Source organism: Liolophura sinensis, chromosome 6, assembly GCF_032854445.1.
Source record: "Liolophura sinensis isolate JHLJ2023 chromosome 6, CUHK_Ljap_v2, whole genome shotgun sequence".
Classification (NCBI taxonomy): Eukaryota; Metazoa; Mollusca; class Polyplacophora; order Chitonida; family Chitonidae; genus Liolophura; species Liolophura sinensis.
The window spans coordinates 26,108,289-26,252,467 of record NC_088300.1 but is presented as its reverse complement, the minus strand read 5'-3'; the positions used below and the strand labels follow the sequence as shown (position 1 = coordinate 26,252,467).

At 38.7% G+C, this 144,179-nt stretch overlaps 8 protein-coding genes and 1 long non-coding RNA gene across 12 annotated transcripts; 4 read left to right on the top strand and 5 right to left on the bottom strand.

Annotated features, from left to right (window-relative positions):
- Nucleotides 1–5,431: 5,431 nt before the first annotated feature.
- On the bottom strand, nucleotides 5,432–20,347 carry LOC135469405 (collagen alpha-4(VI) chain-like). Its single transcript, XM_064748042.1, has 16 exons — nucleotides 20,258–20,347; nucleotides 19,900–19,961; nucleotides 18,776–18,823; nucleotides 16,480–17,043; nucleotides 15,870–16,244; nucleotides 15,099–15,665; nucleotides 12,729–12,824; nucleotides 11,461–12,027; nucleotides 11,189–11,269; nucleotides 10,172–10,738; nucleotides 9,532–9,570; nucleotides 8,710–9,264; nucleotides 7,910–8,467; nucleotides 7,512–7,532; nucleotides 6,580–7,143; nucleotides 5,432–5,633 (listed from the first exon to the last, which is right to left on the bottom strand). Exons 2-16 carry the CDS (start codon nucleotides 19,943–19,945, stop codon nucleotides 5,614–5,616), a joined length of 4,668 nt encoding a protein of 1,555 aa, XP_064604112.1. The 5' UTR covers nucleotides 19,946–19,961; nucleotides 20,258–20,347; the 3' UTR covers nucleotides 5,432–5,613.
- Nucleotides 20,348–24,673: 4,326 nt separating this feature from the next.
- Nucleotides 24,674–27,912, top strand: LOC135467768 (acylpyruvase FAHD1, mitochondrial-like). Its single transcript, XM_064745609.1, has 3 exons — nucleotides 24,674–24,754; nucleotides 25,856–25,952; nucleotides 26,298–27,912. Exons 1-3 carry the CDS (start codon nucleotides 24,681–24,683, stop codon nucleotides 26,787–26,789), a joined length of 663 nt encoding a protein of 220 aa, XP_064601679.1. The 5' UTR covers nucleotides 24,674–24,680; the 3' UTR covers nucleotides 26,790–27,912.
- Nucleotides 27,913–28,089: 177 nt separating this feature from the next.
- LOC135467767 (eukaryotic peptide chain release factor subunit 1) lies at nucleotides 28,090–41,500 on the bottom strand. Its single transcript, XM_064745608.1, has 10 exons — nucleotides 41,123–41,500; nucleotides 39,553–39,728; nucleotides 39,167–39,306; nucleotides 38,006–38,144; nucleotides 36,758–36,948; nucleotides 36,271–36,400; nucleotides 35,575–35,730; nucleotides 34,453–34,517; nucleotides 30,409–30,556; nucleotides 28,090–29,810 (listed from the first exon to the last, which is right to left on the bottom strand). The coding sequence occupies exons 1-10, from the start codon at nucleotides 41,215–41,217 to the stop codon at nucleotides 29,722–29,724; spliced, it is 1,329 nt and encodes a 442-aa protein (XP_064601678.1). The 5' UTR covers nucleotides 41,218–41,500; the 3' UTR covers nucleotides 28,090–29,721.
- A 323-nt stretch (nucleotides 41,501–41,823) lies between these two features.
- On the top strand, nucleotides 41,824–52,946 carry LOC135466542 (PI-PLC X domain-containing protein 2-like). Of its 3 annotated transcripts, none has more exons than XM_064744085.1 (7): nucleotides 41,824–41,858; nucleotides 42,785–43,174; nucleotides 44,980–45,244; nucleotides 45,411–45,603; nucleotides 46,435–46,607; nucleotides 47,925–48,139; nucleotides 51,209–51,411. In XM_064744085.1, the coding sequence occupies exons 2-7, from the start codon at nucleotides 42,914–42,916 to the stop codon at nucleotides 51,278–51,280; spliced, it is 1,179 nt and encodes a 392-aa protein (XP_064600155.1). In that variant the 5' UTR covers nucleotides 41,824–41,858; nucleotides 42,785–42,913; the 3' UTR covers nucleotides 51,281–51,411. The 3 variants fall into 3 exon arrangements, with proteins under 3 accessions (XP_064600155.1, XP_064600156.1, XP_064600157.1); XM_064744086.1 differs by lacking the exon at nucleotides 51,209–51,411 and adding an exon at nucleotides 49,547–49,697; XM_064744087.1 differs by lacking the exons at nucleotides 41,824–41,858; nucleotides 42,785–43,174; nucleotides 44,980–45,244; ... (1 more) ...; nucleotides 46,435–46,607; nucleotides 47,925–48,139 and adding an exon at nucleotides 48,176–49,800 and having other exon boundaries at nucleotides 51,209–52,946.
- A 3,873-nt stretch (nucleotides 52,947–56,819) lies between these two features.
- LOC135468449 (TNFAIP3-interacting protein 2-like) lies at nucleotides 56,820–65,822 on the top strand. Its single transcript, XM_064746715.1, has 8 exons — nucleotides 56,820–57,006; nucleotides 58,338–58,808; nucleotides 59,597–59,902; nucleotides 60,131–60,226; nucleotides 60,580–60,765; nucleotides 61,079–61,342; nucleotides 63,286–63,438; nucleotides 63,823–65,822. The coding sequence occupies exons 2-8, from the start codon at nucleotides 58,368–58,370 to the stop codon at nucleotides 64,093–64,095; spliced, it is 1,719 nt and encodes a 572-aa protein (XP_064602785.1). The 5' UTR covers nucleotides 56,820–57,006; nucleotides 58,338–58,367; the 3' UTR covers nucleotides 64,096–65,822.
- Nucleotides 65,823–66,227: 405 nt separating this feature from the next.
- LOC135468241 (uncharacterized) lies at nucleotides 66,228–74,531 on the bottom strand. 2 transcript variants are annotated; one of them, XM_064746384.1, is made up of 6 exons: nucleotides 74,267–74,531; nucleotides 72,676–72,708; nucleotides 71,310–71,360; nucleotides 70,484–70,563; nucleotides 69,700–69,871; nucleotides 66,228–68,035 (listed from the first exon to the last, which is right to left on the bottom strand). In XM_064746384.1, exons 1-6 carry the CDS (start codon nucleotides 74,364–74,366, stop codon nucleotides 67,977–67,979), a joined length of 495 nt encoding a protein of 164 aa, XP_064602454.1. In that variant the 5' UTR covers nucleotides 74,367–74,531; the 3' UTR covers nucleotides 66,228–67,976. The 2 variants fall into 2 exon arrangements, with proteins under 2 accessions (XP_064602454.1, XP_064602455.1); XM_064746385.1 differs by lacking the exon at nucleotides 72,676–72,708.
- A 3,910-nt stretch (nucleotides 74,532–78,441) lies between these two features.
- LOC135466712 (uncharacterized) lies at nucleotides 78,442–80,215 on the bottom strand. Its single transcript, XR_010444150.1, has 3 exons — nucleotides 80,050–80,215; nucleotides 78,831–78,863; nucleotides 78,442–78,494 (listed from the first exon to the last, which is right to left on the bottom strand). It is a non-coding gene; the product is annotated as an uncharacterized LOC135466712 (long non-coding RNA).
- A 2,036-nt stretch (nucleotides 80,216–82,251) lies between these two features.
- Nucleotides 82,252–88,206, bottom strand: LOC135467051 (uncharacterized). The gene is made up of 6 exons (XM_064744812.1): nucleotides 87,967–88,206; nucleotides 87,785–87,817; nucleotides 87,258–87,308; nucleotides 86,814–86,893; nucleotides 82,900–83,071; nucleotides 82,252–82,298 (listed from the first exon to the last, which is right to left on the bottom strand). The coding sequence occupies exons 1-6, from the start codon at nucleotides 88,181–88,183 to the stop codon at nucleotides 82,252–82,254; spliced, it is 600 nt and encodes a 199-aa protein (XP_064600882.1). The 5' UTR covers nucleotides 88,184–88,206.
- An 18,539-nt stretch (nucleotides 88,207–106,745) lies between these two features.
- LOC135467050 (unextended protein-like) lies at nucleotides 106,746–137,732 on the top strand. Its single transcript, XM_064744811.1, has 6 exons — nucleotides 106,746–108,090; nucleotides 124,448–124,591; nucleotides 125,297–125,428; nucleotides 127,754–127,915; nucleotides 130,435–130,518; nucleotides 131,320–137,732. Exons 1-6 carry the CDS (start codon nucleotides 106,746–106,748, stop codon nucleotides 132,015–132,017), a joined length of 2,565 nt encoding a protein of 854 aa, XP_064600881.1. The 3' UTR covers nucleotides 132,018–137,732.
- The last annotated feature ends 6,447 nt before the right edge of the window (nucleotides 137,733–144,179 follow it).

Below are 144,179 nucleotides of genomic sequence, written 5' to 3'. Positions count from 1 at the left end.
AGTTGGTTAGCGCGCTAACCCAGGAGTCTCTCACCAATGCGGTCGCTGTGAGTTTAAGTCCAGCTCATGCTGGCTTCCTCTCCGGCCGTACGTGAGAAGGTCTACCAGCAACCTGTGGATGGTCGTGAGTTTCACCCGCGCTCTGCCCCGTTTTCATCCACCATAATGCTGGCCGTCGTCGTATAAGTGAAATATTCTTGAGTACGGCGTAAAACACAAATGAAATAAATAAAATAAATAAATTATCAGCATTTCCGGTATCATTCATTGGAAAGCATTGTTACATTAAAAATGGACCGCTTCGGTGGCCTAATGGTTAATGTGTCCGCCCGGAAGTCGGAAGACTCTGGATCAAACCCGGGTCGGATCATACCAAAGATTTTATGGTACTTGTTGCCTTCTTACTTGGCCCTCAGAACTGAGGGGTTAGAGCGAGGAAACAGGACTACTACGGGTGTAAGTATAATGTGACTACATGAGGTGTCATGTCTGATGTCTTCGGCATGATACTTCAGTGGCAGCAGCACTTTGGCGGCATCGACTCACCCTGCTACAAGAAGACACAATATATGTATACACACCTACTGACAAATAGGCACATGCTTACATAGCTGCTCAAAAATCGTTGTCGAAAGGCAGAAATGAATTCAAACAATGGATTCTACCTGAATTACATTAGGGAAAGGTTCCTCACTGAAAAGCCGGGACAGACATTATTAGGTTATTCTTGGGTTTTTAGATGTAAACAACAGTCAATCTGCTGACAGCAAAGTGTGATGTTCTTGCCGTCAGTATGTTTACCACAGTCATAACGTAGGAGATTGCCGCGCTCAGGTTTCTACTCAGACTGATTGAGACAAAGGAATTCTTCGTCACGTCGACTTCATGTGGAAACTTGCGAGCGTCGCCCTCTAGTCTCCCACGAGCATGCGCAAGTCCGAGTGTTGCATCTGACTGATTTAGGAGTCGGATTCAAGTTACCACCTGCCCGGATGTGGAAACGGGCGTGGCTTAGATTTCTGATGGGAATTGAGGATTGTTCTCCCTCGGCTCATTTCCATGGCAATTCATAAACAAGTGTTAGGTTTCAGACCGAGGCGTTTAGTTGCGCTGCTGATATAGAGAGAAAATTGTGTGCAATAAACAGTGGACTCAAAACTGATCGCTTCTCGGAACCACCAGCGGTGTTTGGTGTAGTCTTACATATTATTTTATAATAATAATAATAATAATAATAATAAACAATTTGCCTAATTTGAGTCTGCTTCAACGACTAGGTGTCCGAAATCAGATCGGATTAGCTGTGCACATATTCATCGTACCAGTAAATCGTGCCAAACTTCAGATCGGGAATGCAATAGATAAGTTTTAAGTTCAAAATCTTTTGCCGCTAAAGGTAAGAAAGGTAAAAATTCTTAAGGTAAATCACCAAAAATTACCACCTTAAACTGTTTCATGTTCCCATTTCACGAAACAAACTTGACGGTTTATAGTAGGGAATGGAATCTTTGTTATACTCTTTGCATGGTCAAAATAGAACGTCAAAATCAAATTGCTATAGTGTATTTGAAGAATCTAACGTTTATTTTCCAGTTGATCAATATAAGCGTCATGTCCGACATTCATATACCATTCTTAGTCCGTAAACGTCGATAATCGCAAGATCCATTTCCAAAACAACGTTTAACACTAGCTCCCAAAGACAAAGGGGTGTAAGAAATTATACAAATAGGAAATAAAGCTGGTAATACACAAGAGAGAAGCAGTCATCAGTTTTCAATGATGTCGGGCAGACAGTGGATATTCCAGGCACAAATTCCATATCAAAGTTCAAATTCGTAGTCCATGAATGAGTTCGAGGTCAAATAACAATTAAACAAGGTATCTCAGTCGCGCTTTGGTTGCAACTGTTCATAAAGGCATCATGCAGATGTAATGAGCATGGCTGCCTTTACGGCCCCTAGCCCCAGATAAAGCGGTATTAGGTACACTTCGAAAATGAAAAGGCTTACGTCGGTTTCGAGAAATCGGGACTGGGAGCTTTGAGCACTTCACTACTAACATTAACTTAATATTAAGTCTTCACTAACTGACCATGATGCTAGTTATATACGCTCGTGCCAGTGGACATCGGCATTTCTATGGCAAATCCTATTTTTATTCGCGTGTTTTACGACCATTAGGCTACTTGTTATCTGATAAATCCTTTATGAGAACTTCAATTACACGTTGTCTCATTGTGTAAAAATCCAAATCATTCAGAAACGGGCCTTGGGTAATCGTTACACAAACTCTGTATCGGGTGCTTGTGGTTCTACCTAAAGACTATCTATCTACGAATGCGTGAATAGGTATTAAAAACAAGGACGACGTAATGACAGGCTGTGATGCACAAAAGATCACAAGCCACAGTATTTCGTATCACAACTCATCCATCATGATCCCTATCAGTTCAATTTGTAAACGGATACCCAGCCACCTGAGAGGCAACAGTAAAGCCTGAGCGATTTGCGTCTTTGTATGTTCTTGCTCTGTACATGTATTTGTCTCATACTAAGGATAACTTCCGGCATTTTGGTTGATCACTATCTTACTATTTCTGACAGCGTCATTTAATGATTTAAACATTACAGCTGTATAATGATCGCGCTGAAACAACAATAATAGAAATCAACGACAGCTTGAGTTCAGTGTACAAAGTCCTCGGATGTACAAGTCAGAGGTATTTTACCACAAAACTTTTTTGAGAACACGATATAATGAGTGTACACGAAATTTTTTCCATTGTGAACGTCTTTGAAAGAGAGGCCACTGTGGCCGAGTGGTTAGCGTAGTAGCACACCACAGTGGCAGCAACCTGTGGATGGTCGCGGGTTTCCCCCGGGATTTGCTTGCTTTCCTCCCACAATAATGCTGACCGCCGTAGTATAAGTGAAATATTCCTGAGTGCAGTGTAAAACACGAAAGAAATAAATAAACAAATTTTGGAAAAATTGACAGATTCTCACCGATATATTTCATTTGGTTGGTTCTAACATGGCGTATCCCATGGCCCCCTAAGAATCGCTGATCTAAACTTGATTTATAGAGTTATCAAGCACGCCAGAAAAAACAAGTCTGTGGCTGTTTAAATCTATTTTGAGTCCACCTCTCTTCCGAAATAACTCCAGGCATATTATTTGTTGTCTTTTTTTTGATAGCTTACATTTTGTATTATAAACTTACCCTTATTGTTAGTTTATTGCGAGTTGTTATAAATTTATAACATTGTACATTCTTTTAATTTCCATGTTCTTTGAATGTTTGCAGTGTGGAATCAGCTACGTTTTCTGAACTGTAATACCTGTCTCGTCGCCTAGTTTGTTTTGTTCACCTCTGTTTTATTTCTGTAATTATTTGGTGTTTAAAGTCATTATATGTTAAATGTAATGACAGCACATCATCCTGAGTAATTTTCGACCAGTGACATCTGTTTAAGCCATGGTGGTAAGGGGCGTGTAATTTGCTACAATTTAAGCATTTATACAGATAGAATAAAGCCCTATAACTGAAACCGTATTTCACCGGTTACGAGCGACCATTTGCCAATTATCACACTGTCGTCTCTCGCTGCTCTGATTTTGCTCCCTATGCTTTAAGTCTATTGTACAGATAAGATGTGTTTGCGGCTCGCACAACCTTTCAATGTACCATGACATTCAATGATCACAACGTTAATATACATATGTATATCCTTTATAAGGTCTTTGCTGAATCAGGTGAATGTCAAGGTTGAGGACATCTCAAGCACGTATGTAACCACAACAATCATAAGGGCTGTTGTTCGTTATTAATAATTTTATTTATGTGGACTCTGGTGACACTTTCTCAACATTTAACAACATTGCATGTATGTTTCGAAGGCGCTGTTCTATCTGTTTTACGTGATGTATTCTTGCACGCGATATCTTACATGTATTTGTCTTTTGTTTGAATAATTTAGTTCCTGCGGTGCCCTCAATCTTTTTCATGAAGTCAAACGTCGAATGATCATATGCCAAAATGTTTTTTATTGTTTCTTATCAGGTTATGGATGTCAACTACTTTGCCTGACAGCTGCAATACATGGGATTTGTTGGGGCATGGTACAATGTACCATATACAAAGAATGGGAAGACCAGATTTTCATGTATACGGAAATGTAGCCATTTCCACCAATCCCGGGTGTAGTCACCGTGTTACGTTTTAACTATTGTTATTTGCATGGGTGATTAAATATCCCCCTGCCTCAGCCCCTCCAACACCGCACCCACACCCCCACTTCACACACTCTCATTTTAACTTTACTTTATTGCTTCTGTTTTACACAGTATTTCAATGTCTCTAATATCAGCTTAATATTATTCCTTCAAGTTATCTTGTTACATACAATTTATGTCTGCAAAGTTAAAAAAATTTAATTGAATAAAAAATGCTTGGCATGAAACACGTATTATTCAAAATAATAAAGCTGATGGGATTGGTTCTGTATGTGGAATACAATTGTTGTCCTTGGAGATGCCATGGAAATCTACAATTAAATAAGCACTCCTTAAACTCTCACATTCTATGTTTGGGTTGTGTACACACTGCACGCGAGCAGTGCCCATTGTGTCGTCCAATGCGTGCAATCCGATACCTGCAGCACAAGCCTCGTCTGTACATGTCTTTGTTGCATATTTTTCTTGGTTGGACAAACACGGTTTACGTATAGTTATGCGAACGCTCACCAACAAAGATATAATGTTTTATGTTCAGTAGAGGGTAATGGTAAACCAACCATATACATGGAAATAAATCTGTTTGTTATAAACGCACCAATAAGCATATATATGTATGCATATGGCTGTATACGTGAAAATGCTTGTAGCTTTGTACATTGCACGTTGCAATAGTTATGTTCTCTATAAGAGCTATGTAGTTCAAATTTCTCCCAGAATTATCTACTGGTACATACAGCGTTATTGGTTTGATTTGTTTATCTATTTGACTGATTTTTCACCCCTACTAAGAATGTTAGACTTATACAACGGCGGCCAGTATTATGGCTGGTTGAAACAGTCTTCCAACAGGATCCGGGGGAAGAAAGCATGAGCTGGACTTGAACACACAGCGATCGCAATGGTGAGAGGCTCCCGAGTCACTGCGCTGCACTAGCACGCTACCAACTAAAATTCAGTTAATATATTGGGAGAGTGATACCTAATCCTTTAATGAAAAGGGATGAACACTGTCCAGTAAACATGATGACAATGTGCTGCACTATTGAGCCTATGATAAAGGTAGCTGCGAACTTGAAAAATTCAGTTTTGACAGTTTTGCCTTGATGCATAATTGTTGAAAAGGAAATCAACTATTCCATTATAATTTAGAAGTTCGACTGAAGTTTCTTAAGATGAGATAGAATATAATATAAGCCAGACATCATTCTATGATTTATTTCTTGAAATTTACATAGTTGCAGGGTAACGACTGTAAAGGTTACAACTCTGTCAGCCATTCGTCTCATTGGTGAAGGAACGCTGTCTTTTTCATTGAAAATAAATTGTCAGTTGATTAACTTATTCACCGGTTTCATTGGACAGTCGTTGAACTTTATCTACATGGGCTGAGGTCTGAAAAAACGAACACAGTCAGAAGTTAAAAACTGCATTTTTATACGTTATATACACAGCAAAACTGTTAACTGTTACTGCAGAGTATTTTGTTAGGTAGAAACGTTCGTGCGCGCGGTTTTAAACCTTGGACTACTGCAGAGCAGCTGTACGGTACTGTGAGGCAGCCGTATGTGACTGTGTGACTACTGCACGGTACCAGTGCTGTCTCTAACTGTGTGGTTACTGCACTGCACCAGTACTGTCTCTAACTGTGGCTCACAACTGAGCAAGTACAACACGGTACCTTGCGGCTGCAACAAAGCGCCGTGCTTATATTAAATTGCCTCAGTGTCCTGCTTTGGGATCTTTTGATTCGTTTGATTCGATTCTCACCTGATATCTGACCTGGTATATTATTGCAAACAGTAGACACAATGAATGAGCACTATAACCTTGATAGAACCTGTGAAGTTGGTCTGCATCGCCTACTGACATAGTGTAGTGGCAGGGATACATCTCCAAACTTTGGCAAATTACTAATGAACTTTCCCATGTCTCAAATTCAGACTTAACAGTATTATCGTTATTAGGGATTACACTTTTTTGAAATATAGCACAGATTCTGGTGCTGAAAATTGCCCGAGACCACTGTGGGGGAAAAAGTGTAATGCCTAATAACGATAATACTGTTACTTAATCCACTTTCTAAATGACATCTATACCTGTCTAATAGGTTCAGGCTTACATGCCGTACTGGTGGAAAACAAGGGATCTTCAACGACGGCAAGTCTGTGAAAATGGCCTAACGAGCGCCGTTGACTTCTTACTGTTACCACATTAAAACATTTGCCAGCATATGAAATCGCTGATTGCTTTGATTCTACATCTCTTGTCGAAAACTCAGTTTTCATTTCTGTGGTGATTGATTATACAGTGCATGTGGTTGAAATATAGAACAAAATACCTCTGCAAATTCTGGTGACAAGCCGACTTCGAATCCGACCAAGGTCTGTTACCTTGGGAGCAGAGTATGTGAATGCGCCAGTGTGAGGAGACGACAGCACGGAGAGACCGGAAGTTTTCACAGAGCTCCCAATACCCACGCTGTACACACGGATTCCAGTATTAGCGGCCATGTCGGCTTCGTATCTAGCAGCCGTCTCATTCGTGAACTTTCCGTCAGTAAAGATAATGGCAACATCCGGGGCAGAACCACGTGCTCCTACGCATTCCTTAAACGTGCCTTCCCTCAGTTGTTTTAAGGCCTTTTCGACATGGGATTTCGATCCGGTTTTTTGAATACCCAAGATGGCGTCTCTAACCTGTTTCTTTTCCTTGGAGAAGTTCAGCGGAAACTCCACTGAGGCATCGTCACTAAACTTGATTGCTCCAATTCTAGCTTTATCATCTCCTATGCGTATATCGTTGACGATAGAGGCAGCAAAATGTTTAGCTTCCTCGAAGGTATGGGTGTCAATGTCGCTGGATGAGTCAAATATGAAGAATATGTCTCCTTCTAGGTTACACCCTAGACAGAAATATAAGAATATATAAACCCAGCCTGCTGCCTCATCGGCAACACATCAACCAAATCGTAGCAGCCATTTCAGTTCCCACAACAAGGGAACTTTTGGTTTACTTCCAATCCAAAAACGATTTGGTTTACTTCCAATAAGTCAAGAATTATGCCAAAAGAGTACGGCGAGGTCGGTATTATGCTGTACATCTGTAATTATATTATGCCATACCGTACCAGCTTAGGTGGTGGTCACAAAGGTAAATTAGACAAAACCTAATGATTATGGAAATTTGATGCGTAATATAACTTATTGGAAATATGGTATGAAAGTAGTTTTAATACAAAATATTTCTTTCACATTAATTTCGCATACATACCCACGGGCAAGGATAGAGCGCCTGTAAAGAAAACAGAATCCACAGATTAATTCAAATTTTGGAGACTGCCATATAATGTCTTTGGAAGCAGGGATGGTCTCAAGAAGTCCAGTGCAAACTCACATAGTTACACATAAAAAGGGGAAATTTTTACCCTGAAATGATGAAAGAATGTCCTCCAAAGTCCAACATAATCCTCATAAAATTTATTGCACATAGGTGACATGCTGGTTGAGAAAAAAATGCTTTTATTCATCAAACAATGCATTCCATGATGATGGAATGATACAACACAGACCGGCATATATTACACATGGGTAAATATTGGTTTTAGACAATTTTACCGTTTCTGTTCTTCAAAACAACACAAAGTATGATATCTGTTAGAAACCACTCACCGGTGCACATCTTTTTCTGGAGGTGCTCCTCGATTGTTGCCAATCCGTCGAAATCATCCACCTTGAAGACGTGGTCATCGGCACTCGCCAGAGCCCTCAGCTCTACGTCGTTGATCCATTTGCCAATGCCTATAGAGAACATGGCGATGCCTTTCGCTTTGATTAGGTCGGCCTCCTGGACGGTGAGGTCGGGCTGGCGTGACTGTCCGTCCGTGAGAGTGATTATCATGTCGGGCGTCCCTGGTCGGTTCCCATTGATCGCTGTCAGCATAGTGTCTCGTGCGACGGCCAGTGCGCGGTCAGTCCTCGTCCCGACTTCGACATCCTTGGCACTGTCAACTGCAGCGAAGAGCTCCTGGTGACTGTAGTGAGAGTTGAGGTAGAACTCGATGTTTGGAAAGTTGCTATAGGACACCAACCCCACTCGAAGTCGCTCCTCACCAATGACAAAGTAATTGAGGAAACCTTTGACGAAGGTCTTCATCGTCTCGTAATCTGTCTCGCCGATGCTGCTGGACGCGTCCATGATGATTATCATATCGCCACTATGGCACTGGTCTGAGAAAGACAAGACAATAGCATAGCAGAAGAAAGCCAGAGGCACGACTCAGAATTGCATTTGGATGATTTTTTTAATAAATTGTCAAATTATTAATTTTTTGCAGATTGTTCCTCATTAACAAAAAGTAGCTCGCGTTAAATTCATAACCTTCAAAATAAACTTATTTGTGTACTAATGAAGTTATATAATATAACTATTTAAAAACTTTCACTAAGATTGAGTAGAAAACATGTCTTACTGCAAGCTGCGTCCATTACAGCATCCTTGATGGCTGCAAGAGCGTCAAAGTCGTCCACTTGAAAGGCGTACTCCTCGTCTGGTTCTGAAGCAATGATGCTTATCTCACTGGGATCGACGTTACCAACACCAATGCCGAACACCTTAGCCCCAGTTGCTCTCAAAGCCAATGCTTCTTGTGCAGTTTGATCTGGTAGTCGCGATCTTCCGTCGGTAATCACCACTGCGATGTTCTGCACGTTCGGCCGATCAGAAGATGTCCCGAAGACTTCAGTCCGGGCGGCAGCCAGGCCTCTGTGGGTATTCGTACCGACAGCGATATCCTGAAGGGCATTAACAGCTGCAACGACGTCCGCACGAGTGGAATGTGTGTCCAGGTTGAACTCTACTCTCGAGAATTGGTTATAAGTGATCAGAGCTACTCGCACGTTGTCTGGACCAATATCAAACTCGTAAAGCATCTTAATGACGAATTCTTTTTCTTTCAACAGTCCAGCAGAACCAACACTTGTGGACGTGTCCAGAACGAAAACTACATCCCCTTTCGTTAGACACACTGCAAAAAAAGAAAAATGACCCCTGCAGTACCAATGAATGACAATGCTCTATAAGCATACAGAGTCCGCTTAATAACAACACAATGAACTGTATCGTAGAACATCCAGGTAATAAAAATGAACAAGGTCATACAATAAGATCTTTCCAGTAACCATACTTTACTTCACCTGGCACCATGCAAAAACATCGAACTAAAACAGTTTCACTAAAAATAGACATTTACAGAAAGGTAGAAGAAAAACATAACACAGAGTGGGGCATTTACCTTCAGGTGAAGGTGGTGTAGGTGGTGGCCGGGTCATCTCTGGAAATAAAAATATACAACTTGGTTACATTTACCTTTTATGCGTGACACCTTGTCAATGGAAGTTTATTTTCGATATTTTTCTAGATGGCATTGATCTGCTTAGATGGTCCTGGTTCTAGACAAAATTATTATCGTAAGCTAGTATAGTTTTTGTTTAAAGTGTTGGAAAGGATTATTAACTTTTATGACACTGTATACTTAATAGAAACGACGACTGATTCTTTTTAGATTTATGTTAAAGTTTGTCTCATCCTGGATGACATAGGTTTCCACTAACCTTTCATTAACAGACCTAAACCAACGTTTTCGTAACCTGAAACTATTCATCAAAGCGCCGTGGGTTCAAGTCCAGCTCATGGTGGCTTCCTCTTCGGCCTTACGCGGGAAGGTCTGTCAGCAATTAACCTGTGGTTGGTCGTGTGTTTCCTCTCATCTTAATACTAGCCACCATCGTATAAGTGATATATTCTTGAGTACGGCGTTAAACACCAACAAATAAATAAATAAATATAAGCCATGATGTGCCATGATGCAGTAAAGCGAAAAATCACGTGTTAAGAATTAGTCGATTGTGCGTACACATGTTAGACTCACATACCATTACAAGCAGTCTCTTGGAAGTCATTCAAGATGTCATCTAATCCGCTGAAGTCCTTAACGTAGTGGAAGTAGCGTTCTTTAGGTTCACTGGCGATTAGGCGCAGTTCTTCCTCATCTGTCCAACCTATACCGATTGAGAAGATCCTGACTCCTGTGTCTTTCAATAAGCCTTGTTGTATCGCTGTCTCCTCGGGTTTAGTGGATCTGCCATCAGTCACAAGTATAGCGATGTTGGGCACTCCTTCTCGGTCTCCATGTTCTGCTGTGAAGCCTTGTTCCCTGGCTATTTTAAGGGCTCTGTGGGTAGCCGTTCCAACCTGAGTGCCTCCAAGACGATCGAAAGCTTCCAAAATCTCACTCTTTGTTGAATAGGAGTTGAGGAAAAATTCGAAGCGAGCTCCGAAGTTGAAGGTGATGAGACCGACTCTGACAAGGTCGTGGCCTATGTCAAAATGTTGGATGACCCCTTTCAAGAAGTCTGTCATCAGGGCGAAGTTCTCGGGGCCAATGCTGCTGGAAGCGTCCATTAGAATCAAGACATCGGCTTCATGTGGACATACCTGGACTGCAAACGATGTACACTATATAAAAACCACAAATTACCAAATCTGTGCTATCAGAGCTTGATGCCATTAAGCATCGAATTCATTTTATTGACCGACTGTTTAAGGCGTAATTATTTCAGCAATGTTACCACTTGATTTTCCTTGAAACAAGCCAGCATAATTTATACTAGTGCTTCTCCGGAACGCCATACCCAAGAAATGACATCTCATCCTTGATGAGCAACAGTCAAAGTAAAACAAAGAATACCAATAAATCATACGCGAGATGCCACGAAAACCTAACTTTCAGCCACTTCAGTAGGAAAAGTAATAGAATGATCAATTTTAAAATCTGATATCAAGGAAACATTATGACTTCAAACGATCTTCTCAGGTGTCACGTCATATTGTCAACGGTTCGTCAGTGAATTCCCTTAACCAGCTTGTATGCTATATCTTGGTGAACTTACATGCTTGAGATGGTGGAGGTGTTGGTGCAAGTGTTGTGGCAGGTTTGGGCGACGTAACTCCGGGGGGCGGGCGCGTGATCTCTGTAATACAGAGCAGTAAGACGATTATGATGACGAATATTGTCACAAGCAATGACATATTCAGCAAAATGTATGACTGATACAAAAGCTATGCTTATTATCTTTCCATAGTCGTAAGGGCATTTGACCTTGTTTTAGGAAAGCTTACAGGGTCTTTTTTTAAGTGTAAGATGTCATTTTGCCGTGATTACCGTTACAAGCAGTCTGGCGAAATTCCCCCAAGATGTCAGACAATCCGTCGAAGTTTTTGACGTAGTGGAAGTACTTGGTTTGAGGATCACTAGCCACTAGTCTTAATTCTATCTCATCCGTCCAGCCAATGCCGATGGAAAATATACGTGCGCCGGTTGATTTAAGAAGAGCTTGCTCCACAGCCGTCTTGTCTGGATGAGTTGATCTACCGTCGGTCAGGAGGATGGCGATGTCTGGAACGTCAGGCCGGCCCCCATGTTCTGCGGTGAACCCCATGGTTCTGGCGTACTGTAGAGCTCTATGAGTCGCCGTCCCTTGTTTCGTCCCCTGGATGGTTGCGAAAGCGGAGAGTATTTCGGCTTTGGTGTGGTACGTGTCTAGGTAAAACTCGAACTTAGCCCCGAAGTTGAAAGTAACTAGCCCAACACGGACCTTGTCTCCGCCAATGTCAAAATACTGGACGATACCTTGGAGGAACTCCTTCATCTTCTGGTAGTTTTCTGGTCCAATGCTGCTTGATGCATCCATCAACAACATGATGTCAGCCTTGTACGGACATAAGTCAGCTGGAAAAGTGAAGAAAATGTCTTGGATTAAAATGTATTACGCCTGATTATAAATTATTTCTTCTGGATGTATTCGGGTGGTTTACTACACATACGATGTGAACAACGCAGGGTTTTGTACATTAATGAAGCTTTAAATTTTGTCAGCAAAGGTTTTAATACCATAATAATACAAGAATTTAACACCGGTACAAAGTTACTTGATTTTTTAAAGTTTCAGCTGTAAAGCCGCGGTGTAGACGCTTTTACACACGTATCCAGTGTCATTCTCCAGGCAGATTGTGAACATTGAAAACGCCGTTCGAAACCAAGCATATTCCAAGAAATGGGTGTCTTGAATAAGGCGCGGGATAGGACAATCTCTTCCGTTAATCCTCCATTTGTTGTGAACGTTTTCCATTCTCGCAATTTGGGGGTGGGGGTTGGGGTTGAGGGCTGGGGGGAGGGCCCTCTTTTGGGAGACAGTCTGAGGACACCTCAGGAAAGACCATGTCTATACCGCGTACATACACTCATGTAACAACTGTTACATAAGTGTGCGTCACGCTACATAGACCTCGATTGGGGATTTTAGTATACCTTATGCTCTGACGACGGATGGAGTGTAAGAATACCCGAATATAAAAACATATTGTGTAACCAATATTAACCCTGGAGCTCAAACATGGTGGAGTGCAAAGCATTTCTTAAACTTTTCTTACCAGCTTCTCTTTTCACATTGTAACGCTGGACAGCATTGACGGTTGGCACAGGCGGAGCGGGAGACGCAGTCGTGGAAATACTCGGTCGTGTAATTTCTATAAGTCATTCATAAAACAATCAACCTTTTCAATGATTCATGTATAGTATGAAAATGACTGCACATAACTTACTGTTAGTTTAGTGTTTGAAATGATGCGATCAGATCACTTAAATTGAAATAATAGTTGATTTGGGATAAGCTCAATGCGTGTTTATGCCAGCTGGTTTGGCAATAACAGTACGTTAAAGAAGTAGTTGATAAACAATTGAAGAATTCATCTTTATTTCATATTAATTATACATAACCTTAAGAAATTTAACTTTTAATAAAGAAATACATGATAACACTTTTAACAGTGTCTGATGAAATTAATATTCCACGATAAGATTAAACCAAATAAACTATACACAGACTACAATGTATAAAACTTAAGGTAAAATGTCTGTTACGCAGGTGGAAAGTGTTAAGCTAAAGCATGCACAGAAATAAAAGAACAAAAGCCAGAATTAATGATAATGATGAATGAAGATTAAATGGGCTTTAGATACTTCAGGAGTTTCTATTTTCTACATGTACATGCGGAGAAATACAAAGTAAGGAATATGGACTAGGACGTCAATATGTACATTTTACCATAAGCAATTAAAGATTTTTCCACAAAGGACAGCATTCACATACATAAATTATTATAATGGATCAGAAATCTCGTGTAAAGTTGAGTAAAATGTAAAAGTAAAGTGCTATTTAAAAGTGTAAGGTCCTATGATTTACAAAACTTCTAATCTAATACATTTTTCTCCGTTACACACAGGGAAAACGTTACATGGCACCGGTAAGCTAAAGTGTGTACACACATAAAAACAAAGAGAAACATTACAAGGATAACAACTGAAATTTAAGGGAAACTTTTGTCAGTCTCTGACCTACATTTTTCACTCTGTGTTGGTTATAGTGTGCACTGCTGTTCAGTCGAGCGTTCTCCAGGCTTTGGTGTTTATGAGTTTAGAGTCATTGTACATAGGGTACACATTCTGGAAATATGCATCGGTGTTGTAAACATGTGTACGATCAAACCGTCCAGAGAGCCGTCATTTGCTGTTCACTGTGAAGGATTTTGCTGTGTTTGGAGATATCCGCTTTCACGCCATTCAACATTCGACATTTGTACTCCATTTTGTGTACAGAGCACTTGGTGAGCTTGTTTGTTTCGTCACTTGCTATTTTTGGAAACGACATTTTGGAGCTAGTATCGCTCATTGTCTCTTTGTACGATTACGTACATTTCGTCCCAGTTTACCCTGAAAATGACTTTGTGTATATTTCCGAGGAGTGAAACATACATCGACAGCTCAGCATCACGGACTCTATTGTCAACCCGTCCGCCTTGAGAAGATACGCATTCACAGGCAGTTAGGGGATAAACCACTTATCGGACTGTCATTCGTAATTAGTTGTGTTGTTTTGTAAATTATTGTCAGTCGTATTATTTGTCTATTTTGTTCAAATATTTTTATTGAAATTATTCAAGCTTCTTTGTGTTTCTTTGTTTGATCTTGTGTAAGACCAATAAGTGATCTGAGAGTTAAACAAGGCAGTTGGTTCTTATTTATACCCTTACAAAGGAAATAACGGCTATGAGGCCAACGTGAGATCTTAACAATATGAATCAACGCTTTTTTTCTCAAGGGAAAACATCACGATTATTGAAACCGTATGATCACTGCAGTGGATCTGAAATGTTGTGTAAGGCTTTGTACAATGAATTTGCCATAACTGACAAAACTGCTAACTAATTTGTCTGTTAAACCGCTGGAAAACGTTACAGGGTACCAGTAAGGTAAAGCATCCACAAAAATTCAAAGAAGGACAAAAAACAAAACAAAAGCAAACGTCACAACGATTAAATAACTGAATACATTTAATAGGGACTAAATAATTCAGGACTTGTTTCTATATTCTACATATATAGGTACTGAGAACTGCAAAATGAGGGCTAAGGTGTGAATTTTTACCGAGACGAATAAAGCTTTTCCCCCACGAAAAAACATGAATGTTCTTAAAACTTACCATTACTGTTCGGGATCATACATATTGCGTAACGTTTTGTACAAGGTAGGCTAAATGTAAGCGTGGACTTTAAAACGCCAGCTAAAAATATTGTTAGAAGAACTTTTACATGTGAGCTGATGATCGTATCATAAACTAATGAGGAAGTAATACCGTTCCATCCTATCCAAAATACACTAGCGTCATGAAGTCAAATGTTTACACTGCTCCGGAAAACTACAAGGGATATTTCAGTGTTAGATAGCATATCGCTTTGACTCACCATTGCAAGCCGTGTCTCGAAACTCCGCCAAAATCTCTTCCAATCCATCAAAATGCTCTACGTAGTGAAAATAAACGTCTTTAGGTTCGCTGGCAATTAAACGCAGTTCGTTTTCGTCCGTCCATCCGATACCAATTGAGAAAATGTGGACACCAGTGGCTTTGAGAAGAGCCTGTTCTGTAGCTGTCTTGTTCGGGTGCGTAGATCTTCCATCGGTCAGTAAGATAGCGATGTTCGGGATGTCTGGACGATCCCCATGTTCTGGAGTGAAACCTTGTTCTCTGGCGTATTTGAGAGCTCTGTTCGTGGCAGTGCCCGTCTTTGTGTCCTGGATAGTGTCAAACGACTTGAGGATTTCCTCCTTGGTGGTATATGTATTTAAATAGAACTCAAAGCGAGCCCCGAAGTTGAAAGTGATCAGGCCGATGCGGACTTTGTCTTGGGCAATGTCGAAATGCTGGATCACGCCCATGAGGAAATCTTTCATTTGCTGATAATTTTCTGGCCCGATACTACTGGAAGCATCCATTAGCAGTATAATATCAGCACCATAGGGACAGACCTCTTCTGTGGATAGAAACACACCGTGGACAGCTTGAATGAGTGATTATGGATTAACGTCAATTAGGCAATACAGCAGTCATATTAACTCACGAGGACAGTAAAAGAATATTAAGTAATATTGCAGAAGACGGGCTATACTGTGTTTTCGTCATAAGGTTCTTAAAAGTAAAAATGATTCGATTACTCATATATGGGCCTTGTACGTACGTGTAGTTGATGTAGCAGCTGTTGTCGGCGCTAATGTGGTCGTTGTTGTTGTTGGCGCCTGAGTAGTTGTAGTTGTTGTTGACGCTTCAGTAGTCGTAGTTGTTGTTGGCGCTTCAGAAGTCGTAGTTGTTGTTGGCGCGTCAGTAGTCGTAGTTGTTGTTGGCGCTTCAGTAGTCGTAGTTGTTGTTGGCGCTTCAGTAGTCGTAGTTGTTGTTGGCGCTTCAGTAGTCGTAGTTGTTGTTGGCGTTTCAGTAGTCGTAGTTGTTGTAGGCGCCTCAGGTGTCGTCGGAGCTTCTGTAGTTGTAGTTGTGGGTGCCTCCGTAGTTGTTGTTAAAGCCTCAGTAGTGGTGGGTACAAATGGTACTCGGGTGACCTCTGACAAAGATAAAAGTCTAAAGCTTGAATGTCTTTTGAGGTGGGCTGTAGACTATCCCTATACTTGTGCAATCACGAAAATCCTCGTTATTCTTAATGTCAAAGATATGCTTCTGTATTTTATAAATTTATCATTCATAGTATTCATTCACCCTATACTGTAAAAAAAACGCTCTTATCCCTGTATGATAATTGGCAAAAATAAAGTTTGAAAACAGAATATATCAGAACATACCGTCACAGGCTGTTTCAGCGAAGTGGTCAAGGATAACGGCCAGCTTGTCGAAAGTGTCCACATAGGCGTAATATTTATCGTCAGGTTCACTGGCGATCAGAAGCAATTCTTCTGGGTCGATATTTCCTATTCCCACGACAAAAATTCTCGCACCTGTGTCTTTAAGAAGTTGCTGTTGTATCGCCGTTTTTTCGGGATTTGTGGATTTTCCATCTGTCAGAAGCAAGGCCAGATTTGGGACGCCGGGACGGTCACCTTGTTCTGGAGTGAACAGTTCCAAACGTGCCCTGTTCAAGGCCGCATGCGTGGTAGTGCCGGTTCCGGTACCTTGGATGGTTGCAAAGGCGTTCAGAACCTCAGCCGTGGAGTAAAACTCATTCAGTTTGAACTCCGTGATGGCGCCGTGATTATAGGTAATCAGACCAACCCTCACCCTGTCTTCGCCGATGTCGAAATGGGACACAACGCCTTTCAGGAAATTTTTCATCTTTTCGTAATTCACAGGACCAATGCTGCTGGAAGCATCCATCAGTAGGACCAGATCGGCCACATAGGGACAAATAGCTGAAAATATGTAACTCATGTATGTGATGTCCACCATAATGCTGGCTGTCGTCGTATAAGTGAAATATCCTTGAGTACGGCGTAAAAAACCAAATAAGTAAATAAATAAATAAATATGGGATGTCCTTATATATCTGTGCCGAACAAACCTTAACACTCTGCACACTTCTTTACAAAAAGACATAAACAATTCACGAACGCTCGATTTGAACCCGTGCTCTTATGAACGAAGTTTGGAACTGCAAGGTTATCTACTTTTCCATTGGAACATTTATTGACTACCTTTTTTGAAAGTCTCTCAGTTTTGACTGGATATTTGGTTTCGGCTGCTCTCAAGCAGCAGAGAACGCAAATCATTGAAATATAATTCAAGACTAGGCCAAAAGCCTCCATGTAAATCCATGTATATCCCACCCAAAGTTTAAAAAATGGAGCTTGATTATATTTATTTTTGTGATATTGAATAGCCCAGATATCGCATTTCAAAGTAATCGAAAGCTCTGCTATGTTGTCGGATTAACACAGTGAAATCTCAGGCGCCTATTAGGCGCAAGTTATTTCTGTAGCCCGAACTAGAACACACCTGTGTACGCTCTGACGTCACGAAATCCCTGTTAACTTTCTTCCATATTGAACGTAACGAACAAGTGACGCGTCTCCGTGGTTTCGGCAATAAGGCGTATCCGTCGGCTTTATAGACAGAGAGGGAGGATTTAAATTTGTAATGGCGTGTACCCGCCCGAAGTGGGCGATTTACCCCACTTCATAGAAAGGAAATTCACAGAGTTGATATATACCGATTGGAACAGATGAAGAAGCTGGTAACAACAACGGAAGAGGACAAACTGTTTATCTGTGGTACACTGATGTAAGTTGGTAGTTTATTAATGAGACAAAGGCACTTGTACTGTGCAAGTAGAAACTGGTTCTGATATCTGCCACCAATGCGAGGGAATTGATTGTAATTGGGCATCTTGAAATTACTAAAGCAATCAAAAGGACACAACGAACTCCAAGGAGAATGCAACACAATGATAACTGATTATTTAGAGACAAGGCTGTTTGTGACATCAACATCGCCCGGTGAAAAACTGAAGTATATTCATAAGGCCTGAATACCTTGTAAACCAAAGTAAATTAATGCTCCAACAGAGTGAATAACAAAATGCAAATCAGTTGTAGAGATGTGACACTCATGTGCTCTCCAGTCCATCTCATCTGTTGAACGACACGCCATATCATTGTCTTTTAGTATGACTTCTCATATAACTTACACAAGTTTCTGCGGCGATCCAAAGGACCAATAACGACTTGCACAAGTTGTCAAGTTTTTAGGCCTTCGTTTAAATAGAACGCCGACTTCCAATCCGGAATATACAAATCTGATAGGATATGTAAACTCTTTCTCTGATTGATTATAAATGTACCTAACTTTTGAATTCTCCATGGAATAATTACAAGTTTCAATAGTTCACTATTTAACCGCATTATCTTGGAATGCATAGATTTGACATATCATCACCAAATTCCTCGTGATGACAGTTTAAGTGTTCACCTGGCACTCTTCCACACGTCATATTAGCAATTCAGAACGTCTAACATGTCATAAAACTAATAAGCATTAGACTGCACATGGGATGGTGTGAGTGAAATTTGCAAATTCGGTATATATCGGTTGACGACGTTGAGCCGATCAGTAATCAAGAATTTTTAACACTAATGTAAAACTCACTGAAATTGGCTTCTCTGGCGTGTCGACTTCCGAGACTTAAGGACTGACCTGCAATGAAGAATTAATGTTGCAGTCACATTGACTTATTTTTCCCCTCTAAGAGATCATTGCCAATTTTATCTCGATAGAATCACATGAAGTGCTGGGGACAGGATTGTAAGCATGCCCCCATTTATTTATGTTTGGGTCCCACCACGGCCGATTGACCAATGTCCATTGAAGCCATAGGAAGGATCCCGGCTCTCGCTGGCTCGGCTGTGGCTTTCAGTCAGGAACTTTGTCAGGTTCTTGGTGAGCGTTGAATTTTATAGCGGGTATACTACAATTTCCTCCAGGCTATACCGGAGATTTTGGCAAAAATTCATATTTGCTATTCAGATCAAATTTTCTGTGTTTTCTAAAGAACAGCTCAAATTATTGCCTTTTAGTAAATATCAGACTAGTGCCTGTACTAATTACAGCGTTAAAATGGTTGTCGAGTTCTCAAAACCACATTAGTACGACGTTGAACAAAAATATCTATTTTTTTGGTTTTTTGAACTATTAGACTACTGGCTCTGCACTTCTTTTCACTGATGAGGTGGCAATCAGGATAACAGGTTGAGGAAAGGAGGAAACCGGACATAGCCTGGGGGCAAGGGGACAGAGCCCAGAGGAAACCACTGCACCTTACAACAAAAAAGTGCCTGGTAAACCTGAATCTAAAACTTAAAACGAAACGGGAGGCAGACCTTTTCTTCAGTCACGAATTTAACGATGGCCACCGAGCTAATTATATATCAAACAATTCTACGCTGCATATGTAAGCACAGAATAAATAAAATAGTACATAGAAAAAACAACTGAAGTTACACGCACGCAGAAATAAACACCATTTGAGAAGACAAATCGTGATCAGACAATTCAATGTCAGTTTCACTTGACCAAATTATATATAAACAAAAAAGACAGAGACATATTCCAACACTCGCAGTAGTGGTGGGTATTTTATTTGTTACTTACTTTATGTGGTGCGACGTTAAAACCCAATTAAGTATACATGCATGCATATTTTATGTATACATTCAATAATAATAAGACATTAATGGAAATGAGAAACTGTCAGAAGTCCTCGATGTACTTACCGGAGGCAAGGAGTGCCAGTGTCGTGAGGATAAAGAGGCCTCTCATGATTTTGTGGTATGTGCTGCAAACAACACAAGAAGTTGTTTAAAGTAAAGGCAATATCAATATTTTAGGTATTATAGAACAAGCTCTTCGGGAGATACCACAAGAACATTATTATGAGCAATTTAAATTTAAAAAAAAATAAAAATAAAAAAACATTGCCAGGTGGGATCACACTGTGGTTGTTGCACTGGTTTTTCTCTCTATGTTATACGCCTTAATCATATGAAAAAATGATTTCCAAAAAGATGAAAATACGCCTGCATTCAAACTGCGGTAAAAATAAAGTCTCATTCATGAATTTGAACCCCTTACCGTGGCCTCCGAACAAAGAGTGGTCGGTGTAGACCACTTCTCAGGAGTAACGGTCAGGAAAAGAGGGCTTGTGATCGACGATTAAGCCTTCTTATATAAAACTCAACTGTAACTGACAACCCCAATTTACCAACAGAGGTGAAAATGTCGCATCACGGTCATTGGCTTCACCTAATTTTATAAGGGTTTGTTTGTTGAGGTTATCTGCGTCTGCATTTTATTGACTATGGGAGGTCAGATACAATGATATATGGAGAAGTCACCAGTGGGATATTCAAACAAAAGGAAAAGTAATTACTACTTTAACCTGTGTTTGTCGATCTCGACGATATCTTGGTTACATACGACACGGGACTTTACTTGTTGGTTATTTAGGACAAAATTTATTTGAGGACTGCTGTAATACAACTTTAGTTTTATTTGTCTTAAAACAATATTTCAGATGTCATAAGTCAAAATAAAATTCTTGTGTGACTGGGTTAGCTGACGTTTTGGACAGGTTGTTTAGTGTTGTGTTGACCGTGTGAAGGTCAGTATTTAGATATATGACCTTGTTGACGACTAAATCTTTATGTGGCGGTCTTGTTTTCTTGGACTTGTAAGAGTACTTTGTATAATATAGTTTGTATCAGTTTTTAACCGAAAAAAGGTGGTGCTAGGTCGATAATGATCTCAAAAACCTTTACTAACTTTGTTAACACACTCGCCCAGTAGGAAGAGCAAAGTATCACATGCAACGCAAACTACAATGTGTATTTTATATTTTATGTGTAATTTATATTGGTGGATCATTAATTAAATAATTCTTCCAAAGAACGAGGTGAGTACAGGTAAGCTAATTGATGGCGTGGCTTTTGGCTCAACAATTCTACACAGATTGTTCAAAGCGAGTTGCTGCCTGCCCCTATATAACTTCTATCCGAAGGTTGTGTGCCCCGGGCTCTTCCCGGTTTCCTCCCACCAAAATGCTGGCAGCCATAATGCTGGCCGCCGTCTTATAAGTGAAATATTCTTGAGTATGGCGTAAAATACCAATCAAATAAGCAAACAAGTCTAACAGAAGGGGACAAGATTGTTGTACATGCAGATACAGTGTCGTATAGTACCTCGATCGTCTGTTAGGCGTACCCTGGTTAACCTTTTGGACCTAAATTGTGCCCTGACAGACGGCGACGGTTTTCTTCGTGCTTTGCCGGATTACTAGAATTTATAACCCAACCGAAATCATAGAAGTGAAGCATTCTTGAGAACGGGTAGGTGGGATGGTCTTTCAGCAACCTACGGGTGGTCGTTTGTTTCCCACGGGCTCTGCCTGGTTTCCACCAACCAATATGCGTGACCGTCTTCGCATAAGTGAAATATTCTAGAGAACGGCGTAAAACTCCAATCAAATAAATAAATCTTCAGAACGGCATTGTTAGGCCACGCTGGAACAAATAATGCTGTTCCATTAAATGTCTGAACCGAATATTCATAGTTTGTTAAGTTCATAATAGTGTCACTTGAATTAAATCCACATTACCTATAAACAAATTCGTCGTCCTGACTGAGGTAAAGTCGATTGGTGTGAATTTTCCCTTTAAAATCTATAATTTACCTATGAACAGAATGTATGTAGAAATTTGTCACACTCAAAAATGACATTTAAATGTTTGTAAATTATAAAACATGTGTGGTTGTTATCTGCTTATTTAAATAGAATTGCCAGAAGGACTTTGTGCTTATTCACATATAAGATTATGATCACAGAGGAGTTGATTAATGATGATTTTTAAGTATAGCACTATTTGTTCAAATGCGCCATGCAACATATATGAAGAGCCCGATTGCCATCGATTGTTAAACATTGTATTTTCCAAACACTTATGCTCAGACTGTTTTTACAACATTCGTTATATATTATTGCTGACAGGCCTGGATAAACACCTTAGAACTAAATGTTAAAGTGTGTCTTTAGAACCGATTTTTTTCACTGATAAACCTGAAACACCACGCTAAATATATATTAGGGTGTCAAAAAAAATTATATTAGAGAATTAGTTGGATTGATTCGGTTGTCATCGACAAAAGAACTATTGTTCGGAAATAAAGACATAACCTTCCCATGAATATTCCAAAAAAATAATCCCAAGACAAATTTCTACAAAGAACCATTTGGGAAAGATGGTCCCTACATTACATATAGTTATTGATGGATCATGCCTGTGCTTGCTCTGATGTGTACATGAATTTCGATGCCTGCTATGTAGCAGTCACGCGCTCTCAATGTTACCCGCATGCGTGCATCTTTCAATTCAATCAGCATACGGTGCTAAGTATTTTTTTATTTAACTGGATGCTTGAAAATATTCTTACTACAGGTGATGGCAGATATACTTCTATGCGTCTATTTATCTAAACGCCGTAACCCAGCGTATTAACAGAAGTACTGTCAACAAATTCAGGCATATATACAACGTGTATATATATCATAACTCATTCCTGTTTGGCATTTATTAGTGAGCAAATATAGAATTACAGTGGGTTTAATTTATATACCGGTACGCAGCGTGCAGAAGAACTCAAAGAGGAGACAGGATAAGTACGACATGCAAGTGCACAGATGGTATAACTTCACTCTGCGATGGGTTATCAAACGCAAGCCGCCATGCGATGGCCAAGTGGCTAGATAGCCGCAGGCCTGTGCGGGAGACATGTGCCAAATTTATTCTGAATCGTAATCTGTGTAACGATCAGTCCACATAACTAGGGTAGACGTCGAGTTCTGGGGTGCCCAGTATCAGTACAATCACTGCATGTCTCATGATACTGCCGAATTATTCCGCTGTTTGATTGGTGTAAAATGCATCATAAAACCCACAATAATTTGGACGTTGTCATTAATTAAGCACCCCTGAGTTGACTTAATTTCGCTTTTACCTCACAGTGCGAGTTAAGGTTTCTCTTGGATTCTCTCGGTTTCCCTCAGGACTCCTCAATCCCAAAATATATCTTATGCATGTGAATGCTAGGTATACTCTTCTGTACAGCGTAAATAGATGGTTTTATTTTTCATGTTTCCCATTTTACAACACGAACTGAACACACTGTGCAGATTACAAGGAAATACACACACATTTATATTGTTGGTTTAAGCGTGAGCCTATCCACACATATGTTCTTTTATGGAAAGTTTACTCTGTATGTAGGTTTACATATATAACTTGCTTCAAGCATGTATGATGGGTCACATTAACAAATATCCAATCCATTCTTTTATACAAAGAAAATTACTAAAAAGTTCTCCAGCGATTTCAGGTTTTATGCCCAATAAATGTTGCAACGACACCCACTATACTTACAAAATTTATAAAAAGTACGTAAATAAAAAATAGAGAAAATTATGACGACTGAACTTATAATTCGTTTGATGCTAACAGAGCTAAAGAGAAAAGTTTTGTAGGAAAAAGTACACGTTTTTATATATCCGTAGGCCTGTACTTGAATAATTTGACGTACTAGTTCTCTCAGTATATGAAAGGAAGATCGAATATGTAGCCCTGCATGTTGAATTGGTTATCAGTACATGCCATAGCCCTACTGATGATACTGATTTTATGTACTGAGAAGCTGAATGAAATTTGCTTACCTGAGATAAATTTAAATACCTACAGAACTATTTTAAATAAAATTCAGTTTCAAGTTACCTGTAGCCTACACTTAATTCGCCTGTCTCGCAAGGAGGTCCGTTGACAGAACAGATTTTCTGCTTTCGTGTTTCATATTCCCGGTTATGCTTTTTTTTTTTTTATTTGATTAGTGTTTAACGTCTTAGGCCATACTTAAGAACATCTATACCATGACGTCCAGTTTTATTGGTGAAGAAATAGTGGTGCTATGCAGGAGTAAATCTCCGCACTTCCGTTTGCATTATTACATGGCGGAACGGACCAATACATGCAGCGATCACGTCGACGAATTTTTGAAAGACTACTTGATCAAGATCACGAACGCGTGGAAATCTCGCGAATTTTCAGTCGGAGGCTGGGGTTCAGCAAACTCCATGATTATCTAAGCGTCCGAAAGCCAAGCGCCGTAACGAGCTTTCCACCCCCTTCGTGTTTAATGTGCACGTTCGGCTCACAGCACCTGCACTGGTATGGCATAGGCCAACAAATAGGTGTAGGCCATAGGGAAAAAGATAGGGCGCCATCCAGTATAACTTTGCAAAGAGTTTTACGTCTTTAAAATTTCTTTCCAAGTTTTCTCTACTATGTATTTTCCCCACACCTGTACAGGATGATTTTAGTAAAATCAGTGTCATTGTGCAAATAATGCGCTAGGGACAGGATTCGATTAAAAACGCAGTTTGCAGTGAGTGCAGCTAAGTACATTGGAGTTGCTTCCCTTTGTGTAGCTCCTTGCGGGTACCTTTTGGAACGACATGGCTGCGCAGACGAAGCTATCAAAGTTCGTGGAAACTGGTCGAAAGATAATCGCAGTTGGGAGGAACTACAGGTAAAGGCACAGTAAATTAATTCGATGGGGAAGGATATTTATATGGCACAGAACGGCACCAGGCACAATGTTGTCAATGTCACGGTTATATATAACAACCAGCTTAGCAAGGGGCGAATCATGTGGTGTCGGATTATCGGGATTTTGTACTGTAAGCCTAGGCGCATCGTACATGTAGGCGTTCTTTTACGTCTCAGGACCTATGCACGCCATAGATTTGGTAGATTAGCTTTGTCTTGTAAATCGAGTGAGATTTACAAGGCAAACGCATTTACTGTTATAGACCTACAGACTTAAAGACTTAAGATAACCTTTGAATCCCATCCGTGGTGACCTCGCCAGTACACAATGTGGACTACCTTATCTTGATATATTAGTAGACGGGTATATAAAATATAATGGAGACGTCTCCTGCTGTAAACCGAAATGCCTTGATCAAGCGGGTTTGCTATGTTCAGGGATTTTATTCTACACATACTAACTGATGGGGTGATACTGTGGAGTTTGTCCTGTAGCCTTGTCTTCTCCGTCCATGACTTTAGTCGCCATCAAATAAGTGAGCAGAGCTGTGACCACACATATAAGTTAGCAAGGGTCAAAATATGCAAATATATGTTGACCTATGCATTCTAGTCAGACATTTTGGTGTATTTATGCCTGCTCATGGACTTACTAGTGAGTGAGTGAGTGCTTGGGCACGGACTTATTATACCAATAGGCTTACGGTGCAAGAGTATCATCTTAGCCGTAGTCATTGGGTTTAATACAAACACTTGTAATCACTGATCTCCAAAACAATAACCTGTTATATTCAAATTAAAGTCTGTTGTCTGAGTGACGCTTGAATGTATTCCGTTACTGTGTCAGATTGTTGTCACTGCTGCAGCTTGTTCTGTTAAATATATGGAGCACATATTTTATTAATTCAGCCCAAAAATCCCGATATTATGTTGATTATGACACAGTACTATTCAGCGGCTATTATTACAGAATATATTCTAGTATCGCAAGATTTAGTGTTAAATTTATTTTTTGAGTGTGAAAATAGTTAAATAACGTAAAGGTTATGATTATCATTACCTTTGATGTTTAATTCCACAGTGAACATGCCGCTGAATTAGGTAACGCTATCCCCTCCACCCCGATCCTGTTCTTGAAGCCACCATCAGCTTACATCACACAAGGACAAGCTATAAAGGTAAGACTTGTTACTGTACTGGTATTTATTTCTCTGGACTTAAGGGTTGTCTTCTGAATATTTTACTTGTTCGACAAGGGTCAACAACAAGACTTATTATACGAAACACTACCATTTAGGTAACAGTTCCACGATGAGTACATCGGAACCGTCCTAAACGATGGGTCTGCTCATCGCATATGGCGCTGTTACCCTTGTCGTTATTGAGATCTTATTGAGCATATGCATCTGATATTTATAGTACATCGAAAAATTTAATACATCAATTTCTCGTATATATACTCGTATTTCCAATCGACTGTCTTGTATATTGTTAACTCCTCTATTTGTGGTTATGTATTTCAGATCCCTAAAGGCTGTAGTGAGCTTCACCATGAAGTAGAGTTAGGAATCATCATTTCAAAACGCGGAGTGGACATCCCTGAGAATAAAGCCTATGATTACATAGGCGGGTACTCCTTGGCGCTGGACATGACTGCGCGCGATTTCCAGAGTGAGGCGAAGAAAAAGGGACAACCGTGGTCTTTGGCTAAGGGCTTTGATACGTCATGTCCGGTCAGTGATTTCATTGGCGCAGACAAAATTCCAAACCCTCAAGATCTACGTCTGTGGCTCAAAGTGAACGGCTTGACAAAGCAGGACGGCACTACGAAGGACATGATTTTCAACATTCCCTACCTTATTAGTTATATCAGTGGGTTTTTTACACTTGAGCCCGGTGACCTCATCTTGACTGGGACCCCGTCTGGGGTGGGACCAGTTCATAGTGGTGACGTCATAGAGGCGGGCTTAGAAGACTTGATAGCGGTGAAGTTTCCGGTTGAGTTACGATCTTGACCTGAATACGCCTTAAAGTCTGGACTGTTTTTAGCAGCGTGGGCATGTTGCTGGTTAAATTCGTAAAAAGTAATGCAATATATAATTTATTTTAACTGTTTAACAGATTGTCAGTATTTTACCTGCATGCATGGATTGATGGATTGCGTTCCTACCATACAGGTTAACATTATATCTGTACCAGTACATGGGGAGGTCTGCCAGCAAACTGCGGATGGTCGTAGGTTTTCTCCCACCATAACGCTAGCCACCGTCCTATAAGAGAAATATTATTGAGTATGCCGTACGACAGCAATCAAGTAAATAAATCAAATTCTTCATTAATGGTATCATTAATGTGTATTCTTGTAGGAGGATTTTCGCAATAACGACAAATCTTCGGTGAAACACGTCAATGGAACCCTGAGCGAAAATATGTTGCCTGCACTTGGTCTAATCCCCAAAAGAAGTGCGAAGATATATCATGTAAACGAAGGTAAAAGTTGGACCAGCCTCAGGAATAAACAGAACGGGTAGCCAAGTTCTCACAACAGATGTTCTTCCCATTTCATATGTGACAGAACTTCTGGTTTGCAGCTTTTATGAAGTCGATGATGTTTCATTTTATTGTAAAGGAGACTCCAACAAAAAGCAAGCCCCCACCCCCACACTTTGCGGTTTTTGTGAGAAGGAAGTTGATGGATTGCGAGGGAATCTTCTATTATGCAAGGATTAGAATTTTTTAGGTTGTGAAGGATGAAAAACCATATTTAATGGTAAATATTCATATTGCCCATTTATCTGATTGATGTAGCGGATATATGTCAGATGACGCGGTGAGAAAAATCATAACCGTTATAGGGAAATAAAGAACATTGGATGATATTGAGAACTGATAACCGGAAATCACAATGTTAAAACAGCTGAACAGTTTGTGCAGCATGTATAAATTGTGGACGTGAGAAACTCCCGACTTCAGCCGTATGAACTTCCATATTATTCAATGTTTTCAACGACGTGTATATGGTAGTAAAATGACAAATACACGGATATCCGTTGTCACGAATTCAACATGGCGAGTATTCTTGAATTCTTTACCGAGCCTGATTTCCTGTCAGTGAGATGCCATAGGCATCAGTTACAGACTCCTGGCATATGCCGCCACACCCATCCGTGGAATTTAAAAAAAGTTTCCCAAAATACAATATACGATATATTTTAATATCCACAGAACACAGGTAATCAAATTTGGTAGATCGAATGTTTTATTGACCGAGTCTTGGAAACCTCACAATTGACTCTTGACCTCAAAAAAAAAAACAAAAAAAACCAACACCTCGTCAGATCAGACCAATTATACATCAGCAAACTTGAATGCGGAAAATCTGAATATCAGATTTAATAAAAGGGAGTTGCATTTCATAATCATGCGTTGGAAATACCATACGAGATTTTCGCTACAGCACTGAAATTCTGTCGGAAAATATCGCAGCCACAGAAAGCAAGCAACTTCAAAGTATAAGTCTTACTTTATTTCTTAGACCTTTGTCCATGTTGATCTGTACCTAGTAAACTAAACATATGCAAAACTTTCAACATGGATTTGCAAATTCGTAATAAGCTAACGTCTATTTTGATTTAAAGCATTGTTGTAGAACAGATTATTTTACGGTCAAGACTATTAGGTATTTTTTTTAGAGACCCGTCAAGTTTTGTCCACACTGGATGAACTATTGCGAGCATTATCAAAAGCTTTACTGTTCGAACCTAAACCATGAACTAGCTGCATCTGTTGGAAGGCTGATATTTTGAAATTTATTTCGTAAAAACATCGTCATATAATTAATCTTGTGTAACTGAAACCTGGAATTATTCAGATGTTTTCCTGGCAAATTTGAGGGGGTTTGGAAAATAGAAAATATCTTTTTCCTTGTCGTTATTTCTGCCTTTTCAAAATACATTTCATAACTCCCAGCATGCATAGTAGAGATTGGTAATGTAGTGTGAACTTCATTTGTAAGTTGTGGACTCTTCAATTTCGCTACACACAACAGTACCAACGGGCAACAAGAACCAATTTTCAAGTCTGTAAGTTTTAGAAGAACTTCCGTTGGAATAAATTGCCAATGAAAGCAATGAAAAAAATGGTGTGTAGTTAGTACAACGGTTTTCCAGAATTTTTTCGTCCCACCTTTAGGACCCAATCCTCAGTACGCAAGACTTGAATTATACCTATCGATAAGTACACACTAGACCAGAATTTGATAAAGTTTGCATTTTTAATTCTGTATTCATGAAGCCAGTCAAGACATCAAACAGACTCGTTTTGATCAGGGATACAGCACTTGCGCCAAATTTAGCACTTTCAACAGATTGCTCTTTTTCTTTTAAATGACTGGCCATTTAATTTTGATATGTCAAGAAGTCGCTCAAAAAAAAAAAAAAAAAATTAAAAACTTCCTGCCACTTTCAATTAGCGTGTTTTAGTTAAACGTACAGATGAATATTTGTCTTGAGTTAACATTAAACTTGGGCTTTTACACAAGGAAGTGTCTTCACAGGAGTATGTCCGATTACATACAGGTTTACACAAAAGTGGCATGCCTTGTAAAATTATTTTATTCCAGGACTAGTCAGAATGTTGTAATTGTCACAGAAGCCCCTCAGCTTTAAGGTACATTTGTACACTATAAAAAACATGTGGTTGAACCTTTTAATACTGACCTTTTCTGTAAATATCCATGCATATGTTCCATGTCACAAAGCCTCATTACAGGCAAAGCAGACCCTAGCAATCAAACAAAAGCACAGAAAAAAAGGAAAATAAAATAAATTGTGATTCGTAGGTTTTGAGTTCTGATTTCATTCAGATATAGCGTGCAGTATTCTATTTAATATTAGTTTGTTTTCCATTGCTGCATCGTATTTCATGCCCGTTGGTCTGTTTGTCACTTCAGTAGTCATCCAAATCGTCTAAGTAATCCTCAAAATCTTCTGGATGTGCCTCTAAACTCTGGAAATCAACCTGGTATCGCAGAATACCTGGGAAAGATAAATACACTGGAGAACTAAGTCATACATAAACGCACTCAGAAACAAATAATTAGAAAATGAACTTTGGTTTGGTAGCAAGGGTACCACAGAGCTTGTCTGTAAGAGACACCTGAATGCTTAACTTCAGCTCAATACATCTAGTGAATTTGGTAATTTATGGTAATTTAGATGCACCAAGATATCAGTGATGGAACATCCCCCTTGTATATTTGTGCTTTGTGTGCATGTGAAACTTCAGGTCAATATATGCTGTGCTTTTTGACAGACCACCCTAACATCCACTATAACAATGATTCTAATTCAGAATTCATGAAGTCATGAATCTTGTAATATAAGGTATTTAATAAACCCACATTGCATCAATAATGGGACATCCCCCTTGTGCTCTACCTGTGAGCAAAACCTGAGCTCAACATAAATTCAGCATTTTTTTAAGGTATCACCCACAACATCTTGTTTAAGATGGATTCTAATACACAATACACCATGTCATGCAATTTATGCCATTTAATATGTACACAGTGAATTAACGAGGAAACATCCCCTTGTATTACTGCTCTCTACATGTGTGCTATGGGTAACATACCTCCTATGCCTCCGAAGCCCTTCACAAACTGCGCCCCTTCCTGAGACCTGTCAGTGATAATTTCCAGTGTGGCGCCAAAAGTTTTGTAGTTATTTGCAAACCATTCCAACAGGGGAATCTGTTCCACTAACTCCAGCTCAACCCCAGTCTGTAAGATCAAACAACGTAGATGTATACCATAATACTGGGAACTGATTAGGCCACTGTTAATTAATTCTATGCTTCCCATGACAGAGGGGTGTTGAAAACTACTATGTCGTGTGAGGTGATTAGTATGTGTAAACAGCGCAGTGAATTGGGAACCACTCACTATACAACACATATACAAAATCAGGATCTTCTTACTGTCTTGATATTAAAAACTAGAATCTGGATATCTGAAATCTCACCCTTCCATCCTCCAACATTACCAAAAATAAAAGAAAATAAATATAGCTGCTAAAGCAGCATTGCCGGGGTTCAAAGCCGGTATTGCCGGCCTATGCGGTGTCACTTCAAGTTACCTGAAAGGTGTCCACATATACATATATAAAATCAACTTAATTAGAAAATATACACTCCTGGTAGCCATTAATGCATTGTAAGTACAATGTAAAGCATATGTATGGAGATGTGCAAAACGGAGTAAATCAACCTTTGGGCAATATTTGAGGGCATGCATGTCCTCTCTTTTTCAACACAGCTACACGATTTTCAGCACACATTGAATACCTATATAGCTCTTTCCACTCAGTGATTTTTAGCTTTACAGCTGTAACAGTTTTCTGTCACATGACCTCTAAATATGGTGGAAATTTGCACTTTTTCATAATTTGATTTTAATTTGTGGCAAAAATATACATCAGAGGAAAGAAAGAAAACCAGATTCATCATCAGGATGTCAAACTACGTCGGGTAGTATGTTTACAATATTCTTAAATTCATCCTAGCCTTAAATACATTTAAAATGCTTTATGTAACATGGGAACGTCAAACTGAAAAATACAGTAAATCGGCCTTTGGATAATTTTTCAAGCACTGCAACTCTCGCATTTATTATGATAATTTTCGACACATACAGTACACATATATCCCTTTGCTCTCAGCCATTTTCAGCTTTACAGTTATAGCAGTTTTGTGTCGTGGGGGAATAGCACTTTTTGGACCTTAATCACAATTCACGACAAACTATGCACTAGAGAAAGAAAAAAAAACTAGATTTGTTACGAGGACATCAAACTACGTCTGGTAGAATACTAAATATATTTACATTAAGAAAATATTGGTCATGTGACAAATTCAGTAATCAGTGCATTTCCACAGTTTTTAAGGTAAATAAGGTTTTCAAGGTTTTGTACACTTCATTTGCCCCAACATACTTCATGTGCATACAACATTTCAGCTCAATCGCATAAATCCTTCAACAAAATGACAAATGCTTTCTGTCAGCTGCAATATGGCGGCAAAAGTAGGTTAACTGAATGGTGTCTATGTACTGATATATAACCAACTTAATAAGAAAGCACACATTCTTCATAACCGTCAATGCATTATATGTACACTATATAATATGTCCATATAAATGTGCCAAATGTAGTCCATCGACCTGTGGACAATATCTGAAGGCAAGCCTCTGTTTTTTTTTCACAAAGCGCAATGATTTTCAGCATACATATAGTACATACGATTGTACAATTGTAACAGTCTTCTGTAAAGTAACTTGAAAATATGGAGGAAATTGCGTTTTTTTGCAGGTTGATCGCAATTTACGACAAAAGTATACGCATCAAGTAAAATAGAGGGTCAGATTTAAATCAAACTAAATCAAATGGCATACCTACAAAAATACAATGTTTCTGCATTCATCCTAGACACGAATTTATGGTATATACATTGTATACCATACACTTTTAAATGCGCCAAAATATATTTAATTGGCCTTTTGTCAAATTTTGAAGCCCTGTACATCCTGTATTTATTAAGACAGTTCAAAGATACAGCATACATACAGTACATATATAGTCCCTTTCACTCAGCAATTTTGAACTTTACAGCTTTATCAGTTTTCTGTCACATAATCTACAAATATGGAGAAAAATAGCAAATTTTCGATTTCTGATTGCAATTTGCGACATAAGTACACCTTACTGGAAAAAAAAAGTAAGACCAGATTTGTGATCAGGGCGTCAATCTACATCAGCTTGATTACTTAGAATACTGAAATTAAACAATCACTTTATCACTTCCACTGTATCAGCTAAAATCTAATTTGCATAAGCATTGTTATCTTTCTTCCAAATAATCTCTAGGGAACGCTAAATTTAAAGTCAATTGGACACGGGGCTCTGGAGAAAGTGACTCTCAAACATTTTCATATCAATCTCATATGGCCACCAGGTCACGTGAATGAGGACACCCAAATCTTTGCTCGTAAAATCGCATTTCCTGGTCTGTCACGTACCTAGGCTTCACCCATTTCTCTTGAGCCTCTTTAGCTGTAGAAATTTTTGGATTTTGTAAAAAAGCAAAAATGGCAATTTTTTGGCATGTACCACTTCTGGTTTTCTGATGTCACCTCCGATTAAAATTGCATCTCCAGTTTCGTTGGTTAAAGAGACATTGATGTCACTTCCGATCAAATGATGGTTGTGCAAAAATTGCATTTTCGGCATCAGCGTCTAAAACTGCATCATACAGGACTATTTGCCGGACATCATCTGAAGAAATGGGGACACATGACATTTTCACCTGATCACAACTTGTACAATTTTCCACCAAAAAAGTTCTCGTTCTCAAAGTTAACAAGCCTGGGCTTTGTGCAACTTCAGTTTAATTTCAGCTCAGTCACATCAGCCTTTACGGAGAAGATTTTTTAATGTTTTCATTAAAATCCAAGATGGCCATCAAGTCACGTGAGGAAATCTGGCCAAAAGTTACGATGCACAACTTCAAGTCTGGCAGACAAACATATTAAAATTTCATAGACTTCCGACTAATAGTTTTCTCTAGAAATGAATCACAGTTTTGGTGAAAATAATACTACTAAAAATGCACCATTTTCCAAAAAATTATCAAAATGATTTTCATACATGACTAATATTGAGCTTTGCAAACTGGAATGGTACACCAGTGGACAACATTTAGTACGAATTTGAAGCAAACTGGTCCAGCCATTTTGGAGAGGAAAATTTTTAAGGAAGTGTCGGGTTTTTGGACAAAATTGAATGCCCAAAATAAACCATAGTTTCCATACTTAAATCCGAAATGAAATTCGGTAAAATTTGACCTGTGATCACCAACCTGTTTCGTTCAGTCACAGTAAGATCACAACATTACCATGCCCCAGCTGTTCATGGTACTGTCCATTTGTCATTCTGGATTATGTCAAGTAGCAACTGTATTTGATCTGTGAGTTATTTCAGCTTTGGTAATAGGCTTTGAATCTTGAGACAGCTAAATATTATGTGCCAAAAATAAAACAAAGATAGAATGGTAAGAAGACTGGATCTGAACCTCAGGGGATTAACAAGAATGAACTGGATTTGAACCGATGAGTGCGATGTTAATCGGGGCTATGATGAAAGACATTGAAAAGAAGAAAAAAAAAAATTTAAAAAATGCTCTCAAACAGCAGTGCTGGGACACATGTATAAACAGATTGTTGCTTTCATCTAATGTAACTGTCTCCATACAGAATTAGAATACACCCCTGTAGCCATCACTATACAGAGAATGGGTTTCATGCAGTCTAGCACAAAGCTCCCATGTTATTTGAATGGGAAGTTTCGTGGTGAGTCATGAGAAGCAGAAGATTAATTCACAGAGGCCTTAATTACGTGACTGTAAACTTTCCCTCAGAGCAAATATGACTTTTAAAGAAAAAAAATAAATCAATATAAAAGTGTTTGGTCTTTATGACAAAATACTGTACCAGCCTGCTCCTACATTGTGAAGACTGTCATTTATTTGCATCTGAAACTATTCAAGGATTAACAATATATTGTACACACAGAACAACCAACAAACTGAATACACATAGATAATATTTCAGGGGATAAATCTTACATCTTTGTCCACGAAGTAAGTCTTGTCTTTTTCCTGCTCTGGTCGTAAGTGAAGAACTTTCTCTTCTACAAGTAAACAACAGGCATATGGCGAATAATAACTAAGCATACAAAGGTTTTAAGCGCCTAATCAGCGCATGTAGCGTCCATTCGACTCAACCATTACCTTTTCTGATAGATTCACTTTTGATTAGTAGCACAAGACTAGTCTCCATATATGTGACCAATACATATTACCCTAATTATTTAATACAAGTACATGTTTCAATGTATTGTCATATATTAAAAACTATATGCTACATATCTGGGAAAGTACACATATCTACATCTAGCTGAAATGCTTGGTCCCATAAAACAGGAAATATAAGGCATTCAGAAAATACCATTGGATCCCCTGACTGAGCAGTTTGTAAAACTCATGTCTTGTGACTCAAATATTGACCTCTAAACCAAAAAAAGTAGAATGATTGACACTGCCATACATAGACATTATGCTCTAATTATATAGTGCTAAGATATTGCCATTAAATACACAAAAAAGACCGAACTTATTATACCCTGATAGCTATGACTGCAAAGCAAAGACTTCATATGTTATGAAGTTGTAAATCATTGTTGTCATGAAGGTAGTTCACAACATTTTTTTTTATATTTTTTTGATATGCAAATCGTGAACTGCATTTAGCAATCTATGTACTATAGGAGGCAGTTGCAATCCAGTGAATAGCTGAGCAAAATGCTGAGCTATGAGGCAAAATGCCGAGCTCTGACGTAAAAGACTTCCTTTGTCTTTGATATGCAAATTGCTATCGAGTGTTGGCTATCTGTGTACTATGGATGGCCAATGCAACACTATGATTGGCCAAACACTTTAACCAAACTGAACACCGACATCATCTGATGCCCCTCTCAAAACCTCTCCTTACTTTGTAAGACAAGCTAAAAATCCTTTCAGAGAGGGGCCACATTCTGTAAACAGTAATCTTCAATTCTCTTTACCTTCCTCTTTAACTTCAAATTTTATGGGTGTTCTTTTTAAAAAGTTTAATCAAAGCCTGTCATATCCATGAATGATGAGAGGCACAAGGAGTAAGCCTCCATCAGCATTCTGACACAAACTTACCATCAGTTTGATGATTCTTTAAAACATATCGTTGTATGTCTACATTTTCCCACACAATAAGTATATCCACTGCTCCCATTTCCAATGCTCTTAGAGTATCCTCCACACCAAAGCAAAACTTGCCAGTGTCTTGTGAGATTTCATCAAAGTATCTCCCTGACACAAAAAAACAAGAGATGTATTCATCTTCTGTGACTAGTGTTTGTTATGTTGTATTCAGGAATGGGTTTATTTCACTTTAGTATAACACTGAGAAAGCCAGGTACTTAAGCCTAGAAATCTCCTGACTGAACACAATTGTTTTACGTTCTCTTATAGAAACCATGCAGAACATGAAGCTGTCGCACTAGTTCGGTAGCAAAATGCTAATAGGAAGAAATGGATTCTGACTAGCATTATTCTCTTGCCCTGCCCTTCAATATCTAATTTTCCTGGTGTAAAACGTAACCATTCTCAAGTCTAGAAACCAAAAGCCCAATGTTCTGTAATGTGTTATGAAAGTACCAGGTTAGCCCCGAGTTACTTTTCTACCCATAAGACAGCAATAAAGGGAGACAACTTCTAACTGTGCTATTAACGTGTTCCACATTCATTATAATTTTGCTACTGACTAGTATATGTTTCTGGAAAAAGAAAAGTACTTATAAAACAACTGACATATTGTTATACAATGTATGATGGTAAAATAAAAATTACCTATTAATTTTTTTTCCTGGATGAACTTTACATTTGCTAAGGCATCTGCAGCTAACTCTATGGCCTGATTGAAACCATTCTCTCCTCCATAAGAGACGTCCACTATTTTGATGACTTTTCCTTGTAGTCTCTGCGAAAACAAAGTCAAGCAGATATAACGAAATGATAACTGCACGTTTCTTACACACCTTTTACAATATTGTTATGTCTCCAATACTTCTGTAGAAAAAGGCATAATGCTATTAAGCCAAACAGCAAGAAAAATTTAAGTAAAATATGAGCAAAATATTGTCCAATAGTATTTTGATATGCTTACTAAAAAAGCAGAGAAAAAAATTCATCAAATTTTGTGAAGAAAAAAGAAATGGTTCTCAAGATATTGTAGTATAAAGCAGATTAGCGAACGTACAGGACTACAATTCAATAAAAACATAACCCTAGCAGAGTATTCTAAAGTTAGTTGGATCTATTCACTTCATGTACGTACAGGATCAAACATGTCAGACTGACTGAGTTCGGTTTTGAAGTCTGCAGATCCTGCCAGCACCAACCCAGCTACATTGGGTTTGTCGTTTGAAATGAACAGCGTGACAGCCACTTCAGCAACCTTCCGTACATAATTGTGTCGTTTTTCCATTCGCAATCGAGCGAAACGTAAGGCTGACTGACCTCCACGGCCTAAAAGAAATGAAATTAATGTAATTTATTTTACAAATTATACCAGAACATGTTTATACAAGAATTCAAAATTAAAAGCTCAACTCAATTTCCACTTATATGCCTGCAAATCATCTTTAAGAAAAAGGCAACTTGTATTTTTCTTATATGACATTTAAAAGGGATACAGAATTGTAACTGATCAGTTTGTGCATGAGATGGACAAATCAAGGCTTTGCCTAGCCTAAGATGAATTTTAGGTATGACTCATTAATTAAAGTGTCATCAAGGATAGAAGCCTTAACCAAACAATCCTCTCACTGTCACTCAATCAAACATTCCACAATGAAAACCTGTCCCTAGCAAGATTGCAGACTTGGTCAGTCTTGTACACATTCTGGTGTCTTGGTTACAATTAGTGCCCCACATGTGCAAGACCTTTAAATAAAAATCAGGCAACATATAAAACTAATCTGTTCCATATTTTGCGGATCACACATGAATGTTTAAATTGACAATTCAGTGTCAAGGCCTGCATGTCTTAAAGGCAGGGTAAAAAGATAAGGGTCAGGTTAATATGGATAGACTTCATAAATTGTAAACAAAATTGCACTGTACTAAAACCACTGTTGTTAGTTTCGGAGGATAATACCGAAACAGAAGTTTTCTGTCGTGTGCCATTCTTTCTGGTGTGACATCATGCAAGAACACTTGACGTCATTCATCGCTGACGAATAGCGACAAATGATACTGTGTACTTTCAAACGTACCTGATGTCATAAATGCCTTACTCGACGTCTCATCTTCCTGATTCATCGTAACACCGAGAATATCATCATGTCACATCAGTAAAAATTTTATGGAAACTGGCAAAATCTTGATTTTCTCAAATTGTGGTTAAATAGTGCTATTTAAATATTTCTGAACCGTGCTGTTAGCTATGTACCATACGGTATCCCTCATATCATCCTCCTATTCCCACCTGAGTTTTCCTAGGACTGAAGCACATGTAGCACTTTAACAAAACACACGGTATGTCATAATACTAATATACACATGAGCAACATATTATACGTACCATGCTTTTTGGGAAGATCTACAGTAAATTTGTGAAGAACTTCTCTTGTGTTGCCTGACAGTGTGCCAAATAATGCCCCATTTCCATCCATGACAATGAAACCAAATTTGTTGTCATCTGCTAAGAGTGCAGTGAGGGCCTGAAATAAAATATATGCTTTTACATATAAGGGATATTTTTTTTTTTTGCAGAGCATACAAGACATGTATGCCCATTATATGTCTTTTTCAAAATACATAAATTCTTCATGCTCTGGACATACATAGAATGTCATACACAGTCACATTATGTGGACTACAGTCAGGGCCTAATCCAGCCCTTCTCAGCGTCCGATTACCGGGTGCTGCCGTTCCCCTGAAGTGCCCCTTTCGAGGGAACGTCCCTTCGCCACAGTGGCGAATGCAATGGGTGCCTTTCAACTTGTTGTTTAGGTTTAAAGTTCATAAATTTACTCAAATTTAATGTTGGATCCAGAATCAAGAAGGAATATTTGACTCCTGTGTAAAAGAACTTGGTTGTGAAAACAACAAAGTTTTTAAAGAGCATTTAAAATCAGAAATGTATGCCCTGAAGCAGGTGACGAAAATCTGACCCATGATAATTCAATTAGCATTTAGATTATTCGGGCCATTGTGATGATCAGATGCACGTCATTCGGGATGGCAGAGTTCTCCACATATCAGTAAATACAAGCCATCCTTAGACTGAGTTTTCGGGCTAGGCACGTGTTGTGGTGTGCACGTGGGGTGGAGGTCAACCGTAGGAACCAAGGCCCTTAAAAATGTATCAGAATTGAAATATTCAACAATGAGGTGCCCTTCACCGGTGGTTCGACCCCCTGCCCTTCTGAGGCCAGATTAGGCCCTGACAGTGTTATAATCAGTGCCTTGTTTTAATAGCAATGTACCTATCACACAAGTAACAATTTAGTGAAATGGGTTTCAGAGGTCTACATTGAAAAAGAAAAAGAAATCTGAACAGCACAGGGTACCAAGCTGGTGAATTCCTAATGAAATTATATTTTACTTCTGTTACCATGGCAGCTTACAAGTGACAAAATCTTTGCCTCTAACAATGTTTGTATTGCTTGAGTACTGCATTGACACAAACCAGCTCAGTCAAGACACAACAGTTTTATTGTTAAAGTAATGCAGGACTTACCTCTGTGTGGAATTTGTTATCACAGAGGTACAGTGAGGTGTTGATGGGTCTAAATGGTTCAAAATCTATGTTGACCTTCTTCTCTCGGCCTTCTTCCGTTACAATTGTGCCACAGTATATCACTAATCCATTTGGGGGTACTACAACAACAACAAAAAAGTCAAACATACCAAGAAACAAGCATTTCACGCAGCAATGAAAACATTAGTCAGGTTTCAATATTATAGAACATGAACAATATGTGTCTTACCGCTTCATCCAAAACTCAAAAGTAATGGTCTTATAAATACCAGACACTATAGTATTTTAGGCTTCTAACCCAGTTAAAAACTACAGTGGAGTTATATAAATCTTACACAACTGTCATATTGTTCCTTAATTTTCACCTTTGCTATAGAGTTTTAATCTTTGCTGTACAGATGTGATGGCTCCCAGCACGGACAGTCGGTTTACTCGACTCTTGATGTTGGACGCTGTTCCGAATTCATCAGCCAACATTTTGGCCACTCTGGAGATTTGGTCTTTTGGAGGTATGATAAGTGATATCATGCTTGTGCCGTTTCTACAGGAAAGAAAGGAATGAATCATTACATTCATAAGAGTAAAGAGAACAAAGACAGGAACTGCTGGATTTGTACCAACTAAAAGTCTGTATTAAATGAAGGACGTTTTCTTGAGATTAAGTAAGGTGAGATCTAAACTTTACTTCCGCAATCCATCATGTCCATTAAGCTTACAGCATTCCATTATGTCTGTATGCCATGTGCGAGTCTATAGAACTTCCTGGCATCGAGAAAATTCTTTTGAATTGAAATAAAAGGCAATCTGTCAAATACATAAAGGAAATTGATCAGGACTCAAAGAGATTTGTGAACTTTAGCGACTGATATAATAAATATTGTTAACACAACTTCAGCTATTCTTCCTGTCTGTTTGCACAATCTATCTATGAATGTTGTGTTGCTTCTCTAGAGACACAGGATTTGATGATTTGATTGGTTGCAATCAGATCGATCAATATTTCACATGCTTTCAAGCAGTGACAGGGGTAATGCTTTAGGGTAGATGCAACTGAGTGTTACTGAACAAACGTATGTACCATCCTCACAAATGCTTCCCGGTTAAAAATTGTTTGTCCCTGAGCCTCTCAGCTTTTGTTTAACCCTGGCCTGTCTAAAATTGCACATGAAGCAGAAATGCTTGGGAAGTCTGCTCCCTAATACAGTGCCGCTGTAACCTAATGGCCACCGTGTTGTCATTTCAACAACTAAACTTCTGCTCACGGTTAAACATGTTAAGGACAAACCAGTGGCATGAGCAACAAAGTACATGTCTACTGTGACAAAGAATTTGGTGATTCAAACAACAGTTTGAATCCTACCTTACATTTGGCAGGATTCTCCAAGTCAACAGAAGTGTAGTGATGTCACCGCCAGCATCAGTAACCCATCCTGATTAAGCCAGCACATACCTTGCCGGGACTTGGCGTAAGTTTGAATTCAAAACATGGCCGACGTTGCTTCCACCTGTTTGATTCAAAACTTCAAACGCCTGGATTACTGATAAAAGATGGTTTACCGCTGCTGGCTGTCACATAACTACACCTTCGCTGACTCAGGGAATCAATGCTTATACCAAATGTAAGGCAGGGTTTCAGCAATGAAATTGTTCGCATGGAAGTCCATATGAGCTATCCAAATATAATCATTTCAAGTAATCTGAAATTCTGTTGTTTTTTTTTTATCTTAATTTTACCTATTAATCACATTCCTGTAGGAGTTCTATACAAGACAACATGGCTACTATTGTCATGTTCTATACCCCGTGACCATATACTAGAACCACCACATTACCACATTTTAGTTTCCCTGGTCTGGTTTGTCACTTCATCTAGTTTTACTAGTCATGCTGCTAATGCCAGACAGTATTGGAACTGCAGTCCCACGTGTTTCTTACCCTCTCGCTGCTTCTAAGCTTTTTATCAGCTTTTTTATCTTCCATATTTCGACATTCCTGTCTGCGTTTGTTTCACCGCCGACGCCGTCAGCCATAATGTTCTTTATTCACGTAGATTCAAAACAAGAGTGGTATGTTCACTTCTGACAAAACAAACTCCTGAAGCGGTCAAAAACCGCGTGACTTCTCGTCGATTTCTCCCGTATGGACTAGAATTTCCTGCGCCTATTCAACCACGAACAAGTCTAATACACAAATACAAGTGATCCCACACACAACTGGAATGAATTGGGCCTATTCTTTGGCCCAGATATTACGGCGACAGTCGATTTTTCAAGTTTTCAATCCCTTGTGCAATCTTGAAACGTCGCCATCAACCATGTGAAGAACAGGGGAAAAGGGACGTCAATGAATGACCTCAGCCGAAATCAGAAAAGAAACCGACAACGATTGGCTGGCTTATTTTAGCCCTTATCATGTAAGTCGACAAATACTTCGTTTATTTTGCGTTTTACATTGAAATGACGCATGTGACAGACAACAGTACTTATTACACAGTAAAATGAAAGAGAATGATGATATCTTTTCAAAGTATTACAGGAAACATCGAAATACAGGTGTCTGAGCACTGACCAATCACAGCCGTTCTTGTGAACATCGCGTCTCGGTTAAATCCAACGTGAAGGTGATATCCGGAAGAAAATGGCGGCGTGCTCAGGCAAACAAAACCACGTGGGTGAGGCTCATTGACGTTTCAACGGCTAATGGGATCATCTGTTTCACTTATCTGGCTTCAACGAAAAATTTATATTTCAAATATGGCCGTGATCATATATGCACATACCTAGTTGTCTCAGTTAGCATCATTGGAAACTCAATTCATATGAATATAAGGGTGTGGCAAGTTTTGAAAGTCAGTGTGATTGTCATGCTCAAGCATATTCCGTGATGATATCAGAGACTTGATTAAGAACTCAATAGCTTTACACAACTACCCCAGACACATGTAAATGTTGTGAAAATAGACTCCACTGTTTACTTTAACTGAACTAATTCATGTATTTTTAATTGTTGGAATTGCCGAGTCAAAAGTGGAAAGTCACAATATTTGTGCAGGCTACATATGGTTTACATTGGAAACACGAGCATTAGAGATAATAGCCCAAAAATAGTGTATCATAGCCAGAATATGTTCCAAACTTTTCGTATATTTACTTCATTTATTTGATTGGTGCTTTACGCTGAAAGAATATTTCAGTTATGCAACGATATATGATAATGATTATCCGCAGGTAGCTGGGAGACCTTCCCATGTACGGCTGGAGAGGAAGCCAGCTTAAGCTGGATTCACAGCGACCGCATTGGTGAGAGGCTAATGAATGATTGCGCCGCACTGGCAGGCAAACCACCTTGGCCAATAAGGTCCCCACTTATTGTATATGGTGAGGTAAAGTTGTCGGGAAATAAATGCACCATTACTGATTTCAGACAATATCCTAATTTATAGGCCCACCACAACATATGATTGTGGAAACAAAGTACTATTAAATGTTATGATCCCTGTTTTGTACGTCATGTACATATGTCAAACATGTAAAACTAACTTGTTAATATAAGGCAACAAATGACATACTTATTTTTGTATTCTTTTCTTTTTGGCAGTCTTAACTTGCGACATGGACATCAAATTCATGTGGTGAATGGAGCTCACTTTGGAGATGACTGCTTGTGTTTAGTTGCTCATCCAAGCCATCTTTATGGAATTACAGGACATGGTTCAGTGGCTGGTCAATGGATGGAATTGATAGTGGAGTGAGTGAAGTGAAGGGGTGCATACTGGTGCTGTGTGGTTTGCCTGCCTCAGGGAAAACAATCTTGTCAAAAGAACTTAGCTTTCAGTTTGACAAAATCCATTCATCCTGTGAGAAGAAATGTGTCCTGTTACGAGTAAGTTATGACAACATCCTCACTCAGGACGTGGAACAAGGTATCATTGAAGCAGGAAAATCCAGTGTGTCTGATAAGGGGAAACCATCTACAGATGGCAAACAGGTATGGCTTTGCTGATGTCACTGCATAGTTTGCACGGCAGAGATGTCATTGTGGGCTTTGAACTGAGTGATAGTGAAGTTAACATGAGAGCAGATTGTACTGGAGTTGTTAAAGACGCTTGTCTTTCAGTTGCTTGGACAGTGACTGAACAAATTCAGCTGTGAACAGAGATTATTCCCCCGGGTCAAATTCAGCTGACTTATTTGGAGCCACATTATTTGGATTAAAATCAAGAAATTGTTGAAATATGTCCTGAAGGAGTACTAGCCAGATTTCGCGGAAGTCCTTCTGATAGCGTAATGTTTAAACAGATTATCATTTTTCTAAAAGCTAAATCTGAACACTTATCCTTTAATATAGTATTATACTTTGAGATTGAGATTGAATAACAAGGATATTGATTGAGGAATTTACAATATTAAATCACAAATTTTCAACATCAAGTTAAACACATTTTTTAATATATTTGTCACATTTTAATTTTGGCACTTGTTTAACATTGGAGTAATTTGAGCACTCAGTATTTCGTTAAAAAGTTGTCTGTATGTAACTCTCCCCCTGGCTCTTACTGTTCATGGAGCTTGGACCATTCAGCAATGCCTGTGTGGTTGTTGAGGCATACTGGGTTTCATCTCTAAATCAGGACACACAGCATTGACAGAAACCAATACTTTTCTGCAATGTTGATAATGTTTGCAAGTCTCTTACTTATGACACATGTTCTGTCTGAGTTTAGATTGTACATCAGATTGTACATTAGATTGTATATATGTCTTTATTTCATACACAGAAGCTCTCTTCTTTCTATCATTTTGCATTCTTCTTCCTCAGCACACTACTTTTTTTTTTGTTAGCGATAAACTGTTATTTTATTCTGTATCCCATGGAGCTTCAGTTACAGGTAAACTACTGTTCTCTGCTTGACTTGAAGTCATATATCAGTGATATACTGATGGTGGAATTTGTTGAGTAAACAAGGAAAATTTTATGCTTTTTGCAAGCATAATTGAGAGCAGGGGGCTTAATTACCAGAAGGACAAATTTTCCATAACATATTGTAGAGATGTCTCCCATGATGTGGCTTTCTTTTCTATAAAATATAATACCTTGCATGTACCAGGGATAGATTCAGGAATTTGCATCAGTGCCCTTTGACATTTGAAAGAATGAAGCCAGTAGGATGAGGTTATCTTTGGATTTCTCAAACAGTGTATTTTTTTTTTCAAAAGCATATGTGTTTGATTTCATATTCTAATTTGCCCTTTTCATGGATTCTGTCCGGCTGTAGATGGAACACTGTATATTACATGTATTACATATACATTGCATTGTGGACATTGACAGAACAATTCTGTTGATTTATGCAGATGACAATGACATACATGGAAGATTTTCATGTGTTTAACAGTGGTGGTTATATAGTCGTACAATATTAAAACATTCTCTTTGACATATATCATAGTTTAAAGTAGTATCGTTTTCCACACTTCCTCTCAAATTTAGATTGTTTTGCATGATTACAGAATCATGTATGAACAGGTATTTTGTTGTTTAATAGTACAGTGTACTGTCCAGGGATGAAAAATTATTGGTCTCATCATCAGGCATCAGACAGGCAAGTCGTCTTGGATTTGAATCCTTCCTCCTACGATCCTTAATCATGAGCGTTTCTTGTCTTCCAGAAGATTCTTTAAGATTTTCGCAAGAAATAAAGCCACCAAAAATAAAAATAAAAACAAGTATGTTTATATGTTTTTTTTTGGGAAAAATAAACAAATGTTACTCATGTTTGTCTTGCATGACAGGCATCATCTGCTTGGAAAAACTATCGACTTTCCATTCTAAACTGTGTTGAGCGTTTGCTAGATGTACTACTGAACCGGAAAAACAGCATGGAAAGGCCAGATCATGTGGAAGATAAAATCTGGGAAAACTTCAGATCAGAGGTTGCCATGGAGATGGTGTCACTGGTCCCCAAGGAGACGACTCTGAGCCATGTTGTCATGGTGATTGATGATAACATGTACTACAGTAGCATGCGATACCAGTATTTTCAGCTGGCAAGAAAATGTGAGTGAATTCTGTTTTAATGTTCCTTTTTACCTGATTATGACTGGTATTTCTGCGTTATTTTTAGTGTATGATAAATGGAAACAATAATCCTATTAAAATTTTAGGGTGTCCTTTGCTTTGGTAATATCTTTATTTACTTTAATGAATTTATTCCCTTTGACAGTTCATATAGGATTCTGTCAAGTATACTTATCATGTGATGTGGAGGAGAGTGTCAGACGGAATGTCCATCGCTTGGAGAGTGTGCAAACCCAGGTCATCACAGACATGGTGGACAAGTTTGAAATTCCTGATCCAAAGAGAAATCACTGGGAGAGAAATTCAGTTACCTTGTTGAACAGGAAGACTCCAGATTTGTATGTGTACACTGTATGCTACTAGACACATTTATTTATTTGGGTACTCTATCAACAGGATGAGATGAATACATGTCTGCTCTTAGCAAGATGGCTACCAACACAACAGAAGTCTAAGCATATAACCCCAGGCAAACATATATATACATCAGTACAGGAGTGTATGTTTTTACCTGACACTGAAAGCTTGTCACAATAGCCATTAATAAGGTCAGTTTAGATCCACTAAGGGTGTGCAATGCCCTGATAGCTTAAACAATTCATTACACCAAAAATATCACTTCAGTCTTGTATGATTTTTATGGGTAGGACTCACATTGCCCAGTGTGAACCATCAACCGGCGGAACATTTTTTTTTTTTGAAGTGGCTGTTTCATAGACTTTTGACAAAACATTGGTCAGTACAAATCCAATCGAATTTTTGGCATGGCATTCCTAATATTTATAAGGCAGATTGCTGTGTAACTTTTTCAAACTTTAGAATCATTTTTACACAGTATGTAGTTCAGGTATCAGTCTGAGATTTAATGAAAGGCAACAGTTTGAGCCATTCTTGGTAAGAAGAAAAAAATTGATTTGATTAGCAGATATAAATCACTGATTAAAGCAAGGTTAAAATCAAAGCAAATAAACCTGGAGAAACTAAGAAAAAGACATAACTTCTCCAAGGGCTAATGCTTCACTGAAATCTGTGAAGAATTTTTCTTGTAGAAAACAAACCGAGGAGTCCAGGTTAATGTAATCATGTCTGAGACATCTCATATGCATATACATATTCACATGATTGTATTTGTTGTAATGTACAACATTTGTATTCATTTGTAATTCCAGAAGTGAAGTTTTCTCCTTGATCAACAGTGCACTTGAAAACCCCATTGAACGGGGTCAGGAGGGTGACCTTGAAGAGCAGGAGGAATCCAGAGTGATATGCTCCAAGAGTGTTCTGCATCAACTAGACCAGCTTCTCAGGAAAATTGTTGCTAAAAATATAGAAGATGCTAAAGGTAAGAATAGCAACATACAAAGATGTTTATAAGTCATCTACATGAAACAGATTGTTCTGTAAGGTTTTTTTTTTTTTTTGTTATTTTATTGTGTTTTTATTGAAATATGGGGCATAGTGCCAGTGTATACATGATTTATAATGTATGCCAGGTTATGATTAACTGATTATTGTTCAACCTTAGCACCTGTTGTAAACCACTGACCTTTGGCAAGTTACTAACAGAGTTTCTGATGTGTGACATGTATGACAAATTGGTGAAAGACAAGTGGTCTTCAATGAACAACTGAATCTACGTGTATATTAGCACTGTGAACCTTTATATTGTCACCAAGGCCTCTAGTGACACTAAGAGTGGAAGTATCCACAAATGTCCTAGGTTCAATAGACAGTAGTCTCATGGGAGATCCAAGTAGATGGCCAAGCTAGATGGGGTGTCACAGGTAATGGCCCAGCCCACATTCTGGGAGATCGGAGTAAGATGGCCCAGCCAGCATTCTAGGAGATCCGAGTAAGATGGCCCAGCTCTAACTCTGCGAGATCCAAATAGATGGCCCAGCTAAATGGGGTGTCACAGGTAATGGCCCAGGTAGCATGGAGATCCCAGTAAGATGGTGCAGCCAGTATTCTAGGAGATCCCAGTTGATGGCCCAGCCCACACTTTGGGAGATCGGAGTAAGATGGCCCAGCCAGCATTCTAGGAGATCCGAGTAAGATGGCACAGCCAGTATTCTAGGAGATCCCAGTTGATGGCCCAGCTAAATGGGGTGTCATAGGTAACGGCCCAGGTAGAATTCAAGGAGATCTCAGTAAGATGGTGCAGCCAGTATTCTAGGAGATCCCAGTTGAAGGCCCAGCTCTCACTCTGGGAGATCCCATTAGGATGGCCCAGTCAGCATTCTAGGAGATCCCAGTTGAAGGCCCAGCTCTCACTCTGGGAGATCCCATTAGGATGGGCCAGTCAGCATTCTAGGAGATCCCATTTGAAGGCCCAGCTCTCACTCTGGGAGATCCCATTAGGATGGCCCAGTCAGCATTCTAGGAGATCCCAGTTGATGGCCCAGCCAGCAAAGGTGAAATTCCAACTGATCACCCAGCCCAGTAAGATGGCCCAGCACACACTGTGGGAGATCCCAGTAAGATGGCCCAGCCATCAAAGGCGAAATTCCAATTGATCACCCATCCACTACTCTGGGAGATCCCAGTAAGATGGCCCAACCATCAAAGGCAAAACTTCAGAAACATACATGTAATGTCAAGTACTAAAGTCTAACTGTGGTTTAAACTCATACATATCATTTCTAATTATTATTTTCAGGAAAACTTTCAAAAGAAGAGTTGAAAAACTTAGCAAAGAAATTGAACAGTGCAAAGGTAACCCTGTATTCACATCTAAAAACAGGATCTCTTCAGCTGCCTGGAAATTTGACAGAAAATGTGATGGATGCTTCAAAAGACAATACAAGTGTGTTGCGTGTTTTCATGGAAAAAGAACTCCAAGCCTTCTTGTGTGAAAAGGATTATAATGATCAGGTATTATAGGACCAAAGGATAAACATAAATGTATTATGTTATGTATGGAGTATCTTGTTCGCTATATCAACTGTTGAGGTATTTTATGTTTTTGTGTACTTGGAGAGAACTGACTTCCTATCATTGTTTTCAACAGTTTTTGCAAATTATATGAAGGAAATGTGTGCAAAGCTTGTCAGAAAGTCTGAGTCATTTAATACAAGTTTTGAAGGAAATTAAAATTCTTCAAGCAGCAAGTTCTCGATGTAAGTAGAGGGAGAGTGGTACATGCAGCATTTCAAATCTCATGACCTCCTGGCCCAGGGATATCCTTATGATCTTGAAGTACTCTTTGCGCCAGGCTTTGGTGAGGAGGCTCAGGTATAATGACAACACAAGATTTCATACAGTATGTTTGAGTTGTGTGATAATGTTTGTAGACTGGTTCATCAGGTGTGCAAGTACAACAATCTCACTGAGCCAGGTGTCATGTCTGGAATATTTAACTTAATTTACTTTTGATAGTGTGTGTTTGGGCATTCCATTTGGATATATGGTTTGTGGAATTAATTTGTGGAATGACTAAGTTTGTCCTGTTAAATGGACCTGGGGTGTAAGTTCAGAGCTGGTCTTTCGCTTACCAGATGTAAATCTAGGGAGATGTTTGTCTGTGCCAACAAAGACATAGATTTGTGGTGTTCAGAGGTATGACATTTTATCCTCTTTGATGCAAAGCAAGGTAGTGTTTCACTAAGAGTAAAGAATTGGACAGGAATCGCAAATACATTATAAATTGAGAACTATTAACATTAAAAGTAATGTGCTTTGACGGCGAGTTGACGTCTCCAGTGATACTATCATACTGTGCAAGACAAGATAACATAGTTTCACTCATGGGCATCAGTTGTCAGGGGGTGTTCTGAAGTACTCAGCTTCAGTTGTCTCATGTAGCCTAACATGAAGTTCCCGGGAAATGTATTTTTATGAAGGTACTTATGGAAGTGATCGACAAAATTGACCGCAGTGGTTTAAATTGTAATGATTGGATAATAGTACCAATTGAACGACCATTTGAATATGCAGGCATTTTTACATAAATTTATTTAGAGAATATTCCTGGTATAACTGAGGTTCTTGCAGCTTAGCCTTGCATATGTTTGCATCATTTTAATTTAAGCACTGTATGTAGCTTTGTTGTTTTTGTGTATAAGAACATAATTACCACTACTTACTGGGTCACGCAGAAAATTACGCTTTGGATTTGCTCTGGTTTTCCAACGATATGACCCCATAAAACCCCATTGATTTGGCATGTTTCCAAGGAGGACTTTCTTGTTACTGGGTCACCAGTATTTTCGTCAAACATGTAAACAGCATAGATATCAAACATATATTTGTGCTTAGAAAGGCTATCTGTTTATTTTACAGGGTTAATCTCAAGAGCAAATATTCAAATATCCCCGTATTGATCAGCACTATATATAGGCCATATTGTAAAGGATCGCGACCTTGAGCTTTTCACTGAACCTCTTCAGGTTGTGTAAACGACATTTGATCTGATCTGTTGAGTGCATGGACAATCAAGATGGCCTCGGTGCACGAAAAAATACGTTTCTCAACTTGGATGGCAGATCTTCCTCCACACATCACAAACGTACCACTGAATAGTCTGGCTATCCCAGGTGAGTGCGAATTAGGTCACTGCTGATAGAGATCCACCATGCCGTTGATGTGGTGTTGACTTCTAGCAACATATGCAAGAGGACTTGACATGATACATGCATAGCAAGTACCCACCCGTCATGCACATTTGTATTATCGTAAATCAAATATTTCTGTTTGCTGAATTTGCAAATTCATGAAAAAAAACCCCAAACAGAAAGTGTGCTGGGCATAGTACTGATATAACGTAGGCTGATGGGCCTGTATTGTACACGTGCAGTTCTAAGGCTTACTTTGCCCATGTAGCTTTATGAATACATTTGCATGTATGAACCAAAGGCACCTATCGGCATGTACTGAAGACGTTATCTTCTGAAGTATAGTTTTAATGTATGTCGTGTCGGCAAAGGGATTACGAACCAATCCCACCCCGAACCAACCTCAGTAATGGGAGAAAGTCTCCCCTTCTAGACCCTCTTAGAAACCAATCACCAAGAAAAAGGCCCACCCTTTGTGTCATGGAGGTATGGCCAGACACGTACATGCCCATACGCATACTGCAGATTTACACAGAAATTCCTTACATGAGAGGAAATTTGAAGTGGAAAGTATACATTTAGTAGTCACAAGATTTAAACCTATATGAAAAAATACATATACATGGGGTGAACTTGACCTTCGGCCTGTGCACGTGGACGTACTTGTGGAACTTGCGCTTGACTGTATGACGGAGTGATGTGGCCATTCGCGTTCTCGAGCCTTGTCATAGATTTCACGGACGTGTACAGTGATTTTTATTGCTATTTATGCATAGTAAATACGAAAAAACATCAATAAATACGTAAACATCAGTCAAATGAAAAATAAATAAATAATACTTCACGTTCAACCCCCCAAAATATATCAGCAAACATTCGCGTGACATTTTGCCAAACCACCATGCACGTGAACCTTGCACTTTGTGATCTGTGAAGCCCAATTAAATAGAATCGATAACCCTAATATTTACTTGTATAAGGCCATCTTGGTGCTCAGTGTATAACACCCTCAATGATTTGAGCCTGCGTGTTACTGATCAGATCAGTAGCGTGCAGGCAGCTTATCCCGTACTCCGTAGAGCTCATGTACCGCTATGTGCACGCTCGCTTTACACAACTGCCACAACTGGACAAGCTTAATCTTAGGAGCTTGTGCGACGAACGTATAACCTTGTTTAATCTTAGCCTCATCGCCGATGTCTTTGCGCGAATCTATTTTATCAACATTCATGTAGAGAGTGGCTCATGCTGTAAAAAGTTTGAGTTTACCCTTTAAAATTGAGCTATTTTTATATAATGGCAGATCTCGATCTACGGTATGCTCAAAGTTTTCATGAATTTATTATGTTTTCTAGCTGTTAGACCCTTTGTTTTTGTATTTTTCCTACAGGAAGCCATGATTCATTTTCTTTCGACCTTGACATACGAGAAGGTGTTGCCTGTGATGAATCTGGTGCTGTGAAGATGGTGGGAGAGTGCTGTTGTGGGGCGGGCAGTAAACTTGTAAAAAGATGGGCCGTCACACAAAGACTAAATTTTGCTCAACAACTGGAAAGCGGCGTTCGTTACTTTGATCTCAGAGTAGCCATGAAACCTGGCACCATCGACTTTTATTTCGTTCACGGCCTCTATGGCCCCAAAGTAATAGACGGTATGAAAGATATTCGAAAATACCTGATTAACCACAGCAAGGAAGTGATCATTCTAGACTTCAATCATTTCTACAACATGAATGAAGTGGCTCATTTGCAGTTGTTACACATGCTAAAGGACATATTTCAAGAAACAATGATTGTGCCTTACGATGAATTTGAGGCGGGAAGGGCCACCTTACAAAGTCTTTGGCAAACGTCAAGAAGAGTGTATATCTTCTATCACAATGACGCCATCAAGGGCATTGGCGGATTTTGGCCGGCCTTCAAGATGCCGTCACCTTGGCCAAACACAAACAAGATTCACGAACTAATTCAGTTTCATGATACGATTTACCACAACGCTAGACGTGGACCTGACGCATGTTTTTACGTGTGGCAATGTGTGGTGACGCCAAGAATCGGTGACATCGTCCGTCATCTTTGCGGGGGTTCTTTGGAGAAATCTATGCATGCAGACGTCTGTCGACAAATTATTGGCTGGCTGAAAGGGAAAGTTGCAGGTCCAACCGCCCTCAATATATGTTTGGGAAATTTTGTCGAGACAAATGACTTCATTGCCACGGTGGTCGATATAAACTATGAAACATTCAGACCGCTTGGAAATTGAGGCATGATCGCGCGCAGCTGATACCAGTATGTTAGTTGTAGTAGTCACATTCCATTGTTACCTTTGTCAAGAAGTTACAGGCGTATCTATCCCTTGCATAGACATTATACCATCTACAGTCGATGATTGCTCATATCAGAAACCCATGTAGTTAAGAGTTGTTAGAGCCACATGTTATTTGCTGCACGGCATGTATATACCTCTGTCAAGGTGTGAAAGTCGTATCTGAACGCGCATGGACGTTATGTACCATGTAATCACAGAACACTGCAAGACTAGTTTTCCTTCAGGTGTTTTTATTGATATCGTTATCATATCTAAGCTATAAAGAAACTTCTGAAGTGGCCTAATGACTGCTAAAACATGAAGTAAATAAAATACGTGTCATTACTACGATGTGTGTGTTAACACACCTTTGATAAAGCTTATTGGATAAACCAAAACTGAACTGGCGTGGAGGTCCTCTCCATATACGGTGGCTCACATTCGACATTTTGTTACTTCGCTATATATACCATGTAGTACTTCGGGTAATTAGAACAAGGAGGAGAGGTTATAGATTTGAACCATGCCAGTCTACCCGTGAGTCCCTCTTGACGCATGCAGAGTTTCTGGGATTTCATCCCAAGTTTGAGTTGTGGGGTATTTCGCCACCTTTTGAACTAAATTATATTTCTTGTCTTTTTTTCATAACCGTTCGTTATTGTGAACTAAAACTTTGTACAGGGTTCGCCAGGATCTGTTACACATCAAGTTCGTAGTTCCACCGCCGTTGCGTTCAGTTTCGATTAACTACTCCTTTTATTATAGACGTTGACATAAGGTATAGCTATGATACTCTGACGGTTGAAACCAATAGCAACATGCATTGGCAACATGCATTTGAAGTGATACTTCAAAAATGCTTGTGTTTTTATTTTTCTTACCTTACTTGGCTGTATGTGAGAAAATATTAATAGGACATAGTTCGAATTAAGCGCCCGCAGGAAAGTTCAAAAGACCGGCATAGAAAAATTAATATCATAATAATACAGCAATAGGACGGTGACGTCACACACGCCACGTGACTACTAGTCTTGTTCAGCTTTGTCTGTATCCTTTTATCTGGCGTCCGCCAGGTCACGGGAGAAAGTGCGAAGATTTGCGACGCTATATTGTTGAGGTGATCTGTTCTTATCCACATCACGTGAGCATAATAACATTTATGTTTTCACCATTATGAGACACCGAGAGTAAAGTTAAGGACATTGTTTGCCGTTCACCTACTTCTGAGATGTTCCGGCATTGTAAGAAGCGAAATTCTCGTTGATCTGAGGTCACGTCATCTATACCACGTGACCAAAACATCAAAGTAATTATACTTTAGAATTTCCCACGGCGAGTTATATTCTTGCAAGCTCTGTATGCAAATTCACCTGACCGCATGCGCAGAGGAAAATGTTCATGAAACAGCACAGGAATTTAGCCAATCAAAATAACTCTTTCCTTGTGCATGGTAAATAAATCCAACCTATCGGTGTTAGGTTCTCTTCCGTCCTATATACGATAAGATGCACAAGTGTAACTAATTTAATTTGAACATTATTTTCTGTGTAAAATTCACGACAGGTTATTGATCAGGATGTTTTTTATCGAGTTGGGAACAAACTGTTCCTGTTGTATAAAGTCGATCACGTCTCGCCTTCTATTTGATTGGATGGAGGAGTTCAAGGTGGTGAGCCGCATGAATATGTGCTTTGATGAGATGGGTTTGTGGTGTATAAGTATATTTAGATTCGGACAGCGATAACGGACGTGGTAATCCCGGATCCGAATCCCGATCAAATAAAATATAAGGATAGGCCTACATATATGCCATATAATATATATATATATATATATCCAAAATTCAACCTGACCTGAAAAACGCAGTGCAGTCAACTAATGTTACGCTTGCTGACCCTGTCCCCCCACGCGGCCTCTTCCTTGTTTTCGCATAAAAGAAATATGCTTGAGTATGCCTATTCTTGGTATAACACCAAGCAGGTATAAGTAAATAAATACATGTATTTAAAGGCAAAATCATGCATAGTCATACAGTCTACGGTCCATTCTTCGGTAACCTGACTTGTAATGCACAAATAGGCGTATGCTCATTGGATCTGTATACTACAGTCATTCATGTCCAGAAATGAATTGGTGCATATAGGCCTACACTCAAAAAAATTAATCCCCTAATTTAACAGAATGTCTGTTAATTTATTTATTTATTGGATTGGTATTTTACGCCGCACTCAGTAATATTTCACTTGTACAACGGCGGCCAGCATTGTGGTAGGAGGAAACTGGGCGTAGCCTGGGGGAAACCCACGACTATTCGCAGATTGATTTGTTTGATTTATTTATTCGATTGATGTTTTACGCCGTACTCAAGAATATTTCCACAGATTGATGGCAGACCTTCCCACATATACGAGTACCGGGGCCGGTCCCACGTATACGAAGAAGCCAGCTGGACTTGAACTCTGTTGGGCGAATAATGCTAGAATGTATTCTGCCATTGCAGCAGGTTGTTCTGTTAAGTATAACAAACATATGTTCTATTAATTCAACGTAAAGATTCTATTAGATTTTAACAGGGTATTATGCTGAATATGATAACATTAATTTTTTGAGTGAGGGACCAATACAGTGGCATATATAGATTGCTTGTATGCATGGATTAATTAATACCTCTTCCATATATGGTTTCAGCCCAGTTTTCTTCGTCCGGTGGAAATATGTGAAATGAACGAAGATATCCTGGTGATTTTTGCCACACTGTCTCTTTGTGCTTCATGCGATGGCTTGTATAATAACTGAACCGCGTGCGTTTTTTAGCTTCTGAGATCTATTTATTTAACTGCAGGTGTTTCATGCCGAACTAAAGAATGGTCCACTTATACGATGGCGGCTAGCATTTTTGTAAGAGTAAACCGGGCAGAGCCCGCGGAAAACCCACGTCCATCCGCAAGCTGCTGACAGACCTCCCCTTAGGCCTACGATCGGAGATGAAAATACCCTTGAGATTTCATAGGTATAAAATATGCCTGTCGTCACACGGAGTAGCTAAGTCGACATGTGTCGAAATAACAGTCTATAACTTTTACACGAGACTTATTTTACTAAAAGCTATTGACGTAAACTCACCAATGCGGTCGCTGTGAGTTCAAGACCAGCTCATGCTGCCTTCCTCTCCGGCCGTACGTGGGAAGGTCTTCCAGCAACCTGCGGATGGTCGTGGGTTTCCCCCAGGCTCTGCCCGGTTTCCACCCACCATAATGCTGGCCGCCGTCGTATAAGTGAAATATTCTTGAGTACGGCGTAAAAACACCAATCAAAAAAAAAAAAAAAAAAGACGTAAACAATGAAAAGGCATTGCCATATTCTGTGATAGAACATCATGATTTGAACAAGTCGGATGCTTTTGGGTTAAAACACATGGAATTGTATTTGGTGCGGCTTAAAGAGCCATGCCCCATTGTTGTAGGCTAAATCTTCAAAATTTGGAGTCGTCTCGAGCTCCATATATATATATATATATATATATATATATATATATATATATATAATTTAATGTACAAGTGTACAATGCATCATGTAATTGCAGTCCTCTACAATATGATGCTGTGTTTTTATTGTTCTGGCTTGACACTGTCATAACTCCATGTTATTTCTGGGCGAAAAATACACACCTCCCAACAATAACGACATGAGCCCAGTATATCGCCATGGCCTATAGGCCTATACGACTTGGCTATTTGTGCCAAATGTAAAAGTGATATCCTTTATACCGTCATTGTTGAGAGGTAGGTATTTTTCACCCAGGGAAATTAACATGACGATACGTAAAGCCATGACTACAAAAACACAGAGTGATATTGTAAAGATGGGTTGTACGTGTACACCTAGGCGTACATACAGGCCGGGGGCCTCCGTGGTTCAGTCGGTTAGCGCGCTAGCGCAGCGTAGTGACCCAGAAGCCTCTCACCAATGCGGTCGCTGTGAGTTCAAGAACAGCTCATGCTGGCTTCCTCTCCGGCCGTAAGTGGGAAGGTTTTCCAGCAACCTGCGGATGGTCGTAGGTTTCCCCCGGGCTGTGCCCGGTTTCCACCCACCATAATGCTGGCCGCCGTCGTATAAGTGAAATATTCTTGAGTACGGCGTAAAACACCAATCAAATAAATAAATACATACATACCGGCCTTAAGCCTTCCCAAAGTTTTCACATGTAGCCTTCGTGTACATGTTGCGGCTTAGTGATCGAGCTATTACCACCTGTACATGTATATATTACTGAAACAGAAAACAGGAAGGGAAAAAATCCACGGAATCCATGTGTATTTTGGGGATTTTAAGTACATGCGCACGTATAGACATCACATACAGTGCCCGACATTAGTAGCTTACACCCCTTAACCCTGGTTTCTGCCACTCATAAATTTAAAGCTGATGATTGAGTATATATGTCAGTCGTAGCGTCGATAGCGTCTTTTAAAATTAGGACTATTATTATTAATAGTCTTGAGTACGGCGTAAAACACCAAATAAATAAATATTACTATTAATTTTTCTCAAGAGGACTCCCCCCCATCCTAGTGACCCTCGGGGGAATCCCCTTCGTGTTTTCCGCAGCGCTAAAAATACCCATCGTCCAATCATCTTCCGCGAATATAGGTAGCCTACATACGCTCAGGGAAGGTAGGCGGATGTGAACTATTGGAGTTTTCTAGAGCTTTTGCTTTTGATAGCGATACATTACCTAACATCTAGAATTCAGAACAAAAGCCAACTTACGTAAGCTAGAACTGTAGAAACTTGAAGATTTTCTAATTCGATAGACAGTCAGTGTTGGTCTGGGTAACATTGGTTCGTTGTTGTTGTTCGGTTGGATTTGGAATCAATTTCGTAAGTATGGCTGTAATTGTCTCTTTCAGTTCTCTCACTTCTATTTCCTAGCCATGTCGTCATATAGAACGTTAACATTCGTTAGTAACTTTAAGGTTTATTTAAGCGAAAGAGTTGACCCACCAGTTGTGGTCAGCAGTCGACTTTTACTGCTTAGTCACTAATTTTAAAAGACTAGTCGGGGTGTTGGAAACTGATCGACTGCGCTTTATTTTAAAATTTTTCTTTTGGTAGTTAATTTTTTGGTAGTAGTGTAAGTACATAAATTGGTAACTCAATAGTATGAATCTATGGCTTGTTAATCTCTGAAGTGTTTATAGCTGATGAAATTAGAGTTTTTCCAAAAGCCTTCGTGGCCGAGGGGTTAGCGTGCTATAGCTCAGTTAATTTACTCACTGCGACCTCATTTGTAGGAGACCCCTGAGTTCAAGTGAGTTCATGCTGGTTTTATCTCAGGTGATATATTGAAAGGTCTGCCATCAACTTGGATTTCCTCAGGGCTCAGCCTGGTTTCTCCCCACCTCTATTAGTATAAGTGAAATGTTCTTGAGCGTAAAACACCAGTTAGATCTATCAATAAATAGTAGCGTTTCTCCAGATGGGATATTAAAGGGTTATATGTAGGTCAGACTAAAATGTTCTACTCCCGGTATTAAAGTGAAACATAGACATTTCATGTCGGGATGCAGTTGTTATGTAAGCATGTCCATGTTCACAAACTTACAGATGCCTTGTGAAGAAATGAATTATAGTGAAACTTGTTACACATGATACACCTAGCTAGGCTTTTTAGGAACCTCATCCCTGAAATGTGCCTACTCTTGCCTCTTATTTTTCAGACACAATGTGATAGATAGGCAGTGGGGATTGGCACCCTTTGCTGTTTTGATACCTGCGCCTATGCACCCTGTCCCTAAGTTCTAATTTCTGGCTAGGGGTCTGATGATATACAGTAATCTTGTAAGACTAATAACATATCTCACCAATGGGTAAATTTATATCATGGTACCGGTATGTACATTCTAGCTCCTCAAGCTTTACTGCTTGTTTATATAATCTTATTTTGTTTGCCTCAGTCGGGTTTAATAGACTGCAGATTCAGTGAGCACAAGTATTGTCGATACTGTTACACTTGTGTATGATATGGTTTATTATAGGGGGCCTAGCTGTCACAGGATACTTCCTACTTGTAGCCCTCAGAAACCTTAGCCCACACCCATATACTTCTAGTTTCCGGGCCTAAAGTTCCAAATTGCTATCGAAGGGATATGAACTGTAATAATTTACCAGTCTTACATTTTAAAATAATACTGACTCTCTGATCATTTCAGAATGTTTTTCTGGTAATTGAGTATCAAGACATGGATTCAAATAAACTGGCAGAAACTGAAGAGTTTGCTAACTTTGAGAAACTGAAAATTCAGCACTTGGAAATGGAACAACACTTGCATAAGGAGAAGGCACATATCATGGAAACAGTTACGAATGAGCCACGTAAAGATATTCAATCGCAGAAAAGGAGGAAAGACGGTATGGACACAATAGCAAAGCTGCTTCAGGAAACCCAGCAAGACTTAATCTTGGCTCGAAAGAAAAACAAAGCTTTGGAACTTTCTGTGCGGTTCTTGCAGAACAAGCTGACACAGTCTGGGATGAATCCTAATGTAGAACTCGAAGATGAGGAGGTGTTTATTCCAGGGCCTTCCAAAGAGATCATGGACAATTTAGTTAGGGAGAATTCCAGACTTTTATCAATTACAAAGAACCTTGGCAATCCTGAGGAGGTTCATCTGCTTAGACAGGTAATGGGAAGGCAACGTGTTTGTTAATTCTGTGATGTGGCACTAGTGTGAAGCAGAAGCTAAATCCATTGTTATGTTAAAAATTGATTGAAGGGCAACATTTACAATGTTAAGATGTATTATTTTCTTATATAATGTAATTCTGTCTTCAATGTGACATCTTAGTGATTGAGCTGGAAAAGGGATGTTTGACGTCAGTGAAATAGCCATGGTCCTGCTGCCTGGCAATTGACAGGTCCCTATTATGATCAACTTGATTAATGTACAATTAATTAGCTGTTTTTGACCTTTTTGAGAATGACTGTTCATGAATGCAGTATGCATTCAGAAATCAGAGAGAAATCAGTGAGTAATATTTTGTTAAATTACTTCCAAGAATTTACTGATTTGGGAAAAAAGGTTTTGAGAAAAGCCAGAAGATTTTTCTCATCGGCTGTTTAGAGAAAGACATACTGGTATTTATATTTCACAAGCCGCTGCACATAAAGCACAACTATAAGCCGACTTTGATTTTTGAGACTGTGAAATGTTAACGGCTTAATTAGCAGATTTTTTAATTTATTACCATTTCTCATGTTGTAAGTTTAAGTAGAACTTTACATCAAAGTTACATAAATTCTTAGTTGATAGAATATTTTCCTGGAAGTTACAGAGTCCAGCTATTTAATGAAGCTAGTACATAAATTAATAAATGCATAAGCTACAAGTACTAGCTCAGTTCATAGTTATAGTTTCTGCAAGACTTTTTGTTACAAGTTGGACTATGACCCTTTTATTTGCCTTTTCAGCAACTTCAAAATGAACAAGAATCAGTGGAAAACTTGAGGACTGAACTAAAGGAGAGACTCAGCTTGAGTGATAAAATGTTGAAAGAATTAGAAACACAGAAAGATCAGATTATTACTGAATTACGAATGAAAGTTGATCGCCTTTCAGAGAAGAACAAAAGTCAGGAACGTTTACAAGAATTGTTAAATGAGGAATCAGCAAATCTCCGGAAGCAGCTTAGTGCTGTCGCACATACGTGCCAGCAGATGGCCCAGAAGATGGAGATGGTGAAAGGTGAAAGTGAAGCCACCATTAGCCCAAGGACGGTAAGAAAGCTGTGTTTATGATTCTTTGTGAATGCCTGTCAGTATACTTGCTTCCTTATTGAACCATTTGATAGTGGTTTAATGTCTTAGAGAATGACAACCTGAAGGACATATTGTAGTGAATGATGATGACTTCAATGATGCTCAATGCATTTTTTAAAACTCAAATTAAAAATACATATAAACAAATATTTAAAATGCATGTATGTGTTGTGTTTTTATTTTCAGACTCCATCAGTGGGGTTCCAGCTTTATGGTCAAGATCAGTCAGAACTGACACGACTTAAAGAGGAAAACACAAAGTTTCAAGCAACAGTTACAGAAGTGAGCAATAATCATTAATATATACATGTGCATGTATTTACAGTGTTATTGCATTTTAATAATGCTGTTCGAAAGCCATAACTTGGTATACTCACTAGCGCACATGGACGTGTAGAGTATGAAACAGGTTTGAATACAATCCTGTTTTAAAGGAATAAAAAACACTAAAATGAATTATACATCAGATGAAAGACCATTAAACACTGTTCGAGAAACAGTTTGATTAACTTATTCAGAATTTTTCTAACCAAGTAAAAGGCTTTCAAAACATCAGATTTTATGGTGGTCTGTTGGGACCAAGAGAGTTTTTTACACCAGTCCTGACATTTATCTCTGTGCTGTTTTTGTTTCAGTTACACGAAATGAACCAACGGTGGAAAATTTATAATGATCAGCGAGAAGAGTATGTGCACAAATTACAAATACAGCTCCAGGTGGCGAAAGGTAGTCCAGTGGAAGAGGAAATAAAAAAGAAATATGAGGGTCTCCTGATAGCATCTCGTCAGCAGTTAGAAAGCACAACGGCTGAAAAGGCTCAGGTTAGTTAATCTTCACCATCAATATGCCAGGCCCTCTCTGGCCATATGTGGCAACATCTGGCAGCAACCTGAGGATGGTCACGGTTTTCTTCCCACCATAATACTGGCAGCCATGGTATAAATGAAATATTCTTGAGTACGGTTAAAACACCAATCAAATAAGAAAATAAATCAAGTCCATGTATTATTCTGAAAATTAGAAAAATATTATTAGTACACCTCATTTTTTTTTTAAATATTTTTCTGAGATCAAAGTGCAATTAGGACAGATATTGAAATAGCCACACTAACAGTCTGTATTCTGTATCTCCAGTTGCAATCACAGGTTAACCAATTAGGCGAAAACATGAAAACGATAGAAGAAGCATTCAGCGTGCAAGGAGAAGAGTTAAGGAGGGTGACACAACAGTTACAGCACTTCCAAACCTATGGGACACCGTCAGGCCATGATGTCGAGGCCTTGAAGGCTCAGATACAGATTTGCACTGAAGACTTTGAGTCGGAGAGGAAGGACCGAGAAAAAGCCCAGGACAAGCTGTCTCAGGCTGAACAGGACAATCAAAACCTCAGACGACAGGTACTTAATATCCTCACTTATGGTCACAAGGACCAAGGAGCCTCACACCAATGTGATTGCTGTCAGGTCAGGCACAGCTTATGCTGGTTTTCTAAGTTGGGAAGGTCTTCCAGTAACTTGCGGATGGTCATGGGTTTCCCCCTGGACTCTGCCCTGTTTCATCCCATCATAATGCTGGCGGCCGTGATATAAGTGAAATATTCTTGAGCACAGGGTAAAATACCAATCAAATAAATAAAGAAAGAAATCTTCACTTATAGTTGAAGAACTAACAAGCACAAGTTTTCAATTATTAGTTGCGACGACCCACAAAAAGCTGATGTCATCTTCCATTAAGGTCCCTTTTTGATTGAGTGGCCCTTGTTAAAGGGATGTCAAAGAAGTGAAGCCACTGAGCTAAAGACAATAGAGACGCTTATTCACAGCCAAAAATTTTGATCACAATCAAAAAAATAAAATACAAAGTTCCACTTCTTGGCCCTGAAATAAATCGCCATTGAAATGTACAATGTCATTTACATTTCAAGTTTATTAAGATTACCTATTTACATTTAGAGTAACTTACAATGTGTACATTAGTTGTTGGCTCAAGTATTTTTGCTGATGTAGTACAGAAACTAGCTTCAGGTTAAAATTCAGGACATCAGTCTTTGTATTGTAAAGAGGGAGATCCACCCGGACCTGCCCTTAGATGTACTTACTGGTTATGTGATGCTTCAATTCATCCTGCTGGTACCCTGAGGTACACATAGACGGTGTCATAAAGAAGGTATCACCATAACTGCAACTAATCCTGTACCCTGAGGTAAACAAGTAACAGTGTCACAAAGGGAGTATCACCAAAAGTGCAAATAATGCATAACGTCAGCATTCCAAGTCCATATTTCTATTACAAGGATTTGTTAAACCTGTTTACTTGAAGTAAGACCTAGCTAGACCGTCAGCTTTCCTTTAATAGAGTGTGTGTATAACCTTCAGGCTATATATGTTACACTTATACTTACATATTCACCCTCACCAGTGTGGTCGCTGTGAGTTCAAGTCCAGCTCATGCTGGCTTCCTCTCCGACCGTACGTGGGAAGGTTTCTCAGCAACCTGCGGATGGTCGTGGGTTTCCCCCGGGCTGTGATCGGTTTCCACCCACCATAATGCCGGCCGCCGTCGTATAAGTGAAATATTCTTGAGCACGGCGTAAAACACCAATCAGATAAATAAATAAATACATGTTCATCACGACTGAATGGCGTCAGCATAGCATGACCAACATGCTTTTGTAATGCGATATTTGCGGTATTTTCAAGCATTACAAAATAGCCTGCTTGGGAGTATGTATGTACGTACGCTTAGGGTTTTACGTCGTACCAATAAATTTTCCAGTTATATATCGACGGTATGACGTCATTAGATGTACTGTACATATACTGTGTCTTCTTGTGTCCATGCCGCCGCTGAAGTATCACACCGCAGGCACCAGACATGGCACCCTATGCACTCAGTCACATTATACTGACACCAGGCCAACCAGTCATGTTTCCTTGCTCTAAACTCGCTGAAGCGCCAAACGTTGGGGTTTGATCCCAGGCCTTCTGATTTCGAAGCGAACGGTCTAACCATTAGGTCACCGAAGCATTCCGTGCTTTGGAGTGGACTATCCAGTAATTGCAGGTGTTAAATTTGTCAACATATTGATCCGGTAAATTTGTAATTTGTCCCGCTCAGTCAGTGGCGACAAGGGTCCAGGCTGGATTGAAAGGTGTTCTCATACATATATAATGCATAAGTAGTGGTTACCACTTTGTCAACAAATCGTCACCACAACAGCTGGAACGAACAAAAGACCACAAAGCTTATGCCCAAATTTCTTTTGGAGAGGAATGGTTCCCGATTGTGTGTATTCTCTTCTCTGTTGATATTTAAATTGTTTGTTAATCTCTTCCGGCAGATTAACCACCTGCGGAAGGAGCTACAACATTATGCTGCCTCAGTGAACTCCACCCCAAGACCTCAGTTCCAGTCCATGAATATCCAGCCGACTGCGAACAAACCACCTATGTTCGGCCGGGATCCCATGACCATGTACAATATCGAACCCGAGGTAGGTCTTGTATAGTCAACATATCCTGTCCAAGTCCTGCAGTACTGATAGAACGGGGCCTGCTTTCAGTATGATCTGTAAATCTTGTGCATTTGTGAATATTTGTGAATATATACGTCCGAATAATGATGCCATGTAGGTCGATATATCTGTTTAATTCAAAACATTTCAAGAGACTGTGGCAAGAGGCTATTTACCTGTGCGATCGCATCAATGAATTTAGCTGCCGTTTGAATACCAATAAGTTTGTCCAGTCAAGGCATAGTTTCTGGTGTTCGTTTTACTACCAGCTACATGATAAATGTTCAAGAGAATCTGTAACAGAGTTCAACTCCTACATTCTTGAAGGTCGTATAAGATACATTTTCTGTTACTGGTGACTAGGTGCGCCTTAATGCCCGAGGCGGACAGTCCAGACAGCAGCGCGATGGTGGCCTCGTGGGAGAGGATCTTGTTGACCATCCTCAGATGGTTATGGAGGACGGAGCATCGTCGGCTGCTTTGGTCAGTCGTGGGAGCAAGAAGACACCTTCAAACACACCACCACCACGGAAGCTAATAGACGAAATCGGCCTACTACAGTGTCCAAAATGCCGCAAGGAATACGAGGCACACCAGCATAATGAATTGTTGGAACATATTGAAATCTGCTGCTAACACTGTTGATTAATTCGTTTCATGGAATTAAAGTGCCAAGAAGAGTCCAGGCATCCCAAGTCTTCCAAAAATTATATATATAAATATATAGGACAATCGTAATAACATATTTGCGGCAGGTGATACCAAGTGAAGGGAGTACATTTCATTATGTGATTCAATCTTTCTACCATCTAACCCGGAACAGCAATAATGACTACCTCTACACCCAGCAAGTAGGCTTAGTATAAACATGTATAGGCTGTAAGTGTACCCATGACTGTCCGCAGTTGTCTACAGGATGTTAAATGTCAGCTCGGCAATTACAGGCCATTTTAATCTAAAGGTCACATTTTGAAGATGGTCATTCTTCAGTGACTGGTCTTTGACGGACGATCTTTAGTTCATTAATTGCACCACACTGACTATGGTCTGAATCTTTAGAATACTCGTTTGATAGATTCACTTTTGCTCACTTTTTCTACCAGGAGGCCATGGGCGCTCTTTGTTTCGTACTTTCGATTTTCGTTTGTGTAATGAAGTCTTAAAAAGTCCTGTGTGAAAGGGTGGTCATTTACAGCTGGAAGATACGTCCATAGGTATTTGTTTGTTGTGTCCACGACTAGACTGCAAGTGAGTCCTCGAAAGCGCAAGGCTTTGTACATGATTTGACATTTGTATTCACTACTAACATCTCAGAAGGGGCTCAGATGAGAAGGACAGGAATTAGTGACGTCATGCCGGTAGCCTTGCAAAAAACAACCTCCTAATACTAAAAGGATTGTTCTTAAGACTAGAGGATAAACATTTCCAACGGTCATGTCGAATATTTAGTATATAAATATATATTTATAGATATATCAAATTTGAGTGACCAATGAGCGGGTATGAGTTCCAACATATTGACGCAGGTCATGCATGATAGCTAGTGAAGTTGTGACCGCATATAAGAGTCGAATGTTTTCATTTTTTTTCATTTCTGGTCATCTATAGAATTAATGTTGTTAGGTACCATTATTGACCCTGCTTTCACTGGTTGTACATTTTATTCTTAAAATGAACAGATTTTTACTGTATCCTACAAATGACATAAGAAAAACCAACAAAGAAATATTACTTAAGAAAAGCGGAAACGTCAGTATACATACCAAGAAATGAAAAGAAGAACAAAAAAAAAAAAACAAAAACAAACAAATCGCCAGTATTTGAGTTACTGCAACGTGAATTCATTTTATCATATCATATATATCATATATATAAATGTGATTAAATACTCGTGAGATGTCATCTAAAAACCACTGCGTCATGAAAACCTTTGACCTAAAACAACAACTCCGATTTTGGTATGCTTCCCCCCTAAAGATCTCATTAATAATTATTCGCTGAAATTGTTACTTACTTGATTAACTGAATATTCATTTTTGTGTAGTGTGGGAATTTTTGTTAAGAGAAGTCCAGAGTTTCATGTATATACAGTATACTTTTAAAAATCTAGCAAATCTGGAGAGTACAAAACGCATTGGTCACCTGCAATGCCTACATTTTATTGTTTACTGTATTTTGTACGGCTGTATAGTTAACCTTAAATTTGTGAGGTTTGATGTGGCAAGAAATTATCTTGATGCCTGTTGAGCAGTGCTCTTAGATTAATGCATCCGAAACCGAAAGCAGGCGCCTTTTGTGTATTCTTTTTATGTTGCATATATTTTGTATAGTCCAAGGTGTAAAACCAAGTACAGTCCTAATTCAGTTATGAAAATGTATATTTTCATGTAGTTTCATGAAAATGTATATATATATATATATATATATATATATATATATATATATAAAGGTATATGTAAATATAAGCCGGGATAAAGAGCAGGAAGTGCGTCCTTCCAAATAACGTTTATCAACGCCGCCCTCCCGTGTACAAAGCTGTTCATAGGAGCTAAACATACATGTATATACCAAATAACCGAAGATCATTGTCACACAAATACACCTTTGTAGTTTTTTTATATAGGGGCTTTCATTGAACACTCGAGGATGGATAGAGTAAACTGTCATGCGAAACGAAAGAGGTAGATCCTGTGGGTGTATGAAAAGGTGTAAGAATTTGTATTACTGAAGAGCCAGGAGTTAAGGTTATTAAGTTTAATTTAGAGCTCTTTTGAGTTGTACATTTGCTTATGCGTGTTTTTAAGATCGTGTCTAAAAAACATCTTTTGTATAAAAACACAGTGTTTATGGATTATTTTGTTAGTCATAATATTGTAAAGCCATTGAATTGTGCAGTTGATGACCAGAGAGATATATACAGGATCTTACACACAGAAATGTACCGAGCCTTATACAGATTATGAATTTTCACCCCATGTAGTCGCTATGATTAATATTCTAACAAACGTAAAGCAAATTGCAACTTTAAATATATTGAAACTATTTCCTGAACGTGTTTATTGTTGGACAGAAAATCTCGAATCAGTAACAGGAGAGAGGAAAATATTGAGACCAACGACGGATTTTAAACCCCATTAACTGACCACTCACATAACATCCTACTCTACTAGGATGTTCAAATAGTTAATGCAAGGGTTGAACAGAAACAGAGTGCCTCACATCTTCCTTAACTATATTGTAAGAAAAATCGCGCATGTGGGTTAATATGCTCTGAAAACGGTCATGATTATATATGAGAAATATGTGGCGTTGTTTAATAATTGTGTACATATAATGTTAAGCTTGCAGTGTATGCGTATTGTATACTGTACATATTAGTCTTATATTTGTTAATACCAAATTAGCTTGTGAGTACCTGTACACGTTAGTCACATTGTTGCATATAAAGCACTCTGTTGCTTGTTCACAAATTATAGAACTCCAGCATGTAAGACATGTATACACTTCTCAGCCGTCCGAATTTAACTGTCACGTTTTCGAAATTACTGAAATATGAATTTCTACACCGATACGTGATTTCTTTTTGCTTTTATTTGTACTGTTATGACGTAGTGTTTCAGAGAGGAAGCACTACATATGCTGACATCAGAACTGTTTTAATGAGACACTGTCGTGATATGGAGCGAATAATTTTAGATTGATTCTCCCAATCATTGTGTGTTGTTCTTAAGGTATATCATTCAAGTGAACCAGCACTAATGAAAAATGTAGACATCAGACATGGCCTATAGCGGCTGCAACACCGCCGTGATGTGACGAAAATAATGTCAAAAGCCATGCGCATTGAACCAGAAACTAATAGAAGTTCTGTATTTGTACGGATATAAAATTATGTTGATATGGATGTAAGCCGTTGAATCATTTTAAGACACCAAAGTTTCCAGAAGACATAACTATATGCATGTTCGGTACATAGAGACTTTGTAAAGACTTCCACTCTTAAGTATATGTATCGTAAAACCAAGAATATGTACATATGCATCATTGTGCTGGAGTCAACTTCACACTCTCCAGCAGCTCAGGCTGGCTTCCTCTCCGGCCTTACGTGGGAAGGTCTGTCAGCAACCTGCGGATAGTTGTGGGTCCCCCCTCACGCCCCCAGTGTTCTGCCTGGTTTCTTCTCGCTATAATGTTGGCCGCCCTCGTACAAGTGAAATATTCTTGAGTACGGCGCAAAACACCAATCAAATAAATAAATCACAGTATGCAATATTATCCAAATCCACCCGTATATGCCTCACCTTGGTCAGGGAAGTGAAAAATTTTTCAATACACTGTTAAATAAACAATTGAATGATCATAGCTAATGCACGATTCCCGTAAAAATCCAAGTCCCTAACGGTTTCTGTCAGTTTGGAAAGAAAGACATTCACATACGACAAAAACGCAAATTCAGAGTTTTATTATAGTACATGAACGTGCAGAATTTTCAAATTAGCTGCTTAACGTTTCGACCTTCATCTCCTGGAGGTGGGTGGAGGACATCCTCGGCTGACGATCATCTGATATGGCGTATCTGTAACAGTGAAACGTCATACAATGTATTTATTGATTTGTGCTTTACGCCATACTCAAAGGGTATTTCACTTATACGGCGGCCAGCATTATGGTGGGAGGAAATGGGCAGAGCCCGGGGGAAACCAACAAAAATAATTTTTCAGATTTTCGGACTTGATTGAACAGTTTTATTTATGATGCCAAAACAGCCACGTCATGGCCAACGAAACCAGTTTCTTTAGCGGGTAAGTTATTGGATTAAGCCAGGGTAAAATTCTAGAAACTAATTACATGTACTCAACAATGGCACAACAATGTGGAGACAATAACAGCGTACTGTTAGCTTTTGAGTCAAATAAATATTCAGTCTCCTGACTTTCAGCGCTCTTGTGATTTGGCTATCTATACCAATGTCCAACCCAATCCATTCACATCCACATTCTTACTTTGGAAACATAAATGCAATACACACTGTAGAAAACATTGACACAGTTCCATCTATATCTCATACTGTACGTGGCAACACCGCATTTAGAAATCATATATGGACTCTTGGATCTCTTTTAAAAAGCTATTTCATGATCTCTCCTGGATTGGGAAATGAAATTCTTTTGTTAACGATCCAACATAGCCGCGAGTGCAAGCGTCCATTGGTTCAATATTAGATGATTAATATTTGAACACACTTATACATGTTGTGTTAATCGTACCACACTCGTATGGCTGTAAGGCAAAACAATGCCCGTGTGACGTCAGCGGAAACGTCAGGTGTTTTCTCGGCATATAAAAATAACTTAAGTAAAAAACTTAGGTTAAACTTGGTAACATCGTGGCACCTTCTCACTTAATGTGCACAATAATGCTTAGTTTGAACTGCGATATACCATTTATTACAAAAATAAAAATGTATGCCTTTAAACCTTCATTTGGGATATATGTATATATGCAGTGGTGTAGGAAGCCTGGGGATGGGGGTGGGGAGCGTGCCCCCGTACTTTCAAAACTGTGTGTGAGGGGGGTCATCATATGTTCTGGTCCCCTCACTTTTCAGCACAAAGATATAAAAAAAATACACCACAGAGAATGTTAATTGCTTTCTTTACTGTTTTGGATGTTAAACCATTTCTTTTAATTTGTTCAAAAAGATTAACACACTGTAATCTTATTGGTCAGATATTTTATCCCCGGGGAAAAGCGTTCATGTCTTCAAGGTATCTGAAATTTTGTAATTTGCAAAGCTGGGCAATGTAACCCAACATTCAAACAAAGTGAAAACTCGCGTCTATTAATTCGTGCGGAAGACCTCTTAGCCCTCACGCCCCTGGTATGTATGCATGCATGCATGCTTGGGGTTTAACCTCCTACTTAACAATTTCTATGTCATATGACGACGAGAAGTCATTTGGTGTATGTACACATATTGTGTCTTCTTGTGGCACTGCAAGTTCATGCCGCCAAAGTGCTGCCGCCATTGAAGTATCACGCCGAAGCCAGGCAGGATCAAATTCCATTTTTGGTATGATCCGACGCTCAGGTGGACGCTCTAACCATTAAGCCATCGAAGCGGTCTCATTTGGGGTATTTTATCGATGTACAAGTATAACCATTTGGCCTGGTAGTGTTAACTCTTCTCTTAATTCAAAAAGGCCTATCAGTGAATATACAAAAAGCACTACGGCTTACTTAATCCTTTGACATAACCCACGAGGTTTTTGTAGTTCTGGCCGGCATCACAATAAGCCCCTGCGATTTGAGAAATGGAGAAAGCCGTGACGGATGTGAAGCCAGTGGAACTGGGGAGAACCGTGAAATCCAGGGTGTCATTGTAATGGTTTTTCAGGGTTGTGTGCCAAGCCTGTGGAATATATGGCGTATTTTCTTAGACATATTTGAGCATGGAATGGATTTAGAGTTTTGATTTGCACTTTAATTGATACATCTGTATTTCTGATTATATGCAGAGCCTTGGTGACAAGAATTACAAATCAGAATATATAAACTCAAAATTATATACTATATCGACGACGGCATAAACTAGAAACAGCCATGTGAAAGAGTAATAAGCAGACTAAATCGAGCAATGTTACAATGAAGGCCCAATGACTAACAATTTTTTTTATAAAACGTGACCAACACATATGAATGTGAAATATATTGCACCTTGCACGCTGATAAAGAGCACTTACGATACCGCTATTTAGGTTAAACATGAATCGTATATTTTTTATGTAGAGTGTAAAGTTTTTCATACTTCCTTTCCGACTTCCTTCTCACTTTTCCCATAGCACGTCCTCTTTATCACGAAATTACTACATAAATTAAATGTATCTCTTTATCATCTTAAAGAAAAAATTGATGCATCGTTTGACACATTTACATTTTTCGGGGAATCCCGCCCTCCGCCCCAATCTTTTCCATGTACTGTCGTTGTAATGACAGGGATTATTATATGGCAGAAAACACTCGCCTGTAGGACGAAGTCCGCCGTTGTGTTGTACGGTCTCAAATCCTGGCCTCCTTTGTATGTATATCTGGAATCTGCACCTCCTAGACACCAGAACAATGAATAGATTGTTTGGTATATACATATATATGTAGAATCCTTTTTCAGGATGAACAAGTACATAATGTGTAAGAATTAATTAATTTGTTTTTGGATAGCTTGGAAACTTTTGTAGTCTGTGTCATTCATTTCTTCGTATATTCCGTGATGTATATAAGGTTGTAAGGAAAGGTCTGGGGACCTTTATAATATGGCTACGCTAAGAGAGAGAGGTTTCCAGGAAACAAAAATAGCGGTAAATTTATTCATTTATTTGATTGGTGTTTTACGCCGTACTCAAGAATATTTCACTTATACGATGGTTGTCAGCATTTAGGTCGGAGGAAAACGGGCAGAGCCCGGGGGGAAACCCACGACCATCCGCAGGTTAAAATAACAGTAAAACTGATCATCTCTGCAAAACTGTATGAATTTACTTTTAATACAGATTCGGAGACACATCAGTGACAAAATGCCGATATAGTTATGCAAGGTAAGCTCAATAACATGCTAATTTATGCAAGAACAGATATGAAAAGACTAAAAAGCACATGTATGAATCACAATGAACATCTTCCTAAAACTTACTTTCCTTTTGATTCAGTGATATTACAGGCAGAAAGAAACAGAGTGAGAACTGCACACAGTTAAACCAACTATAAAATAGATGTATTTCTACTGTTGGGAAATACCCGGACCACCCGGATTATAGCATATATAAATATAAATACTTTCAGTCACATTTATTTACCCTTTTTCAAGTTGTCCACCATCAAGTTATAAACATCAAGGGTTGATGCCTCTGTAAGAGTGGAAAAGTAAAAGACGTTGATCATTCAAAAAAGCATATATCGTGATCGCTGGACAAACATCTATTATCACATATGTAAAATTATAAAAAAGGGTCCATGCAGGAAAATCCACATATTACAGACGCGGCGTGTATACACGACAGAAGGATGTCGGAAGGTTGAGTCCGTGTATACAGGAAAGAGGTATATAGGTACACTATGTATGGAAAGGGGATATTAGCTGAAAGTTTGTTCCCCAACCGCATAATGCACGATAATCCGCCGGCTAGAGTTAACTTCCGTTTATATATGCAAGCCGGATATAGCACTACTGCACACGTAAATGAGGGGTGGGGGGCGGGGTGCCCTGGGAAACCACCTGACTTTACCCATATATCGTACTATCTAATAAACTTCCAGATGTGCAACCGGAGCCCACCCACCAAAGGTTTGGTTCGAACGTGACATCTTATATCAAAGTTTACTTGATAGGTCTTTTAAGCCGCTCTTCAGAATATTTTACTGATACGACAGCGGATCTTATATCTAGTAGCTAACAGCACCTAGCTATATGGCTGGTCTTGTTGGTATTTTTTCTCTAAGTGTATACATGTGTGCATGACAGTTGCATTTATATGTGTGCAGTGCTTTTGTGTACATATATGTGGAAATAAACATTTGTTTTATATGCTGTATACATGTATAAAAGTCTTCCGTACATATGTAAATAAACCGGACAAATATTCGTACATTTACAAAATAATATATATACAACTCTTTTGCACATATGTAACGTAAAATTCCTTTTCACTTATGTAGAATTCATTTGCACATATGTACAAATTTTTCACACGTACAAATTTTTCACCCATGTACAAATCTTTCGCACATACATATATGTACAATTCTTTTCCAGATACAGGTTTATGTACAATCCAATTTGTACGTATGTTTATTGGGAGATCATAACCCATCTAAAATAAAGTCGATCCAAACAATGTATTCTTTCATTCATTTTCTGCATGCAATACGTCACTGTTTATTTATGGACTCCCCCTGCCACAAGAGGACACATTGTATATACACACACCGAATGGTTCCACGTCGTCATATGACTGAAAAATTGTTAAGTACGACGTGAAGTCCCATAGATACATACTGTTTCTTTATGAAGTTGTGCTCGAACAGTAAAGAGGTAGTCCATAAGCACTGCTGCGTGACAGCAGAGAACAGCTTAAGGATCCGACTTTATCTAGTTTGGGAATCTTTTAGATTGATAAGGCATAAAGTAGTGTAAGTGTACTTATTTGTATGACTTTCACTTACTGAAGAAGAACTCCACTTGACAACAAGCATTTCCTGAAATCCAGATAACATTTGAAGACATGTCATACAGATGTAGGTTAGGTTATCTGCATCAAAACTTGCGGTAATTAGGAATGTACAATTTCTTTATTCATAAGATTGTATGAAATACCCAACAGGCTGCCAAAGCACAAGCCAACCTATAACGAAACAGCTTTCATATTTAAGTTTGTCTAAATACTCAATTTAAGTATTAAGTCTAATTCACCAATGAAGGAGCAAACATGCCAGATGTACATGTAGTATATTTGTCAAAGCCCAGCTCCATACAGAGTGTCGGCAATTCCATACGATGTCGGCAATTCGAGCCCCGCTACCAGGTGAGAAAAATACTGCTAGAGATCTTTCTGTTATAAGACTTATCAACTATAAGACAATCGCATGCAGACAAGACACATCTCACTGTTCGTGGGTTCTTGTTAGAAATAAGTGGTCGACGACGCTATACTGGTGGGCCATAGTATAAGTGAAAGCGACACCTTAGTATGAGATTAAACAAGTCAAATAAATAAATAAATATCACCGAATCATCAGAAAATATATCTTTATAGCAGGAACATCTTCATTCACACGTGCACTAGCCGCTCATGTATTAAGGGAGATAACTCTCATTAACATGACAAAAAAAGATCTTCCTGCTTTGAAAGAGAAATATCAAAGTAAACAGCATGTATAATGATACTGTAACGTGCACATGTGGGCGATGTTAATCACGCTTAAAGACGTCATCATCTTCCGCGTGACATTTATAATAGGGTAAGTATACAGTTTAATCACTGCTTTATACCTGTTTCACCATAAACGTTGCACATGTTGTCTACATCTATTTTTCACTCTGATCGCTCTTATTTCCTTAAAATGTGTCGTGTTCATGAGGCATGTCAGTTTAAAATAGAACATGATTCGAACTGGAAATAAATTTCAATCCCCTCAATTCCTGCAAAGCCGTCCTCTGCAAAACCAAGGTTCATTTCAAGGTTAGTTAACATTTTATGTTCTACACTGTTGTTACAGTATACACCTAAGGTGTTTACCATAAAGCGGCAATTTATTAAGAACCTCATGTAACACGACTCAATTGAATGAAATGTATGTCAAGTGGCCCATACATCAGTACGCCAATTGTAATGGCTATGTTTGCTGTGTGCCCCAGTTCCCCAGTTCAATAAATTGACATCATGTACTCAACAAGGTGGCCAAAAAAATAATAAATAAATAAATAACATATGCCTTTACTAATATTTATTTATTTATTTATTTATTAATATGACTGGTGTTTTACGCGGTACTCAAGAATATTTCACTCATTCGACGGTGGCCAGCAATATGGTGGGAGTAAACCAGGCTGAGCCCGGGGGGAAACCCACGATCAGCTTTAATAATACCCATACGTGGTACTATAGTGACGTCTCCACATGTGTATAGCCAGATCTGGTTGTCGGGATCTAGATTTGAACACACTATCTTTTGTTATCGGTAAGGAGGGACCCTGTACTGTTACAGTGCACCGCTGTTGTCATGTATTCCTGCCCTTTCCAGCTTATGAACTCACCACATGTGCCACAGTCTTCCCTGTCACAATCTGGGGGCTGACAACACATCACCACACCCGCGCACATCGCTGCAAGGAAACACACCCTCAATATACCCATTTCAAACTTCCTTGTGTAAATCGTCTACCTGTGCGTTTAAGTGCTGGGCTTCAACAATGCGCACGCAAATACGAAAACAAAACAGGCCGTCTGCTCTGAGAGCTATCTAGAGATGGAGTTCACGTGAGATTACCGTAGTGGGCGTTATTTGAGCATAAACCAATGCACGTGATGAACGTTATTTGCATGGTCATCCCGCTCAACATTGCACGTGCTACTGAAGACCCCGTCTCTTGAACTGCGTCTCTGGTGTCAATCGAGAAGTGACGAGCTGACGTGACCTAGAAACTGACAGGTTCGAGCATAAGCTCTACGTAGGTGCTGGCCTAGAAGTGGATTAGCACCTTTAATACTTTGAAACTGATCGGTGATAAGTACTGAAGTACATCGCCACAAAAAGTATAGCTCATTGGATTTATGAATCGCTATGATATAAAATAAATAAATAATTAATAAATACTAATATAGAATTATTGGTATAAATAAATGAATTAGCGATATTAATAAACACCACTATTTATCAAATTTCCCATTTTTTTTAACAGGAATTTCACTAATACCTGTTTCACTCGTGCTGCCATGTCTCGCCATTGAACATTGAGCAGTGTGCTGCATTAAATCACCGGCCTAGGCGAGACGGACCTGATTCTGCTGCTTTGCTGCTCGATGGCTGACCCTGCAACGTTCTCTTCTGAATATGCAAGAATTTTCGCCCAGCCTTTCGTTCGTAGCAACGAAGAGGGAGCAGTCATTTCCATTTCAACCAACGGGAATGATTTATCGACATCGATAGATAGATTAGCGATATCAATACATCATTTACTGATATTCATAAATTATTCAGCAATTTTGATAAATGAATTAGCGATTTTGATAAATCATTTACCGATATCGGTAAATATTATTGTCGATATCGATAATTTTTGATTAAATGTTTATTTGGCTTCCATAGAATCGGCCCTTAAATAGCAATCAGAGAAATAAAAAATATATAAAAATGAAAAGGAAATTTAAAAAAAACAAGCAAGAAATGAAAATTAAGAACGCGTTGAACATCACTTTTATTGTTCGAACATATAACCACGATTTGGCTGAAATATAGCCGACGTGGCGTTAAGCCTTAATGGTTTATTCATTCGAACAGGTCACTATGGTGTCTCCTTGTTGTAGACTAGTCTGAATACAGACCGATATATATATCGTGCTGCCTAACTGGAACTCCAAGCCTAAGGTACCAGGCAGGAAGGCCCTCTAGCTCTCGCATCAGCTAGACGTTAAAGGGACTTTTATCGCCTGCTTGTGAGAAATATATATATATGAGTTAGGCTTTCGCGCGAGTGCATGGTTATAGGACAAAGGCATCCTCTGTGTATGCGTAATATCAAGGGTCAAGTTTAAGTTTCGTAATGTTTTCTGTTTTAAATTTATCATTTTAATGCTGAACATTTTGGAGGCATTTACAAACCAAACTGAGTTTACATTCTTTTTAAGTTGAATTAAACCTTGTTGAAACCATTCTGTTTCGATACCTGAATCTGCGGGCAGTCAAGGCGAACCGTTGTCCTACTGAATTGCGACTGCCTTTGTTTTATGTTATTTATTTAATTGCTGTTTCACGCCATACTCAAGAATGTTTCACTTATATTATGGTGGGAGGAAACCGAGCAGAGCCCGGTGAAAACCCACTACCATCCGTAGGTTCCTTCAAGATCTTCCTACGTACGGCCGGAGAGGAAGCCAGCATGACTAACTGCCTGTATGGTTTTTGCTCAGAAGTTTGCTCCCAGTGTGAAACAGGAAGTTGTTTGAGGGCAGCTGAAGTGATACGAACCGCTTGGGTAAAATGACTACAAGACATTGAGATACTTCATACCACTCAGATACATGTAAAGTGACTGAAAATCACTCGATCAAAATGGATTAGAAACACTCAGGTAAGCCTCTTAATGAAAAGTGGCTGCAAACCACTCAGTTAATGTCACTGCGAACAAACTAGGTAGGCCTCTATGTGGCTACGAACCACCCAGGTAGGCCTTTGCATGAAAAGTGGCTTCAAACCACTCAGTTGAAATGGCTGCGAACGACCCAGGTAGGCCTCTACAGTAAAAGTGGCTGCAAACCACTCAGTTGAAATGGCTGCGAACGACCCAGGTAGGCCTCTACAGTAAAAGTGGCTGCAAACCACTCAGTTGAAATGGCTGCGAACGACCCCGGTAGGCCTCTACGGTGAAAGTGGTTGCAAACCACTCAGTTTAAATAGCTTCATACCCCTCAATCCTCTCACGCCATCGTCTTGAAATACTATTTTTGTTGTCGCTTTATAAAAGAAAAAAAGCAGCCGTATGCCCATTCTTCAGCATGTTTTATTGCACCCAATTCTCAACATGACGGTGTTATATGGATGATGGGAATCACACGTTCTCAGGCCTACCCGCAACCATGGACAACAAGAGCTTGTGGATCTACACCTAAAATGAGAAAAAACCAATGATACAAATCAAACGATTTAAGCTGGTTTATACCGACTTAAACCTACAGCGAAGTATAAAATAAATCTATTATTATTTTACACGTTTACAATAGCTGTATTTTATTACGATTTTACACCTTTTGAGAAATCAAATAACGTCACTGGTGATAGGCCGTACATGAAAAATGTATACCCGCTCGCGGCCCGAGATTCCTTACACGAAATATTCTGGGAATGGACGAAACCGGAAGAAAGGCTTGGAAGAAACCCACTGCAACACATTTGGCCAAGGTATATAATCGTCTTCGGGGAAAACCCACTAGAAAACTGGACCCTTGAGATCATCCACACCCCAAATGATTAATTACTATTAAACACGCAATGACACAGTATAGCTGAGGGCGCGTCTGTTTTCAGAGTTCTGAATCGACGTGGAATCTGCCCCAGATTTAACTTAAAGCAAAATCTTCAGTTTTGTACTGTCACAAAGGACAAAGGTAATTGTGTAACAGCTTATTAAATACAAACTAAATCTGTTACTGTTCTATTTGACCTCTGTACAACTGCATTGTTAAAGTCGTAAATATGTAATATGACAATATCGGTATTAGCTAATACACTTTTGAACAGCCTGGCTGTCCGGAACGTCCAGAGCAGAACGCCCGGAATGACCGATGGCATAATAGTGTAGGTCTATACTCACCAAACATCTTCATGAGAGCGATGAGGTTTTTGTAGTTCTGTCCCGCGTCACAGTATGCTGTGGCTATTTGTGATACAGAGAAGGCCGTGACCATCGAAAGCTTCCCGCCGATAGGTATTATTGTGAAGTCCAGCGTGTCGTTGTAGTGATTTTTCAAGGTGGTGTGCAGCCCTGTAAACAACGAAGAATACCAAAAATGGAAATAGCGGAACAAAGTGTATTTTGTGCACGACCTTTACATGCCTTCATTGTTAATATACGACCTTAGTGAACTGTATACTATATACATCATGTGTATACGTCTTGCGTGTTCGGTATTAGGTAGATACATGCATGATGGTCTGATTGTTCAAGATTAATCTCGGTAAAGAATGGATTCCAACTTGTGACAGAAAGTTAAAGCAGCTATCATCACACAACCCTTGTGCTATTTCTACCTTTTTAAAAACTATATATGAAAGTATTTATTTATTTACTTCATTGGGGTTTTTTGCCGTACTCCAATGATTATTTCGCTCATACGACGGCGGCCAGCATTATGATTAGAGGAAACCCGTGCCCATCCGCGGGTGGTTGGCAGACCTTCGCACGTATGACCCGAGAGGAAGCCTGCATGGATTGTCTGAACTTGAACTCATAGCGACAGCACTGGTGAGACTGGGTCATAGTTCTGTGCTATAGTACGCTAACCACTAAGTCACTGATGCATGACGATATTACTTTAGATGCATGATGATGTTCGAGTGACTGTAAACTTATACAGTTGGTCTAAATTGTCATTTTCTGATAGAGGCGATAATTAAACCTTTCTAACGCCCATGTAGATAACACTCTCAAATAATTGACAGGAAATTAGAAATTTTCACAGCAAAAAAAAAAAGAAAACAAATATGTGGAAAAATACCTCGCTTTAAACCGGTAACCATTGTATTGTAGATTGACAATGTGTCTGCAGCTGAAAATGGAATATTGATATCAAACCTTATTCACCAATAAATATTGCTTACAGATCACTATATCTAATGAATATATCTTTATCGAGACATCATTTCAGTATTAATAAACGCATTTTCTGAAACACGTTATCACTATAAAATTGTAAAGCTTAAAAGAATCCTTTTATGTGAGTTTCAGTCCCTGTGATTCAAAGCACATTACCTCCTTTTTTCGTACAAAGTCTATGTACCGGTAAGTAAATTGTAAAGATTAAGTTTATGTGATATAGCATTTCAAGCACCAAATGATTGTAGACTATCTTTTTCAGAAATACAGTTAATTTATTTATACTTACGCCAGTACACCTCTAGGCCACAGCACGCATTTCCTATATAAATCAGTGAATGCAAAGGCGTTATTTCTCCGAAAAATTCTACAACTAAGCTTCCTAAACTTTTACATGTAAATCATCATTCCAAAGACAGTTTCAACCTTTGCAAAAAGAGTTCATATACATGTATCAAAACTTTTGCGTAAATCAGTTTGCTTGCTCCAGCATCGCGATAATCTTTAATGAGTGCAATTCCGATTAATTACCAATAAATGACCAATTTTCTTCAATATGCATTTCCCACTGTAGTATAAGTCAAATATTCTTGAGTACGGCATAAAACACCAATCAAATAAATAAAGAAATAAATATACGCATTTCAACATTATATATATGATCCATACACTCTTGCCATTACGGCAGAGCTAACAGGCTAACAGAACGACAGACAACAGACAGATAAATATCCTCTAACTGGTGATACCCACGTTTCCCATTCCAATATGGTACCTTATGGTAATGCACGGCGACTCTGCCCCAAGCTGACTTGGCCATTGTCCCCTTGCAATACATAGGCACTAGTATACTATATGTATGCTACCCGTTTGCCCACTAAACGCCAAGGGCAAAGGCAGGAATAAACAAAAGACTAAACGGCATGGACCCGAATTACTTTGGGCGGGAGATGTTCCGCTTGGAGATTAATCGTATATATGTTCTGTCAACAGTGGTATACGCTCGTCATTAATTCTTACACCATGTTTAATATTAATTGAACTAATAATAGAAATAATATCTTCAAAGCATTGCTCGCTACTTGTAATTCTTACACAAGACAATTACTCGCCCAGTCGTCTAAAGCTTTGTTCTCGACGGCGGCCAGTATTATGGAAGCCGGACAGAGACAGGGGGAAACTCATAACCATGCCCCATTAATGGGAGGCTCGTGGGTCATTATGCCCGGCTGAAGTGCTAACCACCTTGGCCACGGGATGAACAATAGACTCCAAGTTTGGGTGAAAGTCACTTAAAATTGTTATTCATCTCTGCATTTGTGATGACGAATTACTTAAGCAGTGCAACGATATGGCGATAAATTCAGCTTGGTTCAGCATCGCAATTGTCGAGAAAACGCATACGTCATTTCCTCCACACATAAACCTGAACGCAGTCGTGTAAATGAACCAATTCCTACAGCTATGAAGAGTTTCTTACATCTAGTCACACATTGGGGGAGGCTTACCACAAGAGCCGCAGTCAACTCTGTCGCAGTCAGGAGGTTGACATTCATGCGTCAGCGTCACGTACAGGACAAGCACCAGGGACAGTTTTAGAGATGCCATTGCGACTGAGGTGGGAATGACTTCGTATTTAGACAATCACCATGTATATACATACACATGCAACTATATATCTGTAAACACCTATGCACATGTAGTATAGCCATACACGTGCATATCAGCAGGGGCGTTTTGCGCGTATCTTTGACGAGACGTGCTTCAGTGTAAGGCCACCTGACCTGACCCGAGCTGATTTTGACAGTACAGCCGTATACTACTAAAACTACATTATGCGAACTTAGAACATAAGGTTAATCTCATCTTGGTCTGCGTGAAGCCTGCGGCCCGTGGGTCCATACAGCTGAGGCGGCGTATTTGTGAATTTATGTTTATCATTTACCGTTGGAATGCATAGCGGTTAGCTTCACCCAGCGTAGGGGCCTATATAGTGTTAAATAGCTCTCAGACAAGTGCCGTTCGTACCTCTGTAACATACGCTGTTTACTTAGCTCAGTGAAATATACTGATGATATAATTTATTGCTGTCAGTTTATAACTGTATGCATCAAATAACCGAATACGAAGTTGTTTCTTTCAGAATTAAGCAATATATTTATGGTTGTGGAGCCCATTTCACAAATCACATGAAGGCCTACACGTGACCACCAAGGCGACGTTATATATATACCAGTGGTAGTTATATATATATATATATATATATATATATATATATATATATATATATATATATATATATATATATATATATGCCTTTTTCTTCCCTTCCTTCCTTCACTTTTTGCTTTCTCTTCAGGTTTCAACACCTGCAGCTTTTCCACACGTTTCAATATTCGTCCATAATTCTCAATGAGCAGGTTTCAACGTCAATTTTCGGACCCACTTCCACAGTCCTCCCAGTGGGAGCGCCGTCCACATCATTAGCGAATATCTCTTGTTCAACTGATGTTTAGCGCCTTATAATATCCCGCTTATACATGTATGTCCGTCAATATTAATTCGCTAGAAATCTTACAAACTGTCTGTGGTGTTGACCTCTTTGGTCAGGCCGCGTCCTAACAGTCGAATTAGCCAAAGATGCATTTCTTCAGTTTTATCTTCGCCTTAATTGAATACCGTTTCACGGTGCCCTTGCATTAGATAAATCCTAGCGTCATATAATATGTATATAAATGTATAACGATGCATATGTGTCTCGCTTTGCACTCAACACTGAGGGGTAAGAAGAAGGGAACAACACTGGTTAGCCCGGTGTCAGTATGATGTGACTGGGTGTGGTGTCTTGTCTGGTGTCTTCGGCATGATACTTCACTGGCGGCAGCACTTCGGCGGTATGAACTCGCAGTGCCACAGTATATGTACACAGTCTAATTGTTATATGACTTGAAAATTATTAAGTACGACGTAAAATCGAAAGCACATATATTTGCATATAACGCTGCATGACTCAAACACCATGTTCAAAGACACCGGGTCAGACACTTGCCTACTCGATCAGTGTACATACCACAAGTGCTCACATTTTATCTCAATGAGTACCACAAGAAGCCTTGGTGTACAAGTATATAGAAAATTTAAAAATAAGATTAATTGGATAAGAAATTTCTAGATGTCTTACTGCTTACAAAGAATAAAAGAATGATAAGGGATTGGAATATGACGATTGTAAATCAACCAAACAACAAAAAGCAGTGGTGAGATATATGTCAATAAATTTTAAGGGAGTCGATGGAAGCTTTGTATCATACGCCAGTCAACAGTCAACCCAAAAATCGCCAAACAGGCGGCTGTGGCCATGTCTGCAAGTGTATCATAACTACTTTCAATTGGATATATTTTTCCCGTGCAATTGTTACTTGGTATTACATATGTACACATTGTAGGTTACCAGTTTGCCGACAAAACATCATCGAAGATATAGGAATACACAGATTAGCTCAAAATTACTATAGGTGTGAAAGCTTTCCCATTGGTCTGTATCGTTTTCTGGAGAGTGTATCAAATATTTCAAGGCTGAAACTATTTACTGCCCTGCAATGATGCCCGTGCTTAAGCTGTTATGGGAGTTTCAAAGGACTGGACACCAAAACACTTTCAGATTTTTCTGTTGTTTTTTGTTCTATTTGCATAAAGACCATTCCATCGTTTCACCGCTGAGGACACCCATGGACAACGACCCATTGGTACTCAACACCTGCAAAGATGTAGGTAAAGCATTTATAAATTCAGAGTTTTTGGTTTATAAAGAAAATCATTCTTAGGCCCATTATGTCAATCTTTTACTAGATATGATTCCATTTTTCGGTATGTAGCAGGCTTCACTTCTTTTGACTTGGAATGCATGTATATTTCAGCTGCATGACACTCGATATCGAAATAGGATTTTTACATACCGTTGTCTGCAAAACTGGTATTTGAAGGTTTTACACCAACGGTACCATGCACTCAAGACAAAACATTACCCCACTGCATATAACTTCGAAATACATCAATTCCGTAACTGATAGAAAGCGCTTTTCCAATATGGACAATAAGTCATACAAGGGGGAAGTGATAAAATCTACAAAGATGATGTTGTATCCAAAGAAAGAAAAAGCTCCACAATTTGTTTATTTTGGCTCAGATCAATTTTTAAAGAGCTTGCATCAAATGATTCACGGAGACAAACTGACTAGAACTAAGTTCGGTTTCACAGATGAGCAACGCAGAAAACACTAACTTGCAACGTTTTGTCCACAAAAAACGCGCAAATATTAAAAAAAAAGTGAAACCAAAAACGTAAAAGATAAACTCACCAAACGAATTCATGAGAGCAATGATGTTTTTATAGTTCTGCCCGGCGTCACAGTAGGCTGTGGCTATTTGTGATATAGAGAAAGCGTTAACTATAGAGTACGTGTCATTCGTTGGCACCAGGGTGAAATCGAGGGTGTCGTTGTAATGATTTTTAAGAGTTGTATGCCAGCCCTACAAGAAAAAGATTTGATATAATTGCTAAATGCCAACAATATATAGGGCAACGAATATGGCAACTGAAATGACGTTGAAACTTTGACATTCTTACCGAAAAGGACCCCTGGCATTCAACTAGAATCTAACTCGATGGTGCAGGAGTGATGTTTATTTAATTTTTTCATGCCAAAAAAAAAAAAAACAAAAAAAAACAAAAAAAAAAAAAAAACAAAACAAAAGAAAATAAGAAAAGCTACTTGAAAAAATATACAATATATGTCTGTGGAAAATTGCACTGTTGTGAATCATACTTATATAATTTATGAGAGGCTAAAAGTGAGGTCATATCAGATATCGTTTTTTTTTTTGGCATTTTCCTGAAGGAATTACCTCCATAATAAAAATATGATTACGTGAATCAAAATTATTTGCGCATATTTGACATCGAGTTAGTTGTAAGCTATTCCGAAGTATCATGTGGTTCACTCAGTCATATATTTGCACAACTTGAATTATTGTTATTATTATTATGGTAATTAGAAATGTCCACTCAACATAGTAGTATCAAGCACATCTTGACGAAGGAGGTCATGTGTTCGATTCCTAACATTGCACATTTTATTTTAGTGCTTAACATGTGTTTATTTCTTTACATTTTGCAACAATTATTAAAATTTTAAAAAAAGAAAGAAATGCCAACAAGCTTTAAAAAACGAACTTTCAAAACAATGTTGTTGTCAGCTAAACAGTTTAATGCAATAAGGAACGGCATATTAATTTACCGATATTGGTGTACATTTTCTTTGATACTGTCGACTCTGGGCGAAGATGGGTTGGACATTGTTCACTTGTAACACATGGGCACTACATGCGTTACCAGTTTGCCAACAAATCGTCCCCACAAAGGCAGAATTGAATAGCAGACTACAAAGCTTGGACCCGAATTACTTTATACGGGCTTGATAGGTTCCCCATTTCCAATTCACACCTCAAACCATATAAAACCACCAAATACAACACAAGCACAAATAAAACACTCCTCCGAGCGAACCATGTCACAACTATCATCGTATAAGGGTGAATATCCGGTAATGTCGCGCATTCATGTCCTTCAGTTATGATATCACATACGTTTTGATTTTTTCGGATCTGGACAATTTTTTCACCTTGATTAATAAGCTAATACAGTTATAAGATTAAATCCATACTTACGACGTTGGAATATCACTGTAATAATTATTTTTATACCTGGCAAGTTACTCGTGTATAGCATGTCCCAGCATATACTCCGAAAAAATTGCGCACTGATATAATTCTGATTATGCTCATTTCATTACAAAAAATTTGCTTCTGGGACTGAACTCTGATAAAAACTTAGATTTAAAGTTAAAGGTCCGCCATAACAATTGTTACCGGTATTGTTATAAAAATTTCTGCCTCTCTACCCAAATGTAGTTTTTTTTTTATATTTCTTTGTCATCTGCGAACGGCCAAAGGTATGCAACTATTAAATACTGCTTCCCAAAAAGCGATTGCTAAGTGACAAAATAAGTTGACCTCTATGGTGCGACGGAACAGTAACATCCGTTACGGCATCAACCAGTCCCATACAAGCCAGTAAGATAGTTTTCTGTCAGCTACGTCACGGTCATTTACGTCACATTTTTGCGTGACGCAGATGACAATTCCTGTTACGGAGATGACTGTTACACAATGGCTCATCTGTTAAGATAGACCGACACAAACGCACACGCATATGTTGCTGCGTACGAAGATATCTGTATATACAACACTGTATACTGAATTCACACCATAAATAAAATTTTAACAGTTATATATAGTACAGGTACAAGTCTGATACTTACTGAAAAGCAATAATTTGCACTCTTCTTGATAAATGAAGAAAATTTGATTTGATTTTGATTTTCAGTGAAATGGATTTTTGCCACAGATGTTTAGTATACCTCTTTAAACTAGATATGTCTTATAATCAAATCTCAAAGAAAGTTTTTTTATGAAAGTTTGGTTTCCGAAAGGCAACAACGTAGAACCCAAAACCTAGAACCCAAAGGCCTAAAAAGGGTCTGCTTATTGTGCAGTGCAAGTGAGGGATTATAAGGCCTTACCCGCACGAATGTGGGTCAGCTCATCTAATGACGAAATGACGTACCCAGCAGTACTGACTATCGGCTCCAAAACATTAGGTTTTTAAACGATGCCATTGTTAGATTTTGGGGACCTACATTCATGATGCTGTAATGTAGTGGATGTAATGAATTGTCTTCTGACTCCAGTGAGAGCAAACCTATAATACTGAAACTAATGTCTGTAAATCAGAGCAGTGCAGTGGTTCGTGTTAGGCAATGTTTGTCTCCCAAAGAAAGAAATTCTCACATTCCCGGGAAAAAAATTGAGTCGGCCCGAAATTAGCGACTCAAGTCACCTTACTCGCAACAAACATTTTTTAAAATCATGGCCTGGTCGAATCAATGGAAATGCGACCATTTTGTATCGCGCATACAGCTAAAGAGTGCGAACAGACAACACTAAAATGTTATTGTTAAAAAATATAATTTGACGGTATTTTGCGAACTAAGTATTGTGCTTCACAACAACGATGATCTAGGCGGGTTTACACACCCAAATAGAAGAAAACCTTACGGGGGTGCTAAAACATACTGCGACAGTACATTAGAACTACATGGGTAAATCGGTGACACTTTTCACGACCTTTCTGACTCCTCCCTTGAACTCATATTGGTTGACGAGGTTAAAAAGAGCCCATCTACAGCCTTTCATGTGACATGTGAATTTTATTACCTAATAACAGCGATATATTACCCATACATGTTTTGTTGAGGTTTCACGTATATGTACACGTAAGACCCACCGTCGTTGTTACTACTTAATTTCATTCCAAAGCATTGAAGTCAGTTTGAATAACTACTGATACTTTGCCTTTTGGCATTAACTGTCATCTGCGTCACAGTTTGTCATCTACGTCACAGTTTGTCATCTCCGTCACAGCATGTCACCTGCGTCACGTGAAAGATTTTCCTTGATATAATAACTATGTTCTACAAAGAAGGCCACATCTAACCTTTTTCAGATGGACATGTCAGCAAGATTTTGAAAATTAACCATAAGGTTGATCATTGCGTATGTCTGGAGTGACAGTCTGTAGTCAAGTGGATTATTTTAGAGCTTGTTGTCGTTTTGCAACAGAGGATATCACTAGATTTTTACTTTCTGGCTTTTAATTAGATTTTGGAAGGCAGATTTGATGTTCAAGCTTTCACGGTGAAACTAGAGAATTGCAAAGACTTCTACAACATAGAGCAAAGGATTTCAGACGACCGCAATATGTGTATCCATTTCGTGACCGAGATGACATTTTATGCTAATTAGTACCGCTAAGAGTGGAAAAAATTAATTAAAATTATGTAAGTAATAGTGTACACTATTAAAATAATGTAGTTCAGTGCTATACGTTGATCATATAACCAAAAATACCCGTCAAATAAGAAGCTGAAAAAACATGTTTGCACCATTGAAAACTGGACATTACCAAATATTGACCCATAACGCATCATTCGGCCAGTACATTCAACAATCATGCATTCAAGTGAGCAAAATATCATTGGTATAACCAACACCATTACGTACAAAAGTACGAAATTCTAAACTCTCATTTACACAAACCAGCAACTCTGTATTGAACAACAGGTGAATTCAGTCAGCACTATATCCTACCCACCTGCAGGATAAAATCCGCCTTGGCTTTATCCTTCCTCAGGTCGTAACCCCCTTTAAAAGTGTACCGGGAATCAGGTCCACCTGTATACATGATATATATATGTTTGGTTTATTTAGCTGATTGGAGTTCAACCCCCGGGCCTTGTCCGGTTTCCTCCAAACGTAATGCTGACAACATTTAAGTGAAATATTCGTGAGGACGGCGTAAAACACCAGTCGAATAAATAAATAAATAAATAAATAAATAAATAAATAAATACAGCGCATATATACGCAGCACTGAATGAGCAACGTTATGGTTGATTGCTTTTATTTACAAATATGCTTGTATAAATTATACCACATGATCATTAACTATGATCAAATATATATTTGTGATTTTTATTACTTAGATCGTGTTATTCATAAACCTGTGCGTCTGCATACAGGTCTGCTTTATACCCACCGTTCGTTAAGCCACCCATCATCGTTTTATAAATGTCTTCAGTTTGTGCCGCTGAAAATAAATGCAAAATAAAGCTTTTGTTTTGTTCTTTTATAAATTATGTTTATACATTAATTAAGAGAGATAAAAAAAATTGCATGCAGGCGATATATATAAAATATAAGCTATTTGCTAAAGTAGAATAATGCCTTGGGCATAATTTTGTTAATACGCAAATAATAAAGAAGATAAAAAATTAGCAGAAGATGACAGAACAACATTTTCGTTTCAAGTATTTCTTAAATAATTGATAAAATTGTAGTGGGCAAATATTTTCAGTTGGACGTATACAGGCATTGAGGTGACTGGATTCGATATAGCCTATATGACATGAATCCAGCTCCCAGAGGAGGTTTGTCAGGTAACTGCCGAAGGTCGTGCGTTTACTCCGATTTCCTCCACCCATGCATTAACCTGACTGTGTTAAACACCAATCAAAAAAAAATAAAAAAATTAAAAAAGCGATTGTATGTAGTGCTTATACTCACGCCAGTGGATTTCAATAGCACAGCATGCGTTTCCTGTGGAAATGAAAAAAAACATCCAAAAATCAGGACGCGGACATATTGCCGTATTTATTTTTGAACATATTACATAACTGTGAGTTGTGCAGAAAATACTCTTGGTATGGTGATTAATTTTAAACAAAAAATACAAATTGTTCTCTCACCACAAGATCCACAGTCTTTTCTGTCACAGTCTGGGGGCTCACATCCTTTGGTAAATATCACGCATGATAAAACAGCTAACGACAATATTAAAAGCTTCATCTTGAATATTGTCCGCACACATGGGCTTGTCTGTCCGCTGTGTGAAGCGATGTACATTACCACTAGATATCCTGAGGGGCGTGATAGCGTTTGTCGTCTAGGCAGAGAAATCAACATACACGTGAGCTATAAGGTCCATGTCTCACGTGTTATGTACTGTTCACTTGACCAAACATGTTTATCATGTAGGATATATTTCTTAACAAGATCTACGGAACGAACAGAGATTTTCTGATGAAAATGGCACTGGCCATTCTCGATCGTGAACAGTTAATACATTTAGAGATTTCATGTTATTTCTTAAATTTTGATGAAAAATAGGCTACCATGGGATTTGGGGTCATTTGCATATCTTTCTTGGAAGTAGACCTGCCGGAGCTTGGGCGAAACATGCGCTTTGGGCTAATGAAGTATAGGCCGTGAAATAATGTCTTTTTTTCCATCGGTCAAGTAAATTCGGCAGAGCAAGCCGAAAATGTGACAAAGATGAAAGCAAATTTTACGCCCTAATAAGGGTGGGCGGGTGGTGAGGCAGTTTTGATGAGATCATATCTCAGATTATAACAGGGCTGCAATTGCAATGAGCTATCATATTGTTCAGTTGAGTTTATTTTTAAAAATTGCAAGGCTTTCATGTGTAATTAAGTCAAGTATATTACGCTATAAGCCCGTCTAGCCTATATTAACTTGAAGACACCGTGAACCTGCTTCCATGAGTGCATCCCAGTCTATAAAGAAGTGTATAGTCTACCTCATATGGTCGGTAAGATAATGTGAGAATAATATACATTTTATGGAGTGTCTTTCTAGGGAAAATTAAACTTTTACCACAGGGAATTATAACTAGGACAAAGATTACCTCATGTTATGAATATGCATATCCAAGTTGGCCTACCAAAGTTGTTAAGCAAATTGTCGTATCGTAGACCAGGGCCGACTTCAGCAGATTGGGTCTCCACCCTAAAATGTGTTATCGCTTACAACAAACAAAATCTCCACAGAGCAGTTTTTATAAACTACCGATATTTGTTGTGTACACGAGTCTCTATAAAATCAGTATGTATCTTTGCTTTTATTTATTCATTGATTTGTTGATCCTACCGAGAATGACATTTAAAAAGTCAATCACTAACCAGTCTATTCCAGAGTTATCGATCCCGTTTCCTTTAGACAGTCGAGTCCTAGAGCTTGAATAATACAGGCCTATGCCCGTAGATTAAGCAAAAGTCGCCAGCACATTTAGCGAACCCATTACTTATTACTGACATTTAATAATCAAGTATTATCCCTAAAAATACGAAGAACAGCCTCAAACAAAAAAAAATATGTTAAGATCCAATGCTAGAATTCGATCACATGAATTATCATTGTCACTTTGGCTTAGGCCTAACTTGCTTTCACACCATAACTTGGCTGAATTCATAAAATAAATTCATTAATGAGAAGATTCCATGCTCATGTACAGTATATAGTCCCCTTGTCGACTGACGGAATGGAGGATACATAAAGTTCTTCAATGGTATATGGATCCACAGTTAAAGTCACATACAGGCTCTAATGCTGATAGTTAATGACCCGGTCTTATGATAAGTTTGCACGCTGCATAAACTGGGAGGGGGAATAACGTTAAGTGACCCAGCTATATGTAGTAAACGTTAAACGATTAAGATCTATCTACAGGATAAAGACGGCCACGGGTATATTAGCTAGCAATACTCTTATCTAAATGATTCTCCCATATATAGTACCGGTATATACAGAAGCTTAAACTAGACTTATATAGCAATATGATATGTTGCCCAACATATTTTATATAAGTGCTAAGACTGACCATGCAATCTCCTATCTTGTTGAGTTGATTTTCTAATATCTCTAGGCCTATACATGAGCAAAAATTTAACGCACACCTGCCAGTTTTCCTCGCGTGGAGACTATAATTTCCAATATCTACGTGCGTTAGCGGTCGGCACTATATGCATGCTTTAAGTAAGTAAATAAATAAAGAAAGTTGCAAATACATTCGCAACCCTGATAAATAGTTGATGTCTTACGTCATTCACTATACACTTGAAATTTAAGTTGCTGATATGATAGAATGTTACACATATCTAGGCCCTAATTTCATCTTTGGCATTAGATTTATATGTACCGGAGCGGTACGTAAAATTTAAAATATACAATGATGGGCGTACACTGCCGAACGCCACTGCCTTGCAGTTACATGATCATGTAGTAATAGTATTTAGCGACCAGCCGATAATCTTCGATACATGAAAGGGCTGTAGTAGGGCCTACTGGAGTACTGGGTTTATTTATTTTTTGGGTTGATATAAGCGGTCTGTGTCCCTGTGTGGAACACCAGTTTACTCACGCCGGTCCCAGCGATGAGGTGCACTGTGATGAGTACTGTTGTTGCGACAGCTAGAAGTAGGTCACCTTTCTCGTACCTTTCGTCATGGAAAAAACCCGCTGCATTAAAGTGTAACATGCACTCGTAACCAACAGTACTCGTCAGCCTACATCCACGAGGGGAACGGAAGTACATCCACCAGGAGAACGGACATCCATCAGGAGGACGGTGTAGTGCGCATGACCACACATATGGCGCGAAATGTAAAGTAGTGGGATATAGTTACACATTTGTGTTCACTAAAAAGACATACGGATTATATCACTGTATATCTCATACTATTAACTTAAATTTTATTTACTACAGGGCTTCTCCAAAATAATCGAACTATAGACAACAGATGATGAATAAGACAAGGTATCTTATAAATTATCGGTATAAATTATCGAACTATCGAAGACAGATGATGAATAAGACAAGGTATTCTATATCATAAGGACCCAACAGCCCACGGCCTCTCCAGACCCGTTGTCCCGACATGGGGTTCATAGGCCTGTAGGACTGTACAGTATACAGGTACTTGGCAAGACGGTGGTTTTCCCCCGGCATCTATATAAAATGTGCCTAATTTACCTTCATATAGGTATAAGTACAACATCCATGAGGAGGACGGTGGCTAATTTAACTTCCTGCAGGTATAAAGTACAACATCCATGAGGAGGACAGTGGCCAATTTACCTTCCTGAAGGTATCAGGTACAACATCCACCAGGTGGACGGTGGCTAATTTACCTTTCTGCAGGTGTGAAGTACAATATTCCATGAGGAGGACGGTGACTAATTTACCTTTCTGCAGGTGTAAAGTACAACATCCACGAGGAGGACGGTGGCTAATTTACCTTCCTGCAGGTATCATGTACAACATCCACGAGGAGGACGGTGGCTAATTTACCTTTCTGCAGGTGTAAAGTACAACATCCATGAGGAGGACGGTGGCTAATTTACCTTTCTGCAGGTGTGAAGTACAACATCCATGAGGAGGACGGTGACTAATTTACCTTTCTGCAGGTATCAGGTACAACATCCACAAAAAGGACAGTGGCTAATTTATCTTTCTGCAGGTGTGAAGTACAACATCCATGAAGAGGACGGTGGCTAATTCATGTTCCTGCAGGTATAAAGTACAACATCCACGAGGAGGACGGTGACAAATTTACATTTCTGCAGGTGTAAAGTACAACATCCACGAGAAGGACAGTGACTAATTTACCTTTCTGCAGGTGTAAAGTACAACATCCATGAGGAGGACGTTGGCTAGTTTACTTTCCTATAGGTGTAAAGTACAACATCCATGAGGAGGACGGTGACTAATTTACCTTTCTGTAGGTGTAGAGTACAACATCCATGCGGAGGACGGTGACTAATTTACCATTCTGCAGGTGTGAAGTACAACATCCATGAGGACGGTGGCTAATTTACCTTTCTGCAGGTGTGAAGTACAACATCCACGAGGAGGACGGTGGCTAATTTACCTTTCTGCAGGTGTAAAGTACAACATCCATGAGGAGGACGGTGGCTAATTTACCATTCTGCAGGTGTGAAGTACAACATCCATGAGGAGGACGGTGGCTAATTTACCTTTCTGCAGGTGTGAAGTACAACATCCATGCGGAGGACGGTGGCTAATTTACCTTTCTGCAGGTGTAAAGTACAACATCCACGAGGAGGACGGTGGATGCTTTACCTTTATATAGTTATAAAGTACAACATCCACGAAGAGGACGGTGGGTAATTTACATGCCTATAGGTATAAAGTACAACATCCACAAGGGGGACGGTGGCTAATTTTCATCCCTATATCTGTAAAGTACAACATCCACGAGGAGGACGGTGGCTAATTTACCTTCCTACAGGTATCAGGAACAACATCCACGAGGAGGACGGTGGCTAATTTACCTTCCTGCAGGTATAAAGTACAACATCCACAAGGAGGACGGTGGCTAATTTACCTTCCTCTAGGTATCAGGAACAACATCCACGAGGAGGACGGTGGATGCTTTACCGTCATATAGTTATAAAGTACAACTTCCACGAGGAGGACGGTGGCTAATTTACCTGCCTATAGGTATAAAGTACAACATCCACGAGGAGGACGGTGGCTAATTTACATCCCTATATGTATAAAGTACAACATCCATGAGGAGGACGGTGGCTAATTTACCTTCCTGCAGGTATAAAGTACAAAATCCATGAGGAGGACGTTGGCTAGTTTACTTTCTTATAGGTATAAGGTACAACATTCACGAGGAGGACGGTGACTAATTTACCTTTCTCCAGGTGTAGAGTACAACATCCATGAGGAGGACGGTGGCTAATTTACCATTCTGCAGGTGTGAAGTACAACATCCACGAGGAGGACGGTGGCTAATTTACCTTTCTGCAGGTGTGAAGTACAACATCCACGAGGAGGACGGTGGATGCTTTACCTTTATATAGTTATAAAGTACAACATCCACGAAGAGGACGGTGGGTAATTTACATGCCTATAGGTATAAAGTACAACATCCACAAGGGGGACGGTGGCTAATTTTCATCCCTATATCTGTAAAGTACAACATCCACGAGGAGGACGGTGGCTAATTTACCTTCCTACAGGTATCAGGAACAACATCCACGAGGAGGACGGTGGCTAATTTACCTTCCTGCAGGTATAAAGTACAACATCCACAAGGAGGACGGTGGCTAATTTACCTTCCTCCAGGTATCAGGAACAACATCCACGAGGAGGACGGTGGATGCTTTACCGTCATATAGTTATAAAGTACAACTTCCACGAGGAGGACGGTGGCTAATTTACCTGCCTATAGGTATAAAGTACAACATCCACAAGGAGGACGGTGGCTAATTTACATCCCTATATGTATAAAGTACAACATCCATGATGAGGACGGTGGCTAATTTACCTTCCTGCAGGTATAAAGTACAAAATCCATGAGGAAGACGTTGGCTAGTTTACTTTCTTATAGGTATAAGGTACAACATCCACGAGGAGGACGGTGGGTAATTTACCTTTCTGCAGGTGTGAAGTACAACATCCATGAGGAGGACGGTGGCTAATTTACCTTTCTGCAGGTGTGAAGTACAACATCCATGAGGAGGACGGTGACTAATTTACCTTTCTGCAGGTATCAGGTACAACATCCACAAAAAGGACAGTGGCTAATTTATCTTTCTGCAGGTGTGAAGTACAACATCCATGAAGAGGACGGTGGCTAATTCATGTTCCTGCAGGTATAAAGTACAACATCCACGAGGAGGACGGTGACAAATTTACATTTCTGCAGGTGTAAAGTACAACATCCACGAGAAGGACAGTGACTAATTTACCTTTCTGCAGGTGTAAAGTACAACATCCATGAGGAGGACGTTGGCTAGTTTACTTTCCTATAGGTGTAAAGTACAACATCCATGAGGAGGACGGTGACTAATTTACCTTTCTGTAGGTGTAGAGTACAACATCCATGCGGAGGACGGTGACTAATTTACCATTCTGCAGGTGTGAAGTACAACATCCATGAGGACGGTGGCTAATTTACCTTTCTGCAGGTGTGAAGTACAAAATCCACGAGGAGGACGGTGGCTAATTTACCTTTCTGCAGGTGTAAAGTACAACATCCATGAGGAGGACGGTGGCTAATTTACCATTCTGCAGGTGTGAAGTACAACATCCATGAGGAGGACGGTGGCTAATTTACCTTTCTGCAGGTGTGAAGTACAACATCCATGCGGAGGACGGTGGCTAATTTACCTTTCTGCAGGTGTAAAGTACAACATCCACGAGGAGGACGGTGGATGCTTTACCTTTATATAGTTATAAAGTACAACATCCACGAAGAGGACGGTGGGTAATTTACATGCCTATAGGTATAAAGTACAACATCCACAAGGGGGACGGTGGCTAATTTTCATCCCTATATCTGTAAAGTACAACATCCACGAGGAGGACGGTGGCTAATTTACCTTCCTACAGGTATCAGGAACAACATCCACGAGGAGGACGGTGGCTAATTTACCTTCCTGCAGGTATAAAGTACAACATCCACAAGGAGGACGGTGGCTAATTTACCTTCCTCTAGGTATCAGGAACAACATCCACGAGGAGGACGGTGGATGCTTTACCGTCATATAGTTATAAAGTACAACTTCCACGAGGAGGACGGTGGCTAATTTACCTGCCTATAGGTATAAAGTACAACATCCACGAGGAGGACGGTGGCTAATTTACATCCCTATATGTATAAAGTACAACATCCATGAGGAGGACGGTGGCTAATTTACCTTCCTGCAGGTATAAAGTACAAAATCCATGAGGAGGACGTTGGCTAGTTTACTTTCTTATAGGTATAAGGTACAACATTCACGAGGAGGACGGTGACTAATTTACCTTTCTCCAGGTGTAGAGTACAACATCCATGAGGAGGACGGTGGCTAATTTACCATTCTGCAGGTGTGAAGTACAACATCCACGAGGAGGACGGTGGCTAATTTACCTTTCTGCAGGTGTGAAGTACAACATCCACGAGGAGGACGGTGGATGCTTTACCTTTATATAGTTATAAAGTACAAAATCCACGAAGAGGACGGTGGGTAATTTACATGCCTATAGGTATAAAGTACAACATCCCCAAGGGGGACGGTGGCTAATTTTCATCCCTATATCTGTAAAGTACAACATCCACGAGGAGGACGGTGGCTAATTTACCTTCCTACAGGTATCAGGAACAACATCCACGAGGAGGACGGTGGCTAATTTACCTTCCTGCAGGTATAAAGTACAACATCCACAAGGAGGACGGTGGCTAATTTACCTTCCTCCAGGTATCAGGAACAACATCCACGAGGAGGACGGTGGATGCTTTACCGTCATATAGTTATAAAGTACAACTTCCACGAGGAGGACGGTGGCTAATTTACCTGCCTATAGGTATAAAGTACAACATCCGCAAGGAGGACGGTGGCTAATTTACATCCCTACATGTATAAAGTACAACATCCATGATGAGGACGGTGGCTAATTTACCTTCCTGCAGGTATAAAGTACAAAATCCATGAGGAAGACGTTGGCTAGTTTACTTTCTTATAGGTATAAGGTACAACATCCACGAGGAGGACGGTGGGTAATTTACCTTTCTGCAGGTGTGAAGTACAACATCCATGAGGAGGACGGTGGCTAATTTACCTTTCTGCAGGTGTAAAGTACAACATCCACGAGGAGGACGGTGACTAATTTACCTTTCTGCAGGTGTAACGTACAACATCCACGACAAGGACGGTGATTAATTTACCTTTCTGCAGGTGTAAAGTACAACATCCATGAGGAGGACGTTGGCTAGTTTACTTTCCTATAGGTATAAGGTACGACATCCTCGAGGAGGACGGTGGATGCTTTACCTTCATATAGTTATAAAGTACAACTTCCACGAGGAGGACGGTGGCTAATTTACCTGCCTATAGGTATAAAGTACAACATCCACAAAGAGGACGGTGGTTAATTTACATCCCTACATGTATAAAGTACAACATCCACGAGGAGGACGGTGGCTAATTTACCTTCCTGCAGGTATAAAGTACAAAATCGACGAGGAGGACGGTGGCTAATTTATGTTCCTGCAGGTATAAAGTACAACATCCACGAGGCTATAGCTATAAAGTACAACATCGACGAGGAGGACAGTGGCTAATTTATCTTCCTATAGGTATAAAGTACAACATCCACGAGGAGGACGGTGGCTAATTTACATCCATATAGGTATAAGGTACCACATCTACGAGGAGGACGGTGGCTAATTTACATCCCTATAGGTTTAAAGTACAACATCCATGAGGAGGACGGTGGTTGATTTACCTCCCCGTAGGTATAAGGTACAACATCCACGAGGAGGACGGTGGCTAATTTACATCCCTATAGGTTTAAAGTACAAAATCCATGAGGACGACGGTGGCTAATTTACATTCCTGCAGGTATAAAGTACAACACCCATACGGAGGACGGTGGTTAATTGACGTTCCTATAGGTATCAGGTACAATATCCACGAGGAGGACGGTGACTAATTTACCATCCTTTTTCTCCGCAGATGGGAAAAGCCCAACACGAACGAGGACAAACCGAGTTTGCCTTTCTCTATATGTACGTAGATGAGAAAGTTTTCACAGAGCCTTAGAATATAATCCTCGAATCATCCAATATGAGAAATCCAGTGACCACCAATTCCGGACAGTTGAATAAAAAAGTCAACAACCACATTCTAGTTTAAATATATGTATTTTAAGGAGCCCTGTCGTAGTGCCATAACCCACCGCCCATGGAGAGTTTGCCAACAGAAACTCTAATTCAACAAGTTCCTTTCCCTAAAAATGGTTACAGCATTGTATTCATCCGGTTTGCAAAAACCTTTACAGAAAAACTATTATAAACTGAAGAACGCTTTACTGAGATGTACGGATAAAAGTTGTGTTTCATTACATATGCTGCAGTACCCTAGGCAAGTTTATTAGTGTATTAACTCTCTTGTACATTCTAAGATTCTATACATGTGTAAGTGAAGCAATGAATGGTATGGAGGTGGAATGGAAAATACATTACAGGTGTAGGCTATATGTACAAGGCATATAGCCATGACACAATGATAACAATGATATAAAATACACATTGTCAACTCATCAGTCATCTATTATTTACACACACAGCATGCCATTTACGACTCGGTACTGCTGATTAAGCGGTGTGCTCTTAATTGTTCACTTCTTTTAAGTGCCGTGTGTAACGATGAATGTTCAGTTTGACAGCATCTTCGTCTTGCTTCTGGTAAAGATATGTGCAGTTTGTTGGATACAAGCAGTGCGACTACATCCCGAACCAAAGCTTCCTTACATCTCCTATTCCTGACTGTCCCTTCGTACCTACAAAGAAAAAAATGTGAACAGAATGCAATCCTGTTAAAGGCTTCCTATTTCATTTGTAAAAGACTGAAATCTGCAAATGTATATATATTGCTACTAATTAAACATATATGCCTGCACACTTTTTAGCAAGTCATGCGCGGAACAAAATTATGAAATTATAATGATAAATAATTAAACACACATCTACATGTAAATGACTACTTGATGACTGCTATATTCTTAGTTACTTTCCTCCTTTTTATGGCTTTAGCCTTGTCAAATGTTTATACACATTTGAACTGTCTGTATATAGATAACTTGAAAGCTGGAAAGCCATTCCGATACTACTCCATTCATAACTGGAGCCAAAATAGCCATATCTAATTATACCAAAAAATAAAAACAGACAGATAAAACACAAGGTAAATACAAACCCATCCACATTTAAAATCTTCTGAATTCGCTCGGTTCCTGGTAGCTGGACTAGCTTGTGTACAAATCCAGATGTGGCGGGGCGCCTGAAGCAATGTTTCACACAAGAATATAATCACACAGTGAAAGATAATCATGGCCTATTTCCAATGCACATATACAGACAAGGTATACAAAAGCATATGCAGATTGTTTCGCATAATTTAATCACGCTCCATGTAAGCAGCAATGAATCCGTCACTTTCTTCTTCACTCTTGGACCAAAATAAGTTGTGACAACAAACAAACAGAACATCCCAGATCTGTACTGTAACAAAAAACCCTTATAGGCATGGTTATTTGAAACGTGCATGGAGAAGACCGGGATTACTGGCAACCACCCTACCTACATGTACCTATACGTACCGTTTGTCCCTAAGCTTCCATTTGAAGAACTTTCTTTCCACATAGGCTTCGAGATATGTATAAGCCTAAAAGAGAAAATCTTATTAAGTACCATACGCATACCCATTCGAAATAACACCCAAAATGGCCATAATTTACTCACAAAACATTTACAAAATTCCAAAGTCTCGCAGCGTTGTTTTTGGTACGTAAAACATATATAAATATAGTAACACGGCTTTTTCCATACAAAGGGTATTTTCAGTACATATACATCAAGCTAAGCGAAAAAGTCAATATCAATTTATAAACAATTTATACACCGAAATCACACTTTTACGTACCAAGTCCAAGACATAACCGAAACCAAAGCCCTTTAGAAATTCCCTTCTCGGATTTGTCAAGAAAATCTCCAGCTCAGAGCTCTCGGACCTAGATAAACACATAATCATGTATACAGTTGTACGAGGAAGGGGTTAGGAGAAGCTATCAATATAACACAGTGAAACACTCTAAAACACTCGTTTTAGATACATAATAATATATCCCGGGCGATGAAGTGCATGAGGATCTTTATGAAATCACATGCTACCATCAAGTGTGGCTGTATGATGTGAAAAAATACATTAAACTATATGTCATGTAACAAATTAATTATTTGTATCGCAGCAACTATTCTTCAAATAGCAGCGAAATCTTTCGAGTTTGTGTGATATGAATGTACAGTGGTGCTGCACGCCACTATAGAAGAATAGGGAAAGACAGAAATGATCATATGTTTAAAACTACTGTATATAGTCAAATACAAGGGTCAATTAAATACACTGTGTCTGTAAATTATAATTGCGCAGAAAAATGTGTAGGTATTCCTAAGCTAATTGTTGTTCACACCAGTCACTGTGCGAAACTCCAGAATGCGCCTACACATATGAGGAAATATAGAAAAATATGTAAAAGACAAAGAAAATAAATGAAGTGTACAGATTTCAGCTATACATACCACTTTGAACCTCTGTCTGTCAACAAGCCTTCCACATACTGGTCGATCACATCAACCTGAAATATCAACATTATGCGGCATATATATATACAATCCAAACATTGTGTTTAAGTTGGTTAAAAATCCAAAAATTGTCAGACACAGTTTAATGGTATTTTTCTACTGATGCTGAATACTTGAGGCTCAGACCCACCTGTTATTTCTAAACATTTTGAGTATATGCCTCAATGTCACCTGGGGCCTTCATGGCTCAGTCGGTTAGCGCGCTAGCGCAGCGTAATGACCTAGGAGTCTCTCACCAATGCGGTCGCTGTGAGTTCAAGTCCAGCTCATGCTGGCTTCCTCTCCGGCCGTACGTGGGAAGGTCTGCCAGCAACCTGCGGATGGTCGTGGGTTTCTCCCGGGCTCTGCCCGGTTTCCTCCCACCATAATGCTGGCCGCCGTCGTATAAGTGAAATATTCTTGAGTACGGCGTAAAACACCAATCAAATAAACAAATCAATGTCACCTGCATGACAACTGCTCCCTTATCCATACTTGTGAAATGACATCAGATACACAAATAAACATGTTGGGATCCTGCTCCTCATTGTTGAGTTCCTCGTCCGCAAATGGAATAATCCTGGACACTTGTAAGTCTTCTGACGAAAACCTACAGAAATCAAGACATCACAAAAGTTGTATCTTTCTTGAAAACATACGAGAAATGACTGCAACACTTATCAAAATCGACGCCCACATCGTTACACATTCTAAAGCAAAACGTATCGGAAAGAATGTGTTCAAGACAAAGACCTTAACCCTAAGACATGCAACAATGTTCAGTCATGCCCAGCATTTGTCGCCCCAAGCACCACAATGCAGATATACACGAGTATAATATTCAATTCAGATTTGAAATGCATTTCCTTAATTAGTGTTCTCTTTGCGAATAATTATCCTTCAACATGACGTGCAATGGAAATGCCGTGAAGAACTGTGTTCAGTTAGATGGCAAAGAACGGCACTTTTACCTACAAAAATAAACACGTCTTTTGAACATTGTGATAATTTAGTTATTTATTTCAATGGTGTTTTACGCCTCAAAAACAGCTCAATTTACAGCCCATGTGATGGCGGTCAATTTTATGGACATATGTGCATGGACTGTAATATATAGCGCAGACTTAAAGCCTAATTAGATTGCTCGCACAGTGAAGCCTTTGGAAAGAAGTTTAAACCCGTGCAGAGCTGATCCAATTTCTTGTGTGAATATATACAGTGTAATTTGACAAATAGATTATGAATCTGGCTTTGCTTTTGTTCTAGCTTAAAGAGTTTGACCACAATTTACCTACTGTTAGGCACACTTTATTCTGATTTTTGAGACACGATGCGAAAAGCAGTAATGGTGCAATGCTGAAAGTTGGTCAGCAGGACAAATTGTGCTCTTCTCTCGTATCAAATTATTACAGATGAATAGTTTTCCAGTGATTGGCATTAAAATTTTTGCCACCGTTCATGCATTATGTAAGAAAAACATCTGTTGGCTTTCGAGTTACGGTTAGCGCAGCGGGAGCGTTCTTTACATTGTGTGGTATTAAAACATACACGCCAAATGACTAATCTGTTGGTCTAATAGAGAGAATATGTACACAAACACTACACAACTACTATTCACATGAGGCCATTGAGTAGAAGTTCTATTGCAGGCATAGATGATCTGATCTCTTTGTGTTAGTTATTTTTCCCTTGCAAATTAGACACTTGCATTTGCCCGACCTGAAGTTGATGGCATCTTTTTGTTTTACATCCATCTCCGGGGCCAATCACGAAAATAAGATCTGTAAGTTTAGATTTGCTTTGATACCTATTTTACTCTGCCTCATCAGTGGAAGAATATTTTAAATTGGCGTCACCTACAGAGCCGATAAATCTGCATATACGTCTGGATGACCACTAGGAGTATACATTTCGAAAAAAGATGTAGAAAAATAATTTAAGAACATATCATCTCATTGACAGGGAATGTATCTATTTTTTTTAACATGAAAAGTTAATCAAAAAGCTCGCCTATCATATAAAGCCGCAGACGATAACTATATATGTACACAGTATTTTAGATGAATGAAACGTATTGATGCTTAATTTTACGTACCGTTTTGTCCCTCAACTCGTGCTTTCCAGTGTACAGCTCTCAAATGGTTCTCTACTTTCTTCTTCCTTGTTGGCTTGAACTTTGACGGTGGACATAACGGACAATGGAATGAAATATAGTCTCCTTTACAACAATCCTTGCAACTTTTTACACAACTTAACAATTCATCCACAGACTGAATCACGACAGGTTGGTGTGCTGTCATTGTTACATTGAGGCGTCCAGAAATAAACTCGTCGGAAAAGTGGAAAGCTTTTATAAAAGCTATGTACTACATTAGCCAAACTGCAAAGCTAACAAGTCACCCTGAGATAGTATTACTTCAGCAGACATGCGATGGGAAACTGTGTTTACAAACACACCGCCACCTCGGCTTTCCACGGTCCAGACACACGAAAGTTACCCATAAATTTGTTTTGTTTAGACATTGTGGCAAGTGATGCACGGAGGTATAAAAGTGTAGAAAGAGCAGGCCTATATACTGAATGTTCTTAGAAACTCCACGTTTTTAACTTTAAAATCATTTATACCTCTATCAACATCGAGTTTTTCCAAATATCGTATTGTTTTGGCGTCCGAAAAACATAAACAAACTCGTACATGATAGAACTCGTTAATTTTTCTGGAAATAACTCTCCACCGTCGAATTCCAAGTAAATTGGGATTAGGAGACATGAAGATCATTCATGTGAGACAACATGTCCATATGAACAAAATAAAATAGTCCTACTTAATTTCTAAGATGAAGATATTGGTCCGAAGTACATTTTAAATTCTTCAACCATAACAAAAGTTATCACAACACTGCAGATATGACTTTCAAGCACTATAGTAGGCCCAATGTGCTAGGTAGTACAAATGAAATGGTATTTGCTTGACATACTTCCTTTTCAGCCATTTCATGAGGATTTCATTCATTGTATGAATAAAATCAAAGCGCTATTCAAAAAGCCCGACCCCAATTCATATTGTATTATACATGGATCTTCTGCTGCTTGGTTGTCGGGCAGGGAAAGGCAAATTTTAATGCGAATTGAGTTACATAATTACATTGACGGTATATTTACATACACCTGTATTGTTGCATTCTTTTACCTGTACACATATTTGTTAAGAAATATTTTGTGATGTGTGGATTTTTATGATTCTGATCATTTTTATTTTTTAAAACTTAATAATAGTAGTAATAAATGCATCTTGCTTAGGTCAAAAAAAAAACAATCCTGGGTATGAGAAAGTTATAGCTGACAGATTTCCTTGACAAGGAGATAAGTCTGAATTCCTTTTTAAGTCTGAGGACTATAATGTCTTTCTAAAAATTCCACCGTGGTTTGCTGGGCTAGGATGTTATATACATTACGTTGTGAATAAACAAACCATGTGTCCTAAAGAGAGGATGGCGTTAAACAATAATCAAATAAATAAATACATAAATAAAGCGAGTAACTTTATGGTAGCGCGACATATGAAAATCCTATAAGATGGAGACGCCTAATTTAGTTTCAAGTTAAATGTTTTCACTTAGAGAATTCAGGAGCAATAAAGCGGGCGATCACTTGTCCACCAGTGAAATCTGATATATGTGGATGTAAGCTTCTGCGGCATAACAAAATAAACTCGGTCATGCATGAAAGTCAGAGGTCAGACACACAGAATTTAGACGCTTGAACCTTTCTCTGCCATAAGAGGAAGTAATGTGTGGGGTGTGTTAAGAAGCAAACTCTGAAAAACTTACTTGATATCTTTGGCAAAATAAGCTTTCTTAAATATTCAATGTTTTTCGCACTTTACAAATTATGGTCACAAGCTACATATGTGTATTTTTGGGGTTATAAATAAGGCTATACAACAGCAGCAAAGACCTTGTTTGTCCTTATCAAGGAACTGAGCGTAACAATTCGCCAGGCTTTATATCTCTGCAAGTTTTTACATACTAATTAAATGGCCATTGAACGTTAATTGACAACAAGAGCGCTGTGAACAGCTATGCACAGGCAGAGATCAAAAGGGATTACAACATTAAGCGTCAGAAGTTTACTGTACACAGAATAAAGCAATAATAATAATCATGTACATAAAACATATAACATTTCTAAGTAACAATAAACAACCTATAATTAATTACTACACAAGTGTGATCAGGCTGGCGAAGAGCTATTATATAACTTATAGGGCTTCCATTCAAATCGGGTTAATACTTAGTTTTAAAAAAGTTTCCTAAACATGTAACAAACCCTGGTATCCATCACCTTACATACATACTTATACATTATATGTTATATTTCTCAGAAATAAACAAGGCAACAGTCCTCCGCATATAGATTTTAGCTGTACCAAAACGACATATAACTTATCTATTGTCCTCATAAGTGTGTGTCAATCAATCAGTTAAATCTTTATTAGAAGTTAATTTGGTAATCATCAATGTTGTACTGCATACCTGATGGATGGAAAACTTTATACCTATAAAGGTTGAACTTTATACCTATAGGAAGGTAAATCAGCCACCGTCCTTCTCATGGATGTTGTACTCTATAGCTATAGGAAGGTAAACTGGTCACCGTCCTCCTCGTGGATGTTGAATTTTATACATGTAGAAAGGTTAATTAGCCACTCTCCCTCTCGTGGATGTTGTACTTTATAACTATAGGAAGATACATTTTCCACCGTCCTCCTCGTGGATGTGGTACCTTATACGTATGGGAAAGCAACTTAACCACCGTCTTCCTCATGGATGTTGTACTTTATACCAGTAGGAATGTAAATTAGCCACCGTTCTCCTCATGGATGTTGTACCTCATGCTTACATGGAGGTAAGTTAGCCACCGTCCTCCTCGTGGATGTTGTACCTTATCCCTACATGGAGGTAAATTAGCCACCGTCCTCCTCGTGGATGTTGTACTTTATACCAGTAGGAAGGTAAATTAGGCACCGTCCTCCTCGTGGATGTTGTACCTGACACCTCCAGAAAGGTAAACTAGCCACCGTCCTCCTCGTGGATGTTGAACTTTATACCTATAGAAAGGTAAACTAGTCCCCGTCCTCCTCGTGGATGTTGAATTTTATACATGTAGGAAGGTAAATTAGCCACCGTCCTCCTCGTGGATGTTTACTTTATACCAGTAGGAAGGTAAACTAGCCACCGTCCTCCTTGTGGATGTTGAACTTTATACCTACAGAAAGGTAAACTAGTCACCGTCCTCCTCGTGGATGTTGTACTTTATACCAGTAGGAAGGTAAACTAGCCACCGTCCTCCTCGTGGATGTTGAACTTTATACCTATAGAAAGGTAAACTAGTCACCGTCCTCCTCGTGGATGTTGTACTTTATACCTATAGGAAGGTAAACTAGCCACCGTCCTCCTCGTGGATGTTGAACTTTATACCTATAGGAAGGTAACCTAGTCACCGTCCTCCTCGTGGATGTTGTACTTTATACCTATAGAAAGGTAAACTAGCCATCGTCCTCCTCGTGGATGTTGTACTTTATACCAGTAGGAAGGTAAACTAGTCACCGTCCTCCTCGTGGATGTTGTATATAGGAAGGTAAATCAGCCACCGTCCTTTTGTTTTGTTGAATTTTATACATGTAGGAAGGTAAATTAGCCACCGTCCTCCTCGTGGATGTTGTACTTTATATCTATAGAAAGGTAAACTAGTCACCGTCCTCCTCGTGGATGTTGTACTTTATACCTATATGAAGGTAAATTAGCCACCGTCCTCCTCGTGGATGTTGTACCTCATGCTTACATGGAGGTAAGTTAGCCACCGTCCTCCTCGTGGATGTTGTACCTTATACCTACATGGAGGTAAATTAGCCACCGTCCTCCTTATGGATGTTGTACTTTATACCAGTAGGAAGGTAAATTAGGCACCGTCCTCCTCGTGGATGTTGTACCTGACACCTCCAGAAAGGTAAACTAGCCACCGTCCTCCTCGTGGATGTTGTACTTTATACCAGTAGGAAGGTAAACTAGTCACCGTCCTCCTCGTGGATGTTGAACTTTATACCTATAGAAAGGTAAACTAGTCACCGTCCTCCTCGTGGATGTTGTATATAGGAAGGTAAATCAGCCACTGTCCTTTTGTTTTCTTGAATTTTATACATGTAGGAAGGTAAATTAGCCACCGTCCTCCTCGTGGATGTTGAATTTTATACATGTAGGAAGGTAAATTAGCCACCGTCCTCCTTATGGATGTTGTACTTTATACCAGTAGGAAGGTAAATTAGGCACCATCCTCCTCGTGGATGTTGTACCTGACACCTCCAGAAAGGTAAACTAGCCATCGTCCTCCTCGTGGATGTTGTACTTTATACCAGTAGGAAGGTAAACTAGTCACCGACCTCCTCGTGGATGTTGAACTTTATACCTATAGAAAGGTAAACTAGTCACCGTCCTCCTCGTGGATGTTGTACTCTATACCTATAGGAAGGTAAACTGGTCACCGTCCTCCTCGTGGATGTTGAATTTTATACATGTAGGAAGGTAAATTAGCCACCGTCCTCCTCATGGATGTTGTACTTTATACCTACATGAAGGTAAATTAGCCACCGTCCTCCTCGTGGATGTTGTACTTTATGGCTATATGAAGGTAAACTAGCCACCGTCCTCCTCGTGGATGTTGTACCTCATGCTTTCATGGAGATAAGTTAGCCACCGTCCTCCTCGTGGATGTTGTACCTTATACCTACATGGAGGTAAATTGGCCACCGTCCTCCTCTTGGATGTTGAATTTTATACCAGTAGGAAGGTAAATTAGGCACCCGTTCTCCTCGTGGATGTTGTACTTTATGGCTATAGGAAGGTAAATTAGCCACCGTCCTCCTCGTGGATGTTGTACTTTATACCTATATGAGGGTAAATTAGCCTCCGTCCTCCTCGTGGATGTTGTACCTTTTACCTGGAGGAAGGTAAATTAGCCACTGTCCTTCTCGTCGATGTTGTATCTTATGCCAGTAGGAAGGTAAATTAGCCAGCGTCCCTCCTCGTGGATGTTATACTTTATACCTATGGGGAGGTGAACTAGGCAAGGTCCTCCTCGTGGATCTTTAATATTTTTTCTTCAAGTTAGTGATGGAGGACTATTAGGTTACTAATTAACAATGACACATTAGAGAAGGTCTTCAGGGTTACAGTAATGTCTGTGTTTTCGGATAATAAGGGGTTTAAAGTGTTGAGAATTTATCTGCTCGGCTATAGGCCTATATAAATATACAGGCCTATAGTCTCGTACCTTGCCCAATTATTCGTAAACGAACAAGTTACTTGTTCCGTTCTGCTCATGGATGTCCGTTCTCCTCGTGGACGTTCTCCTCATGGATGGCGGCTGCCCAGTGCTACTCCTCGTAACAGGTGCTCGCTCGCTTGAAAAGGTACGAGTGTGTATCGACGTTTCTTTGCAGCAAAGGCCTATGGGATATTTTCCTAAATAATATGGCGGATGCCGATCGGCACTACATGTGCTTATTGTTTATATCCACAACCTGTCTGTTAACACTGGTGTCGGCGGCAGAAGTAGGCGCACCGAAAGTTCAAGTGATCACTAAAGATGCATTGGGAACGGAAGCACGCTATGACAAGTCCGGTACACTTATCATCTTGTCACAAACACCCACCACACTTCGGCTGTTTGGTACCAATTTTACGAACTCGACAACGATCGCGTTCACGGCTAAAAACGCAAGTTTAGGGACGGAATGCAGCAACCTAGGTATCACCGAAGAGATAGTTTCTCTGACCGAGTATGACTCGACCAGTACTGCTCGGTTCACTGTCAAACTGAGAGAATTAGCCAAAGGACAGAAATATTTCTACCTTTGCGTTAAGGATTCATCCGGTACTGATGATTGGGTTCACCAAGGTGACTGGCCCTGGGTGAGGATAAAAACGGAGCGACCCTTGGAGGAGACCACACTAATGCCACTCTGGCTTCAAATTATCATCATTGGAATATTACTGTGCTTGTCAGGGTTGTTTAGTGGCCTTAATCTCGGCCTTATGTCTCTTGACAAAACTGAGTTAAAAATTATTGAAAACTGTGGTTCTTCAAGTGAAAAGAAATACGCAAAGTTAATATCTCCAGTTAGACAGCGAGGCAACTTTCTTCTCTGCACACTTCTGCTCGGCAATGTCCTCGTGAACAATACATTAACAATTTTGCTTGACGACTTGACTAATGGCCTCTTTGCTATCATAGGTTCAACCATGGCAATTGTCATTTTTGGAGAAATTGTTCCCCAGGCTATCTGTTCCCGACATGGACTAGCAGTAGGGGCCAAAACCATTTGGATCACACGTCTTTTCATGGTATTGACATTTGTCCTTTCATTTCCCATCAGTTTGATTCTGGATAAAATTCTAGGGGAAGAAATTGGCCAGGTGTACAACCGTGAAAAGCTTCAAGAGCTTATACGGGTGACACGAGACTTGAACGACTTAGAGAATGATGAAATGAACATCATATCAGGGGCGTTAGAACTTAGCAAAAAGACTGTCAAGGATGTCATGACAAAAATCGAGGATGTTTTCATGATGGAGCATGATGCCATGTTGGACTTTGAAGCTGTGTCAAATATCATGAAAAGTGGATTCACTCGAATTCCAGTGTATCAAGGAGACAGGACTAACATAGTTGCTTTGTTGAACATGAAAGATTTGGCCTTCGTTGATCCTGATGACAAAATTCCGCTGAAAACAGTCTGTAGATTTTATAATCGTAGATTGGAGTGGGTGTTTGAAGACCAGAAACTTGGGTCAATGCTGCAAGACTTCAGACAGGGTATGTATACAATATAAGAGTACACATGATGTATGCATTATTCACCTACATTGCACTTTACAATATCAGACCTGTGTATTTAAGCCATATGCTGGCTCATTTACGTTTGAGGGCTAATGTTCTCACTTGTCAGCACAATTTGTTGCCTGACCAGTGAGGCTGCAGGTTTCTGTCCAGCCAAGAGCTCTGACTGATTTGTCTGCTACTTACAAATTTGATGCTCAATTGCTTTTTACTGCACGGGATTTCTTCTACTGGAGGTTATGCTGGGAAATAGACAGCATATATCAGTAACTTTGCTTTCTTTACAAATTTGTTAATTTGTTACTTTGCGCTCATGATAATAACATGTAATCCTGTGCTCACAAGCATGATTGAACTAGGACAAGCACAGATTTACTGTCATCAGGAAGAGGTGGGTGGCCTTTGATCAGCTTGTCTGATAGATTAGAATTGTCTGTCCTTGAGAGAGTAACTGAGATAATGATTCCAGGACTGTTTCTAAAAAGGACGGTTGTAGACTGAGGTCCGTCTTAAGTCATAAAAGTTACGTCACAGTTTCTCAAAAAAAATTTACGTCCTCAACATGTCATAAATTTTGCACCCACTGGTAAGGTGTCATAAGTCGGTTGCAACAATGAAATGCCTGCAGTTATGTCCGCAGATGTGGCCACAGAATTCTTGTATCATCTGATGCTGATATTATTGTTTAAATTGTCACAAATTCTATAGATGCTTTATGAATAATAATGTAGCTCTGTGGATTGCTTTACAACTGCACATCAAAACAAATTTTTCAACTTTCAATTTGGGGAATAAAAAAGGCTTCAAAGTACAGTTTTGTTAAGGCCCCAGCTGTCAGTCCGGAAATTAAGTAGCTTGCAGCGATGACGTCAACGAAGATCTTTGTTTAAAAAGAACTCTGTAGGGGACAATCAAACTGGTCTGCCTGAATGGAGGTGGAGGTGTGAGAACAGACCAAAGGGGAAGGGGGGGGGGAGGGGGCAGTGTAGGGGCAGGAGGGGTCTTTCCCACATCATGTGATATTCAGATATACGTGTATACACCATGTAGCAGTTCATTGTAGGAGTACCGGAATTAATCAAGTGGGATGGCAAGCAGTGCCAAGTGCACAGGAAATGCTTTGCAGGCATGTAGGATCTACATGTATGTTCAGCGAGTGGCATTTTTCCTTTATATGTGTAATTTTATGTGGTTTAACTTTAACTTTAAAAATTCTTAGTGTTTAAAACCTCAAATTTTGAATCTCATTTTTCTCACATCACTTTACCAAGGAACGCCTGTCCTTTGCATATCATATGAGTTTTATAATTTAAAACATATCAGAACAGGTGAAAATAGTTCACAGTATGATTGTCTCCACCCTCACATGGGAATGTCTGTCAGTAAACTGTGGGTGTCTTTGGAGAATTGCCAGATTTACACACACAAGCCGTCGACCAGGATAAGCCACATTATAGTTATCTCTAGATATACACTGGTGTTATAAAGCTTGCCGTTTTCATGCACATTGTATCATTTTGGATTTACACATTTCTTACATTATGTGTCTAGAAATACATGCACATTAAAATAAACGTTATTTTTCTCTGACTATAATGTAAACAAATTTTCAGATGTAAAAATTTTGGGCTTCAATCAGAGACTTTATTATTTAATAGCTTTCAGTCACAAATGGCAACCATTAATGTCCTTCCCTCGTGTTCAACATTATTCTGGGACAGTTAATCATATTGATCTGATTTACCTGAACATTTACTACATGTACATGGGTGTGAAGACAAGGTAAATTTTCTATGCACTAAAGTCACTATTGGGGCCTCCGTGGCTCAGTCGGTTAGCGCGCTAGCGCAGCGTAATGACCCAGGAGCCTCTCACCAATGTGGTTGCTGTGAGGTTAAGTCCAGCTCATGCTTGCTTCCTCTCCGGCCGTAAGTGGGAAGGTCTGTCAGCACCCTGCGGATGGTCGTGGGTTTCCCCCAGGCTGTTCTCGGTTTCCACCCACCATAATGCTGGCCGCTGTTGTATAAGTGAAATATTCTTGAGTACGGCGTAAAACACTAATCAAATAAATAAAATAAATAAAAGTCACTATTCATATAGCGAGATCAATGTACTTAATTGGCAGCTTTAGGGTAGAGTCTAATTAAGGAATTTGTAACACATCAACGTTTGTGGCTTCAGATGTTATCCAGGCACATTACTATCCCCTTGTGTCTCATGTATGCCATATATTCACAGAGTAATTCAACTACTGAGTGCTGGGTTGGGTGTGTAGTATTGTACATCTATTTAGCTTAGACCCTCTTTGGCAAAAATTGCCTTAAGACAATGGAATCAAAGCCAGAACAGTTCATTGTGTTGTAGTACCTTAGTCCCTCTGGGGCAAAAATTGCCAAAGATAATGAAGTCAAAGCCAGAACATTATAAATACATGTATCACAAAAAACCCCGAGCCAAAGCTTGCTGTGTTCTGCTGCATGGCTGAAGTCACTCTTTGATGGCAGGGTTATTGCGAAGGTAAATTTGCAATTAAAACCCAAAGACTTCACTGTGATTCATGTGTAGCGGAAGGTAGATGTATCTTAGTCATTGTCTGAGGTTAACGATGTCATAACATGCGGAATAGGGATCGTATATAAACTTGATCATAAAATATAGGGACTCCCCATGAGGTCATCATGACACAGTTGGATGTGGAAGTGGTGGCTATACGAAACCTTGCTGGTGAATAAATGGGCTGTCTTTCCAAGATTTACATGCATTGTTTAACATTATACCCTGATCACACGTGTATCCACAGTGTTGTTATATTAAGACTCTGATGATTTAGCAGAGTGGGCCTGTATCGGGTTCCTGGCCAGTTTTAATGATTCCTGATCAATGCCATTGGGTTTATTGGACCAGTGCAAGTTGTTAGACGGCGAATACTGCTTTTGCAGTGTGAAATTCCAGTCAATCAATATAACGGGTATATATAGGGACAGGAAGGCAGCTTAACAATGGCTGGGCTCACAACTGGTACATTGCTGGCATGTACGTTTGTTCTGAGAATTTTCACCAGTGTTGGTTGGTCAATAGTCCATATCACCTTTGAGACTCCAGACTGGGAGTCAAGGATATTTCTGTCTTGGTGGATGAAGGATGGCAGTGGGAAAAGGTGGGGGGGGGAGGGGGGGCGTTTTGCAGAGATATTATATGTATTGGATTTCATTTATATCATTGTAAAGCAACATGGAAATGGATATAAATGCAAAAAACAGTCATTTAACAGTGTTATGAAGTTATGCATAATTCCACTTTTATCATGATTCGGACTCAAATTGAAGTGATAATTTTAATTTTTAGCGCTTGAAACCACGTGATTGGATAAACATTTTAGCATCTGATACATCAACACATATCTACAGTCAGGGCCATAATAGAGCCTTTTGAGTTCTGGAAAACATTTGGGCTCCCAAACAAATCAAGCTGTATTAAAGCTAACAAGTGAATTAAATAAAAATATTTTAGTTTACCAATAAATCAAAAGCTCACAGAAAGTATCATTTGTGTTGTGTTGTATAAAGTTTTTTATGTGTGGTTACTGTGACTCCATTAAAATTTGGAATGAGGACCTTGCTTTATTGTTTGAGATATCTGCCTTACAGTGTAGGTGTACATGTGCTATAGGTTCTGAATCCCTATACATAGTTTGTGTTTATGGTCAGTGACCAAGAATAATAAGACCATGTGAATACAACACCTGGTATGATCTCAATACTGTTAGAAATCATTTAGCTGAGGTGTGTATTTTTGTCATGTTTAAACTACAGTGTGCATACTTGCATGTATGGCACATTTCTGGTACATACATACATGTATCGCACATTTCTGGCACATACATACATGTATTGCACATTTCTGGCACATACATACATGTACTGCACATTTCTGGCACATACATACATGTATTGCACATTTCTGGCACATACATACATGTACTGCACATTTCTGGCACGTACATACAAGCACTGCACATTTTGGACTCATACATACATGTACATGTACTGCGCACTTCTGGCACATACGTGTATTGCACATTTCTGGCACATACAAACATGTATTGCACACATTTCTGGCTCATACAAACATGTATTGCACATTTCTGGCACATACATACATGTACTGCACATTTCGGGCACGTACATACATGTACTGCACATTTTGGACTCATACATACATGTACTGCACATTTCGGCACATACATACATGTACTGCACATTTCTGGCACGTACATACAAGCACTGCACATTTTGGACTCATACATAGATGTACTGCACATTTCTGGCACATACATGTATTGCACATTTCTGGCACATACAAACATGTATTGCACATTTCTGGCACGTACATACAAGCACTGTATTGCACATAAAAACATGTATTGCACATTTCTGGCTCATACATACATGTATTGCACATTTCTTGCACACACATACATGTATTGCACATTTCTGGCAACACTTAAATGTGTAAGTGAAGTCATGGATGGTAGTGGAAGTTGTCTTTGTATTTATACATAACCTGTAAATATAGCTCTGGTTAGCCTTCTCTGTTTTGCTGTGAGAATGGAACTTTATTGTATTTTCTTTATGGTAATACTCACTGTGAGAGTCACTACTGTTTTAATAATCAGAATGGTTTGTATATATATATATATAAACACTGTTCCACATCTGCAGACCAAATTATGGTAAATGGAAGAGTGCCATGTTTGCATCATGTTGCCACATAAATTAACAGCTAACAGCAGCGAGTCTCTTATATTACACTGTCCTGTGGGCCCTTTGCTAGCTTAGCTACATAATGGGTTCTCCAGGAGACCACTAAAAATTGACCATTGAGGTCACATACATGTAGATCTTTGAAGCCACTCATGTTAGCCTGACCTGAGCACCTACTTCTAGAGGACTGTTGGGGACATTAAATACCAAGGTGGGGTGGTTTCTGTAGATCTTGTCTGCTTTTCTCCTGCCATATAAAGGTGTTCACCTGGCCTGTGTCACATAGATGAAATAAATGGATGCTCTTGGTTCTATTGTAAAACAAGAAACAAAATTTTGAAATAAAAACTTTTACATTAACAAAAAAAAAAAATTCATTTCTGTTATTGAATACATGTTGCAAAAAATGTTTACTTTGAAAAATGTAGAATTAAAGCATATATGGTTGTGTAGTTGATACATGGATGTGACTATCCCAAGATAGGCAAAGTTCAATTCCAGTGTTTACATATATATATAGTCTATACATGTACAACTTTATATTGTATTTTATGGTAACTATCAACACCATCTTGTCTGCCCAGATACATGACTTAGAAATATTAGACTTGAGCTGCTGTTTCAGCTTTAGACATAATGGTGTGGTTCACAAAATTTAAGGTAGCTAATTTCATGTAAACATGATAAAATGCTTTTCTGTCCATTTTATTAATGATTTAGTAAAGTGGTATTTCGTATGTAAAATCACAAATGGTTTGAATGCTGACTGCCTTCAGCCTTAAATTACATGTACTTGGAAATTCAGTTTTACTGCACTTGAACACTGGAATCTTGGCGCAAATATGTATGTGTACTCCAAAACTATTCCAGCATGAAAAGGTGAAGGGCCTGGAAGCTTGGAGATGCCCTCAAATCAAATCATGTTACGGGGTTTTTATTCTTCACATAGATTGTAGTTTTATGTGCTTAATGGTCTACAGTGCACATATGTGTGCATGGGCCTTCATTCTGTTGGTCGCCATTTAATTGGTTCATGTTGTGATATATTTTGTTTATTTATTTTTTTGATGAAAAGTTGTACAGCCAGCACTGGAAACTGGATTTGAATATGCAAACTTTGTATAGTAAAGGGTCTGTTTGTACGGTCGTACCAGTCGTACAGGTTGTACTATACTGACGCCACTGACGGAAGTAGTATATGAATGTTTGTTTTGATGCGTATATGCCTGGTAAATAACCTGTTGTATGATTTAAGGGCCAGTAAGAGCCCAACCAGAAACATGTTTAGCAGACCACATATGTATGTAGTTTGTAATAATGCCATGAACTTGGCTGAACAGAACAGATGGGATATATAAGTGATGTAGATCAGTAGTATGATGCTTATACCTAAAATAAATGTTATTTATAATATAATTTTGGGGAACCATCTACTAACTTTCTGTCCCAAGCATCTTGCATTATTAAAGTTCATTATTAATTATTGTGCATATAAATACATATTTGTGAGTAAAAAAAACAAAGATGAAATGAAAACTACATGTAATTGTGAGTGACAGATACATGTGCCTTGTTTTGAAGTTATAGCATACGGGCAATATATAAATGTTAGAATGTACAACACGGGCCATCAACATTATAAAGGCTTTGATAATATTTTTTGCATGGAATAGGTGATATTCTGGATAGCTAGTTCAGCTACAGTTTTGTAACTACACTGATTTTTTTCCTTTTTTTCAATAACCTTTAAGTATGAAGCAGTAGAAAGCTAGAATGATTTCAGTTTTTCTCCTCAGTGGAACTGATTGCTACATGAAATTGTTAACATCTTCAGGCTTTGTAATCAGAAATCTAACCAAGGACGTGAAGTTGAGCTTCCAAACTGGAATTATATTTTATTTTTTTATTTATTTGATATTTGTTTTATTTTTTTTTGTGTGTGTGTTGTTTTGAACATGAGGTAATTGCTGGGTTTCATTTCGGTTTTATGAGTGTGCCTCTGTGGCACACGTTTGTTTCACAGGGCCATTCCTTTAGGGTTACCACTAACAAATGATGTTTTTCAGTGCGGTTATCATTCTGATGGGACTTGCAGGCCTATGTATCGATTATTGGGAAGCACGGAGCGTGATCATCATTACTGCTGCGTAATGCAGTATGTATCAGTGTTATGAATTCATCCCCAAGTTTGAGATGAACATTGCATATTACATGACCATGTAGTTTTCGTGTTACGAGAATGTGATATTTGTAACATTCTGTACATTCCCTGTGTTTACGCTGAAAGCAATTGAATTGTACAGGTGTACAGTGTATATATATGTATACAGTTACTATGTTTACAGTTCCATTATTAAGATGTCTGCTCAAACAGTTTGAGTACTGATATCGGGTAACGCTGAATCAAGCTTTTAGGCTAATGACACCCGAGTCCTTGCTTCCTGTCACATCATTATAAACAGTGTTTCACATATAGTTAGAGATTTAAAGGAGAGCACGCCTTGTAGCGCTTGTTTTAAGTATAAGTACTGCCAATATGTAACTGTTTAAGTTGCCTCCCTTATTGAAAAGTGTCTTAAACTTTACACATTGTGTATACCTACAGTAAATCACCTGTAATCTTTTGTGATCTTTCACCAACTAATTGCTCTTACTGTATGAACTGTATTTCATCCTGGTGATTAGTTGGTGAAAACATTGCATGAAACTGTACTTGGAGGTGGTTTACTATACATGGACTACACGTACACATATTTAGTTTACAAGAGCGTTGTTGAATTACTGATTTATTTCGGACATTCCCTATAAAAAGAACCTGGTTAGAAAGCATTGAGAAGCATTCATGATTTGTTTTGTTTTTTCTTCGTATTAAATAGGTATTCACTGATGTGCTGGCATCAAATGTATCAGTTTTAGACCATCATGTGCTTCTGAAAGTGCATTTTGCCGTACATGTACCACAAAAAATACAAGGATATTGATATTCCGTATGAACATAACCAAGAATATATTGCACTTAACTGATTATGTGAAACTGAGTACATTTAGACATATAGAGAAAATCAGACAGATTCAGAAGTAAAACAGATAGATTCAGGAGGAATACCAGACAGATTCAGGAGGAAACTAGACAGATTAAGAATGAAAACAAGCAGATTAAGGAGGAAACCAGACATACATTTGTGCCATGTAGGAATACCTTAAGGTGTAAATAAGGCAGATTAAGGAGGAAACCAGAATATTATTATAAGAAAGTCCGACACATTTTCAGGAGGAAACCACTGCAACTCACCAAGCATCACTAAGAAACTTTCTGACCTTGTTACTTATTGTTCCACGCTGTGCTAGCTACAGGCATCCTCTTTAGCCAGGGTTAGTATTAAGCAAAGCTTGGGTAAATGTCGAACAAAGCAAGAGTCGTGTTCTACATGCACATGCATGGATGTACATTGTTGTTGCTGCAAATTTTGAAACTGCAGATTAGGACATAAATATTCATTTGAAATTTGTTTCTTTGTACTTAATGTTGCAGCTGAAATATAACAGTACAAAGTACAGGTATTTGTAATATTAATTGACTTTGAATTTGACACTTCCACACCTTTATCACCCAAGTAAAAAAAAATGTTGATGTGCTAACAACACAAACCAGTTGTAATCAAGAGCATGGGAAGTATAAATTTAGGACTTGGAGTCGCAATCTCAGCCATCTACTAGAGGTGTTATCATCACACACCAGCTTAAAAATGAATATGAAGGCTGTACGATTGGAATTTGTAGAAGGATTTAAATAATTTAATCTGTCTCCTAAATCTGTAGTCTTCATGCACACGTCCATGTATGTATGACATACTGGAGCATATAGCATGTATAGCCTAGATGTATATTGGATTGTAGGGGGATAATTGACTTCTTTATTTTTTGTCTGTACATGTCCACGTAGGTGAAATTCCTTCTTTCATATATATAGGTTTAACAGCTGTCTTTGGACATCCCGGTTAAGGAACATTTAAAAACGCAGTTCATAGATTGTCCACTTTGGGGGCGGTAGATCCAGTGTCAGTCCTGGGTTGGGTCACAGACTAAAAGAGGAAGTTGTAGCTTCCTAGCTTGGCGTTCAGCATTAGGGGATAGTGCAATGACTTGTTAACCTGTATCAGTATAATGGCTCGGGCCGGGCGGCTTACTTGCCTTCTGTAAGGTGTCCCAGTAAAGCAGCACTTGTTAAAAGAGAGATGGAAATCCATCCTGCAACAAGGAGGCACATTACATACACTCTAAGGACTACTTCGTCATCATATGATCGAAAAATTGTTAAGTGCGACGTTAAACCCCAAGCACTCGTACACTCACTCACTCATTACATGGAATTACTGTCCAGTGTGGGTTCAGTTTTGGTGTAAATTATTCGCAGAATTTGTCATTGTTTCAGTTTTTCCATTTGCCCTCCCACCAGGTGAATAACAGCTTTAAACTAGTGAGTACAGTGGACATTGAGAGGGATTTACTCTAATTTATCTTAACATGTAAGTGTTTGTAGTTCGTAGTGGGAAACAGACATGACAGAAAAGCTGTCTAACATGCCTATAGTTTAGTTCACAAAGGCTGGTACTTTTACTCCCCCAAGAAGATTTATGGTCAAATGGTTGAACTGCTATAGATTAAAGCATCAGTATGGCACAGGGATTCATCTGAGCATTACCTCTAACAGTGTTCAAAATTGACAAAAGATAAAAAATGTTTTTGCTATTTACAGGCTATTGTTGAACCAGCAAAAGTGATTTTTATAGTGATGTCTTACTTTGTAGTGTAGGTGTCATAAATACATTATGGGTATATCTGTACATTATGCATGTATATATGTACACAGTATGTATATATCCATATGTATAAATGTGGGAATTTAGTGAAGTTGAGAAGTTATTAATAAGAAAAACAGCAAAGAGCAAAGAAAAGCCATTCTTCATATTTTACATACTTTTTTGTTTCTGTGTTCTTGAAATCTGGAAAGATAGAACATAATCATTGTGAAACATTTCATCATAAAATGTATTTTATGTGAACTGTACTTTAATACAAGTACAAGTTCTTTTGCTCACTTTATTATTGGTCCAGTACATACATGTATACATGTATGATGTTTAAGTTGATGTATTCTGTAATTCTTCAACCTTTTTGCATGTTAGCTAAGGGTTTAATAAAGCAAAAGAAGTCTAGAATATGAAGTACCGTTCATTATATAGACAACTGAAAAGTGGTCGTAAAAATACTTTTATTAATTTTTTTTTTCAGATTTTTTTTACAACTATTTCAATACTATGGTAGGCTTTATGAGCCATTTTGAAAGTATCGAGGGACTCTGATGTCACATCACCTTTTTTTCCTGATGTTAACCAGAAGAAAGGTATTTTGGGGAGCATTGTTTCAGTAATTCTTTACTCATACATGTAGGTGAAAATAGTTATTCCAACATTCAGTGTCTTGAATAAAGTTGGAAAAACTTCCTGTGTTTCTAAACTCTTACAGTGTATAGTATGGTCCATAAAGCCCACCATAGAATTCAAATGTTTGAACGCCTTCAACTCTTTTCACAAAAATCTAAAAAATAAATGAAAGTATATTTCTACATAGTTTTACATGGTCTATTTAGTGATGCCGACTTCGATTTTTAGAGATCTTCACCTTTAAAGTCTATTCTGAAGGCATGATTCTGTGTAAACTGATAAAAGTATACTTTTTTGAAGCCCTAGAATTTGCCAACCCAACTAATGTAGTCTTGTCTCTAAAATCAAATGAAAAATGTGCATAAATGGTACTGAATATTGCTCTGTCATATGTGAAAAGGTTGAGGAATTGGGGTATGTACAGTGTTGTTATTATAGGTCTACATGTGGTAGTTCTAAGGTCAGCGAGGCAGCACTACTACATGTGGTAGTTACAAGGTCAGTGAGGCAGCACTACAACAGGTGGTAGTTATAAGGTCAGCGAGGCATCACTACTACATGTGGTAGTTATAAGGTCAGCGAGGCAGCACTACAACAGGTGGTAGTTACAAGGTCAGTGAGGCAGCACTACAACAGGTGGTAGTTATAAGGTCAGTGAGGCAGCACTACTACATGTGGTAGTTATAAGGTCAGTGAGGCAGCACTACTACAGGTGGTAGTTATAAGGTCAGGGAGGCAGCACTACAACAGGTGGTAGTTATAAGGTCAGCGAGCACTACTACAGGTGGTAGTTATAAGGTCAGGGAGGCAGCACTACAACAGGTGGTAGTTACAAGGTCAGTGAGGCAGCACTACAACAGGTGGTAGTTATAAGGTCAGCGAGGCAGCACTACTACATGTGGTAGTTATAAGGTCAGCGTGGCAGGACTGCTACATGCATGTGTCAGTGGTAGCCTATATTACATTAGCTAGTACACCACCAATCATTCACCCTGTCTACAGGGACTACACATACGGTATACATCTATCTGTGTGCCATCATCTGTGATGCTTGCTCCTGGTATACAGTAAAATGGTTTGGCATTTATCATATGTATCAAAGATTGGCTAGAACTCAGCCAGTGCATATACTGTGCATATATTTAAAATTTTATCTATTAAACCATATTGGAATGATTCGTATGTCAGAAAATTGCCGTGACAATTCATATTGTTTGTACATACTCTGATTCTTCTGTTTTCTTGAACACCTGGTCTGTTCTCTTTAGTCAATATACATGTACATGTAATTGTAGCAGGAATATTTTGTTACTGTTTTCACACTGTTAGTCCATCTAGTGAACAACATATTCATATCTTTACTTTTCCAAAAAACTATATAATTCTTTGCTTTCGGCACTAGTAATATCTGCTCTGAAAAGTAGAAGAATTAGCGAATAATATAAGGGCATACTGTTTTTTGATTGACGTGGTACTGACAAAAGTTCAGGTACGGTTCAGAGTACAATTAGCATTAAGATTGGTGTGATGTGATATTACTTGTACTTTGTGAACACATCTAGACCCGCAACCAGTAGATGGTCGTGGGTTTCCAACGGGCTCTGCCCAGTGTCCTCCCACCATAATCTTGGCTGCCGTCACATAAGTGAAATATTCTTGAGTATGGCGTAAAACACCAATCAAATAAATGAAATTATTCTAGGGATTTTGAAGAAATTCACATAAAGAGAGAAAAATAAAAACAAAACTGAATAAAAACTTACAGTAGAAACCGATATTGGAAGATCTGTCGATTTCCCCCATGTTTTAAAATGATGTTCCAGACCAGAGAGAAAAACTTTGTTTTTGTTTTTAAAATAATATGAAGTATGTCATTAATTAAGAACATAATAGACACAATAGTGTTCACAGGTTTACACTGTATCAAACAAGAACCTAATAGACACAATAGTGTTCACAGGTTTACACTGTATCAAACAAGAACATAATCGGCACAATAGTGTACACAGGTTTACACTGTATCAAACAAGAACATAATCAGCACAATAGTGTACACAGGTTTACACTGTATCAAACAAGAACATAATAGACACAACAGTGCACAGAGGTTTACACTGTATCAAACAAGAACATAATAGACACAACAGTGCACAGAAGTTTACACTGTATCAAACAAGAACATAATAGACACAACAGTGCACAGAGGTTTACACTGTATCAAACAAGAACATAATAGACACAACAGTGCACAGAGGTTTACACTGTATCAAACAAGAACATAATCGGCACAATAGTGTACACAGTTTTACACTGTATCAAACAAGAACATAATAGACACAACAGTGCACAGAAGTTTACACTGTATCAAACAAGAACATAATCAGCACAATAGTGTAGAGGGGTTTACACTGTATCAAACAAGAACATAATAGACACAACAGTGCACAGAGGTTTACACTGTATCAAACAAGAACATAATCAGCACAATAGTGTACACAGGTTTACACTGTATCAAACAAGAACATAATAGACACAACAGTGCACAGAGGTTTACACTGTATCAGACAGGAACATAATCGGCACATTAGTGTACACAGGATTACACTATCAAACAAGAACATAATACACAGTAGTGCACAGAGGTTAACACTGTATCAAACAAGAACATAATCAGCACAATAGTGTACACAGGTTTACACTGTATCAAACAAGAACATAATAGACACAACAGTGCACAGAAGTTTACACTGTATCAAACAAGAACATAATAGACACAATAGTGTACACAGGATTACACTGTATCAAATAAGAACATAATCGACACAATAGTGTAGAGGGGTTTACACTGTATCAAACAAGAACATAATAGACACAACAGTGCACAGAAGTTTACACTGTATCAAACAAGAACATAATACACAGTAGTGCATAGAGGTTTACACTGTATCAAACAAGAACATAATAGACACAACAGTGCACAGAAGTTTACACTGTATCAAACAAGAACCTAATAGACACACAGGATTACACTGTATCAAATAAGAACATAATCGACACAATAGTGTACACAGGTTTACACTGTATCAAACTATTCATGGAGGAAAACTGGAGTGTTTTGACAAACAAAATCTTTGGTAGTTTCTGTGCCATTTGCTCTGTGTCATAAGCACATAATGCAGATATCATGTATGTTTTTACCATGTCAGATAAGGCTGAAATAGTGCACATGTGGTGTTAAACCCCATGCAGTCGTTCATTCGTTCTGATGTGTCACGTCGACTGGGTCAGATATGACCTCAAGTATAAGAGTAGTTTTATGGAATGATGCCAGTCGTGTTAATCATGTTAATGTAGAGTGATTTGTGGGGTTGTCTCGGCTGTGGGTGACATGATGTGGTCCTGCATGATGTTTGTACAATACATGTACATCAGGGCAAAATGAGGGGAAATGACTGAAAAAGTTATTTTTGTGTGATGCATAGGCAATAATTAACGAGTTCACTGTGCCAATATATCTGACCCATTGTAACACATGTACAGTGTTTCTTGTATACAGTATATGCATGTATGTTTATTTACAAAATCTGGTTTTAATACATGTACATATACAGTATCTAACATTACTTTTGTAAAGAATATATATATGTATTATATGTCAAACTTGATTGTGTATATTTCTCCAGATATTTAAGTTCATTACTAAATTCATAGCTCTAATCACTCGAGTCAAAATTTTGTAATAAATTAACACAAAAGTGGTCGTTATGCGTACATATTTATGCAAATCACATCTGATGGTATGGTGGTGTTTATCGGTCCCCAAAATTTGAAACAAGTTCCAACATGAACACGTAGCTACGTGTACATGTGGGTTGTAGTTTGACTGGGGAGTATTGAGTGTAAAGATTTATGTTCATGCTGAGAATTGTAATGTCGTAAAACCATAATGCATGCAGACTTGGTGTACATGGGCCAAGACAACATCAAACCATGCCAGGTCAGCACACGACACGCTTTGTAACACAGTCCCAGGACATGGTATATACAGGCAGCGTACATGTGGTAATAAATAGTAGAATACATTTTTAGTGTAGCTCTCCACACATTGTCTTCGACTTTCATTTCATTGTAAATAATCAAAACCGATTGTGTAGCTTTGCATGTGATTGATATATGATTATATGTACAGAATTTGAATTTGTTTATTTGATTTGGATGAAGCCGTGTTCACAGCATGCGATTGTTGAGTGGACCAGTTGGATTTGACTATTTAAATGAACATCTACTGTGATTGTAGAATTGAGCAAATTGCATTAGTTGAGTTGATACAACAAATTGCATAATTGAGTTTAGTACAACAAATTGCATAATTGAGTTTAGTACAACAAATTGCTTCATGTTAATGTGACTTTATGCAGACATGCAGTATAGAATACATGGCCTTATGATCATGCAATAGTACATATATTATGGGAAGGTCTGCCAGAAACCTGCAGTTGGTTGTGGGTTTTCCCCCGGGTTCTGCCCGGTTTCCTCCAACCATAATGCTGACCGCCGTCGTATAAGTGAGTACGGCGTAAAACACAAATCAAATAAATACATATATTATGGTAAGTCTGCACTATCCTAAACAAGATGTTACTGCATCAGTGGTTCAAGCGTCCACCTCGAAGTGGGGAGACCTGGAATCAAACCTAGGTCGAGTCATTTAAAGACTTCAAAAATTGGTACATATACTTGTTGCTGAGTCTCTTGGTGCTCAGCACTGAGAGGTGAGAGCAAGGAAACAGGACTGGTTGGCCTGGTGTCAGTATGATGTGATTGGGTGGGGTGTCAGGTCTGGTGTTTTTGGCATGGTATTTCAGTGGCGGCACTACTTTGGCAGCATGGCCACATAGCCACAAGAATATGTATATGTAGAGCATATGTACACACACCTAATGACTCTTCGTTGTCATATGACTGAAAAATTGTTTAGTACTACGTTAAAGCCCAAGCCTTCATTCAGTCATTCTAAACAAGATATCAAGATGCTACACAGGGTAAATATGTAGCCATTATTTTTGTGGCTGCCATGTTTATTTAATAATCCCCAAAGCTTCATGGTTGCCAGTTTTACATTGATTATCAGATACCAGACACCACATAGTATTCAATTATGCATAATTCAGTTTTAGTATAAATTTTTGGAATGACCTACATGTTTACTCATGTGATGTATTTTTTAGGCCAGGTAATGAAAACAATCTAAATATAGAGTGACCTGTTGAACTGGCTGATGATATACATGTGAATGTTTGTACAGTGTGTGCAGCAACAGCTAATGTTGTAATATGTTGTACATATAGGTGATAATAAAATTCTATGGTATAACTAACTACATGTACTCATGCCTTTTGCACAGGTATTATCCCTCTGCAGATATACTTATATGTAGGAGCGGAAATTAGCTGATGAATAATTAAAGTTTTTGCATATTTAATAGTTAGTATCATTTTCTGCTTGTGAAAGGGTGTTAGGTCTTGCGTTTGCGACATGCTCATATATGCTACTATTGATGTTTTGTACTGTTAGTAAAGATTACATTTATTGAATGGTTGATTACAGCCATGTACATGTATATGAGCTGGGGAAAGTGGAAAAAATACTGTAAGTGAACATTCTCATTGAAGCAAATGAAGTACTCGGGCAAATTTTAAAACATAGTACGGTTATTATTTGCTGGATTTGAACTCTTGACATCAGAGGCGAGGGTCACGGTGGCTGGTAAGCTTGACAGATTAAAGCACTTTGAACGTGTTTTAATCATCATTTGGATAGCATGGTTCCCGTGAGTGCATATAATAACATGACATGTAAAACAGCCTGTATATTTACCTGATTTGTATTTCTTATGCCGCACTCAAGAATATTTCTCTCCTGTACGTAAAACTGCAAATTTATTTACTTACGTATTTGATTGTTTTGGGGTTTTTTTGCCTTACTCAAAAATATTTCACTTATACGACAGCATCCAGCATTATGGTGTGTGGAAACTGGGCATGATGTAATGACAAATTAGTCTACATGTATGTACATATAAGGTAAATAGATGGTTATGAATATTGGTTTGTGTTGTATTTGCAGGTCGGTCCCACATGGCCATTGTACAACGGGTTAACAATGAGGGGGAAGGGGACCCATTCTATGAGACCGTTGGCTTGGTTACTCTGGAGGATGTCATTGAGGAAATTATCCAATCAGAGATCTTGGATGAGACCGATGTTATTTGTAAGATTCTTTTACTTGACTTACCTTTACTCCATCATTGACATTCATATTAAACAGTGTCCTGTGTCTTAAGTTTTATTATAAAAATTACTGATTCATAGATGATGTTTCAAATTTTATATGAACTGTTTAAACTGATATTCACATTGGTGTAGACAGTATACTTGTAAGTCTCCGAGAATAGATTAATGTTTACTAAGAACACACCAGTGCATAACAGTACAAAGAACACAAAGTTTGTTCTTGCCTGAAAGGTGGTTAACTTTGTTCTCTGCACCTTTGTCCAGTTATACCTTTGCCTTTAGTTCAGAACTTTTTCTGGGGTCGTCATGGTTTCTTCTGTTCAGGGTCAGATATTCCCCAATATATTTTGTTTCACCTTGACTAGTGTACAAGTAGGTCAAATAAGCACTCTTTACAGCCCACTTGTAACTGTCCTTTACTTTACACTTAGAAACCAAAAAGATACTATACTCTACCTCCTATTGCTGTTATTCATTTATTTATCATTGCATATTACTCTTTTCAGGCCACAGATATGTTCATATATTTCCCACATTTTGCTGTATTTTGAGGAAATAATTTCTATATTTCTCCTTTATATTTGACATAAATATCCTGCATTTGCTTAGAGGCACTTTGATGCCTGTTGGTTGAACTCTTGTAATTACATCTGCCATTTGTTAATCTTTCACCTTTATTTAGCCGACAACCGACGTAAAGTGCCGCGCATGCTGGAGAAGCAAGACTTCAGCATGTTTAACCGTCAAGACGAGCATCACTTGGTGCGACTCTCCCCACAGCTGGCTTTGGCCGCCTTCCAGTTCCTCTCCACAGGTGGGTTTTTTCCATCAGTCTGATCTGTGGAGGATTCATTCTCCCTAGCCGCACTCTACAGTCTGTGTGCTCCAGGAGCTGCTCTATTCTTCCCATTTTAGACAAATACATGTGCACTAGTGAGGTTGCCTTGGGCCTGTTCACAACAAAAAATGTGCACTTTTGTTAGAGTGCCACTTTCTTTGTTACTCATAACTTGCAGTTATTCCTCACTAACAAACAAAAATAAGTGTGCATTATTGGTGATGTCAGATAGATTAAGCAGATGTTAGCCAATTACCCGAACTTTCATATATGTACATGCATGTCCAAGTATAGAGCAAATAACACAGTACACAGCATCAGTCAAATAAATAAATTAATTAAACAAGATATGGAACATAACTCTAATTTATACCAACCAGGATGAATTAATTTGTTATTAACAAAACTATAGAATAGATTTATTTATTTATTTGATTGGTGTTTTACGCCGTACTCAAGAATATTTCAGTTATACGACGGCGGCCATCATTATAGTGGGTGGAAACCGGCCAGAGCCCGGGGGAAACCCACGACCATCCGCAGGTTGCTGGCAGACCTTCCCATGTACGGCCGAAGAGGAAGCCAGCATGAGCTGGACTTGAACTCACAGCGACTGCATTGGTGAGAGACTCCTGGGTCATTACGCTGTGCTAGCGCGTTTACCAACTGAGCCACGGAGGCCCCCAATAGAATAGAAAATATAAGCATAATATAATATATACACTTTAATCGTTTTAGTCATTTTAATTACTTTTGAATATTTCATATTTTATTAGGCAGACAATTTTGTGTTTGTTCATGATGCCCATATGATTGTTTTTATGTTGAGGTGGTTTTTAGTAACAGTATTATATTTATAGCAAGATAATTCTGGTAGCACTATGGGTAATAATTGTAACAGTGGTAATGGTACAGGACAATTCTAGCAGCAGTACAGGTAGAGATGATTCTTGTAGCAGTAATGATAATTCTGATAGCAGTTACAATCATTTCAGTAGCTATAATACAGGATAATTGTTGTAGCCATACTGGTTATTCTTATATCAGTAAGGATAATTGTGGTAGCCAGGATGATAATTTCAGTGGCATAACGACAGCTTAATTTTTGTAGCAGTATCGATATAAATAATTATGTACCATAGTCCCTCTGCTGGCCTACTGTGTCTTGGTGTTTGTCCCACACACCCCTGATAAATCAGCTGAAGTCAGTGTGACATGCCTGTTAACCTGCCTGAAAAGCCAGCAAACAACCGTCGGAAATAGATTCTGTAAGGTATATGCTAGTTTCTTATCTTGCTGTTGACGTAACGGATACTTCCAGTTTTATCTTTCGGATAAATACCTGATATATCCTTTATTGCTGGCAAAGCCCGGGTGTAACTTCATATAGCCTTTATCTACTACTGACAGTAAATTGTTGGGAAGACCATTGTCAATTTCAGCCATCCAGGACACTTCTATATCCATATGCATGTTTTCAAGCCCTTTTTGACCTTCACAGTATTTAGGGCTTTGTAAAGGATAGGGAAATATAACCAAGATAAAATATTTCTTCATGACAACATAAGAGATAGGACTATTAAAAATGCCTTCATATATATATTTTGTTAATATTTAGCTGCTAAATTGAATAAATTGGCAGACATAAAAACCCAGCTGGATTAAATGTATTAAAATTGAGACCAAATGTGCTAAATTTGTTTTATTAGTGGGTAAGGTACGTGTCTTACATGTACACCCCTAAGGTTGATAACTAAGGTGTTGCTTCTCTAGAACCCCCGTCTCCACTGCTCTTGGAGGTCTACGTGACAGTGATATACTGTTCACTTTATTACATAAAGTTAGGAGCCTCATGGCCAGTGCAGAGCAGTGACCCAGGAGCCTCTCACGAAAGTGATCACTGAGAGTTCATGTGCAGCTCATGATGATGTCCTCTTCAGTCATATGTGGGAAGGTCTGCTAGCAACCTGCAGAGGACGGTCATGAGTTTCCAACAGGCTCTGACCGGTTTCCTCCCACCATTAATCTTGCCACTATTGTATAAGTGAAACACCATTCAAATAAACAAATAAATACATAAACTTCTTTGGAGATCACTTACATTGTACCCTCCACCAGGATGATTTACACCTGTGAGTCACATGTCAATATAAAGACTGGCGGTTTATGCCAAGGCACTGGTTTCCTCTGCTCATAAAACAGACCACTGTCGTACAAGTGAAATATCCTTACATACAGTATTAAATATGAATTAATTTACAGTCATAGGAATTTATTAAGCTCTCCAATATGCCTTTTTAGCGGTAGAGCCATTCAAGCCTGACCTGATCGCTGAGCGTGTTCTGAGGAAGCTGTTTGAACAGAACATTGTGGTGAACCTGAGGCTGAAGGAAGCGGATGCTGTCACAAACTACCTGTACAGAGAGGGTGTGGCTTGCGATTATTTTGTCCTCATTCTGGAAGGTAAGGATATTGGTTGGGAAATTTGATTTATTTATTTATTTATTTGATTGGTGTTTTACGCCGTACTCAAGAATATTTCACTTATACGAAGGCGGCCTGCCTTATGATGAGAGGAAACCGGGCAGAGCCCGGGGGAACCCACAACCATCCACAGGTTGCTGCACACCTTCCCACGTACAACCGGAGAGGAAGCCAGCATGAGCTGGACTTGAACTCACAGCGACTGCATTGGTGAGAGACTCCTGGGTCATTACACTGCGCTAGCGCACTAAACAATTGAGCTGGTTGGGAAAGCCACTGGTACAAGGTTCTGCAGGCCTCGGGATCATGATGTTGTCTTTAAGACGTAAGTCAGACAATTGCCTTAACTTCATAACAGTTCAGATCTAAATTCAGGAGTAATACTATGAGATCATGTCAGACTTAAGTGCTAAAGACAGCTTGATGACCAGAGAGCCGATTTCATGAAGCCCTTTCTGAACTAAATAAGAATGTGAAATATGAGTTTGATAAGATATTATTTTGGGGACTTTAGAAATTTAAATTTGGAAATGTGAAATTTTAATATATATGTTATGTGCATCTGAAGACAAGTGTGTACAAATTTTAACTTGTAGTACCAAAAACTAAGTAGTGCTACACGGTTTTCAGAATAGGCTTTGGAAAATTGACTTAGTGCACATGTCTTACGAAATCTTGGTAGTGGACTTGTTACTGCTTGACCTTGTACTGGTTCATTGTGCAAATTATCAGTGCACTTGTTGCCGTTTGACCTTGTACTGGTTCATTGTGCAGATCATCAGTGGACTTGCTGCTGTTTGACCTTACTGGATCATTGTGCAGATTATCAGTGGATTTGCTGCTGTTTGACCTTGTACTGGTTCATTGTGCAGATTATCAGTGGGCTTGCTGCTGTTTGACCTTGTACTGGTTCATTGTGCAGATCATTAGTCAACTTGCTGCTGTTTGACCTTGTACTGGTTCATTGTGCAGATCATTAGTGGACTTGCTGCTGTTTGACCTTGTACTGGCTCATTGTGCAGATCATCAGTGGACTTGCTGCTGTTTGACCTTGTACTGGTTCAATGTGCAGATCATCAGTGGGCTTGCTGCTGTTTGACCTTGTTCTGGTTCATTGTGCAGATTATCAGTGGACTTGCTGCTGTTTGACCTTGTACTGGTTCATTGTGCAGATCATTAGTGGACTTGCTGCTGTTTGACCTTGTACTGGTTCATTGTGCAGATCATTAGTGGACTTGCTGCTGTTTGACCTTGTACTGGCTCATTGTGCAGATCATCAGTGGACTTGCTGCTGTTTGACCTTGTACTGGTTCAATGTGCAGATCATTAGTGGACTTGCTGCTGTTTGACCTTGTACTGGATCATTGTGCAGATCATCAGTGGACTTGCTGCTGTTTGACCTTGTACTGGCTCATTGTGCAAATTATCAGTTCAAGCTGCATTTTCAAATTCAGCTCCTGGCTTAGTTCAAGAGTTGTGTGTCACTAAAGGTTTGTGTCAAAAGCGGCTATTTAGCTTTGTAAATATTAATTAATTATTAATATTTGTAAATATAAATATTATAGCATTGAGTCAATAGCATTTGCTATATTTAAGAAATAATGTTCCTGCTATGGTTGTCTAGCGTCAGTTTTATGGTCAGTACGGAGGACAAGGTTATTATTTTAGGTGCACCTTATTGACTATAAAACTGCTGCTAGCAGGAAGATTATTTTTACTCTGTGACCTTCCCCAAAACGTTCAGTGTGGTAATATATAATTAAATATGAAAAAAGTCTTTTAAAAACTTTCACACCCATATGAAGTATCATCAGAAGTTAACAGCAAATTTATTGTAAATAGTGTGCGGCCTACACACCAGACAAAACCATTACTTCTAAACAAAATGGGTACCAGTCTATATAGTCACGGATTTCATTTTGAATAATTATGTACTGATGGCAAATGTGGCTGTTTAATACATGTTTAACATTTCTTTGATGTCATAATAGCTTTCTCCGAGGATAGAATGAAATTAAGGATTTTCAAAGACGTTCTTTTACACCAACCAACATGACCAATGTAGTTTTGTCTCTAAAATCAAATTAAAAATGATTATGTGCACAATTTGCACTGAAAGTTGCTTTTTCATGCGCAAAAAGTTTGAAGGATTAGGGTATATATTTACATGTCTCTCACATAGTTTGGACATTAATTGACATCTGAAGGATTATTTATGGTCAGTTTTAGTGGTGGTCATAGGCTGAGGTCGATTTTTACAAGTGTGTACCATGGACATTGAGGTAGCCTGTTTCACTGCCTTCTGCTGACTCAGCTGTGGCTTAAGGTGGTGAAGGCACTACTGTTGCTTCTCAGTATGGAACTTACCATATTCCTCCAATGACATACCTAATCAGCTTGGTACAAGTGAAATTTTCTTTAAAAATATGGTATAAAATGTCAGTTAAGTTCATGAGAACAGAACCGTTTACAAGTTGTTTTCTGGCTTTTCTCTGTAGGTCATGTGGAAGTGTCAGTGGGGCGGGAACATTTGGTCTTTGATGGAGGACCATTTACATTCTATGGACTGAGAGCTTTACTGTGTAAGTATGACCAAGAACACTCAGCCACTAATCTGTGATGAGTTGTGATTGGAATGAGCGAAGAAAATACACTAACAATAAATAAAATAAAACTGTTTTATTTAGATTTTGAATAGATACCTTATCTCCTTTGGATAGTAAAATAGGGGAGATAATTTAAACAATTATGTAGATTGTCTCCCTTTCTCCAGCAGCTGTTGCTTTCCTTAAATATGGCCTGCAGTGTCAAGTGGGTATTTGGGGGTATTAGCTTTAGGACCACATATCAGTATACTGTACCCTTAAGCATTGTTTAATAACAATATTTTTGAATTTTTGGCTTTCTCTTAGTTTGAGAATTTTTGGTTGAAAATAAATTTATAATCCATTGTACCTTTTTTTTTGCTCCCAGTGTCATATTGTGGACATGGAAAGAATGCATTGCAATATGCATTTTTCTGTTGATTAATATTTGTGGAAACTGCTAATGATAACGAAATAAAAATGTGAAGGTTTATAAGATGGGAGATATGAGGGGTGAGTTTCAAACTCATTCTTAGACTGGATATTTTTAGTTCCCTGCCCTGAATGTTTGTGAGGCCTTGGTTACAATACATAAGGTTTTTTGAGGACCACCTGTTTCTACCAGTGTGGTATGCATATATGTATGTCACTTGTGTGAAAGTTTGTCAGTAACTTGCCAAAGGTCAGTGGTTTACCTCAGGCATTTTAGTTTCATTCATCCATTCCACTAACTGCTATCATGTGAGTATGGCATATAACAACAATGAAATAAACAAATAAATTCATCGTACTTTACAGCAATAAAGGAGACTGTGTTCACATCCAAGTCTGCAGATGTTGCTCACACTAAGTTTGAACCCTTCATACCAGACTACAGCCTCAAAGCAGTGTGCGACTTGCAGTTTCTTAAGATCACCAGGGCACATTACATTGCTGCACGTCGTGCAACCATACTGGGGCAGAGCAAGCATCATAATACAGTACCTGAAGAGGCGTTTGCTAAAGAGCTGAAGAAACTCAAGTCTGAGTCTGATAATAATGAGAAGGGAAAGAGCCATGAAAAGAAACGAACTGAAAGTATTGCCTCTCAGAAGTCCACTAGCAGCGCGGGACCCGTTATTATGTCAGATGGCCAGCCAGCCGTGGAAGTGGGTCCTGCTGTGGTTAGTTTAGAAGACAGAAGGGGGTCCATTGGGAGCCCCAGCAAACTCAGTCAGAAGAGTCTGGCATCTCTTAAGGATGCTATATGTAACACAACAGATGCGTTGGTTCCACCTATTCCTGATGCTTTCACAGAAATTAACGAGAAGACAGGTGAGGCAACGACAGAGCAAACCAGCTTGATTGAGGCCCCCAAAGCTGTACCTGAAGACATAGGGTTCATGGGCTTGGCCAATGAGGAGTCAGATAACAGCCAACCAGCAGATGAGAAAACCCTTCTGGTTGGCGACAAAGGTAGCAAAGAGGATTGTAGTGCAGATGATGGCAAGTTATAGCATACATTTCCTGCTCTGTTGTGAAGCTGAGCACTTATAATCACTATACACATGTAAATGGATGATTGTAGAGAGTTTGTAGACCAAATAGTTTGTTGTAAGTATGTACATAAATGTAGCTATAAGTAAAAAAACAATGTAAAATTATCTTCATTTTTTGTGCTTGGCAACCTGGAACATGAAAATCTGTCATAATAGTTTTGTAAATGGTGGTGTTCAGTAATTGTATCTCTCGTAAACAGGGGTCAGTAGTGAAAAGTTTGACGAAGAAAAATGACCATGTCAAAACATATTTAAATAATGTCATGAATGATTATTGTGGTAAACAGCCTTACCCCACCTTACCCCACTCTTTTGAGAATAGTTTGTCCAAAAGATTGGATTGGACACTGTTGACAGAATGTCCTATTGTTTGTATAGGGTAGACCAGAACTGTGTATGTATACATCTACACTATACATTATCCCTTTGTGTTGCCTGGCTAGCTTGTGACCATTTATTTTACGTTGATGTGGAGATGAGTTTATCCCTTGTTACTCAAGCATAAAACTGATTGAGGTGTACATATACTTTGTACTTTATGTTAATAATTGTTGTCGTAAGATTTGCTTTTACAAACTGCTGAACATCTTTCATCTTGCTTTGATAGTACATTGAACATCTTCAAGTAATGTGCATGTGAACACATGTCGGCGTGGCAAAGCGGAAATTTTTCTTTTAGTAAATACATGTACCTAAACATTATGCAAATGACTAGAAGGCGTATACTATGCTGGGATGTCTCAGTCTGGGTTGTTTAGGCTAGAAATTTTAATACATACGTATACATGTACCTTAACAAGAAATTGTTAATCTGATGTGGAAAACCATTCGGACAGACGACTTTGGTGTGATTTTTTTAGGACATGCACATAGACATGCCTGTTGAGAGCCTTGAATGCAATAACTCAAGTGCGTAAGAAGCATAGATGAATGTTGTGGTTTGTTTATAGATTCTGACTTCTGTTAGTTCCTTTGTGAGTACTGCCTTTTATGTTTTGACCTCTGTCATTTCCACTTGTTTGGTCAAATGGATGGGCTCTGCCCCATTGCATGCTGTTATTTGGTTTGAAGATTGCTGCCAACTGGCTTAAGCCTGAATAATGAATGCTTTACTCAGGTACTTGGAAGTTCCTTGTCTAAGTTCAGGTCAGAATCCAGATCTCATTTCTGTTCTATCTGGAAATGAAGAAAATTTCCAAGAAGTTCCAAGAAGGTTCTGCCTTTTCTGGCGTTTATCTGTCTGTGAGGTTGTGTGCCGTCTGTCAGCAACTTCAGATCACAGACAAAGTTAACCAGGGAACTGGATGAAATTTTGTGCACGGGTTATCCAGGGGCTGTGAACTAATCCATGGAACTTGGGTGGTAATTTGGAGTAAGATTCTTATCTTGGGACAAATTTTCTTCATTTCCAGATAGAACAGAAATCCGGTCTGGATTCTGACCTGAACTTAGACAGGGAACTTCCAAGTTTCACATCTTTACTCAAGAGTTTTTTATTCTTCAGGTTATTGGTTAATCTTACTGACAACTTCAACATTTTATCTTCTCACTTCAGCATGTTAGATGCATGTTTCCGTTATTCCCATTTTAGAATTTCCATTCACTTCAGTACAGTCATACAAGCTTCAGCTGTCAAATTGTTATTCTTATTAGTCTATAGAAAACCATATTGCCAAACCCAGTATTTCGAGAAAGTGGAATTCCTTTTCAACATGTTGTTGCAAGGCTTAAGATTTTAAATTTATGATCATGCGGGGTTTGTTATATGATGTTAAAAAGAAGTTAAAATCCATGAATGCTAGAAAGTGTACTTGTGTAAGTGTCAAAGAAACTCAGATGTGTGAAGATTGTGAGATTTTTATTGTAAATCAAGCTTGTAAAATCCATAAATTTGATAACTGATTATCTTGAAGGCCCCCAATCATGTTAGTTGTTTTAGTGATTGTAGCATACACCATGTAGGTGACCACTATCCTGAATCACAGAGGTGCACATGTAGCACAAGTGCCCATTATCCGGAATCACAGAGGTGTGCACATGTAGCACAAGTGACCACTATCCTTAATCACACAGAGGTGTACATGTAGCCCAAGCGAGTACTAACCTGAGTCATAGAAGTGTGTATGTAACACACTGAAACACTTCTAATCTGTTCAGGCAACAGTTTTGCCCTCTTTTGGAAACTTGGTTGACTTGAATGATTTCTCATTCTCATGAGAATGAAAAGCAGTGCTTCCATTAAACATGTTTGTTTATTTGATAAATTGAGCAAATAATCAGTAAGCCTGTTTCATATCCATGTAGTGAGCAACATTTAACTGCTGATCTTGCCAAAGTTGGTTTATATTACCCATTCTAGTAAGAAACAGAAGTAGCAGTAGCATATTGTTTCCAGAATATGTGTCGGTAAAACATATGGCAGAATGTGAGCAGTCAACATACATAGGCTTCAAATCAGTCCAATGCATTCACACTTTTTGGTGTTAATTCCAGGTAAATGTGTAAATTGATTTGCTAAGTATTGTTAACTAAAATAGCTATTTCATCTGTTTGAGCTGCTATTAAAATAGAGGTGAGGACATTTTTATTGTGAAAGGAAAATTAACCAATAATTGGATTACTTGAATTTAGCTGAAGGGTTTTGAAGACATTGAAAGTTCTTCAAAAAATGGTTTGGTTTGTGACTCATCTTCGAAGAACTTTTTCTGTGTTAAATTACAGTGTTGCACAATGTTCAAACTGAACTGATAAATAAAGCACCCCAAATGTATTTCTTAATCTATCTCTATTTGAAGATTAGTGGTTGAACTGAACAGTCCTTTAAAGTGATGAAAAACATGGAATATTAAGTCCTCGAAAGCCCAGGGAAATGTTTTCCTTTCATGGTGATAACCATGCAGGCCCCAAAGAGGATATTGCTTCACCAGCAAAAAGAGCTTTCAAGCTCCTATTGTAATGTGCTCCTATCTTCAGACTTGTGTAGCTGAGTAAATAACAAAAGTCAAACAAAACCACAAGGATGCATTGATACACCTTCTTCTGCACACAGTCTAATGCTTTACTATATTTTCCTAAAGTTTGGTATGTGAAAAAAAGCACTTTCAGAAACACATAAAGGCCTAAAAATGATGATGTTGATGGCAATGTTTTTCTGATAAGCAGTTAATGACACTTCACTGAAAACTTATTCGTGGCCCAATAAGGATGAGTCGGCATAAAGCAAAATGTGTCGCTTGAAAAATGCTAAGCTTAAAGACAGCAGTTCATCTTGTGAACTATAATTGCTGAAGAAGTGCTAAGCTTAAATACAAAAGTTCATCTAGTGAATTGTTATTGCTGAACACAATCTACATGTGTGGTGTAATAAATGAAAGATGTTACTAATACTACAAGTATTAAAAGATAAATGGAAGTTTTGCAGTTGGTGATCACTGTTCACCACATTTACTGATATATATATATATATATATATGTACATGCACTGCACTCTTAGGTATACTCTCCCAGGCATCTAGCATCCCATTAATACTGCTTGGTATAAATAGATGGACTCTCTCTTCCCAACCCCAGTAAGAAGAAGAATCTTGCCAGATTATGTGTGTAGTGCTCAATATAAGAACTCATTTTGATTTATTTGTTAATTGTCTAAATGCTCAAAACTTTGTTGTTGTTTTTTTTACATGTTTTTTTTTCTTTGATAAAATTCATCATTGTGTTATCACAATCCAAGTAAACTAACCAAAGGTGAACACCTATTGTCTGTTGTGTCTGTGTCTAGCTCCTGCTAACCAAGTGAGTTATTGACCTATGAAAATATGATTTATGACCTAATTTGTTGTTTTGATTAGCCATCAATTACAGTTAACCTTTTTGGAGTTTTGTATGCCACAGTTGTCATTTGTATGAATAGATATCTTTGCTTGCTTAGATTAACGCCATATAGACTGTACCTTTGACTTATCTATAAGACTCATTATACTTCCTCAATTTATCAAGGCTTATGTGCCACTTGTATATTTTTTCTAGGTTCATTGATGTTTTCTTTGTTTTGTTTTTTAATATATTAACTTTAGTGTAGGTTTTCATTACCTGACATTTCGATATTACCATGTATGAATCTTCAAGTCATTGAAGATGTTAACCTCAAAACCATTTAACTTGGCAGTACTTCAAGACAAAAGTGCCAGAAGACATGGTTAATTGTTGTTCAATGTTCTAATTTGGTTCATGTCTTTAGTTTTTTTTTACATAGGTTCTTTATTGTGTATACGGTATATACCGTAGCCATGGCTTCAGGTTATGGAGGATGAGACACCTAATTGTCTTCACATTTTGTTCGCAAAATGTTAAGGTACCGAATTTATATACCCACCTCTGATGATATCGTTCCAAGAAAAGATAGACACTTCACCCATTCATTTGTATTTGTCAAAAGCAGAGAACACAGACAACGTCAGGGCGGCTTGTTACAGATATGCCTTACTCCTTATGACTACGAACATTAAATCGGCATTTTTTTCTTAATGATTAACTGTACACTGATTATGATGATGTACTCAGTATTAGAATTGTGTATGTAGTCATGTGTTGAACTACATTTGTTCATATTATCTCCACACCATATTAAAGCATTTCCATATCTAACTTGGTATAGACCTACTGCATGGTTTACAAGGCCTGCTCTGAGTTCTCATCAAGTTTTACCGCTAAAGACCATACATGAATATCACAGGTGCTTTTGTGTCAGAAAGCTGAATTAATCCATTAAGCATGTAATTTATGGTAATATCATCATATCCATAAGTCGGGTTTTCAGCCTTTCTTGCATCCGTCTAGAGATTGAATTCTTGGAATTGGAGATAAGAATCTAATCCAACGCTGAGATTGTTAACTTAGAGCATTTCTGTGACAGAAAAGGTAAAAAATCTCCCCATACGCTTAAGCGTGTGACTTACTCTCTTGCTTTCAGTGTATCGCTCCTCATTTATGAAGGACAGAATTTGGGCGTTTAGTTTCGTTAAATTTATAGCACCGAATCATATCATTTACAAGGGTCTTTTCAGAGATATCCTTGGCTAGTTTGCGTAATACAGCATTAACTCATCACGGAAGGAGGCCAGTAATAGCGTGCTAGCGCAGCACAATGACCCAGAGGCCTGTCAACAATGTGACCGCTGTGAGTTCAAGCCTAACTCATTCTAACTTCCTCTCCGGTCATACGTGGAAAGGTCTGCTTAGAGTGCGGCGTAAAATTCTAATCAAACAAACAAATCTTCAGGAAAGGTCTTCCGGCTACATGTACATTGCATTGATGCTACGTAATGAGTGCAGTTTTTATTTTGCTGCTTGTCAAAAAAATTCCATGTTATATTTGGAATAAAATTATAAGTTGCCGCCGCCGTCGTCATATGACTGAAATATGGTCAAGTTAGACGTAAAACCTCAGGATGTAGGAGTTGATGATGATTGGGCTAGGTGTGGATATATTTAAAAATATGTTCCCCCGAGCCCGGTTTCCACCCACGATAATGCTGGCCGCCGTCGTATAAGTGAAATATTCTTGAGTACAACATAAAACACCAATCAAATAAATAAATTTAAAAATATGTAAACTGGAATGAAAAATGGGATACCACACATGTATATCATATTATAGGTCAATTTTGCACTGCTGTAACAAATGGTCATACGTGTTTCGTCGCAACAACTCTAAAAAGACAAACTTTTGTCATTTACCTTTAGTCTACGCAAACCCCCCAGAAAAAGAGACGGAAAAGTTTGCGTCTGGCAGTAAAGATGTCCCAAAGAAATAAAATGAACATTATATATAAATCATGCTGCTTTAAGCTGATTTTCAAGTCCCCTGTGAAAGAGTTATTACTAGCAATAATTAAGCATTGTAAGGGAATGAGGCCATTGAAGCCATACACAGTTGTAAATGGCCATGTAAAGTTTGGGTCGTGGTCACATTAAGTGTAGGCCTCTGATATACAAAGATGGTATTTTATTGCGTGAAGTTTGCAAATTCAAAAGATAGTGAGAAAGGCTATATGTGATATGAAGTGTGTCACTTTTGGTGATGTTCCTTGATTCATACGCCCGATTATGTTCGTGAAGTGAAAAAGTTGAATTATCTTGAAATGCCTTGAGAGGTATACGGTTGAGAAATCGACACTTAATTAGTGGTGTAAAATTAAATCCCATGCATAAGTTTTCTGCCTTTGCCTTCAATATGGAAACATACTTTAGTGATCCTCGTCTTTATAGGTTTATTGTAAAGTTGTCGGACACATAAATTATAGATTTCGTCACCTCTAACCATTACTTCGATTCCTTAACTAGAACTTGATTCCTACGTATCGGAAACGTTTGTCAATAGTTATTGTATTATGAATAAAAATATACATTTAAGATTAGAATCCATCTGTTTGTGGAACGACAGAAAGAGCATGCCATTCACCCTGAAGTTGTGTATGTATTACACATAAGATGATCAAGAATTGCATGTGTGTGTGCAGAGCGTTTGTATGTGCAGAATGTATGTGATTCTCTACATATGTTGGAAATTTCCCCATCAGACTGAACTTGAGTATATTGAGGGGAAAAAACTCTGGAATCGGGGTGCTGTGTTCGTTAGTTGCTGTATTTGTCTTTGTAGATTCATAGATACAAGCCAATAATAAACCTCTTGAAGACAAATTGTGCTTGTTTTCTTCCTCTAAGACTTCGGGAGACCTTGGATCAAACCTGGGCCGAGTCATACGAAAACGTTAAAAATGACACTTGTTGCTGCATTGCTTGGCGCTCAGCACTGAGAGGTTAGCGCAAGAAAACAGGACTGGTTGTTCCGGTGTCAGTTGTTCCGGTGTCAGTATAATGTGGCTGGGTGGAGTGTCATGTCTGGTGTCCTTGGCATGATTATTTGTAGATCGCTTACCTTTGGGCAGTCGTTTGCTCCAGTTTCCTCCACCATAAATCTGACTGCCATCACATTGGTGAAAAACTCTTTGACCTTCACCTTAAGTTTTGTTATTTTTCAAAGACACGTAAATAATAATTTTGATGTCGGCACTTTTCTTAAACTTCACAACAACTCTTTGTCCCTATATGGTGGATAAATTAATCAGAATCAAGAAAAATGTGTAACTTGAAAAATTAGGTTGAAATAAGAGTAAATTACGAAATCAATTTGAAGTAATGGGCACATCACTTACCTACATTTATATGGATGGAATAAGCTGAAAATATGTAATGAGCTGAATGCCTTAAGGGATGTCTGATATGAATTAGCATTTCTGTATCCTACAGTAACACAAGTACCATATATGTATTACGCTGAAGGAAAGCGCCACCGAACACGCGTGCTTCCTATGAAAGGTTCTGTCGAAATAAAATATACATTAACAATCTGCCGTGTGCGGCAAAATATCTCGTAAGAAAATTGATCACACGAAACCATGCAGATTTAAGATAAATGGTTATTGATATACAAAAGTGTTGTTTCAAAAAATGTTATCACGTGACAATCAGTTGGTTGAGAATGAGAATCTGTTCTTGAACACTATTATTTAAGGTTAATTCCAACAAATTAGACGACAAATTAGGAAACCAAAGCCTCGTACGACACTTTTATAATAAATTTGGTGAAAAAATCCCCTCCGGTTCAATTCACCGTGAAGATGAATTAACAGAAGACTAAATGTTTTTTGTTATTAACTTGGCTTCCAACTACAATTTCAAAATCATTTTACATACTTCCCGGTAGTGAACCGACGACGTAAAACTTATATTCAATTTTCTGTAAATGTGGATTAACGGGCGGTTTATTGCCTATTTCTCATTTCCCAGTAGTCAACCAAAGAGGCAAGTTTATATTATTGCATAGACACAAGATCTACAGCACATAACTACATCATTACGTAACACCCTTAACAAACCTCACTTTGTAACGAGAGGCAATAAAAAGAAGTCCGTTATAGCAGATATTGGACATTTCCCTGAGGAATGAACGTCGACCAGGTGAACGCGGTTTTATAAATGATGACCTCTTCAAAGAAAATACCTGCGAGTGTAGAAATATTTACCCATATCATCTTTCTTTGTATGTATCCAAATTTTAAGTTTACTTGTCTATGTTGCATCTATATGTATAAATACGTAGTGCATATACATCGTCATTCATTGTATTGATCGATGGCAGGGATTCAATAAGGTACATTCACACTCGTGTCTTGCTTACGCTATCTAGCCCAGCGACTAATAGTGTTCAGTGTTTTATTTTAAACACCAGCGACAGCATCCCTGAATTTGTACTCTTCTTCCGCCATATTTAAACCATCGTCATCAGTCTGTAATACCTCTGAGCATGGCGTAAAACAGAAAAGAAATGGAAGAAATAAGCACATAAAAAAACAACACGGAATACCTTGAAATAATGTAGACCTGAAGTTGTAACGGTCAGCGCAAATGTTTAGTTTGATCAGTGGTCATACACAGAAACAATGAGTGAATGCAGTGAATATAAAGAAGCTCAAGATGTATAGACTACAATTATTGTGTTATATCGCATGTTTTAAACTGAAGAACAATTGGCACAAATCTCATCGATACATATGTGCCAATTTAGGACCTAACTCGGACATTCGATGCCATCAAACAAGCACTCGATGCCATCAAACAAGCACTCGCTGCTGACAGTGCTATATAGACGCGTACGCGAAACACCTTGCCAGTCTGTTTAAGCTGTACATACATCTTCCATGTATGTGGCGCTTATACTTTACAGCATGAGGCGCCTTTAACTGTCAGAAATTTGATATGGACATAAAACTATACAACCATTCTCCATATGTGGCGCTTATACTGCACAACATGAGGCACCTTTAACTGTCAGAAATTTGATATGGACAGTTAAATCTGTACAGCCATCCTCCATATGTGACACTTATACTGTACAGAATAAGGTGACTTTTAACTGCCGGATATTTGGTATGGACATAAAACTATACAAGCATTCTCCATATGTGGCGCTTATACTGCACAACATGAGGCACCTTTAACTGTCAGAAATTTGATATGGACAGTTAAATCTGTACAACCATCCTCCATATGTGACACTTATACTGTACAGAATAAGGTGACTTTTAACTGCCGGATATTTGGTATGGACATAAAACTATACAAGCATTCTCCATATGTGGCGCTTATACTGCACAACATGAGGCGCCTTTAACTGTCAGAAACTTGATATGGACAGTTAAATCTGTACAACCATCCTCCATATGTGACACTTATACTGTACAGAATAAGGTGACTTTTAACTGCCGGATATTTGGTATGGACATAAAACTATACAAGCATTCTCCATATGTGGCGCTTATACTGCACAACATGAGGCGCCTTTAACTGTCAGAAACTTGATATGGACAGTTAAATCTGTACAACCATCCTCAATATGTGACACTTATACTGTACAGAATAAGGTGACTTTTAACTGCCGGATATTTGGTATGGACATAAAACTATACAAGCATTCTCCATATGTGGCGCTTATACTGCACAACATGAGGCGCCTTTAACTGTCAGAAACGTGATATGGACAGTTAAATCTGTACAACCATACTCCATATGTGACACTTATACTGTACAGAATGAGATGACTTTTAACTGCCGGATATTTGATATGGACATAAAACTATACAAGCATTCTCCATATGTGGCGCTTATACTGCACAACATGAGTCGCCTTTAACTGTCAGAAACTTGATATGGACAGTTAAATCTGTACAACCATCCTCCATATATGTGGCATAAACATAATAAAATATAGCACTTGCTTTGAACTTGGACGAGCGTGAAAGGTTGAGACAAATTTTTCAAAAGGAGAATATCGGAAATGCCACATGTCTATAATTACTGTAGATTTATTCTGCGTTAATTTCCTCGTCATGCGCACTCAACGTTCATGTAAGCAATACACTATATAGATGTTTAAGGATATATGTATATATAAGATACACATAAATGTTTACTGTTGTTCGTGGCTCGAATCTTTTGTCGAAGTTGTGTGAAGAACTGTGTCCAACGGCATAATAATGCTATAATTTTATTGGAGAATATGTCAACAATGTTAAAAATTTCCATCTCGTCCACGTGCCTGCATGTATCGATCCATGTTCCTTCTTGATGGACGATTTCATTCCTCTTCAGCTCCAGTGTATATATGTCATACATGCTAATTATACAAGTTGAACAGAATATAAAAGACATCAGCATTAGAGCAGATATAGAGCAGCAATGATAGTGCGTGTGATAGCAAATGCCACACGTAATGGTGAAAATCCGGTGAATTTCGGCTTTGAATTTTTTTCGAACTGTTCATCTAAACGTCTAAGTAGTTGTAACTTAAGCGCTCCAAAGCACTATGTCTTAAGCAGAAATAGGCAAAACAAATGCTTTGAGAAATTTATCGGATGTAACTGGTCTAGAATTACTTATAAACAAGACTATTGTCTATTTCTTTAAGAGAGTCGCCTATTTTCACCTGCCTGTAAAATCAATCATACTCCCTACCAAAATTGCCTTCAGTCAGCGACACGTAACAACATAAACTCTACACATTGATATGTTTGAAGTTCACATGACTGCATGGAAAATGAAGTTAGAACATTTTTTTCTAATTTCTAAGGTTAAAGCCCATAAGCCCGGTTTCGACAGCAAAAACAAATTTCCTCGAGTGATGTCATAATTATTAAAGTGGCATGCTGGATATTGTGCGGAGTTCAACGTGTTTTGACGGAGGGCGACGCCAGTTTCCTAAACTGCTACCGATCTTAGTGTAAACCCTGTTTCTGCCTCTGTCATGTTGGAAATTTTTTACACGTTTTAGTGTAATATAACCTTAATAAATGACTATAATTTTATCTGTTGTAGTACATTATCTCACGGCAGTGTGGTTTTAGAGCTGGATGTTAGGAAATTTTGTTATAAACAACGATGTAGTCTGTTCGCTTAGAGTATAGCGTAGGATGTGTTACTGCGTGGAGTTTGTTCTTACGGCATGTTGGTGCATCTGTTGCAAAACAAATTACTCTCCACGTCCATTCCCTAGCATGCCACTGTGTTTTTATAACAATCATGACGTCACCCAAGGCAATGAGTTCTTGGTGTCGAAACTGAGCTTATGGAGTTTAGAAAAAGTGTAATTTAGTTTTCTTAGCAAGAATATGAACTTCCAACATATCCATGTGTAGAGCTTGTGTTGTTACGTGTCACGAACTAAAGGTAATTTTGCTAGCGAGTGACTAATTTTACAGACAGTTGAATATAGGCGACTCTCTAAAAGAAACAGACTATTAGAAGGAGTTCATAACTTTTTATTGTGTAATACGTTTCCCTAAATGTGCATTCCTCCCCCCTCCCCCCAGAAGGCCATGAAAATGGGCAAAACAAATCGACAATAGAGTTGGAGAAAAATCAGTACCAACCATAATAGTGATGATATTATACTCGTTATTCTAGTAAATCTACTGCACAATACCAGTGCAAATAAGATGCCTTCGATCACCACACTGCGTTACAACACACTTCGGTGTTTTCCTTGTGTGACACTGACTTTCGTTAATCACAAAGTCCCTATGTTCATCGGAAGCGTTGATTCTGTATGAACGAATCTTTTCGCGGTCGCCAATTACGTGGTAAGTAAAGACACGTCTGTCTTAAAACAGCAATGCTCTTGATCCTGAGATAAGCAATATCACGCTTTGCCGAACAAGAGGACAATGTATCACGGCTGAAGGAGCAGGAGAACCATGTATCACGCTTTAGTAACCAGAAGGCGCTCTGCAGGATATTACAATTATCGTTTACGCTGGATGGATTTATTGTGCTTTGTGAAGGTACTATATTAAGACAATATCCCCAGTCCTGAAACGACCCGGACAAGCCATGGGATCAAAGGGTCCATAATAAGGTGTGGTAACCGTACCGGAACGGCTAGTTTATGGAAGATGACAAGGTTAGTGGTGTAATATTATTAACAAAGCCCTGGGTCACTCGTTAGTTTGACCATACCATTCATTTCTCTTCCCACGTAAGTCATGCACTGTAACTAGTAGATAC

Bases quoted from the DNA above. Each gene is read 5' to 3' on its own strand.
- LOC135469405 (XM_064748042.1), bottom strand. From the start codon at position 19,945: ATGAGAGGCCTCTTTATCCTCACGACACTGGCACTCCTTGCCTCCG. The intron at 12,028-12,728 runs GTAAGAAAAGTT...TCACTTTTCCAG, and splicing joins CAATGTGAAAAGAGAAGCTG to CTGACTTATGTCCGTACAAG. The intron at 11,270-11,460 runs GTAATCACGGCA...TCTGTATTACAG, and splicing joins TCGCCAGACTGCTTGTAACG to AGATCACGCGCCCGCCCCCC.
- LOC135467050 (XM_064744811.1), top strand. From the start codon at position 106,746: ATGGCGGATGCCGATCGGCACTACATGTGCTTATTGTTTATATCCACA. The intron at 124,592-125,296 runs GTAAGATTCTTT...ACCTTTATTTAG, and splicing joins GGATGAGACCGATGTTATTT to CCGACAACCGACGTAAAGTG. The intron at 127,916-130,434 runs GTAAGGATATTG...TTTTCTCTGTAG, and splicing joins TTTTGTCCTCATTCTGGAAG to GTCATGTGGAAGTGTCAGTG.
- LOC135467051 (XM_064744812.1), bottom strand. From the start codon at position 88,183: ATGTTGATTTCTCTGCCTAGACGACAAACGCTATCACGCCCCTCAGGA. The intron at 87,309-87,784 runs GTGAGTATAAGC...ATTTATTTTCAG, and splicing joins TGCTATTGAAATCCACTGGC to CGGCACAAACTGAAGACATT. The intron at 82,299-82,899 runs GTGAGTTTATCT...ACATCTTTGCAG, and splicing joins TGCTCTCATGAATTCGTTTG to GTGTTGAGTACCAATGGGTC.
- LOC135468241 (XM_064746384.1), bottom strand. From the start codon at position 74,366: ATGGGTATATTGAGGGTGTGTTTCCTTGCAGCGATGTGCGCGGGTGTG. The intron at 71,361-72,675 runs GTAAGTGAAAGT...CCACTCTTACAG, and splicing joins TCAAGTGGAGTTCTTCTTCA to AGGCATCAACCCTTGATGTT. The intron at 69,872-70,483 runs GCGAGTGTTTTC...TATATTCCACAG, and splicing joins CGGCGGACTTCGTCCTACAG to GCTTGGCACACAACCCTGAA.
- LOC135468449 (XM_064746715.1), top strand. From the start codon at position 58,368: ATGGATTCAAATAAACTGGCAGAAACTGAAGAGTTTGCTAACTTTGAG. The intron at 58,809-59,596 runs GTAATGGGAAGG...TTGCCTTTTCAG, and splicing joins AGGTTCATCTGCTTAGACAG to CAACTTCAAAATGAACAAGA. The intron at 61,343-63,285 runs GTACTTAATATC...CTCTTCCGGCAG, and splicing joins ATCAAAACCTCAGACGACAG to ATTAACCACCTGCGGAAGGA.
- LOC135467767 (XM_064745608.1), bottom strand. From the start codon at position 41,217: ATGGCTGACGGCGTCGGCGGTGAAACAAACGCAGACAGGAATGTCGAA. The intron at 35,731-36,270 runs GTAATTTTTATT...TTTTTGTGTCAG, and splicing joins CCAGGAAAAAAAATTAATAG to GGAGATACTTTGATGAAATC. The intron at 34,518-35,574 runs GTAAGTTTGTGT...GTTTACTTGTAG, and splicing joins AAAGAATCATCAAACTGATG to AAGAGAAAGTTCTTCACTTA.
- LOC135467768 (XM_064745609.1), top strand. From the start codon at position 24,681: ATGGCTGCGCAGACGAAGCTATCAAAGTTCGTGGAAACTGGTCGAAAG. The intron at 24,755-25,855 runs GTAAAGGCACAG...TTAATTCCACAG, and splicing joins GCAGTTGGGAGGAACTACAG to TGAACATGCCGCTGAATTAG. The intron at 25,953-26,297 runs GTAAGACTTGTT...TATGTATTTCAG, and splicing joins CACAAGGACAAGCTATAAAG to ATCCCTAAAGGCTGTAGTGA.
- LOC135466542 (XM_064744085.1), top strand. From the start codon at position 42,914: ATGGATGGAATTGATAGTGGAGTGAGTGAAGTGAAGGGGTGCATACTG. The intron at 43,175-44,979 runs GTATGGCTTTGC...CTTGCATGACAG, and splicing joins CATCTACAGATGGCAAACAG to GCATCATCTGCTTGGAAAAA. The intron at 46,608-47,924 runs GTAAGAATAGCA...TATTATTTTCAG, and splicing joins AAATATAGAAGATGCTAAAG to GAAAACTTTCAAAAGAAGAG.